The sequence below is a fragment of the Muscardinus avellanarius genome (assembly GCF_963383645.1).
Source record: "Muscardinus avellanarius genome assembly, chromosome: 9".
Classification (NCBI taxonomy): Eukaryota; Metazoa; Chordata; class Mammalia; order Rodentia; family Gliridae; genus Muscardinus; species Muscardinus avellanarius.
The window spans coordinates 45,490,265-45,634,443 of NC_137795.1; the positions used below are offsets into that span (position 1 = coordinate 45,490,265).

The 144,179-nt window shown below is 47.0% G+C and overlaps 1 protein-coding gene across 1 annotated transcript; it reads right to left on the bottom strand.

The window, feature by feature from the left end:
• Positions 1-35,922: 35,922 nt before the first annotated feature.
• Positions 35,923-111,861, bottom strand: CDHR3 (cadherin related family member 3; the record flags this gene model as incomplete). Its single annotated transcript, XM_080701180.1, has 23 exons — positions 35,923-36,080; positions 36,187-36,237; positions 39,230-39,454; positions 41,183-41,231; positions 42,909-42,970; positions 44,369-44,382; positions 44,630-44,796; positions 46,069-46,126; positions 46,592-46,773; positions 48,450-48,700; positions 50,232-50,403; positions 53,016-53,242; positions 55,583-55,681; positions 57,140-57,242; positions 59,090-59,261; positions 66,050-66,239; positions 68,688-68,836; positions 74,674-74,778; positions 76,784-76,878; positions 87,426-87,523; positions 90,845-91,010; positions 97,547-97,749; positions 111,816-111,861. 23 exons carry the CDS (start codon positions 111,859-111,861, stop codon positions 35,923-35,925), a joined length of 3,042 nt encoding a protein of 1,013 aa, XP_080557306.1.
• Positions 111,862-144,179: the final 32,318 nt, after the last annotated feature.

The following is a 144,179-nucleotide window of genomic DNA, read 5'->3' on the forward strand; positions in this document are numbered from 1 at the left end:
GTAAACTGTCAGATCTGGGGACTGACTGGGTGTGGGGTAGTGAGCAGGCATCATAGATGGGTGACTGGGGGAAGTGGGGGTATTCTTAGAGGCAGGAATTCATAAAGGTTCAAAGCTGGGCATGGTGGCACACGCTTGTAATCCCAGCATTTGGTAGCCTGAGACAAAAGGATGGCAGTTTGCAGACAGCCTCAGCTACTTAGTGAGGCCCTTTGCAACTCAGTGAGACCTTGTTTCAAAATAGAGAATAGAAAGTAGGGCCGGGGATGTAGCTCAGAGGTAGAATGCCCATAGGTTCCATCTTCAGTACAGAAAAAAATAAGAAATATATATATAGGTTCAATTAGCACAAAATTTTGGCTTAATATTTTCTGTAAAAGTATTATGTGAAAGGCCATTCTTCTGTAAGCATAGAGCGAGCAGTCTGTTGCTGGTCAGGGTCCAAACATGGGTCACCGGGCTGTGTCTGAGTCCTGTAGTTCACAGATCCTAAAGGGGAAGGTGACTGGGCTTCATGGTACTCATTTCTGAGGTTAGCTCCAGGATGGACAGCCTCCATTTAACCTAACCTTTTCATATTTCTTTCCCCAATTTCTTTTAAAAATATTTTATGTTTAAATTTATGCACTAAAATGCATAATTCTTGAGCCTACAGCTGTGTGAATGTTTATGCACACACCCATGAAAACACCACCCAAATCAAGATACAGAACATTCTTCCAAGAAAGTTCTCTGAGCCCCTTCCTAGTTCCCGTCCCAAGGTAACCGCTGTTCTGACATCTGTCATCTAGAATTGCTGGTGGCCAGACTTCCCATAAATAGGACCATACATTCTATTTGTACACGCCTTTTTTCTCCCAACATAATGACCACAAGGTTCACACTCCCATGTGTTTCAGGAATTCCCTCTTTTTCTATTGCTGTAATACCACACTGTATAGATGTACCACAATTTGTTTACCATTGGTGATGGGCACTTGGTTTGTTTGGAATAAAGGTGCAGTGAACTTTCTTGTATAAGTCTTTTTGTCTTTACTCACTTTTGACAAGTGAAAGGAAGCCATGATGTGTGTGTGTGTGTGTGTGTGTGTGTGTGTGTGTGTGTGTGTGTGTTATTGAAGGAACTTGCTGCTGGTTTCAGTCTGAGGTAGCCTTCAGGAATGACAAGTCTCAGGAACACTGAACAGGAATTGAATTCCCAGTGACTCTGGTAATAACCCATTTCCTCAACTGCTTCTGCTTTCTTTGAGGGAAGAGGATTTGGGGGAAAGACAAGTGACTTTAAGCAATTATTTTCATGCACTTATAAAGACTTTTTAGCCAGGCATGGTGGCACATGCCTGTAATCCCAGTACTTGGGAGGCTGAGACAGGAGGATTGCAGGTTTAAAACCAGTCTCAGAAGCCAGGCGTGGTGACGCACGCTTGTAATCCCAGCAAAGCCAGCAGCAGCTACTGAGTGAGGCTCTCAGCAACTTAGTGAGACCCTGTTTCCAAATAAAGTATAAAATAGGTCTGGGAGTGTAGCACGGAGGTAGAAAAGCCCCTGGGTTCCGCCCCCCAGTACCGCGCGCGCGCACACACACACACACACACACACACACACGTTCATAAAACCAGCCTCAGAAACTTAGCGAGGCCCTTGACAACTCACTGAGACCCTGTTTCAAAATAAAAATGAAAGAAGATAGGTCTAGGGGCATAGTTCAAATATGGGATGTCTTCAGGTTCAATCCCCAACTGGGGGGGAGGGAGAACCAGCAGTGTGAGATGGGCATGGTGGACACTTCTGTAATCCCAGTACTTCGGAGGCTACAACATGAGGATTATAGGTTTGAGGCCATCCTCAGCAACTTAGCAAGACCCTGTTTCAAAAATAAATAAACAAAAGTTAATAAATAAATAAATAAATAAAATAAAGGCTGGAGTGTGACTCAGAAGTAGAATGTCCATGGATTTAATCCCCAGTAAAAGAAGAAAGAAGGGAAGGAGGGAGGGAGGGAGAGGGAGGGAGGGAGGGGGGAGGGAACTTGCTGAGTTCTAGGTACTGTGTGAGGTAGTTTCCATCCATTTCTTTACTTAACCTTTACAATAACACAGCGGGGTAGGTTTTATTAGTTCTTTTTGATGAAGAGACAGAAGTGCAGAGGTTGATTAATTTGCCCCAAGTCACACAGCAGAGCCAGGATTTGATTTCAGATGTGTTCAGTTCTCTTGCCTAGAGCTCTGAGTATGGCCCTCCCTGGGAAGGGCTGAGCGGGGCAGCCGGGGCGTGGGCCTGGGCCCCTGCTCACAAGGAGTGTTTGGGAAGCAGCAGCCTCATCTCCCTCCCCCAAAGCTGTGTCTAGCTGCCACCATCCTGTGCATGCCTGCCTGGCCCTGCACAACCCCTGCTGCTCACTGTCCTCCGGTAGCAGAGCCAGTATAATTTCATGCACTCTGATTTCTGAGGATGGCAGATTAATCTCTCCTCCCATTTGCTTAGAAAAGGAGCTTATTTAGATAAAAGCCTCAAGGGAGACAGTCATAGAAAATCACATAAGAAAACAAGAGGCTTGTCAACAAGCGCTCCTCCGCGCGTGCCTGTGGACCAATTTGCAGTCAGCACGAGGCATTCACAGACTGGAAGAAGCTGTCCAGAAGAGAGCAAGCGTGCCACGGATCATTCTGGAAAGGCACTGGGCTCTTCTCAGAACACCGGATTTCATGAAGAAACAGCAGACCCTGGGGGCAGGGGAAGGGCTCTGGGGACAAGGCAAATGGAGACTCCCCGCCACTGGCTTCACACACCCAGCCCTGGTACTGGCTCAGAGCACCCAGAGGCTCTGGCATCTGCCTGAGTCCATAGTCCACTGGGAGGTCCCCCTGGAGATGTGGATGAACACCAAGCTGCTCCCTCCTGGGGACGAAGGGCACTAGGAGGCCAGGACTGCAGGAAGGGACCCCACCACCCCACCACCAGGAGCCCACCTCAGGAGCACATGGTCGAGCAGATGCAGGAGCGGGGAGGAGGCCCTCAGTTACCATGCCTTCTGGTCCAGGAAGGCAGGCAGTGCACCCTGAGCAAGCTGCTGGCTTCTGGCAGCCTGAGCAGTCTTCTGTCTTACAGAAAGGAAAAGAGGGAAAAGGCTATGAATGTCGGCCTAGTTCCCAGAAGAGAGGCTTGGGGATGTGGAAACATATGCTCATCCGGACCCATGGGCGTGGCAGGATAGGTCCTCACAGAATCAGCGCTTGGCACAGGCAGGTCCACGCAGATCCCAGGGGAGAGGCAGAGCCCAGGCTCTGCTCCCTGGGGCTGGCCCTCAGTTGGCCAGGACTACCCCTACTTCACCCCCTCAAGACTCAAAGAACACTGGACGGGGAGTCCGTGTCTCTGCTGAGCTGCTCACTATCTTGCTCACGTGTGTGTACAAATCACCAACTCAGGACAACTGAGGTTCTGGGGGGACTCACAAGGTCCTGTCCCTGATTGAGCTGTCCCTCCCATCCTGAGTGGCAGCCAGGCCATCACAGTGTTGGTGGCTCTCCCTCCAGTCTCCGACTAGGCTTAAATGTAACAGAAGAGTCAAGAACACCAGCCGCAGGGCCCCCTGCTTGCATACACCCCAGGTTTGCCCCAACCACTTGAGCCTGGGACCTTACCCTCTGTACTGGGGATGGAACAGGTAAAACTTAGGAAGTATTCATAGCCTGGGTAATAACAAGACCTGTCAGAGCTGATGATTTGGGGACCAACAAATCCAGCTCCAATCTGAGCTGTGCTGTGTGCAGGCTGAGGCAGAGATGAACGCACCGGCCTAAGGCTCAGCCTCCCTCGATTTAAAGTGGGCTAATACTTCACAGAGCTGCTGGGAGGATTTAACAAAGCAGCCAATGGCCAGCAAGAGGGGGCCCAATAAACGAGAGCTCCCCTTGTCCCAGCCACTGGATTCCTTGCTCACTCACTCTAGGGAGCTGAGAGGCCAGCTGAACCTGTCAGGGACCCTGTTGGTTCCCTGTCGCCGTGGAGAGTAAGCGGCACATCTGCTGGGCTCCACGCTTATCCTGGGGAGAGGCCTTATGCTGTGACTGTTGTAGGATGGCTGGGATGATGTGTGCAGCCGGGCCCTGCTTACACACAGCAGGGCGCACCAGCCCAGCAGCCCGATCCTGCAGACACCTGCTCCTCTGACATTCGGTCCCCCACTCCTGGCTCCTCAGCCTCTCAGCTACCGGAGGGCGTGGAGGAAGAAGGCTCACCCCTGAAACCTTTCCCGGAACAAAACCTTACAGCATGTCCCAGGCACAGAGCGGAGGGGTTTAATACATGTGGCCAGTGCTGATGGCAGGAACTTTAACTTCTACTTTTCCTGGATCTCAACAAGCCCGGCGGCTATTCCTTCTGTTGGGATTCCTGTGTTTTGGACCCTGCAAGGATGATGGCCTTACAGAGCACACTCGGGTACATTATTTCTCATGATGCCTGCCACAGATCCTGGAAGCAGGCAGGAAAGGAGCTTAGTTCTATTTTGCAGACAAAAGAGTTGGGCCTGAGAGGCCAGGTGACCTGCCCAAGATCACACAGCTAAGTACAGGGAGCACGTCCCCCCAGCATCGACTTGGTGTTCTTGCCTCTACACACCATGGAGGAGCATGAGTTGGCCTCACGTACTGAGCTTCTGTAAGACGTTTTGCATCCATGCATGCTCAAATTCTGTTTGTTTTTGTTTTGTTTTGTTTATGGTACTGGGGATGGAACCCAGGGACATTCTATCCCTGAGCTACACTCTCAGCCCTATTTTTTATTCTTCATTTTGAAACAGGATCTCACTGAGTTGCAAAGGGCCCCACTAAGTAGTAACTGAGGCTGGCCATGAGCCGCGATCCTCCTGCCTCAGCCTCCCAGATGCTGGGATTACAAGCGTGTGCACCACACCCAGCATCACATTCTGTTTCTTACCTGAGCTCAGCTTCCTGTCACTACTGGCAGAGACATGGAGAGTACTGCCTGCCTGTGCTGTACACCCTACTTTGGGAGAAGAGCATGCAGGGGCTGCAGGGGGCTTTACATTCTGGGGTCAGCTGTAGTCCTGCCCCGGCACATTTAGGCCATCCCCACAGATGCAGGGCTTTGCCTTAGGCCCTGCTTTGTTAAGGCCCCTGGCAGCAAAGCTACATGAGACACCCTTGCCAGGGCCCGAGACTGGGAACACTGCGCCCCTGCAAGCTGCACATCAGCAGGGATGTAACCCGGCTAAGAGGCCACTGCCAGGCAACTGTTGCCAGGACCACACTAGATGGGGACATACAAGGCAGGCAAAGCCTTCTGCGCCAAGGGGACAGTGGTCACTGCAGACACCCATAGGACTCCTTACATTCCTTAGGTTCAGCGGCTCCGCACCCCCTCCCCACTGTGGTGTTTGCAATAAGCTAACAAGGGAATGTTGAGGAGGGTCAGGGAAGAAGTTGGGAAGTCCATTGCATAGTATTTTCATCTATTTTCTATTGCTAAAACTGAATACCATAGACTGGCTAATTTATAAAGCTTAACGGTAGCTAAGCATGGTGATCCGTACCATAATACCAGTACTTGGGAGGCTGAGACAAGAAAATCAGAGATTTGAGGCCAACCTCAACAACTTAGTGAGACCCTGTTTCAATTTTTTTTTTTAAAGGGGAAGGCCGGGGGCGGGTGGATAGCTCAGCGGTAGAATGTCCCTAGGTTCAATCTCCAAGTATCACATTAAAAAAAAAAAAAGAAAAATAAGCCAGGTGTGGTGGTACATGCTTGTAATTCTAGCATTTGGGAGGCTGAGACAGGAGGATCGCAGTTTGAGGACAGCATCAGCTACTACTTAGTGAGGCCCTACTACTCAGTGAGACCCTTTTTCAAAATAAAGAATAAAAAGTTGGGCTAGGGTGTAGCTCAGAGGTAGAATGGCCCTGGGTTCCATCCCCAGTACTGAAAAAAAAAAAAAAAAAAGAATAAAGGTATATTTGGCACCTGGCTTTAGAAGTCCAAGGTGGAGGAGTTATATGTAGTAATTAATTGCCTTCTGGAGAATTTTCATCAGAGTCCCTAGGTACACAGGGCTCCACGTGGTGAGACAACACATCCTGGTCCAGGCCTCTCCTCTTCTTATAAAGCCACAGTTTCGTTGGATTAGGGCCCCATCCTATGGTCTCATTTAATCTTGATCATCTCCCAGAGATCCTACTTCCAAATACCATAGTCCAATTAAGCTTCCACTCCCTAAGACTTCAAAATGGTAATTAAATTTCAACATGAATTTTGCTGGGGACATTCAAATTATAGCACACCATGACCAAGAATAATGATGCAGAGGCCCTCAGTTTTATATTCAAATTGGACTCCATTTCTTAGCAGCTGGGTGATCTTGGGAAATCACTGAATGCCCTGTGTGCCAGTTTCCTCTTCTGAGGACAAGAATAGCACCTACACGTGGGGCAGCAGCAACTTCAATGGGCCACCGGGGGTCTGGGGGTAGAACTCAGTGCAAGAGCACGGTGCCTAGCACACACAAGGCCTGGGTTTGATCTTTGGTACTGTAAATAAGTTAAAGAAAAGTCACTGAATGCAGTGTCCACCCTATAATGATTGCCCCACCTGTGTTCATTATTAGCTACACCTTTTTTTCACAACTGTAGCGCCATTCCGATGTGCAGAAGTTATCCTTGGAGCCGGGCGTGGTGGCGCACGCTTGTAATCCCAGCATTCGGGAGGCTGAGACTGGAGGATCGCAGTTCGCAGACAGCCTCAGCTACTTAGTGAGGCCCTTTGCAATTCAGTGAGACCCTGTTTCAAAATAAAGAATAAAAACTAGGGCGGGGGTGTCGCACGAAGGTCGAATGCCCCTGGGTTCCAACCCCAGACCTGCGGGGGGAAAAAAAAAAAGTTATCCTTGGACTGCTTCTGGAGCGACATGTCATGGGCTTATTCTGTCTGCTTCCTGTCTCCCCAGTTGGCATGCAATCTCTGAGAGCAAGGATTTGGAACAGGTTTGTTCAGAGATGTCCTCAGTGCCTACAAGACTGCTGCATAGAGGGCTTGATTTGCATAGTGAAAGAAACAAAGAGAAGGACTGAGGGAAAAAAAAAACAGGAAAATCTCCTTGGTAGTTGTCAACAGTAGTTGACAAGGACCATGGGAGACTCACCCAGCCTGCTGTCTTCAAAAAGGTCACAGAGGTGGGAGGATGGTGACAATTGTGCCCCGACTGGCTTAGAATCCAAACAGGGTGAAAGGGTTAGGGGGGATGAGCTCGATTTAAGAGCACAGCGCAGCAGGGAGAGGGAGGATGACCACGACCCGTGCGGTCCCTCAGCCACATTGCACCAAAGGGTTCACGGATTCCTGCGAGCCGCGAGTTTGGAGAGGCGCTCAATCCCCTGCTCAGCACTGGGTCTTTGCTGAACACAGACCAGGCAGAAGTTCCCCTTAGGCTGATCCCCATCTAGTTCTCATTCCAAACACAGTTCATTCATTTCATGATATGCTTCCAGCTGCATATTTAGGTGCTTTAGGGCTAATCAAGAGAGGTTTCTCCACCTCGCAAACCCCACGGAAAAGTGCCGGCGTGATTCTGAGCGAGCTGCCCAGGTGTGCTATCAGCCGTGTCGTGGGCCACTTAGGCACCTTCCCGTCTGCTCATGCTCCTCGTTACAAGGCGGCTCCAGCTGGGCCAGTGGCCGCCTGCACTGCTCACAAGAGGAGGGGGTTGCTCTGCAGTCAGCAGAGAGAGCCCCTTTTCCCTGAACTTGATCTAGAAGATGCTAGTTGCTGGCCATTAAATAGTCTGCCCTGAGGACCCCATGGAGCTCATTCCTGAAGTGGATGAATTTTCTGTTTGAAAATGTGGTCCTTACAGGCTGGGACTGGAAGAGCCGCTGAGGAAGACAGAGAGGGGCAGGTGGCCTGGAGGGTCTGCTAAACTGTTGTTGCTGGAGATGAGAGGGGTGGGACAGGGGTCAGACCAAGCTCTGGGTGAGAGAGAGAAGGGGGGAAGGACAGGGCAGAGAGCTTGGCAGAACCCAGCAGGCCAGGCTTTCCAGAGAGAGGCCCATCTGAGTAGGGGTCTCCAGGCCCAGGGAGAGGTGAGTCCTGGGTCCTAATAGGCTTAGCATCCTCCTACTCCTATGTCCACAGTCTTATTTTCCCCTCTACAAAAATGCCTGCTCATCTATCTATCTATCTATCCATCTATCTATCATCTAATGATTTATCTATATTGCTGTGTGTGTGTGTGTGTGTGTGTGTGTGTGTGTGTGTGTGTGTGTGACTGAGGATTGAATCCAGGGTCATTCTACCAATGGGCTACATACCAGCCCTATTCATTCATTCATTCATTCACTCATTTTGAAACAGGTTGTCATGAAGTTGCAGGGCACTGCCCTTGCACCTGCTATCCTCCTGTCTCAACCTACCAAGCAGTTGGGATTAGAGAATGTGCCACAATAACCAGATTTTTTCACATTTTTATACTTGACCATATATCTACCACTCGCTCTGCCCCATGGAGAATGCAAGACGGCATATTCTTGATTCTAATTCTTTGTCATTTGTGTACTACATATATCTATTTTCCCCAGTTTGTGACTTAAATCTTTTAAGTCCTTTTAACAAATCTGAAATAAACCAAGGCTCTTAACGTTAGCCTTGGTTGATTATGAATGTCTTTATTTTATGGTGTGTGTGTGTGTGTGTGTGTGTGTGTGTGTGTGTGTGTGTGTGTTTAAGAAATTCCCTTTCCTGCAGCAGGGGGCACCAATTGTTGTGTGCATGTGTCTCTGTCAACATGATTTACATTATGATGTGAGACTATAATGCACCAATAAAAGCACATTTTAAAAAAGAAATTCTCTATTGATGAAAAAGTATTTACTTCTGTTTTCGTATTTCTTTTATAATTTTTCCACTGTTTTTTTTTTTTTTAATAGGGCCGAGGATCGAACCCAGAGCTTTGGCGTGCTAGGCAAGCACTCTGCCGCTGAGCCAAATCCCCAACCCCTTCTGTTTTCTTCTGGCTGAATGTCCCACTCGCAAGGTTGCTGCCGCTGCTGTTTAGGGACCTTGCCTCAAGGCTGGGGTAGGCAAGCCCCACATGTGCCACGCTGCCCTCTGATGCCAGGAGCAACACTGTCTAATGGCTCTGCACGACCTTAGGGAACCATTCCTGGAAACTGGCACAACTCACTCTACAGCCAGGATGCTGGCCTCTGGCTTTGATCAGCCATCACTAAGCACCAACTACTGCCCCTAATCTCGCTCTACCCCCGGTTGGGGTCAGAACACAACAAGCCCATGGCCATCGGGTTCCACGTGGAGAGAAGGGCAGCACATCCTGGAGAGGTTTCAGGGCTAAGGACGCTGTGTCCAGTGGGTGGTACTCTGAAGACTGTGACCAGCACTGAGCTGTCTGCTCACCACATGCCAGGATCTGCCAGGGGCCATCTCCCAGCTAGTGACAGATCCTCCTGTCAGGGCCACAAAGCATGGCTTTGTGACACCATGTTAATCTGCATCCTCCCAGGGTAGTGCTCCAGGCCAGATGGTCAGCCCAGGCCACTGTGGACAATAGAGCCACAGTCGGGCCTGGGCTCACAGTGGAAGTCAGCCCAGAGAGCGGCCATAGAAACCAAGTGCCTGGCAGCAGCCGGGGCCACGCCCAGGTCCCAAGGAGGGAGGGGAGGGCAGGGCAGGATTGGCAGAATCAACTGGGCAGCTTGGAGCTTGCCAGCTCAGAGGCAGGCTCTGCAGACACCCACCTGGGCCTGATTTTCCTGTTCTCAAGTCTCCCACGTTGGCCAGGAGGCACCCGATAAATATTCAAGAGCTCTGACCTCTGAGCCCATGTTTAGAAGACATTCTTAGGCAGTGAACTGAAGAAGAATTGAAGGAGACCTTTAAAGGAACCCCAAACCTCAGCCTCTGCTTCCTGCTGGTGGTTGCTTTTAGAGGCCCCGGGGTGGGGGCTGCCCATCTGCAGGCCTCAACCTGAGGTGCACGCTTGGGCTCTCACTACTGGTTCTAAGGAGAGGAGGAGGAAGCCAAGCTGTGTGAGCAGCCAGGAGGAGAGAGGCAACACTGGCGAGTGTGGTATCTAGTGAGTATTTTAAAACACTGATAGCAAGTAGAGTTGATTCAGGGCCTTTGTTCTTCCTTTTAAAAGATGTTGAATTGTAAATTTGCATCTTGCCTCCTCAGAGGACTTGGCCTTGGTCTTCTGTGGTTCCACAGGAGCAGCCCCACAGCCTCGCACTTCTGCCTTTGTGACCACCAGCCCGCCTCGCTCAGCTTCCTGCACGGCCCTCATCCTTCACTCCCCCAGAGCCCCATCAAACTTCTCCACACCACGTCCTTTCCTTCCCTCTCACCACAGTCAGTGGGTCCAGCCATCTGAATATGCAATGTTTTATTGAGATAAAAATATTTGATCAGCCAGGCGTGGTGACACAGGCTTGCATCCCAGCATTTGGGAGGCAGAGACCGGAACATTGTGGTTCACGGACAGCCTCAGCTACTTAGTGAGGCCCTTCGCAACTCAGTGAGACCCGGTTTCAGAAATAAAAAGACTAAAAAAAAAAATTAATCAGATTCTCCATCCCACCCATTATACAGACTTATACAGGGTCTAATGTATGTTAGGATTAGAGTAAACTATATATTAGGCTCAGATAGAACAATAAATAAATGAATAACAAGTGACCAAAGTGAATGTAGTTTAGTAACCACATTAAATGCAACTATATTTTACATTGGCACATCTAAGCACCTTGGAAAACCACCAGAACGCAGATGCGCAAGGTACAGTAGTTACTCAGACTGAAGACAGTGCGGATTTGCAGGCTTCTCACCAATCTCTGGTTCCCTAAAGGAGGCCCAGTTATCTCTGGCCCAGTCGTTCATACCTTTTCTGATTCCTCCACAGAGAAACAGGGGTCCCAGGCCTCAGTCTCCAGGACTTCTGGCAGTGCTGTGGGTGTGGACCATGCTGCCCGATGGTAGCAAGTCTGGCCTTCTTGGGAGGACTAGTTGAAGTCAGAAGTTCTTACCATATTTAGCCACAGCACCGTTGGAATAAAAGCTTTGGAAGTTTCCCCTTTCCAATTCCAGCATCCTAGGATCAGTACACAGATGCCATGGACCCTTTTTGGCTATCTCTTGGATTAAGAGATCTCTAAGGCTGGGCATGGCGATGCAGGCCTATAATCTGAGTACCTGGGAGGCTCTGACAGTTGGGTCACAGGCTCAAAGCCAGTGTGTGGTAACTTACACTGTATTTTGAAATTTAAAAAAATAAAAAGGAGCCAGGCGTGGTGGCGCATGCTTGTAATCCCCACACTTGAGAGGCTGAGACAGGAGGATCACACAGTTTCAAAGCCAGCCTCAGCTACTTGGTGAGGCTCTCAGTAACTTAGTGAGACCCTGTTTCCAAATAAAATATAAAATAGGTCTGTGAGTATAGCCTGGAGGTAGAAAGCCTCTGGGTTCCACCCCCAGTACCACATACACACACACAAAATAATAAGTAAATAAAAATAAATAAAAAGGGCTGGGTGTGTAGCTCAGAGGTAGAATGCCCTTGGGTTCAATCCTCAGTCCCGGGGGTGGGAGGGATCTTCGACATTCTTCCAGTCCCAAGAGTCTGTGGTTGATGATTTGCTTTGAGCTGTTGGACTTCAGTTCCCTGGCAAAGACATTTGGAGGGTTAAGAAAATGTGTCTTCAATGCCAGCAAGTGCGGTCAACAGGGAGTGTGAAGAGTGTCATGGTGCCACCTTGTGCTTCTCTCCTGAAATTGCACCTCCTCTGCACCCACAGGCAGGCTGTCCATTGTTCACCCCGGCACCCACTCACTTCTTACCACTCTCCCATTTGCTTACTCTGATCTAGCCACCAGGCTCCTTATACTCTTGTCTCAGGGCCTTTGAATTGACTATTTCTGTCTGTCTGTAGATCTCGTTTTGAAGCCATATATGCAAGTGTAGTAAGTTAGTCATTATGAATCAAGAAACAAAAAATTTTATGAAGAAGCTTTTATTTTCATTTGGCCTACGATTGAAAAGATATCACAGGATTACACTAAATAATTATTTTCTTTAATTTTAGGAAGCTTTTGGGACATGTTGATGAAGATTATAGAGAGTATATTAGTCTGCTCTTATTAAGTTTTGATGCAATAACAAGGAGTCTCAAAAATCTCAGTGGCTCACAGCAACAAAAGCATTTGTCACTCAAGTTACTTACTGCCATGAATCAGCCGTGACTCTGCCTCATTGCAGGATGGAGGACTAATGAGTTGCCAGGAAGTCTTCTCACTTTCTTCCCCTTAAAGAAGAAAGTGATGCTAAAGGAAGAAGCCAGGTGCCCCTGTTTGCATCCCAAGAGCCTTTAGGTGTGCAGTGGGAGCCTCCTCCAGCTGCAGAAATACTAGGATGTCTGGCCTTCCCAGAGCAGGACTGAAGCTGTAACTGCCCTAAAGTAGGAGTGGGCTATAGTCATGGGGAGGGACAGGAGGCTCTCGCCTGGGCACCAGGCCCCCACGGCACAAGAGTGTATGCACACACACATGGACCCCAAGTCCCTCAGAATTTGGGGAGATTGCACTACCCCCAAGTCTTTCCACTCCAAATGCCACAGATAGAATAAGAGGAAGGAATAACTTCAGACAAAGGAGAGGAAAAGAATCAGAGGCCAGCAAGAAAGAGAAGGAAGAGGCCCCTGTGGCCCCACGTAGGCTGTGGCAACTCACCTGAACCATCAACCCAAGGGTAACCCTTGACCTTCTCAGCCCCTCACCTGCACCCATTTCCACAGAGGAACAGCCAGGTGACCCACCTGTGCAGGTAACTTACGGGTAGCCATTCATTTCCTTCCCTTGAAAGCTCTTTTCTCAGCCCCAGGAAAACAAGTTTCCAAGTTGATTGGGAAAGGGGAGGGTGGGGTTCAGATATGGAAAGAATGAGAAGGGAACAGATGGTGCCTGCTAAGGCGACCAGATTTTTTCCCCCAGTTAATCTGGGAATGACCTAATTTACATAGTATTTGCATAAATTTCCATTTCAAATTAAAACTGTCCTAACTTCAAGTATATGGGAGAAAATAAATGAGATCAAGCAATCTACTGTAATTGAGCTGAAGCCGGTCTCACAGACTCCTGTGATATGGAGGTCAGGCTTGTAAGCCCTGGCATCAGAGGGAACACTGTCCCTTAGCAAGAGGGAGGCTTCAGAAAACCTCTCTCTATCTCCTTCCAACTCAGAAAAAGTACCCTGAGGATCCCTCCAGAAGTGTAGGGAGATGGAACATTTCTCTCTTTCGGCCACTCCTCCTTCCCTCATGGGGCCCATTTAGCCCCAGGAAAGCAACAGAAAAGGCAGGGACTGTCTCCCAAAGCCAGAGGGAAGCCTGGGCGTCAGTGCAGCAGACCACGCACTTGTGTGGAAGGTGGTCGGTGGATCACCTGATCAGGTGCATGGGACATGGGACGCATGCTTGTGTGGAGTGTGGGTTGTTTCTGTCCCATCTTAACGACCAACATCAGCCTGACTACTTAGATCTCCATCTATTCATTCTCATCCTCCACTGAATCCCATCACATGGTCTCTGACATGTGAGCACGCCCCGCCCTGCGATCCCCACCAGCCCGCTGCCCAGTCCAGCTCCAGCTATGGGAATTGCGGAACCCTGGTGTGGGTCATCATGTTCATGCAGCATCCAGCCCCTTGTCTATTTCCTGGACTGATCAGATCCCAGAAGCTGTGAGGATGGTGGCTTCCCAGGGCTCATCAGATGGGGCTGAGCCAAGGCTGAGGCTGGGATGGCATGCGTGGAGTCACCTGGGCCCTAGGAGAGCTTGCTTCAATGCAGGACGGCCAGTTAAGGCAGCTTCAAGCCTGCGCCCTACCACCTGCGCTGGCATCTCTGTCTTCGGGGGCCGCGCCTCCCTCCCTCCCCTCTGGTTCCTCTGCATTTTGCATCCCTCTCGGTCCTGATCCCCTCCAGCCCAGAGAGCCAGGTGGGGGAAGTCTCATTCTATACTTATTTATTAATTTGGTACTTAAGATTGAATTTGGAGACATTCTACCTCTGAATTATGCCCCCAGCCCTTTTTATTGTTTTATTTTGAAACAGGGTCTTACTAGGTGGCTGAGAATCTCATTAAGTTGCTGAAGCTGGCTTCCAACTTACAATCTTCCTGTCTCAGTCTGCTAAGAACTGGGGTTACAGGTGTGCACCGCCATGCCTGCCTTATTATCTACTATAATGCTCCCCTTAAATAGCTTTGTCTGAGTCTTCAGGTTTTCCTTGCCCTAAAGTTAAAGCTACAAGGACTTTCTGCTCCTCACTTTCTTATTCCCCAGGAACAAGAGCCCAGCGCAGTAAAGCTGCTTCATCTGAGAAGAGAAGGGGGATCTGAGAAGGAAGGGGGTCTGAGAAGAATAGGGATAAAGATTTTAAAGAGGTATTCATTGACTTTCAGAATCCTACTTCATCACGTACTTTGTTGGGAAGTTAGAACCCAGAGTTCAAGTTAGAATACAGAAAGAAGCCGGGCCTACTTAGAAGGCTGAGACAGGAGGAGTGCGGGTAAAATACAAGAAAAGGGCTGGGGGTGTAGCTTGGAGGTAGGGTGTCCCTGCGTCCAATTCTCAGTAACATAAAAAAGAAAAACGAGAATACAGAAGAGTAGAATAAAGATGAGAGAAAGGTGCTCTTAGAAAAGCAAATGTGGAAGAAAAGATCAAGTGGAAAAGTCAGAGTCCAGAGCTGGTGAGTTTTCTAGGGCTGCAGCCCTGGGCAGCCTTTGGCTGGCGCTTCCCCATCTCTGAGGTTAGATGCGTTCACAGAACAGCACTGCGTAGACGCTCTGCAGGCCGCAGAGGACTCTGCTGGCCACTGTCTGACTGCAAGCTCACTCTCAGTCAGCCAGCCCTTTAAAGGCCCCACACCGGCAAACCCGTTTCTTTTTGGGGTCGCCCATCCAGCATAAGAAATATCATGCTTTCAAATGGCGTTGGCCAACTTGTTCTGTACAGGGCCAGACAGTAAATATTTTAGGCTCTGCAGACCATATGGTCTCCAATGCAGCAGCGCAACTCGGCCACTAGCGCAAAAGCAGCCACAGACAATATGCAAACGAGCAAGTGTGGCCGGGATCCAACGTGTATAGACACAGACATTTGAATTTCTTATGATTCTCATGTGTTGTGAAATTATTCTTCTTTGGGTTTCTTTTTTTCCATTTAGAATCCGCCTTAGTTCACAGGCTGCACAAAAACAGGCAGCCGGACAGTCTTGGCTTTAAGCAAGCTCTGAACCAGAAGGCTGGGTCTTCTTAAATGCAAATAATAGTGGATAGATTTACTTTATAGGAGATTTTTCCCTTGGTGGTCCAAACAGAGTGTTCTCCGGATATGGTAGAATGAGACTCGGTTATCCCTTTACCCTGCAGCATTTTCTTTCTTCCTCTCTCCCTTTTTGTACATTCAGTGTTTTGTTTTGTTTTGTTTTTACAGTGACACTCCCCTCCATCAGTGGGCTATAAAATTCATGAACATTACTTTGGGTAGAATAGACTAGAATACAACAGAACAGATTTCAGAGTTCATCATACATTAATAGAGCTTGGTGATATCTCAGAATTCTGCCATTATGAGTATACTTTCCTATGTATTTACCTGGATAGACATGTGTGTATGCTGAAAAATAACGAAAAACACATTTCTCACAGTGGATCAGGGTCCAGAAGTCTGAGAGGCACCTCCTGGAGGAGTTGGGAGCAGGGGGCTGCATTTCCAGCCTCCCACATTGTCCCTGGTCTCACATTTCTTCTCTGCTCCTGTCCCCTTGTAGGTGCCTTTGCCCATCAACCCTGAGAACCACAGGACAGATGTCCTCATAGTGATGCTCTCTGGCAGACAGGTACCAGTGAGAGATGAAGATGGGCAGACCACACCTCACCTTCAATTGCTCTGCCTTCACATGCCTGTCTTACTATTCACCTGGACCCTTGTAATAGGATGTCTGGTGTATAACAGAAGCTCAACAAATACGTGCTGAATGAATGTGGGGCCGAGTTCCAGGCTGCAGGGCCACCGGTACAAAGGCCTCTAGATGGGAAGGAGCATAGCCCAGTTGTAGAACTGAAAGAAATTGAGTGAGAGACATCAAAGTGCTCATTCTCCCAACGACACTGTCCTGCATACGCGCACACACAATGCTCACTAAGGGCCTGGTCAGGTTTTCAAGAAGACCATTCTCCCTTTCATCAGGTGGCAAGGGGACTTTTTCTGCAGGCACACCAGCCTTGTGCAAATGTTTGCAAGAGCTCACATGGCATGAAGAAAGGAACTTCTTTGTCTGTTATAGAGTGGGAAATGCCAGTTATTCTCCACTGGCTCAGAACATATAAGACTACATTCCAGCAAAGCGGCAGAATGCTCTACTCCCCAAAAATAAAGCAGGGAGTGATGGACTGAGTGCCAAGATCATGCATGGGGATAGACCGGGCTGGGGGCCTGGCTCTTGGAAGGGAGCAATGAGAACTGTCCTAGGGACACTGATGGAAGGAAGCAGATCTACCCCTTTCCTTACAGAAGTCGTCTTCCATAGAATGCTCTCCCTTGACCCTAGAGTGCCTTCAAGACCCTGTTCTTCCCTTGGCCTGTGCCTCTGGGCTGAGTGGTGGCAGAGGAGGTGCCACTCACAGCTGTGGTGGTTCCAGAAACACAGATCCACGTGTCCTGCCAGGTGGGTCCATGTTGGGCTTCCTCTGCTCATTAACCAGGTTTGAGACAATTCCATAATATTTTACGGCATTAGAAGGGATAAACCATGGCTGTGGGAGAAGATTCATAAGGCCAAAGGAGAACAAGAGGTAGAGCAGGCCTTTGTCTCCATGGGGCAAGCTGAACCTACAGTATGGGTCTGGGCTCCAGCGGACCCTTCCCCAGCCAATGAAGGAAACACATACCACGAAGTGTCAGGCAGAGAGGATGCTGCAATGCCCCCGGACATGCTCAGGGCCTGGGATGGAGAGGAAGCTTCCAAGCTAACAGGAAAGGGAACTTGGGGGCAGCCCCTTGTGCCTGGGAGGGGTCCATCCAGGCACTGAAGATTGCTCACCGGGGCCCTCTCAGATCCCCTGCCCTTTGGAGCAGTGGGCTGGTGATGGGGCCTCCCTGTGCAAGGTCCTTGGGCTGCTCAAGAGTTGCAAGGCTCTGTGGTGTGGGTGGTGGTTGTTCCCTTCTCTACTGTCTAACTCCAACCAACTGGGACCCCGAGGCTGTCCAGCACCCACCACTGGAGTGTGGCCACCTCCCAGTGTGACCTTGGGGTGGAGCCTGAGAAAGAGACAAGAGGAACCAGACGTCCCTCCTTGCTCTCAGTTTTGCGTGCAGTGTCTTGTTTTATTATTTTTTTTGAAACAAACATCTGGCACACAGATCTTCATACATTTTAAATGCCTCTCGAACCCCTTTTAGTTCTTGTAACCCCTCCTCTCTCCTATCCTGCATGTTAATTTGAATTTGAACTTAATGGATGCTAAATAAGTCAGCAAAGATGCTGCCCGTAATGGGGCTCAGCAGATGTGTTTCTCAGGAAATGTGTGTGTGTGTAACCAACGTCCCTCTAAAAGAACCTCCAGGCAATGCCCTTCCACAGGAGGAACTCCACGAGAAACCCCAGAAACAGCCAGCCTGGCATGACGCCCTGCAGGGGAGGCGGTTCACAAGTAAATCCACCCTGGCTCCCTGTAGGACCTGCCCCATTCACGAGATGTCCCCTCCCTGCCTTGCGGAGGCATTGGGCTGAGGACAAGGGAGGGTCCACCCCACCTCAAGAGGCACACCCAGCCCAAAGCTGGGAGCAGTCTGCGCTCACGCTCACCCGCTCTAGTGGATGAAGCCAGAGAGGCCTCTGCGTTCCACCCTCTTGCACTGGGCACTTTGGCAGGTTGTGGGGAGAGTGGCAGCCAAGGGACACTCTGCTGAGCTGAGCGGCGTCTCTCAGCCTCGGGGCTGCAGAAGTCCCATCGGAGGCCTGGCGTGCCCACACTGGAGCTTGCAACGAATCAGAGAGGCTCCCTGGGGAAGCTGAAAGCTGGAGTAGTCACCCAGGCTGGCTCCATCCCTCTCCCCACAGAGGGCTGCTTCTGAAGCTGCCAGAAGAGCAGGGGTGTGGCCTAAGGCACACAGCAGCATAACCTTGCATGCCAACTGCCAGGCCAAGGCCAGGCTCCAGTGTGTATGGCAGGAGGGGCCAAGGTCCCGGATCCCTACCCTGGCCTAAGCTTAATTAGTGGGGTGCCGTGGCCCACTTGCCCTGCCTTTTCTTATCTGCATAGCAAGTGAAGCAGATGACCTCAAAGTTCTTCACAGATTTAAAACTCCGGGGGGGAGTTTTCTCTCTCTACACTCTGCCCAACCCACAGGATTACTCCCAGGATTAAACTAGATGAGGCCCACGAACCCCTTGCAAACTGAGAAGCACAGCAGCTCTCTGGATGACAAGGACACCATAAGCCCTGGCTCTGCCTGGACTGTCACCTCCCAGACACTGTTCTTAACGGATTTGCCAGCGCCTCAGATCACAGATTTAACAAAAGCCCTGCTGAGCCGGGATTAGTTCTCCTGGAGCCTGGACTTGGAGGCCTGTCCTGTTGAACCACTATCTCAGAGCCGTGTGATACTCACAGAGCAGAGTAAACAGATGTGGGGCCAAACGTCCTGGGCCCAGGGACACCAAATGACAGCAAGTGCTAGAAGAAACTCCAGGCCCAAGAGTGCTGGGTCACCTCTGTCTGTCAGTGCTCTGCACGCTTCCCACCTGGGGAAAGGCCCGAGGCCAGACCTGCACATTTCAAGCTGGCTGTGGCCTGGGCCGTCAGGATATTTGGCCTGAGGTTCCTGGAGGCAGGGGAACAGAGCTGGAGGGGAATCCATGGTGCCGCTACAGTGCTTCTGTGACCCTCACCTGGAAGCACCCCACTGTGCAGGCAGCCCCTGGACCAGCTCTGGTGTCTTCCCTGGAAAATCCCTCCTAGCCAGAGAAAACAGAGGCTTTTCCCTGAGCACTTACTACCTATAAAAACATATAAAAATGTCTCTCTCTCTCTCTCTCTCTCTCCTGTTTGTGTTTGTGTTTGTGTGTGTGTGTGTGTTTGTGTGTGCATGTGTGTGTGTGTGTGTGTGTGTGTGTGTGTGGTACTAGGGATTGAACCCAGGGACGTTCTACTTTTGAGCTACACACCCCAGCCCTATTTTATTTATTTATTTATTTATTTATTTATTTATTTATTTATTTAGCGGATCTGGGGATGATGGAACCCAGGGGCATTTGACCTCCGAGCTACACCCCCTGCCCTATTTTTTTTTTTTTTTGAAACAGGGTCTCACTGAGTTGCAGAGGACCTCACTAGTAGCAGAGGCTGTCCGCGAACCACGATATTCTGGTCTCAGTCTCCCAACCTATTTTATTTTTTAGTTGGAAACAAGGTCTAACTAAGTTACTACATGCTGGTCTCCCGCCTGCCATCCTCCTGTCTCAGCCTCCCGAGTACTGGGATGATAGGTGTGTGCCACTGCCCCTGGCTCACAGCCTCGTTTAATGTACGCTCACAACTGTGGGGCAGATTTATTATCATCACTTCTCTTTTACCTGGGAGGAAAACAGAAGCTCAGTGCTGTTAAGTAAATAAATGATAGATGTTAAATAGATTCACAAAGTTAATACGGCACAGTCAAATGGTAAACCCAAGTGCATCGAGGAGCAGCAAAGTCCACATCCTTCACCACTAAGCCACGCCATCTCCAGCATCGAGCGAGTAGTATCCACCTAGACTAGGGACCATCTTTTGTTGGAGACATTCATGTAATAGAAAAAGCCAAACGAGTCACCAGAACCTGATAGACTAAATAAATCAGCCCCAAACAAAAACCCTACAACTTTGGAGAAATATGCTGCTAGGATTTGGGAAGTTAAAACTCTAGAATTCTAGGAACTCTTTTGTTTTTGGTTTGTTTTGTGTGGATTTGTGTGTGTGTGTGTGTGTGTGTGTGTGTGTGTGTGTATTGTTGTTGTTTTGTTTAGTCTTGTTTTGGTGCTGGGGATTGAACCCAGGAGCATTCTACCTTCAAGTTACACTCCAACACTTTTATTTTTTATTTTCAAACAGGGTCTCACTAATTTGCTCAGGGTTTTGCAAAGTTGTGAAGGCTGGCCTGTAATCCTCCTGTCTTGGCTTTTCCAGGTACTGGGATTACAAGTGTGCAACGGCTTCTGGGAGCCATTGAATACAAAGGGAGATTGAATTTTAGCAGTAGCATTCTGGGCCTTGGCAGAAGATGGCCCAGGGAAGACGTAGCTGCCTCAGCTCAATACTCTGACCGAACCAGGCAAAGGAGACTTGAGGTCCAGCCTACACTCCCACCAGATTTCCTCCTACTGCCAACCCAGTGGTTAGGGGTTTCATTTTATTAAGAAAAGAAGCATTCTGGTGTCTCTCAATTCACTAGATCACACAGTTAGCTAATGGCAGAGCGTCCTTCCAACACTTTCACAAGGCTGGTCTGAGACACACCTCCCAGGTAGAGTTTTAAACACACTGGTTGTTTTAAAAAGCATTTGGCTTTAGAATTTCGAAGTCCTGGACTTGGCTCAGAGAATTGACACAACACAATGGAATCCAAAAGAAACAAAGAGTCTGTCAGTGTGCACAGCCCTGCTCCCAGCCACACGGAAAAGTTATATGGCAAATGTGCCCCGTAGGGTGTGGGGCATGCTCTGCACCCAGTGCTCAAGCCATCTAAAGACCATCACCCCACAGGGAGGGTTGTCGATGCTGAGACAGGAAGAGAGAATGTAGATGGATCTTTAGCGGATCCTCTTCCCACACAATCCCTCAAAGACCCTCAACCAAGTCAGCCTTTCAGCTTCTGGAAGGTGAATACTGATAATGTTCTCAGAGGCAGCCAATAAAAGTGATGCATGTTGAAGATAAAGCCAGGCCTTGGTATTTATTCCCTTCCCCACCCACCATCATCATCATTTTATCCTCATATTTATATTGCAGGAGAAGCTACCAGATTCTTCAGTTATGGGAGCTAACGTGCCTACCATTTCTGGCTAGAAAAAAAATTGTACTAGTCATCTCCCCGAAGGGTGGGATTGTGCCTAAACGCTTCCTCACCCAGCACCTGCTGTGCTTTTCCCATGTGACCCACCCGCCTCCCCTTGGCCATGTTGGGTGGACAGAGATGAATGCTTTGCCCACCATCTCTCGTCTAGAGACCACTGGTCAGTACTGTTGGATATGGCCCAGCTCAACCAATTCTTCCCAACCGAGAATAAGAATTAGCAAACCAATTATCTTTCCTTCTGAGGAAATTGATTTTATAAATAAAGAGAAAATGAGCCCACTGACAGCAGGACGGAATCATAAGGGTACACTTAGAAGAGTAAGTGAACGTGTAAACGCCAGAACTCCAGGACCGTGGTTCTGAGCCCAAGTGCCTCCGCGCGCTGGCTGGCAGCATACCTCTTACAGGTGGCTGCCACATTGCGCTCAAGGTGGAAAATCCACCTTTTGTTGTGACTGAGGATAGGTATTGTTACAACAGGGTTCCTCAGACAGAATGTTGAGAGAAAGGCTCCATGTAGGATGAGAAAATCCCAAACACTCACATTGGAATGGAAGACAGAGTACAAGAACCTGTGTGCCAACACCCACATGTTTCCCAGGGTTTGTGAAAACTGGGTCTGGTTAGCACGGAAGAGAACATGACTGGGGCCTGTCCAGTCCATTCTCTGTTGTAACAGGATACTGAGACTGGGGAATTTTGTGTGTGTGTGTGGGGGGGGGGTTTGGGGATGGAACCCAGGGGCATTCGACATCCAAGCTACACCCCCTGCCCTATTTTTTCTTTATTTTGAAACAGGGTCTCAGTGAGTTGCAAAGGGCCTCACTAAGTAGCTGAGGCTGTCTGCGAACTGCCATCCTCCTGTCTCAGCCTCCCAAATGCTGGGATTACAAGCGTGAGCCGCCATGCCCCACATGAGACTGGGTAATTTATAAAGAAAGAAGACTTATTAGTTCACTATTCTGGAGGCTGGAAAGTTCCATATAGGGTACCATAGGCTGAGTGTGGTGATGCATGCCTATAATCCCATTACTTTGGAGACTGAAATTGGAGGCTCACAGGTTTGAGGCCAGCCTTAGCAATTTAGTAAGACCTTCAACAACTTGGCAAGACCCTGTTTCTAAATAATATAAAAAAGGGGGCTGGAGGCAGGGCTCCGAGGTAGAAGGTTCCTGGGTTCAGTCCCCAGCACACACACAAAAATAGGGTTCTGGCAGCTGCTTGGCTTCCAGTGACAGGCTCATGCTTCTTCAACTCCTGGCAGAAAACAGGTGGATGAGTGGGCACATGCAGAAGAGAGGAAAAGTGGGTCAAACTCCCATAATAGTCAGCCCGTCCCTGTAAGGAAAGCATTCGTGTATCATGAGGCCTCTGTCCCATGACCCCAACACCTCCCAGGAGGCCCAACTCCCAGCACTGCCACCGTGAAAGTCTAACTGCCGCATGAACTTCAGCGGGGACAGCCCATATTCGGATGGAAGCAGGGCCATAGCGCTTATTCTTACATAAAGGCAGAGGCTCAAAGAGCAGCTGAGTGGATGCCATGACACGCAGGGATGTAATTTCACCCCTTTAAAGGCTTGACAACAATTCCAGTATCTGAACATGAGCCATTGTATTAGGCAGGACCCTTCTGGTTTCAAGTAACAGAAACTCACCTTGAGTGAACTTACCAAGGAATTTGATGATTCTCATAATAGAGAAATGTAAGGATAGAACTTACTCCAGTTATGGAGGGATACAAATTCTCAACACCATCGGGAATTAGTATGTATCTCTGACTCCTCCCCCCACTTTTTTTGGTGCTGGGGATTGAACCCAGGAGCATTCTACTTCTGGGCTATATTCCCAGCCCTATTTTATTTTTTATTTTGAAACAGGGTCTCGCTAAGTTTCAGAGGGCCTCAATAAATTGCTGAGGCTGGCCGCAAACCTGCGATCCTCCTGTCTCAGCCTCCCAAGAACTGGGATTACAAGCGTGTGCCACCATGCCTGGCTATCCCATAATTTAGTTGGCAGACTGTTTCCACACTCGACAAGGTGGCTAATCTTGGCTTCATGTTTCATGCTTCCCTCCTTCCGGCACGGCAGCCTCAGTAGATAAAGAGTAATTCCTAGATGACAGCACAATGCCCTGGGATAGTGCTCATGGGTCCACCATAGGGTGTGTATTCGTCCCTGAAACAGCAGAACCAGGGAGGAGCCGCAATCTGATTGGCCTGGCTTTGGTCATGTGCCTAGTTCTGATCCAGGGCATATCAGCCCCTTGAGAACACAGAACCAACAAACAGAAAATGGTTGTGGTAGGAGGAATATTGAACAGGTAGAAACAGCCTCAGGTCCCCCCAAAGAGTTGAGTACAACTTCTCAGTAGACATTCTTAAACTGACTAACTTCGTATAGCTGACTTAAATGCCAAATGACTTTTTCTTTTTCTCGGCAGTGCTCGGGATTGAACCCAGAGCCTGGTTCATGCTAGGCAAGTGCTCTACCACTGAGCTACAGCCCCAGCCCCTGAATGATGTTCTAATCCCACTCCAGGAGGCCTTTCATGATGGATATTTTCATGCTGGATTTATCAATCAGGGTTCTTATCTACAAACAACAAAATTCACTCTGGTGTTGTTTAAACAGAAAAGGCATTTATAAAGCATGTTGCTCATTAGACTCTCCAACAGAGTCAAAAGAAAAGAGAAATTGGAGGTCTGTAGCCATAAAAATTACCCACTTCCTACCTCCCTGGTTATAGGATTAATCCCTCTGCCTTTGACGCATCTCTGCTCCTGCTACTTTCCGGACTCTTTGTCCTCTGCCATGTTCTACCCCATCACAAAGATGCAATCCCATGATGCAGCTGTCCTTTGCTTTTCACACTTCTCAAGTCTCATGATGCTGCATAAGTTAGCAGAGCCTGGGCCATGTGCCTGTGTACTAGCTGCAAAGAAGTCCAGCAACTGAGTTCTGACCTCCATCCTGGTGAGATGAAACACCAAACATGGCTTCATTCATGGTCACTATAATGAAATACCTGATATAATCAACTTATAAACATAAAATGTTTATTTTGCCTCATAGTTCTGGTGGGTTCAGCCTATGATTGAGCGGGTCCATTATTTTGGGCCTCTGAGGGGGGTATTAGAGGACAATGGCAGGGAGTGCAAGGCAGAAAAAACTGCTCCTCAGGTCAGGAAGAAAAGATGGGGCTGAAGTCCCACAGTGCCCTTCAAGAGCACACTCAACTAGCCTAAAGCTCTCCCCCAAAGCCCCACCTCCTCATGGTTCCATCACCTCCCAATAGTACCACGCTGGGGGCCAAGCCTTTAACACATGGACCTTTGAGTGACACGTATCCAAGCCATCGCAGTGACATACATCTCAAATTCAGCTAGACTGTGCAAAGATACCTATAAGACCTGTATCCACTCTACTATGTCTCAGGTATGTCTCCTGTCTTTTCTGGGTTCTGAAGAAACCAAACAATGGAGCCAAGGCTCTTTGTTCCACCTATGACTCCCCAAAAATCCGTGAATCTCTGCTCTTTGCAGGGAAAGGGACCCAGTTAACACAATGCAATTCCAGATAGCATAATGAGTCTAAAATCTGGCTTGGACTCATTGATAGGGGGGTGTACAGGGGGGGCCACCAAGTACTGTGTGAATGTATGCCATTATCAATATAATCCACATTATGATGTGAAACTATCGTGTACCAATAAAATAAAATAAAAATTAGCTTGGGGCTAGTAGTTTCCTTTCCTATAAGATTAGCTCACAGAATCTCGTTTTTTTTTTTTTTTTTAAGGAAAGTTCACAATGGGTCACTTGAGGGATCTGTAAAGCATGACCACGAGAACCCTGCCAGGAGTGCCAACAGATATGTAATAGGTCTTATAGAACTCTACCAGTGCCATGCTGGGCTACTATCTAACCAGAAATCATTCTCTCCTCTCCCCATTAACAGAAGTTGGGTTGTAGGGTGAGGCCCTGGCAAGGATCTCCTTATTCTGATAAATTTCCTTTAGAGTATAGCATCTTCCAGCAGCTCTTCCCAGAGCAGCTGAGTTATCTGAGTTTCCTCCTGTGACTTTCAACTGCTCCATCAGGGGTTAAGTCATTCCGTTGAGAGAGTTTTTGAGCATCAACTATGCCCCAGGCATGGTGCTAACGCTGCATATACTAACCCCAAGGAGCCCCCAGACAAGCAAATGAGCCAGAACTTACATGGAACGAGTGAGGTGAGGTATGGAAAGAGATAAAAAGAGAAATGTGCTGTTATCCCAAAAGAGACGCACAGTCTTGATTTTAAGCAGACTTACTGACCAGGGTCATATGGAGGCTGAGGTCTCTGACCTGATACAGAAGTAGTGTCGTTGACAGAGTCTAACGAAGAAATGTTTCTCACTGGAGAATTCATTCGTGTAAAAATCACATGGAGATGTCACTATTAAATAGTTAAATTAAATAGTTAGCCGTGCGTGGTGGCGCACGCTTGTAATCCCCGCGCTTGGGAGGCAGAGACAGGAGGATCACGCAGGTCCAAAGTCAGCCGCGCTGGCTTAGGAGACCCTGTTTCCAAATAAAAATATAAAAAATAGACCTGGGAGTGTAGCCCAGAGGTAGAAGAGTTCCTAGGAACCCCAGTGCCACCAAAAAATAAATAAATAAAAAAATACTTTTGGTTGTATTTAGTCAATGAAAAGAATAAGGTCAAAGGAAGTAATAACTGTTGCAGTTTTGGGTGCCACTTCAGGGCATCCCATCACCTTAGTGTGATGCTTTCTCTCTTGCTTTGCAATAAATCCTACTTTAACATTGCACTTCTTTCCCGGCTTTTGTATCTATACTGGCCAAGAAAAAGAACCTACAGCTGGATGGGCGAGCGGCACCCCAAAGTGTAAAAATGACTAGTTCAGAACACCTGAATGGTGCAGGAGTCACACCCGGCCACCCTAAGGGTTATTGGGAAGTTCAACCGTTGACCAATGGTGCCTGCTTCCATATTTGGGGTGTGTGGTACTCTCCTTAGAATATTAACATGTTCCACAAGGGAGGAGGGTGGATCCCCGTGCGGGATATGGGCTCTGCTAGCAAGGGAAAGGAGAAAATGTCTGTTTCAGACCCTCAGTCCTCCTGGGCTCTGCAGTTTCCGCAGAGGCAGCCGGTGCCCCTCGACCACTAGGTGTCGCTGTGAGCCTGCGAGAGCGAGGCACTCTGCTAGGCGAGTTCCGGAGCTCCGGTCTGTTTTCAATCAACACGTTGTCAGTTTTTCTCCCGAGGCCCCAGGGGTGTGCAAGGAATTTTTATTTCTTGAGAAATCCTGTGATTCAGCTGCCCTTTGTTGGCCCTGCTCGAGAGAAGGAAGGATGTGCTTGCTCCTGCCAGCCTCCCAGGCAGGGGCTCCCCAGCAGGAGGCTTCAGGCCACCAGCCCAGCCCTGCCTCTCCCTCCTCCTGCCTTCTTTCCTCTTCATTCCCCTTTTTATCTTTCTCTCCTGGTGCCCAGTGATACCAGCGAGCTAGGCACCCACCCCAGCTCCCGAATAAGCTAGTCTGCAAATTGCACCCTTCCCATCCCCTCTGACTCTAAGACCCTAGCCTTGCTCCCTCCTTTAAGGCTGGTAAGAGGAAGGCATTTTGGAGCGGCGGGCGGGTTCTTCAGACTCCAGCCTGGGCACCCAGGAACTTAGAACTGAGACCTGCTTTCACATCCTGCCTTCCCCTGCCAGGTTACCCACTGTGGGAATTTCGGCAGGCCATTTCCCCTTTTTGAGTCTCAATTCTCCGCTTGTAAACTAGAGAGTACCTACAGATGCATACATTAGAGATATAAATAAGTGCAAAAACTCAAGGGTCCCCAGCGACAGGGACCTGGGGCCTTCTGGAAAAAGATCGCTGGGGGTGAAACTGGTGGGGCACTCCTTCCAGAAGGTTTGGTATGGCATTCTCTGGTTTCCAGCTACCACATTGCTGCTGTGGGTTTTTTTTTTTTTTTTTTTTTTAGGGGGAATGGTGACCACCAGCCAGAACCCTGCCCTTGGGTGTCCTGCAGGTAGTGGCCACAGACCCGGGAAGGCTTGGGCAAAGGTGGAGAAAAGGAAGGGTCAGTCTTTTCCCAGAGGTGGTCCTGGACTACTCACTGAAAATCAATGGCCAGATGAGGGCAGCGTCCCTGCTGGCCATCACGAGTAACTGCAGCTCCTTCCACCTTTGGGAAGAGGCTATTCCTTCCTTGACCCGGGGTCTTGTGCTGGAAGTCACTGGTACACTCATAGACAAGATGAGGCTGGTTTTGTTGAGCAGAAGATAGATATGGAACGTGCAAAGAAGAGAGAAATCAGCCAGGCGTGGTGGCGCATGCTTGTAATCCCTGCACTTGGGGAGGCGGAGACAGGAGGATTGAGCAGGTTCGAAGCCAGCCATGCTGGCTTAAGAGACCCTGTTTCCAAATTTTAAAAAGTATAAAACATAGGTCTTGGAGTGTAGCCTGGAGGTAGAAGGGGTAGAACCCCAATACCACGAGAGAGAGAGAGAGAGAGAGAGAGAGAGAGAGAGAGAGAAAGGGAAAGAAAAAGAGAGAAATACACTGTTCCTTTCACCCTGCCCAAACCAGGGTGCTGGGCTTGGTGGAGCTGCAGGAGGCCAGCGGCTATTTTACACCTCCTCACACACCTGACAGTAGACAAAGCTCTCAGAGAATATTGCTTGCCTGGAAGCCATATTGTCTCTGTACCTGTGAAGATCTGTTTTCTGCATCTATGGAATGCCTTGAACTGTCAGGGCAAAGAGCCTTCAGCCATAGGATGCATGTGGGGTTCAGCCATCAGACACTTTTTCTTCCATCAGAGCAAAAATCAAAGGCCAAAGCTCAGCCCTGAGGCTGAGAGGAGACAGGCTCAGGCTGGCCTGCACTGTGACCTGGACACATGCTCTAATCTCTCCAGGCTTTCATTTTCTTGTCTGTGAAATGAAGATAATCTTCACAATGAAGATCATCCTCAGAAGAGGCTGTGAAGATCCGCAATCACATGGGTAGAGCGGCCAGCTCAGGTTAGGCGTGTCACTGCCATGCTGAAGTGTACAGGTACCTGTCTGCCCAGGTACCAGGGGGCTGTCACTGAGAAGCTCTATGAGGCTGCCTAGCATTACACACCATGTCCACCTCCCTCAGGCCAAGGTGGATGGGGCCACGGAAGGGCTCAGTGTCCCACTCTGCAGCCTTGGCTGAGGGCACCTCACAAGTCTGTTTGAAAAACTTATGAAGCCCTTATGCACTGCTGGTGAGGATGTAAAGCTGTAGCCACCATGGCAAGCAATCTGGCACTTTCTCATAAAGAAAAATATAGAGTTTCATATGACCCAGCAATTTCATTCCTAGATATAAAACCAAGCTAAATGAGAACATATGTCCATATGAGAACTTGTGTGCAAATGTTCATTATAGCATTATTCATTGCAGAATTATTCATAAAAGCCAAAAGGAGGAAACAACCCAAATAACCATCCATCAACTGATGAATGGATCAACAAAACGTGGTACATCCATGCAATGGATATATTATGCCGCCATAAAAATAAATGGAATGGACCTGGGTGTGGTGGTGCATGCCTCTCATTCCAATACTGAGGGGGCTCAAACAGGAGGATCACAGATTCTAGGGTGGTCTTGGCAACCTAAAGAGACCCTGTTTCAAAATGACAAGGGCTGGGGTGAAGCTGGAGGGTAGAATGTCCCTGGGCTCAATCCCCAGTACCCTCTCAAATAAAAATAAACAAAAGGGCTGGGCGTGTGACTCAGTAGTAGAGTACTTCCCCAGTACCATGGGGGGAGGTGAGGAATGAAATACAAAAATGCCTACGATATGGATGAATCTTAAATACATTGTGCCAAGTGAATTAAGGAAGACACGAAAGGATAAGTAGTATAGGATTCCACTTATGGGAAATGTCTAGAATAGGCAAATCCATCTACACAGAAAGTCGATTCACAGATGACAGTGCCTGGGAGTGGGGAATGAGTGTTAATGGCTGTGAGGTTTACTTCGGGGGTGATGACAATGTTTGGGGATTATATTGTGGTGATGGTTGCACAACTCTGTGAATAGACTAAAAACCACTGAATTCTACAGCATGTGAATTAAATCACAATAAAACTGCTACTTAAAAAAATACCCTGAGTATGCCAGCTGGAGTGAGCTCTGACTGTGGATGAACAAATGAGATGGGCAGTGCAGGAGTGGGCTCTTGCAAGCTTTGCCTATAAATCAGATTAACCAGCTTCCCTCCCTCGGCTGCGCTGGTTCTGAGGCGCTCCAGCAGCCACAGGCTGTTCACAGGAATTTAAAGTCTTATGAGTAGCTGGGTCCCAGAACTCGGGCAGCAGGGATTTTCTTTCTCTCTCTTTCTTTCTTTCTTTCTTTCTTTCTTTCTTTCTTTCTTTCTTTCTTTCTTTCTTTCTTTCTTTCTTTCCTCTCTTTCTCTCTTTCTCTCTTTCTTCTTTCCCTCAGGCCAACCTCATCAGGTAGATGTTACACTGAAAGATGCCAAAGCCTCACAGAGGTCTCAAGAACTACAGGGATCAGGTTTTCCAAACCCAGAACTGGACTGACTGGTCATTACGATTTGTAGTCACAGGGATGGCAGGATGCACTATGTGAAGTCAGGAGTGTCTCCAAAGCTTTGGGCACGAGGCTCTGGTTTTCCAGGAACTGGCCATCTCCCTTTGCCGCTTCACCCTGCTCAAATTAGTTTCCAAAAAACTCAGACTTTTTGGGGGCCATAGGCAAAAGTTGGGGAGTTTCCCATGACTCAGGGCTCCCAGTGAAAGGCTTTCATCGGAACAGCACTTTTCCAGATTGAGCCAATCCAATGCACGGCTCAGGTTGAGTGAGGTGCTACAGCCTTTTCCATGGAATCCAGACCCAGAAAGCCCTTTCTAGGCCTGCTCCCCTGGGGCTTCCCAATGGTGCTTGAAATCTTGGCAGGAGGGTGCAGAGACACTGGGGCACTCTCTTTGCTCTGTCAGCACATCCCCCAGTGACAAGAGGTTCGAGAGACAGGTACAATGCAGTCACAATCAGGGAAGATTGGCCATTTAACTAAAATAACTGTATCTGGCAGTGTCTACTGTGGCAATAACCAAACCCTGCTGGGGGATCTTTATCAGGTACAGGGATGGGATCCAAGAGAACTCAGAACTTCTTCAATAGCTGAGACCCGACTCAAAGAAGGACCACACGCTGGGGTGGTGGCGCACACTTGTAATCCCAGTACTTGGGAGGCTGAGACAGGATTGCAGATTCAAGGACAGCCTCAGCAAGTAGTGAGACTCTCATCAACCTAGCAATGTTTCAAATTAAAAATTAAAAATAGGGCTGTGGATGTAGCTTGGAGGTAGAATGCCTCTGAATTCAATACCCAGTACTGAAAACAAAAACAAAAACAAAAAAACAAGGAAGGGCTGCAAGGCTCCCACCATCCCTTTGCCCCTTGGTCCAAGCTGCAACTTCCCCCATCGGGATTAACCCAATAACTACCTCGCTGGCGTCTTTTCCTCCACCCTGTCTCCTGCCTTCCTCAAATCTAGCCTCACCTCAGCAATCAGGAAGATGCTTTCAGGACACCTCTCTGCTCAAAAGCCTGCAACGGCTCCCCATCAGGCGTGGAGTAAAAGCTAGCATCCTGCCAATGGCCCACAAGGCTCTATGCCATGTGTGCACCCCTCACTGCACACTCCCTGCAGACCATGCATCCGCAGCACCTCACGCACACAGCCACGCCTGTCTCCCAGCCTCCCTTTGAAGATGTCCACCCTCCTTAAGCTCATCCTGCTGTCCTCTGCAGGTCCCGTCCTGGCACCTGGAGGGCTCTGCCCAGGGCTGTGCATGGCTCCTCTGCACTTCCACTGGCAAAGCCTCACCTCACCCTGGGGGCCTTTCTTCACCATATATTTAAAGCAGCCATGCTAGTCCAGCATGGTGAAACACACCTGTAATAGTCGGTACTTGGGAGGCTTAGATAGCCGGATCAAAGGTTTAAAACTACCAACTAACGAAGCTCTCAGAAACTTAACTAGACTCTATTTTCAAATAAAAAATAAAATGGACTTGGGACAATGCCCCTGCATCATCATCATCACCTCTCTCTCTCTCTCTCTCTCTCTCTCTCTCTCTCTCTCTCTCTCTCTCTCTCACACACACACACACACACACACACACACACACACACACACACACAAAAGTGGCCAGGCTGCCCTTTATAACTTTTTCTTTTTAGTTGCTTTTTTTAAAATTTATTTTTATTGGTGCATTGTAATCTTACATCACATTGGAATATAAGACTTGAGAGGATATACAAGCACACATCATCCAATTAGCCCTCATCCAGTCCCCATCCCATTCCCTCCCCCTCCCTCGATCCCATGCTTGTTTGGTGATTAACTTTGATACATATGTTTATGTACCTCCTGCTTTTTAAAGAGGCTCCATCCTCCCCTATTCCATACCCTCTGATTGGTCACCTTAATTGTTTCACTATACCGCCCTTTCTATAGCTCGACCACTTCCTGTTGCCCCTTTCCTCCTAGTTATTACTGATTAGGGGAAGTATCTGGTTTTAATTTTCTGCGATATTTCTCTGTGCATGCTGCATTGCAAATACTGATCCCACTCTTGACGGCCCCAGTTGTGGCCTGGCTACCCGGTGGACTGATCCAGACCTCGCTGGCTCAAGCAGCGGCCTTGCCTCATGGGAGGCCCCGATTCTGGTCTCTCTGGCCCCGACACTGGACTAACCCCTCAGCTGGCTCCGATCCCGGCCTCGGAGGCCCCAGCACTGGCCTTGTCTCATGGCAGGCTCCGATACTGGCCTCACTAGCTCCAACACCGGCCTAACCCCTCGGCAGGCTCCGATCCCGGCCTCGGAGGCCTCAATAGCGGCCTTGCCTCACGGAAGGCTACGATGCCGGCCACTGGCCCCAGCACCGGCCTAACCCCTCAGCAGGCTCTGATCCCGGCCTCGGAGGCCTCACACCAGCCTTGCTTCATGGCAGGCTCCGATCCCGGCCACGCTGGCCACGGCTCCGGCCTAACCCCTCCGAGGCCAGGATCGGTAGGCTCCGAACCTGGCCTCGGAGGCCCCAGCACCGGCCTTGCCTCACGGCTGGCTCCGATGCCGGTCGTTGGTCCCGGCACCGGCCTAACCCCTTGGCAAGCTCTGATCCTGGCCTCGGAGGCCTGAGTAGCGGCCTTGCCTCACAGCTGGCTCCGATGCCAGCCATTGGCCCTGGCACCAGCCTAACCCCTCGGCAGGCTCCGATCCCGGCCTCGGAGGCTCCAGCACCGTCCTTGCTTCATGACAGGCTCCAATCCCAGCTTTGCTGTTGCCGGCCTCACCCCTCGGCAGGCTCCAATCCAAGCACCCTCTTCGCCCAGCCATTTGTCCCATGTTCTCGAGGGTGTGTGGTGGTAGCATTCTGCCTCTGGGGTTATTACTTCAAAGGTTCCAGGTGTAATGCATCAGATCTCTGCCTCCCCTGAGTACTGGCCACTGCCATTGCCACTGCCTCCACCATTTCAAATCTTTCCCAAGCTCTTTTTCCACTCTGAATGTTGTCCAGTGTTCCTAAGCATGCGCGGCGGTAGCATTCAACCTTTGGTGTAATTTCTCCAAAAAAAAAAAAATAAGGTTGGTAGGATCCAATTTCTGCTTCTCCTGAATACAAGTCTCTACCGCCAATGCGGAGACTGCTTTCAGCACTGCCTTTCTCCTTGGTCTCTGCTAAAGTCTCTCTCCTTATAAGTGATGTCCAAGATTCTTAACAATGTAGAGAAGACGCAGTCCTCCTTAGCAGGGAATTTTTCCAATAATTCCAGTTCATTTGGATAAGTTTTGTCTGCATCTCCAGTATCCTGGCATCCGCCACAGCCTGCTTGACACCTCTCCGATATTTTCCTTTTTTCTTTTCCTTTTTTGCAGGGTCCTTCCAGGTGGAAAGAAGGTTGCCTAGGGGTGCCCCGCCAGCGCCTGCCCACCCGCCCAGGGTCGGGGCCAGAGGCCCGGGTGCCCTTTATAACTTTGACCTTGTTTATTTTTCTAATGATATTTGCCTCTGTTAACATATTACATATATTGTTTGTTTGTTTGTTTGTTTGTTTGTTTATTGGTGGTACTGGGGTTCCTGGAAGCCCTTCTACCTCTGGGCTATACTCCCAGACCTATTTTATATTTTTATTTGGAAACAGGGTCTCTTAAGCCAGCAAGGCTGGCTTTGAACCTGCGCGATCCTCCTATCTCTGCCTCCCAAGCGCGGGGATTACAAGCATGTGCCACCACACCTGGCTACATGTATATTTTAAATAGTGTGTGGTTTTTACATATTTGTATATCAAATTCATTTATCATCAAAGTAGACATAAAGACCAACTACAAGAGAAAAGCAAAGGCTTTTTATTTGAAGATTGCTGTTGCAAGGGAGTTAGATACCAGCTCTTGAATTTTGGTAGAGATGCAACGGCAAGCAGAGGAGAGGGAAAACATTGTGGTAGAAAAAAGAGAAGGCTTCGGGCATGCCCTCATCCCAGTGGCAAGCCTGGGGAAGCTGTAGGTGGGCTAAGTGGATGAAGGGCATCTTTGATGGATCTTTGGTCTTCTCTGGTTGGCCCTAAGTTAGAAACAGGGACAAAAAGCAGGAAAGCTGTCAATTATTAATCAAGACCCTGCTGTTTGTGTCCATTGTAACAGGAGTATTGTTTGGCTTCGTGGATTGTTATTAAAGATAGTGATCTGGCTTCCTCAAGGTCTGACTTAAAGCAGGCTGGCTTCCTGGGTTGATTATTGTACAAAAGTGAGGTGGTTTCCTAGCTGCCTGTTGTGGGTGGACATTCTATTTTTATATAAGGTAGTCCTTGTACAGTTGGATGTTCTGTCTCTGTCCCTCACTAGAATATAAACAGGAAGAGCACTGTATTATTTACTGACATACCCCAGAATCTAGAATAGTCTGTGTGTTTGGGGGGGGGTAAGCACTTACTTATTGTTGTAAGTGCTTACAACATTATGATGGCGTTTATCTAGACTTGTAACTCTTTTATACCTGGGAAGAAAAATAACTACAAGGCTGCTTGATTCAATCCAATCTATCAGTGCTTACTGAGCGCTTTCCTGGTGCCCTGGAGGCTACACCAGTTATGGAAGACAAGTACTGGCTGAAAACCCATCCGAGACCAGGATCTGAGGCTTTAGCCCATTCTCAAAATTTCTCTCACACTTGGATGCTGTCTTTTTCAGGTTCTAGGTCTTTATTATACTTCCAGAGACTGCTCTAGCCCCCTGTCTACTTCCTCCAGCTCTCATTTAGTTCTCAAAAAGTGCTCCTGTGGCAGCTGTTTGCCATTTGTTTGTTTTGGAGATAAGGTTTCTCCACATTGCCATATCGCTCAGGTTGGTCTCAGATTCCGCCTGCCTCAGCCTCCTGGGAGCTGGGACCATAGGTGTGCACCACTGCATTGGGCTCTTTCTTGCCTCTTTACTGAGCTGGTTATCTTCTCGATTGGATTATTCTTTTAGAGTAGGGGCTTTCCCTAATACAAGTCTGAGTTCCCCCAACCCCATCCCTGGGCTTCAGACTAAACATCTCACTGACCTCAGGGTTCCATCCACATGGAAGCCACACCTGGCTCTGGGCTGACATCTGAAGGTGTGGTAGCAGAATGCTGGTCAGAAAGACATTCAAAGAACCAAGAAAGAAATGGAACTGGAAATAGAATCCGTTAGGCTACTTATCAGCAGGCTACATTCAGGAGAGGGGCTCTGAAAGGGCAGGGATTGGGGGCTGTCATGTTTACTAATGACACAACACCTGGCAGGTGATAGTTGCTTTATTGAATGAATGGAAGACATCACCACACACACTAAGTTGGAAAGAGAAACATGATGCTGCAAAAGCGATCATTTTCAATGTTCACTCGTTTTGTGATTTAATTTTCTCAGCCATCACCACAAGACACGTTAAATAAAAAGGCAAACAATAGAATCATGGATGTGAGAGAGAGATCTGAGGAGCAGAAGCATCACCTAGCAGCTTCTGTTTGTGGATCTCACGTGCGATCGACACAGGCCCACTGAGCTGCGTCAGCTCCTTTCCACAGAGCACAAAAAAGCCTCAACCTTGGACTTGACTGAACTGTTTTAAGTCCCCAGCAAGGATGGATCTCTGTGTAGTTTGGTCCTTGAATATATTTGCACTTTTTGGGGGGGGGGCCCTAGGGTTTGAACCTAGGGGTACTCTACCTTTGGGCTACACTCTCAGCCCTTTTAGTTTTTTTTTTTTTTTTAATTTTGAAACAGAGTCTCATGAAGTTGCTGAGGGTCTGGCTAAGTGGCTGAGGCTGCCTCAAACCTGTGACTCTCCAGTCTCAGCCTCCCAGTACTGGGATTACAGGTATGTGGAACCTTCCACGGGGTCATTTGCTCCAAGTTTTAGTGAATCATAATGAGGAAAGTAAACATTAGCTATAATTGATTCATGTGTTGAAGGTCTTACAAGAGAAATGTGAGGAAACACAGGGTCCACATTGGTTGCTGATTTTACTTCATTCGGATCATTTTTCCTCATACCTAGTAAATGTTAGAAAGCAAATGGTCTCAGCCCCAGATCTCAGACTTCTGAATTTCCTTTCATCACTTAGCCAAGTATGCAAAAAGAACAGGGGATGGGCAGATGCTTTCTCTCCTCCAAAGCCTCCTGCTACTGCTCTTACCCCACCTCTCAGGTTCCTCTGGGCTCATCTTGGGGACTGGAAGACAATCAGCTCATCCTGCCCATCACCAGGGAGGACGCTGAGTTCTTCACACAGTCCAGCTTTGGGGAAGTGCCTTCCAGAGTCTGATTTCGATTTCTCCTTTCGGCTGTTAAGCACACTTTCCTCTTTTCCCATCATCACTGGAGAGGGAAGGACAGCTGCTCACCGCCCTCCTTCTAATCTTCCTTAATGGGCTTATAAACAGTTATTAAGGTCCCTTTCAGGCTTCTCTGAGCCTCATTTTACTTGCACGGAAGCTCAGCGCTTCTGAGAACGGGCCCCACAGACTTGCAAAGTCTTAAATGGGTAATCAGCCACTTCACCCACTTTAACCTCTATGAATGAACAGCTAGCCTTCTTTTGCAAAATTTAAACCCATTCAAGGGAGTTCCCTGGCAGCCCACCCTTATTAATAAATCATGCCTGGTCTATGCCAGAGCAGGCAAAGCGTTTGACAAATGTCTCTCTTAAGAAGTCATGATGCCGTGCAGGGACACTGTACACTAGCAACAGGGCACTCCCCAAGGTCTTGGTGGATATGGCTGCCTCCTACATGCCACTGAGGAACTCCTACCTCATCTGACTCCCCAGCTGGGAAGGGGGTGCTGCTTTGGTGGACTCTCACTGGGTCATTTCTTCTAGTTATTGGACTAGGTGCCCAGCAACTAGAAACCAGGGCAGGGAGGTAAATGAGGCCTGCCCCATATCTGCAAAGTTGGAAAGTTTCATTTTCTATTCCACCATTCACTCTCAGTTCAGTGCTCAGGTGAAAGTCTCAGATGTAAGGCTGGCTAGAACTTCCTGGTGTGCTTCCACTCAAAATCCTGCAGAAGCCCTGCAATCACAGGAGGCAGAAGGAGCAGGGTAGGTTGAAAGGTTGGTGCCATTTCAGCTTTGAGAAGGAGCAATTCACTTCAAGGGTCATTTCAACCAGAATGGCTAAAATTAAAACACTGACAATTCCAAGTGTTGACAAAGATGCACAGCAGTAGGAATGTTCAATCTTTTCTGCTAATGTATAAATTGGAGACACTACCTTGGAGCTCTTGGATAGTATCCAGAGATTGTTTAAGGAATCTCTTTTCCCTTGAGCAGAAACAGTGAGTTGTTATGTTTTCCAAAAAAAACATGCACATGTTGTAATTCATGTTAGCAAAAACACAAAATTAAACAAAAAACCCCCTCCAAAACAAACTACTGGGTACAGATGCAGCCACTCAAATGTTGAATGGATAAATAAACAGTACCACAAGCCAGATACTGAAGCTCACTTCTGATCCCAGGACTTGGGAAGCCAACACAGGGGGACTGCAAGTTTGGTGTCAGCCTTGGCAACTTGGAGAGACCCTGTTTCCAAATAAAAAATAAAATAGGGCTGGGGGTGTAGCTCAGAGGCAAAATGCCCCTGAGTTCAATCCCTAGGACCACAAAAGATTAAAAAATAAGCCTTGGTGCAATCATACAAGGACATCACACACAATAAAGAAAACCAGACTGCGACTCAGTACGGCATGTATGTCCCCGCAGATGCACCACCGGCCAAGAAAGCCAGACACGAAGGTGTGCGTTCTGTGTGATTTCATTTATATGGCATTCAAAAATGGCAAAATTAGTCCATGATGGCAAAGAGAAGAGTAGTGGTTGCCTCTGGAAAAACTCTACCTATGATAGAGTGAAACACCTTAGGTCTCCGCACTCTATCATATGTAGGCTAGACCTCAATGGGGAAAACAAAGAATCAAAGAAGGCCTCTGCTGTGTCTTTTTCTGGGATGAACAACTCATTATTTACTCATCCTTGTTTTCCACTGCCTTGCTTTTGAAAAAGATTTGAGGTGACTTTCAAAGGTGTATGGTGGTAAGCTGTTTCTAAAGTATTTCAGCTACTGAAATTATTTAAACTAAGTGTAGAAATCTGGATGGTGCTCAAATAAGAACAGGACTATCTGAGGAAGCCAGATATCTGTGTTAGGAAGTCCTCTGCACTTCATAGGGTGAGTGGACTAGAGCTTCCTGTGCCAGGACTGGGAATGGCCTAGGAAGATTTGAGAAAGCTATGATTATTAATATATTTCAAAAATTGGGGGAGGGGCAAATCTGTGCAAGGACTTGGTTTCTGCCTAAAAGCAGGCAACTATTCCAATGTAAATTAACATAGCTAAAAGTAATTAACAAGTCAATAGGAGAGGAGAACTAGGCCTTTCTCTATCTAAAGACAGATCTACATGATAATCTAGGGAGGATGGAGCAGGGTTTGACCTAGTCCTTCATGAAAGGAGACACCTTGCCACACCTGGCTGGGGGAGGTACTTTACAGGGTTAAGGGGAGGTACCTTACAGGTGCGTTCACTATGTCAGAGTTATGTAAACAAAATGGAGGTCATGGGTATAAAAAGTCCAGTCCACGTGTGATCCCTTTGGTGTATTCATTCGAGTCACCCCTCCATGCCACTCGGGTATGGGGCTGTATTTCTATTTTCTGTGTTTCTATCTTTCTAATAAACTTCTTTAAATCTTTAACAACTGTCCAAGCTATGCATATTTATTCTTAGCTTAGGACAAGAACCCGCGGTTTTTTTTTTCTGTTTTTGATCGTTTGGGGTTTTGTTGTGGTTTGAGGGAAATTGTGTCTGGGACCCTAACAGGGGTCCCTAGGAACAATTTCCCCACAACCACATTCTCTCAATCCGAACACTTCCTAGTGGTCAAACCCAGCATTTCTGCCATCAAATGATCAGCAGTTTCAGCTGATCAGAAGCACAAGCGGTTCTGAACCCTGAAAGAAATTTCTCTGGTGTCATCTCAGAAAAAGGAACTATTTTATCCTTTTTTTTTTTTTTTTTTTTGCAGGTCTGGGGATGAACCCAGGGGCATTCAACCTCTGAGCTACACCTCCTGCCCTATTTTTTATTTTGAAACAGGGTCTCACTAAGTTGCTGAGGGCCTCACTAAGGAGCTGAGGCTGTCTGCGAACCACAATCCTCCGGTCTCAGCCTCCTGAGTGCTGGGATTACAAGCATGCGCCACCACGCCCAGATCCTATTTTGTGTTTAACCTCTGTCAGATTTCCCACTTGGCATCCTGGATGTCCGAATCCCTGCAGCCCATGTTTCCACTCGTTTGCTTGCCCACCCCTGCGCTCACGGGATTCAGGATGAGAGTCAGGCCCCGCCCCAGCCCTGCGTTCTGGGAACCACGCACCGTTTACTCTCTTGCGTGCTGTTTGAAGAATGCCCAGTCAGTGAGGGCTGGGTTTCTCTTCTTTGGTGTTCCTGGCTTGTCATCCTCACTTCTGGGATTTACGCCTGCATTCTGGGCTAGAGCTTTGTCAAGTGGCCCATCTCTTTCCTTGTTGATGGACCTCAGTGGCCCGGACCTTTTCCCTGCAGCGACTCCAGGTAGGGGAGCTGCAGCTCCCTGCGGGCTGGGCTCTGTCCATTTTGCCACGCGGGTTAATGGATCTTTCCACTTTCTGGCTCCGGTTTTTGAGTTGAATTCATAGATCTCCCCAGACACTAGGGAGAAGAAAGACAATAATCATATGAACCAAGGAACTCTAGCCATTCTATCTTTCCCTTCTCCGACTGCCAGGAAAAGATGAAGTGTGCTGGAAGATGTGAATCAGAGGTGGAGTGCAGCTTGTGGTCACAAATGATCTTGCCAACCTGCCCTGTTCACAAACTGTGCGGTTCAGTTCGTGTGGTAGTGCATCCCCTGCCCCTCGGGATGGGAATCTTTGGGAGAGCGTCAAGTCCGTCTCTATTGCAAAACCAAGTAAACCTTGAACTCCTGTGGGCATCTGATAAATGAGGAAATGAGACTCGATCTCAAATGGAGTTACCATTACGTTCAGATGTGCTTTTGTTTGCTTTGAAAGACTCCTGTGGCCGGGCGTGGTGGCGCACGCTTGTAATCCCCGCGCTTGGGAGGCTGAGACAGGAGGATCACACAGGTTCGCAGCCAGCCTCAGCTGCTTAGTGAGGCTTTCAACAACTTAGTGAGACCCTGTTTCCAAATAAAATAGAAAAAAGGTCTGGGAGTATAGCCCAGAGGTAGAAAGCCTCTGGGTTCCACCCCCAGTACCACCAAAAAAAAAAAAAAAAAAAAAAAAAAAAGACCCCTGCGTCCCTGGGACTTTTCCAAGTAAAGAGGGAGAGACCCTGCTTTTATTTTTGTTAGGATAGCGGAGCTTTGTAGACACAGACACATGATTCTGGCCCCTCTGGAGACGATGCGAGGGAGCCATTTTTATTGTGTCAGAGCCCGCAGATACTAATTGATGTGTTTGTTCACATTAAGCCAGTTGGCTCATTTCTCCCTTTTTTTCTTCTTTCAAACACACAAAACCCACACAAGGCCTCCCTGGCCTTTGCTCTGCAAGACTGGGTTTGAGGCAAGCCCCTGCGCCCGCCATTTCCATACCGCACGAGTGGCCTCTGGGCTCAGGATCCCACCAGCACTTATGCTAATGTGGGCACATTATGGTAACAAGTACCTAATAATAGAGGGAAATTTAATTCCAACAGCAGCAGCTTCTCACTGGAGAGGAGCCATCCTCCTTCCGAGGACCGGAGCGGTTTGCATATGAGGGTGGCAGGGAGCCAACACACTTGCCTCCTGAATTTGGTTTCCTTCCCTTTATTCACGTCTATAATTGAGCCTTTGTAAGTGGAGGGATGTGTGTAAAGGAGCTAAATTTGGAGCTGATTTCATGAGAGTGATGAGTGCTCTGGAGCCCGGCTTTACCTCATGTTCTTCTTGCCAACCAAGAAGAAATTCTTGGCCCTGATCTAGGGGGTGGGGGGGAAGAAGCCAAGCTTGCCTTTTTTTTTTTTTTTTTTTTTTTTTCGAGACTAATAAGATGGTACTAGAAGTGTTTGGGAAGGATTCGGGGAGGGGAGGGAGTTCCAGTGGGCAGGAAAGAATGTGGGTTCTTGAATTCACTGGTTTTGTGAATTAGCTGGTGAATTAAAGGGAGCCAAAAGGAGGCATGTCCTTGAATATGAGCCTTCAGTGGAAGCCCGCTGGGCAGGATCCACGCCTAGAAGTCCACAGCCCAGCTATGTTCAGAGCTGATCTCAGACTGCATTTGGGTCTAAAAGGGTCAGCACCGCACTAGAGGCACTGTGGCCCAATGGATCCACAAACTAAAGTAAAAGGGAGACACCAGGCGAGGTCGTCTCTGACGCTACCAGCCTGGAAGGTGGAAGACCCTCACATGGGTGGCACCGCCATTTGATTACCTGGGTCTATAGCTTCTCCATCAAAGACAGTATTCATCCGGATAGTTTCCTAAGGAGAATAAAGAGACAGTGTTGAGCACAATCCTACATACTCCCCACAAAGCAAGGCAGCATCTTCCCAGCCCGAGTTTCTTATCCAAGGCTTCTTGACACTTCCTTATTCAACAGGCACTGTAGTAGAGGCTGGGGACATGGCAGTGAGCAAGGCTGGTGTGATCACTGCCAGCACAGAGCTTGCCACTGAGGACCAGGGGCTACAGTGCAATCATAGGCCAAGACAGGAGAGATGCGGGATGCTGGGGCACAGGTGAGGGGGCATTTAATCCAGACTTAGGGGTTAAGACAGCATCCCGAGTGCGTGACATCTAAGGTGCATAGAAGAAAGAGTGGAAACACCACACCCACAGGCTAAGACCTGCATCATCTCAGTGGGCCACTGTAAGGCAGATTTGCACAGCGGCCCAGAGGAGCCCCCAGGAGCTGCCACCGCTGGCCCTGGCACACCCGCCTGGCCTTCCGGCCTTTTCTTGAGGCCTTCCCTGGAGTAGGCCCATGCAGTGTCACATGAAGACCTTCCCTAAGTCCTGTGCTGCACAATATGTACTCTGTGTCACCCCCAAGACCTGACCACTGCCTCGTGCACCTGTCCCTGACCATGGACGCCTCCTTCCTTCCAGTGATGCCCTGTGAAGGTGCCAGAATCTGTTCTTTAGAAAGCTAATAAGGATGTCATTACATGACCACCTAGCATTTTCCCACAGCACCTCAGAGAGGAAAAGGGGATTGCGGGGTTTCATCCATGGCATCATGTAAGCAGCCCCAATTTTCATAGCCATGGGGTTTGATTTATTTAATAGATTTATTTAATATTGCATAGTTCTAAGTTCATCACTGAGTGGCATATCTAAGCATACTTGCCTTAGAAAAGAAGACCTTTAAGACCAGAGACTGATCACCTTCCTTCCATTTGTAGACTGCTGAGAATGTAGAAGCACTAAGGTGATAGACCTAAAGCAAAAATCCCAGGGCTCTGCCTTCACCTCCTTGTTGTATATATTTACCAAATATGTGTGTCTTGGAGCCTAACAAAGTTTTATCACGGGGAAAGAGCTGGGGAGAATGACAACTCCATCAAGTCTGTCACAGTCCCCATGAGTACTCACTCCTCAGGGAAAGAAAAAGCGTGCGAGGTGGAAAGGTAACTCTCCAGCCATCCTGCAAGCTTTACCTTTGTGTGGCACTGAAGACTTTCAAATTACTTCCCTACCTGCTATCTCGGGACTGGTGTCCTCACTCCCGTTTTCTAGGTGAAGGATCTAAAGCTTAAGGAGGCAGACAGGTCCCTAGGTCTTATGGCTTAGTGACAGGGACAAACCCAGACCCAAGTAGTCCTCTTTCTCTATCACTTTTCTTCAAGGTTGTGGGAAAGCAAAGAAAAATTAAACCTCGTAGGAAGCTGGAGTGCCAGTTCTGGTCGTTAAGCTCCACTCCCCCAGCACACTCTGCTGGAGAGCTGGTGTAGATAATAAACACCACTACTCAATATTTATGAAACCCAGGGCTTCCGCAAACACATCAGCAGACATGCTCAGTGGAGGGAAGGAATTCTATCAGGAGCTTGTCACATAGCAGGCTGGCCCGGTGGCCACATGCACACACCTCCCTGAATGATAAACACCCCATGAGGACTGACAGGGTGGGGGACAGGAGTGCCACCGCCCCACACCCAGCCAGGTGCGCGGCTGACCGCACTCACCACCACAACCTCTCTGCTCACACCCTTCACATCTGCAGGAAAGAGAACAGGCAGAAGGTAAGCTTCTTCAGGTGCTAAATTGACCTTATAATTCCACCCCCACAATGGGATTTACCCCAAACAGATCTGAATTCAGGCAAAAAACTCTCCTGTCTGTAAATACACTAGTTGACAGCTTTCCATCCTCTCAGAAAAAAAAAATACATACACATATACAAACATATATGCAGTACATACACAATTTTTTTCCACAATTTTTAAAAAGTTAAGCTGGGTAGGGTTGCACATGCTTGTAATCCCAGTATTTGGGAGGCTGAGACAGGAGGATCACACAGGTTCATGGCCAACCTCAGCTACTTAGTGAGGCCCTCTGCAACTGAGTGAGACCCTGTTTCCAAATAAAAAATAAAATAGGGCTAGGGGTATAGCTCACAGGTAGAATACTCCTGGGCTCAATCCCCAGTACCACAGAATTTTTTAAAACTTTTTTTCAGCTTATTATTATTACTGGATCTAGGAAATTTGCTTTCAAGTTACTTTAGAGATCGAAAAGACTGGGTTGCTACATTTGTTCATAACATGGATTTTTTTTTTTTTTGCATCAATTCCCTGTCCCCTTTTAAAAAGCAATTGGGATTGGAGACAGTTTGTGAAATTTCATTTATTAAGATCATCTCACTCAATGTGATCAGTAGCAATCATAATCAAATTTTGAACCCTGTGCATGTCAGACCACATGACTATTGTCTGCTAAAGCAGATATTTTTAAAATGCACTTCTCAAGTTTATATCCCCGCTCTCCCCATTGCCTGGAGTCACCTAGAGGTGACAACTTGCTGGCAGGGGTGGAACAAGACACCTCCTAGGGCTTGGAGCTTTCAGATGGACCTCGCTCAATCTGCCAATTTCCCGCAAATCAGTCCGCTACCCTGGCTAATCTGGCGGCCCTTTCTAACTAGTCTGGCCTAAATAATTTGTGAAAATAATCAAATGCATCACAATCTGAGAATAACGTAGCGTTTGTTCTTTCACAAGTCAGAGCCTCCGCTGTCATCAGGAGGGACCATGCCCCTCCACATGCAGCCGCAGCGGATACTGTTTTTAGTGCACAGAGAATTCTTCATGCCTGTCCACTCTGTGGGGAACAGATCGAGGAGCTTGCAGTACAGTGACTGGTTGGAGAGAAGCCCAGGCAGGGAGTGGGCAGGACCAACATGGGGGATCCCAGTGGGCTCAGGGCACCACCACCAGCCCTTCCCTTGCTCTAGAAACATGTGCCCTCTGCTTCATTCTACCCACTGTGATTTGGCTGAAAACCCACCATGACACAAGTTTGCCCTGATTGGCTCTGATTTGAGGCCTTTCTTATGTATTACAACAGAGCGAGCAAAACCCAACCAGCCAGCAAAGGGAACGGGCACATTACATACCTCCTTTCTTTTCCCTGTGGGGGAAAAAGGAATGAGCGTTAGTTAACCTGAAACTATTCCCCACAATTGTCCACATGAAAATATAGAGTGCTTCAAGCCCATGTTCCTTGGATTCAGAGCTAATTTGCAAAAGGGTCCAGGGATGGGGGCAAAAAAGAAGGCTTGGCTACCACCTTTGCTCTAAGGGAAGCAGCTCTGTACCTATGGCTTTGGACTAGGGAGGTGCTGGGACGTTGATGAATTTGACAATTGTCACCTTACAGAACTCCAGGGACTCTGATGGCTCTGCTGAGGACACCTGGTGAGTGCAGGGCCAGCTCGGTCAGGCTGGCAGGCCATTCTTCCTGTCCTGCTCCCCCCTCCCCAGCAGAGCAGAGGGCTTGGCTCACAGTAGGGAGGCTTGAGGGCTGGCAGATAAATTTGATTTCCTGTAACATGAAGAGCTGGACTTGGACTCTAAGACCCCACTTTAATGACCTTTGATTCTATAATTCTGTGATTCTAATTTCATTCTTTGCTGTTTGACAAATGTCAAATGTTGCATGGTACAAATAACTTCCAGAGAGGCCAGGTTTGAATATGAATTTCTAAGTACTTTTTTTTTTAAGTCAACCATGTTGGAAACAATATTTATAATGTAAGTTAAAAAACCAGGTTCAAGGTGCCTATTTAACCAGGTTCAAGGTGCCTATACATTGCATGTGAGTTGCAGTCTAATGGATTATTTCTTCAAAAACTTCTACCCAGACCCCATTTCAGGATACCACCATCCTTACAAGCTTAAATGTAACTCTCTTAGAGTCATTTTTTAAAAGCTAATTTGTGAGTGGAGTCCAAACAAAAATGCCTTTTATAATATTTACCAGATGCTCAAGGATTTCTTACCTTGAAGTCAAGGTTACTCATAGCAACTTCCCTAATAAATATGGCAAAATGCAATTCATACCTGTATACTTTTACATAGGCTTTCATCCATAGGCTTAAAATTATTTGAAAGGTAATAGTTAAACTTAAAAATACCTTTAAAAGGCAGATAAGAAGTTGGGCATGGTGGCGCAGTCTTGTAATCCCAGCATTCAGGAGGCTGAGACCACAGGATCGCAGTTCGGGGACAGCCTCAGCTACATAGTGAGGCCCTCTGCAACTCAGTGAGACCAGGTTTCAAAATAAAGAATAAAAAATAGGGCAGGGGGTGTAGCTCGGAGGTTGAATGCCCCTGGGTTCCATCCCAAGACCCGCAAAAAAATAAATAAATAAAATAAAATAAAATAAATAAATGAATAAAAGGCAGATAAGCATGCCTCCTCTTTTTTTTTTTTTTTTTTTTTTTTTTTTTGCCATTGATAAATCCTGAGACTCAGAGGTTTCAACATCCCCAAGGTACTTGGACACAGAGCTAAACTTAGAACCTAAAGTCCTAAACCTCTAGGTCTTTGCTATAAAGGGTAATACAACAAAATGAAATAATAATCGCATTTGCTATATATCAGGAACTAATGCCAAGTGCTTTTTTTGCATGTGCATATTAACTGGTTAGCTTTACAAATAAGGAAGCTCACAGAGCTTGTCATTTGCCCAAAGTTGCATATCCAGAAAGCAGTAGAGCCAAGATTTGAACCCATGGCTGTGCTGTTTAATTTCAAAGCCTCAGTTCAGAACCACCATGCTGTAGTTGTAAAAGCTACTGAGAATCAAGAAACCTGGCTCTGGAAGAAGTCTTCATCATTCCACAACCTTCCTTTAGCCAGGAGAGGACTCCTGCAGGTTGTCACAATATGAGTCTTATGTGTAAGCAGGCAAGAATAGCAAGGAGAAAAAATCCATCCTGTATTTACAGTCCCTGAGAGTGAAAGATGGAGCCACATGCAAAGAACAAAGGCGGTTTAGTCTTACAAAAGCCCAAATGCATCACCAGAGCAAAAAAATCTTTCTCTTACCCGTTCCTTGTGCTTTTAAAAATTTCATCTCCTTTTGTAAATATTCTACAAATAAGAACACAGCGCATTCTATCACTACTTACAACAAGGCTTTTCTGAAGCTATTTTCCAAGGCAAGGTCACAAGAAGGTTGATGGCGCGATTTCACTGAAATCCCATCGGGCGCTCGGTGGGTTGCTGGGGAAAGCCGGAGGAATGGTTTCCTGGCCCCACCAGGGCAATGGGATTCTTCCCCCTCATCTCCTCTTCCTTCACACTAGGAAGCCTGCCCCATAGAGAAACTTACAGAGGTTTCTTGTTCTTCCCAGTTTTGCAGGGCCAGTGTCTGCGGATGGCTCTGGCCAACAGGACGATCAGAGACACCAGGAGACCCAGAAGCAGTATGGAGCCCAAGGTGATGACGAAAGGCACATACCACGCAGATGGGGAGTATACATTTTCCCTGAGGATCTGGTAGGTGACCCTGTGCTTGAACGGAAGAGAACAGGAGGGTGAGTTAGGGCGGTACTGTCTTTGACGTTCAGCACTCCTCCCGCTTGGAGTGTTCATTTCATTCTCTGTTCCTGCTCTACAAATTGGACATCTGTGTGCTCATACTTCTTGCCACTTGCACCCATTGCCTTATAAGTGTTTGCAAACACCCATGAGATCAAAACCCAGCAATAATTCAGAGAACTGAAAAAGCAATTCCAGGCCTAATTCCATTCTCTCTCTTCCCCTTCCCCAAAGTTAAAAAGTCCATTGACTGTTTTTCTGCCATAATACAGCACAATCCAGAGACTGATATAGCCATTGTCTCTCACTAAGAAGGCATGAGCCACACAAGTTGTTTCTCTAACACGTTGTAGGCTTTTCAGTGCTCACTTGATACAGCTGCCACCACCAGATGAGTGGGCTGTTATCACAGTGAAACTTCAAGCTTTGCATTGGCTTCCTAGAGCAGGAGGCGGACAGCCAACAGGTTATGGAGGAGATGTCACAACTGGGCCATGCTGCAAACCCAAGGAAGGTGGCATTTCCTTCCTCAGGGAGCCTCCTCGCTCCTACCACACTGCAAGTCTAATAAGGGCCGGAAATACTTCCACTCACCGGGGTGATGTTGACTGGCGCACAGGAGAGATACACATTACTCAGCTCCTGCAAGACTCTGAGAAGCAGAAATTGGCCACCTTCAAAGGTAGTTTCCTCCCCTCCTCATGCTACAAACATGGAACTGCTGACCACGAGTGCAGCTTTTACTAAGAGAAGGAACATGAGCAGAGGGAGCGACCAGTTCCTCCAAAGGGCAGGGGAGATAATCGTACAGTTATACTCCAAGGCTCTCCTTACCTCCCAACACGGATTCTCTTAAAGCACCTGTAAAGTTCTGACCTAGACTATAAGCCCAGGAGAGCAGGAACCATATTTGGCTCGTGCACTAGGATGTTTGACATACATAAGCATTACATCAATATTGATAAATTGAATACACTTTTTTTGGTGCTAGGGATTGAACCTGAGGACATTTTCCCTCCAGGCTATACCTCCAGCCTGTTTTATTTTTATTTTTATTTTTAGAAACAGGGTCTTGCCAAATTGCTAAGGATCTTGCTAAGTTGTTGAGGCTGCCCTTGAACCTGAGATCTTCCTGTCTCAGCCTCTGCAGTACTATGATTACAAGTGTGTGCCACTGCACCCAGAAGATTAATTTTTTTTTTTTTAGTAGGGGTAGGGAGTAGGGTACAGATTGGCAGGTGGTGACTCCTGGGAGAAAGTGGAGAAGAGTACCTGGCAGCTAGCTACCTATTTTCATGGACATTGGCTCACAAAGGCTCCTATGAACAAGCAGTGAAGCTGGGGAGGTAGGAACTGGCTCTAGGCCCATAAAAATTGGCTCCTGTGTTAGAAGTTGGATAGGTGGTCAATGTCTGACCTATCACAACTCCTCTCTTAAACACACACTTTTCTTTACCCAAATAGGAAGTGAACGGTTCTGCAAGCCCAAGGTCTTACCCAGAGCTTTATTTGCCATCAGTGACCACTGCGATCCAGCCTAATACCTTAGCTCTTTTCAGTCCACCCCACACTTCTCCTGGGTCAAAAGGCTCCACCGGTCTACATTGGAAAGGCATGTGCCTGGGGATTCCAGGTTCCCCAGTTCTTACCCTGGGGGATGTGGTGATGACGGTGGTTGGGTGGGGAATTACTTTAATACTCAGTGTCACTGTCCCGGTTTCAACCAGAGCCTCTGCTTTCGTCCTGCCAGACAGCAAGTTGTCATCAGTTATGTAGACAAGAAGTTTGTAGTCCCAGATCTTATCAAGGCCACCAGCATAGTCAAAGCGGGAGGCAAGCAGCAGGCGGGTAACATTGGAGCCGGCGCTGGGAGAGAAGGTGAAATGACTGTTGACGTTGCCTAAATAAAATGTGAAACAAGGGCGTCAGTAAAAGGAGGAAAGAGAATGCAGAGAGTTTAGTAGAAGACATTTGGTTTTCTCTTTAAATGACTACACCACAAATATAGACTGTGTTTCTGATGTTCCAGGGCCGGGTCGATGATATGCTAAAGGCCTTGGCTGCACTGAGATTTCACTAGGACAAAGAAACTCTCACTCACGATCAACATGGCTGCAAAGGATAAGCAGAACAGGATCACAGCATGCCTGTCCCGGTGCCATCAGGCAGAGGGGGTTAATATTCCTGGTGCAGCCTCTGATAGCACATCATCTAGCATTTGTTTGGTAATAACATAGGTAACTTGTACTCAGATAAATGAGTAGGCAGTGAGAGGGTAGAAAGGTTACATCCTAATCCCTAGCCACAGCCCAAGTTCACCCATGTCTTTAAAGGTGTACCTGGAATCCCCCAGAGGAAGGTGCCTCCTGGTTCTGCACTAATGGAGGCCTCAGGTCCTTCTGAGCCCACCGGCTCCTCCCTAGGTGCACACACAGCTCCAAGGGGGCCCGCAGCTCAGTCCAGCAGGCCTGGAGCGTGACCACTGCGATCCAGCCTAATACCTTAGCTCTTTTCAGTCCACCGCACACTTCTCCTGGGTCAAAAGGCTCCACCGGTCTACATTGGAAAGGCATGTGCCAGGGATGGAACTCAGGGGCTCTTGCTCATTGCTTTGGTGGCTCAGACTCATTACCAACTGAATACCAGTAAATGGAGCAGGAGATGGTGTGATTTTTACTCCTTGCAGCTAAGTGCTCCATAAAGGCCTTAGGGTCCTCGGTGTGGATTATTTCTATCCTGGCAACTGCAGTCTCGAGGCGGCTCCGGCCCCTGGGTTGTGACACAGCCAGCTCCGAGGCTCCCTACTGCTCGAGTTCCTGCTCTGCCAGGGCTCAGCAGGCAGCCGAGATGGATTTTAGTCTTTCCTGTGGAATTGCTCTGCTTGTTTGGGTTTAAATCTCCGGCCCCAGCACTTCATTAGATGTGCTATTTTGGTCTAATTTCCATTGAGAGGTGCTCTTTTTCCCCCCCACGATGGTATCTTCTTTTTAAAGGGAGAAAATGAATGGAGCAGAAGAGAATTGTGGAGGACACGTTTCAAAATGCACTTAATCTACTTTATTATTATCCAGAGAGACGCTGGGAATTCCCTGCCCCCACGCAAGCTTTCAGGAAAAGGGATGTTGAAGAGCTGGACTAAAAATTGTTTTAATTATACTACTATGATTTAGGATTCATTTTAGAGTTTGGGAGATTAGAGGGTGGGATTCACCACCCATGGGCTCTAAGGCTTTTGGAGAGCCATGTGGGGAGAGCCCGGGGGTGTTAGGTGAGATGAGAAAGCCCTGAGTGCACAAGGGACCCCGGGGGGTTCTTTGGCCCCCTTCCTCATCACGATGCCACCCCACCACACACGGTGCCTGGGGCCACCCTCCCTGGGCAGCTCGAGTCCTCAGAGACAGTCACAGGCCTGTTAACACCAAGCACTGTACCTGGACCAATGGAGTAACGAAAAGATCTGGGGCTGGAATCAAGGTCGGTACACGTGAGCTTGAAATTCTGAATATTAGTACCAACTTTCAGATCCACTGGAATGGCCAGGAAATAAGAGTTTGGGGTGCACACGGGCTTCTCGTCATTTTCTCCAAAGATGTTCACAGTAACCTAGCATGACAAGAAGGGGTCATTCTTAAAGGTGACATTTTAGTGCATCCTCTGTGCCAGGTGCTTTCTGGACTCTACTTTTCATGGGTTAGCTCATTTAGCCTCACATGAGAGAGATAATAATAGGATCCTTTATTTATTTTTGTGGTACCAGGGATGGAACCCAGGGGTGTTCTAACTGTGAGCTATACCCCTGGCCCTATTTTATTTTTTATTTTGAAAAAGGGTCTCACTAAGTTGCTGAGGACCTCACTAAGTTGCTAAGTCTGTTTTCAAACCTATCTCATCCTCCCAAGTACTGGGATTTCAGGTTTGCACCACCATGCCCAGCTTGATCTTTCCTATGATTTTATAGATGAGGAAAAAGAGGCTTAGGGAGAGGAAGAAAATGATCTAAGGCCTTTTGACTTGTGAGTGGCAAAGCTGGAGCTGGGATTCAGTTCTGTTCTATCCCTAACCCTTTGCTGTCTGCACACACACACATGCATTGCAGCGCATGTAGATATCCCCAGGACCCCACACACACCCGCCTAGGCTCAAGGGCTCTGAGGGAAATGCCGAGTTCTTTTCCAGCGATGGCTATGGATTACAGGGAACCCACAGACTTCCTTGCTCTCCACCCCGTGTGAATCTGAAGTTCAGTCTCAACTTTGGCATACATAGCAATGGTTCTTGACCTGGCTCCACTTTCTTGGGCCCATTTCAGACCAAATGAATCAGAGTCCTTGGAGAGTGGGGCCCAGGCACCATCATTTATAGTCCCCAGCAGATTCTAATAAGCAACAGGGCCAGGAAGCTCAGGGCCAGAACAGGTGGGCCTAGTGGAGCTGGGATCGCATCTGCAACCTGGGCTATTAGCAGCACATTGAGTCCCAGAGCCGACCTGTCACGAGCAGGACCCAGTCTATCCTCCATCACTGTCACTTAGGCCCGGTGAATCGGCCTCGAGCCTGGGATGGCTGCCAGCGCAGAATCATAGGGTGTCAGCCCTGAAAGGGACTTATGTGATCATTCAGTTCATCACCCTTTTTAAAAGCTTATGAATTTTGAGTCGTATTCATTCCACTTTTGAAATTTGGGGATTTCAGCTATTTCTGAGCTGGGGAATAAATTGAAATGTTCACTCTAGCTAGCTCCCAAAGTGGAGTCTATTCATTTTCCTCAAAAGCCCCCAGCCTAGCAAACCCTGCAGTTATCTCTGACTTTCCTTGGCTAGCAATGCCCAGCCTCACACATCATTGAAATCATCATCCTGTTAATTCAAAGCAGGTCATCGGAGGAGCCAGACAATTTGGGTATTGCATTATCTGGAGACTCTCTGTTTAAGAAGTACAGAAATGGGGACACAGAGGAAAGCCTGGCTCAGACCCCCTTGGAAAATTAGGATTGAAGTTGAGAAATGAGCTCATTCTCCTGACTCCAGCCAGTTGTGTGTATCACATAGGACTGCTGCTTCTAGCAAAGAGTCCATTTGTCTTCCTGCTTTTCCAAGGTACTAGTGGGAGAGAGCAAAAAAAATGGTTGCATCTTGGTGGTCATCGTGTTGCCCGCAGGTAGGCCAACCCGACTCCACAGACCTGCGAGACCCTGTGCGCTGCCAGTGTGGCTGTGGGCCAGCAGCATGAACACCACCAGGAAGCATCTCGAAAGGCTGGCTCTCAGGCCCCACACCTACTCACAGAATCTACGCCTCCCAAGGCTTTGGGCATCAAGAGCTGAGAAGCGCTAGAGCAGTGGACGTCTGCTAAGGTTTGGGAGGTCCATGTGTTAAAGACTGGGTGCCCAGGGTGGCGCTATTGGGAAGCGGTGGACTCTGGGAGGCGGAGCCCTGTGGGAGGTCTTTAGGTCCTCAAGAGCATGCTCCCAGGGGGCTTAGGGGCCCTAGACCATCTTCTCTCGCTCTATGCTGCCTGGCTAGAAATGTGAGTGCTTGCTGAGACACACACTCTGTCATGGTGGGCTACCCTAACCATGGGCCCAAACAAATGGGGACCACCTAATTATGGAACCTCCAGAAACGGAAGCCAAATAAACCTCTCCCAATTCCATAAAGCACCTGTGCCAGATTTTTCATTGTTGTGATGACTGCAGCAGCCCCACAGGATCTACCCATCTGGTGTGCATGCCGTGGGGTAGGAGCATGGCAAAACTGCTCCTGGGGAGATGCCCAAATGCAAAACACCGACACTGGCAGTGGGCATCTCACCACCAGCCTGCTGCAACAGCAAAGCAGGAATTAAAGAGCTGCAGAAGGAACTTTGCCCCACAGAGTGACCTTGTGGGTGCAGAGGATATCCTGGTGTCTGGCCATTAATCTCAGGGCTTTTCCTAGTCAATCACAAACCCAGCCCTCAAATACAGGTTCTCATTAAGTTGTTGAGGGGCTAAGTTGCTGAGCTGGCCTCGAACCTGCAATCCTCCTGTGTCAGCCTCCCAAGTACTGAGATTACAAGCATGGCCATCATGCCTGCTCAGAGGTGAATCTTTATATCCTGGACACTACTACTCATTTCTCATCACCTCTGTAAGATATGCCCTGTGGAGATTCCTCATTGTGCCAGAGAGGCCCTCCGTCCACCAGCTGGGTGAGAGTACCAAACAGCCTCACTCACTGGGACTGAGCTCGTGTCCTCGCCGTTGGTGGCCTGGATTCTGAGACTGTAGACGGGAGTTGTTTCATAGTCTGCTTTAGTTACTAGCTGGAGCTCTCCCGTCTTCGGGTTGATCCAGAACATGTTTGGGTGCTGGAGGCCGGCTCCTCCAGCGGCGATGGAGTAGACGATGCTGCTCTGAGGGAAGTCTTTGTCTGTTGCTCGCACCTGTCCAACCCGGCTCCGAGCTGGAGGAAGGAAGAACCTGTGATTAGTCCTGAGTGGGTGGGTGGGGCAGACCATGACCCGGGGACAGATGTCCGCACTGCAGAACAGGCAGAAGGATGTTTTAAAGCCTCCTGTCTGTTCTCACTCTCTGCTTTATATCTTCAACTCTGTTAAAGTTAAATGCTGCCAGGCGTGGTGGCGCACGCTTGTAGTCCCTGCGGTTGAGAGGCGGAGACAGGAGGATCGTGCAGGTTCGAAGCCAGCGGCGCTGGCTTAAGAGACCCTGTTTCCAAATTTAAAAAAAAAGATGTAAAAATGGGTCTGGGAGTGTAGCCCGGAGGTAGACGGGCTTCCAGGAACCCAGGACCACACACACACAAAAAAAAAATTTAAATGCTAATGAGCACCCAAAGGTTCTTGGCCCTAGAATCCAAATAGTCCTGGGAGATGTAAAAGACAACTTATGCCTTTGTAGAGACTCCAAGGACAGAGATTGTTTTGCTACCACAAGACAGTGCAAAGAACAACCATACTCATGCAGACATCTTCTGGCAGCAGTGCTATCAAAAAGTCTCTTGTCAGCTGGGAGTGGTGGTACACACCAGTAATCCCAGCACTTGGGAGGCAGATAACAGGAGGATTGCACAGGTTCAAAGCCAGCCTCAGCAACTTAGTGAGACCCTGTTTCCAAATAAAGTATAAAATAGGTTTGGGAATATAGCCCAGAGGTAGAAAAAAAAACCCTAGGTTCTACCCCAAGTACCACCAGAAAAAAAAAAAAAGTCTCTTGTCAGCCAGGCGTGGTGATGCATGCCTGTAATCCCAGTACTTGAGACAGGAGGACCGCAAGTTCAAGGATTGCCTCAGCAACTTAGACCCTATTTCAAAACAAAAATAAATAAATAAAATAGAGCTGGGGGTGTGTAGCTCAGAAGTAGAATACCCCTGGGTTTAATCCTCAGTATCACCCCAAACAAACAAACAAACAAACAAATAAAAAATAAATATATAGAAATAAAAGTCTCTTGTGTTTTCTAAATTTTGTTATGAGCATGAATTGCTTTCATAAACAAGATTAAAAAATGTTTTTTAAAGAATTCAGCAACTGATGGTAACAGAGTGCAGATTGTTCAATACTGTTCCATTTTGCTTATTTTATGAATTATTGTTGGTGAGCCTGCTGGAGTTCTTGATTGCTTATTTTACAGGTTACACTCTTCCAGGGCAGACATCTTCTCAGCACCATGTGTGTATCCCAGGGCAGGTGGTCAAAAACAACTGTAGTGTGATCTGTGACTTCATGAAGAGCGTATTCCTCTTGAGTGTGTTGTTCACCAAGTAAGGGGTAAGGATCAAAGCATTTTCCTTGGGTCTTCTTTTTAAGTGTTTCATTTTAAAGATGTCAGAAAGCCAGGCACAGTGGCACACGTCTATAATCCCGGTATTTAGGAGGCTGAGACAGGAGAATCACAGGTTTGAGGCAAACCTCAGCAATGGAGACTCGCTGCTAAGTCTCAGCACTTAGTGAGACCCTGTTCCAAAACAAAAGATAAAAAGCACTAGAGGTGTGTAGCTCAGAGGGAGAATGCTCCTGGGTTTAGTCTCCAGTACCAAAAACAAAAACTTGACATAAGGAAGTGGAGACCACCACTAAGAGACATTAAAGTGGAAAAGAGATCATTTTAGAAGAAGTCTTCTGTTCTGGGATTTGATATGTGTGTGGTGGGGGGATGTCCAGGAACTCAAGGTCAAAAAGGAAGTCTGTTACACTCCTGCATTTATTTATATACTAGATTATACCGGAGAACCAGCAGATAGTGTTACCTTCAAACTGGGAAAGACAGGCAGAGACTGAGGCTGGGAGCAGGGAGTATTTTCTTAATAGGGGAAAAGCCTACAATTATCAAGGTGTTGGGGCAGAAAAGAGATCTCCAGTGAATCTGAGGAGGAGAGGGAGGAAACATCTTTATTTTGTTTTTAAATGAAGTAGAGAAGTGGGAAGCCACTTTGCTATTTTTAAATTTCAATTCTCCAAGTGAGATGGTAAAAAGTCACAGTGGAGACTGAAAGAACATTTAGGCTACAAAAGGGAAGAGGAGTGGAATCCGGCAAACAGACCAGGCTGCAATCAGGGGTTTTAGGGAATTGTGGTTTAATCCGCAGTTTCACCAGAAGAGCTGCACAGCAGCGAAAATGATTTAAAAAATATAAGAGGGGCAATAAACACTAATCAGCTGTGAAACACTGTGGGAAAAAAAAAATATCGCTGGTGCCCCTGGAAGGAACTTTCCCCTCCCCAAACGTGTGTGTGGGTGAAGCCCAGCAAGAGCATTGTGGTCTGTTTCTTGGCTATTACTTACCTGGTCTGATTTCTGACAAACCAAACACATAGGCTGGCATATCAAAGATGAGAGGAAACTCATTTTCTGGGCTTGTTAGAATAGAGATGTAGATGTTATCTAAAAATGGGAACGGAAACAAATTTAAATCACAATCCTTATTTGTTTACTGAACATTTTAAAAACATTTTTTAAAGATTTTTTTTCTTTCCAGAGTGAGGAGTCACTAGGGATTGAATCCAGGAGCATTCTATCTCTCAGCTACATCTCCAGCCCTTTTCTTTTTTTTAATTTTGAAATAGTGTCTTGTTAAGTTGCTGAGGGTATCACTAAATTGCTGAGGCTGTCCTCAAACCTGTGATCTTCCTGTCTCAACCTCCCAGTCCTGGGATTACAGGCATGTGCCACACATTTTTAAAGAATCTTCTGGTTGCAGGCTCTAGGATGCAGGTGTATACAACCTGGTGGTTCCTGCCTTCGAAGTGCTTAGGCTTGCAACCTCCTGTACAGGTCACTATGAAACACGGGGGAGGGAGTAGAAAAGAACCTTACAGGGGTAGAGTTAGCAAGTGAGCAGCGCAGTGCAGAGGAGGTGTTCTAGGCGTGTGCAAGAATACTAAGGTATAAACTGGGCGTACATTTGAGAGGCTGAGACAGGAGGATTGAGGTTCGTGGACAGCCTCAGCTAGTGAGGCCATTTGTAATTCAGGGAGACCCTGTTTTAAAATAAATAAAAGAAGTCTGGCGTGGTGGCGCACAATTGTAATCCTAGCATTTGGGAGGCTGAGACCGGAGGATCGCGGTTCGCCGACAGCCTCAGCTACTTAGTGAGGCCCTCTGCAACTCAGTGAGACCCAGTTTCAAAATAAAGAATAAAAAACAGGGCAGAGGATGTAGCTCAGAGGTCAAATGCCCCTGGGTTCCATCCCCAGACCCATAAACAAACAAACAAATAAACAGGACTGGGTGTTTAGCTCAGAGTTAAAATGCCCCTGGAACCCATCCCCAGTATTGGAAAAAAGAAGAAGAAAAAGAAGAAGAAGAAGAAGAAGAAGAAGAAGAAGGAGGAGGAGGAGGAGGAGGAGGAGGAGGAGGAGGAGGAGGAGAAAGAAGAGAAGGAGGAGGAGGAGTCCAAGGTATAAAATTGCATGATTAACTCAGGACAACTGCAAGTCATTTGGACTAGTTAAAAAAAAAAAAAAGGTGGGGTGAGAGCTTAGAGGGGAGGGAATGGGGTGCTCAGCCAGTGAGTTAAAATGGAGCAGCCAGGTGGTGGCGGTCCTCACATGCCAAGGCAAGGAGGCTGAGCTTGAACTTGACAGATAGTGACGATGGGAATTGGTAGGATGGCATCTGTACTTCCTGGAGAATCCCCAATGGAATCGAGGAGGACGTGCTGGGAAGGAGCAGGACTGGACTCAGAGAGACCATCAAAGGCTTAGGCAAGAAAGGGGAGGGCCCTGCATCAGAATGTGCTAAAGGTGTGGGGAGACCTCAATGTTTCCTAGAATTGCTTAGCACAGTAAGTCCTTGATGCCCAGGGAAGTATTGCATGAAATAAATCAAAGTGATACTTGCTTTTATAGTACGGATGAGTGATATCCTGGACCTGGATTACCACAGTGTACATATTGCCAGCTGCTCGATTACTTGGATTTTCATAATCTAGATCACCAATCAACTAGATTAAAACAGAGATATTAGATTACACAGTATAAGCGATCCCGTTCATTGAACTGACAAAGACATTTTCATATACTGCTAGTGACTGTGTAAATTTGCACACACATCTGTTGCTATACCTCCCGCAGCCATTTTTATTTTGAAACATTTTATTTTGCAAAATTGCTAAAGCTGGCTTTAAACCTGCAATCCTCCTGTCTCAGCCTCTCAAGCAAGTCCGCACAAACCTTTTTTATTATTTTTGGTACTGGGGATGGAACCCAGGGGTATTCTACCTCTTAGCTACATCCCCAGCCCTTGTCAGTTTTTAGGGTCTTGCTAAGTTGCTGAGACTATCCTTGAACCTGCGATCCTCCTGTCTCAGTCTCCCAAGATCTGGGATTAAAGGTGTGAACCACCACACCTAGTTTGCATGATCTTTTTGAAAAGGATTTCTCCCATGCATTTGAGGAGTTTTTAAATGTTACAACCATGCCTTTGTGCACCGCTAGAGAACTTATTCAAAAGAACTTACCAAGAGAGAGAATGTATGTGCAAAAATGTTCATCAAGCACTACTACCTAATAAGCACATAAGACTTTGGACTAGTTGAAGAAAAGCCTGATATTGAACCTTCATTCAAGAATATTTTCATTGTTTAACATGTTTATACATGTATATACATATATATGTGTGTACATGGATATATATGTGTGTGTATATATATATATATATATATATATATATATATAGAGAGAGAGAGAGAGAGAGAGAGAGAATAACACAAAATACATGCATAGAAAACAGACAAGAAGGAAGTGGTCATCACTCAATGGTAAGGGGTTGCTCTCTACCTTTTCTACAGTGAACATGGATTGATTTCCTAAAAAGAAAATAAAATGACGTGTGTGTGTGTGTGTGTGTGTGTGTGTGTGTGTGTGTGTTACTAGGGATCAAACCCAGGGCCTCCTACCTCTGAGCTACATCCTCAGCCCTACTTTATTTTTTATTTGGAAACAGGGTCTCACCAAGGTGCTGAGGGCTTTGCTAAGTAGCTGAGGCTGGCTGCTAACCTGCGATCCCCCTATCTCAGCCTCCCAAGACCTGGGATTACAGGGGTGCACCACTGAGCCCTGGCTAGAAGTTACTTTTTAGATAACACTATGAATAAAGTTGGCAACACTCTCTTGGGGACTGAAGACAGGCTGAGATGGGAGGTGGAAGAGGTGGTGAGGGGTGGAAGTGGACTGCTCACCCTACTCCCCAGGCGTCCCCTGCTGTGAACACCTCCTAACCCCACCTACCTGCTCCTGCTGTCCTCTGTTCTGTCCCCCCCTCCCAACCTCTGCGGGAACCCAGCCAGCGAACCTCCCAGCTGGGTGACACCCGCCTCACCTCGGAAGCTCATCTTCCACATCTACGTTTGTCCCTCTGCAGGATTTTGCGCCCTGAGTCCTTCTCCTTTGGGTTTCTAAGAGGTAGAATCTATCAAGACACACTCAGGGCCCCGGCCCGTCCTGCTCTCTCTCCTCACACCTCCCTTGAGGATCAAGCACTCAAACAAAAAAAGCTTGAGCACTACCACCAGCAAGCTCTAAGAGGCCGCAAACCCGTGAGCTGCATGAGGAAGAATCAAGAATCGTCCTCAGTGCCCCTTGTCCACACAGCAACGCATAACAAGCTATCCCAGGACCTGGTAAAATAAAGAGCAACAGGGGACACAGCTCCCGATGATGGCGTCTGTCAGTTATGGCGGCTCTGAGTGGGGTTACCTTGGAAATTTCTCTCTATGGGGCAGCAAAAGCACTTGGCATGTTGGACCGCTTCCCCGATGCCCTCTTAACGATGCAATGACCATAAACTGACCACAATTTTCCCAGAGCCAGCTGGATCCTGTAAAAATCTGTGGCTGCTCCCCACTCCAGATGGCGTGGTGAAGTTGAATTTGTTGTTCGGAGCTTCGCTGTCATCATCGAAGCAGAACTTGTTCAGGTCCAGAAGCAGCGTCCCGTTGGCTGCACTTTCAGCCACCAGAAGGCTGGAGAAAAGATATGAGTCAGTATTTACCCCCCAGCAAATGGCGATGGGGCGCTCCTTCTGACCTTAGAGCGAGTCCTGTTTAGCATAGTAGCCTCCTCACTGGCCTCCCTGCTCCTGCCCGGACTGCCTGTCAGAAATGTGTGTGTGTGTGTGTGTGTGTGTGTGTGTGTGTGTGTGTGTGTGTGTGTGTGTGTTTACTGGGGATTGAACCCACGGTCATTCTACCACTGAGCTATACCCCCAGCCCATATATATTAAATATTTGATACAGAGTCTTGCTAAAATACCACTCTCTGGCTTTGAACCTGTGATCCTCCTGCCTCAGTCCCAAGTACCAAAATTACAGGCGTGTGTCACCACGCCTATCCTCTCAGACTATTTTGAATAAGGCAGCCAGCGGCATCTTGCAAAAATGTTGTTAGGCCATGTCACTTCTCCGCTCCTAAGTCCCAAGTGGCCCCTCGTAGAACTCAGAGTCCTGACTTAGGTCTACCTCATGGTGTGCTCCTGCGCTACCTCTCTGGAAGCATCTTCGCTGGCCCCTGCTCCTCCTGCCTCTTTGGCCTGTTGGCCTACTTGCATGTTCCACCATGTTCTGGCCTCAGGGCCGCTGCGCTTGCTGTGGAATGTCCCTCCTGTGATACCCAGATGGCTCCCTGCTATGGTTGATGTTGAATATTCCCCAAAGGTCCATGTATTCAAGGCTCCGTCTCCAAGGTGGCACTGTTGAGAGGTGGTGGGACCTTTAAAAGGTGGAGCCTAGGAGGAGGAACTTAAGTCGTTGGGGGTGTGTCCTCAAAGGGGATTGTGGGGCCTCCGCCCCTTTCTCACGCTCCTGCTTCCTGATTTTGTCCCAACACACCCGTGCCGTGGAGCTGCTTCGCCAACAAGCTCAAAGCAATGGGGCAAACCAGTCATGGATGGAAACCTCCAAAACCACGAGTCAGAATGAACCTTTCCTCCAAGCTGATTGCCTCTGGTGTTTGTTTTAGTAACTGGAAGCTAACCAACACCCTCCCTCTTTCACTTTCTTTCGCTCTAATCAGATGCCACCTCCTCAGTGAGGCTACCCTACCTAGAATCTCAATGACCCCTGCCCATAGCCCCTTCTCCCCGTTCTCCTCTATATTTCTAATTCCTGGCACCCACTACTATCCAATATACTATATACTTAGCTCACTTATCCTGCTTACTGTCTATTCCCTCCTATGATGCAAGGGCAGGGCTTTTGTTTGCTTTGTTCTTGGCACACTCAATAAGTATTTACTGAATGAATGAATGATAGCACCATATGAAAGCACAGTTGTGAAGAAGAATGTAAGAGAAATGTAAGTTCCACTCCCTGCCTGCAGAAATTTGTAATCTGATTGGAGGAAATCCCTGCAGCCCTGCATCCCTCATTTCACGTTTTGAAGGTTGGGAATTCCTCAACTTGTGACCTAGTGGCTTCCATGTCATAGAAGGGCATCCAGATGCCTTGTAGCACTCATTCAAAGAGGGTTATTAACAATTGAATTTGGAGCCAGGCATGGTGGCGCACGCTTGTAATCCCAGCATTTGGGAGGCTGAGACTGGAAGATCACGGTTCACGGGCAGCCTCAGCTACTTAATGAGGCCCTCCGCAACTCAGTGAGACCCTGTTTCAAAATAAAGAATAAAAAATTGGGCAGGGGGTGTAGCTCAGAGGTCAAATGCCTCTGGGTTCCATCCCCAAACCCGCAAAAAAAAAAAAAAAAAAAAAAAAAAATTGAATCTGGGGCTCTCAATCCTAAGTATAGGCAAATAACACAAATGGGTAAAGCTACCCCTAACTCAAAGCCTCCTGTCAGGCCCAGCTTGGTGTGGGAGACTCGGGAGGACTCAGACTCCGTGGGCTTCAATTCACTGGGGGCCTTTATCAAGCCTCCAGGTTTCAGGTTCTTCTTCTATAAAATGGGAAATAATCATATCAGTTAGATTTTGCTACATGACACACCAACCCAAAACTTGGTGTCTTAAAACAACAAGTATTTGTTATCTTTGACCATGCTATGTGTTTTTCAGAAGTTCCTTTGGTTCTCAGTGGCTTGGCTGGCCTCTACGGTTCGGCAGCTCAGCGGGCGCAGGAGGCCTCGGCCAGCTCTGCTCATGCAGCTGGGGTGAGAAAGCGGTTGTTGCCTCTCACCCTCCAGAATATCACCAGGTTCTTCACATGGAAATTCCAGGTTCCCAAAGTAGCAAGTCCCAATGCACACACTTCACAAGGCTCCACTGTGCCTTGTCTGTGACTGTCCCCGTGGCCAAAGTAATTCACATGGCCAAGCCCAGATTCCCATAGAAAGAGAGGCCCATTCAATGAGAAGAACAGTCTCGCTGCCAAGGCCCACCATGTAAACAGGGAGGGCTTTGTGGCTAGTCGTTTTTGTTGTCTGGGTTTTTGTTCTATTTTAGTTTTGCTGCCCCTTCTCAGTGATATTTTGCTTTGGCAAAAGTTCTTACAAAACTATATTGTGGCTGCCATGCCTGGAAGACCTTCATCCAGGGGACTGTACCTGACCATAGGACCCTGCTGCTATGCTCTGAAATCCATCACTGGGGTTGCAGTGAGGCATGACTGGCCGTGGCAGAGATATGAAGATAAGCTCATTCTGCCCTTTGACAGCCGACTTCGGCTCCAGGACACAGATGCCCTAGTCTGCATGGCAGTCTAGAACATTTTCAACCATTTTCTCTCCCTCTTTCCTTCTCTCGGATCTGAATCGCCTGCTGGTTTGGTACCTCCCCAGACTCTCTCAGCTCTCTCCTGATTTTTTTCCCATAGGCATTTCCCCTAATAAAAGCCTGCACATTTTTTTGTTTTGTTTTGTTTTGTTTGCGGTACTGGGCATGAAACCCGAGGGCATTCTACCTCCGAGTTATACCCTCAGCCCTATTTTTTTTTTAATTTTTATTTTGAAACAGAGTCTCACTGAGTTGCAAAATGCCTCACTAAGTATTAGCTGAGGCTGTCCTCAGACCGCTATTCTCCTGTCTCAGCCTCCCAAATGCTGGGATTACAAGTGTGCATTACCACGCCTGGCCCAAGCCTCACATTTAATCCTGTCTTGGCATCTGGTTCTTGGAGCACCCAGACTAACATGTGTTAAGTTTTAAAATCCTTTGTAGCCTCTCTGCAACCAAATTATGGTATATTCCACAGCATCTCTTAATGGCGACTCTGGGCTCTGGGCTCAGTAACTGTGGAGCAAAGGATGACAACTTCAGGCCTTGAGCTGCTGAAGATAACTGGGTTTGTTTGCTAGAGAAAAAGCAGGTGCACCTGTCTCCACAATGCTTCTTGGTAAAGATCCCACCTGTGCTGCTGCAGGTCTGGAGTCAGAGAAGTCTCATTCCTACCCTGATTGTACAATGTTATAGTTTCATTCACTCAGAATAGATAGCATTATTAATCACAAACTGCATGCTGCATTATACTAAGCACTTTTTTTTTTGGTGGTACTGAGGGTGGAACCCAGAGGCTTTCTACCTCCGGGCTATGCTGCCAGACCTATTTTATATTTTATTTAGAAACAGGGTCTCGCTAAGTTGCTGAGAGCCTCACTAAGTAGCTGAGGCTGGCTTTGAACCTGTGTGATCCTCCTGTCTCAGCCTCCCAAACCCAGGGATCACAAGTGTGTGCCACCACGCCAGGCTTATACTAAGCACTTTTAAAATATTATCTCTAATTCTTTCATCTCTAAGAAGTTTGTGCTCTTATAGTCATTTTACAGGTGAAGAAAGAGTGGTTTAGAGTGTTTTCAAGACCTGTTCAAGAAAGTTCATTCCTTCAGACAAAATTCTCTATTGCCTGTGTTACAGTCTCTATAAATTCCAAGTTCACCAATGAATATCCAGGCCCAGGGACATTCAGAATGATGTCTGAGATCTGAGCATTGATCTGCAGTTGCCAGGAGATGGTATCATGCATAAAATCCAGGATTCTGATGCCAGACCAGTCATGTGTTCCACAAAAGGCAGTTTTTGTTGTTCATTTGTTTTGCTTTTTGGTCTAGCATGAATTTACTGGGGAGGGGTGGTGCTGAAGGATTGAATCTGGCACGTCTCCCTATTCTTCCCTCCCTGCCACTTGCTATTTCTTAATCCCTGCCTCAGAGGGTAGCTGCCCTCTCTCCCAGCAATCGGATCCCCCGTCCCTCTCCATGCAAAGGTGACTGCACCCAGCTGCGGTCTGAATTGACCAGCCTTCTCTGCCACCGTTTCAGCCAAGCACCTGACCCTTTACAACCTGAGTGGCCCTTTGATGCCCTCCCCCCAGGCGCCCTGGCTCATTCATCACCAGCCTGAGAACGCTGCAGGGGCTTCAGCGCTGAAGGCCATGAGGCTCAGCCAGCCACTGCCCCGACTCTGGCACCCAGCCCACCCATTCTTCTGCCTGCTCGCAAAACTTCAGGAACCACAGGGCTGGGTATGGCCAGGCTGCTTCTGCTGTTTTGTCATGTTCTGCTATGTGCTTGGCTTTCCCATGCTTGGGATGGAAGTGGGATTAGGACAGGAGGAGGTGCTGATGCAGGCTCAGGTTCTCACCCCACCTGTCCAGTGTGTACAGGAGCCCTAAGATGCACAGACCGAGCTTCTGGAGAGAAGATTCCCCTGCAGGGCTTCGGAAAGAGCTTTCAATGGCCACTCCTCACGTCTGGGCTTTCAGAGTATGGCTGGGAGTTACTCTCTCTGGAAAAGCACAGAGGAAGGACTTGGGCATTGCTTAGAATTAGGTTTGCTTAGGTAACAGTGACTGACTTGGTGCTGCCTTCGGCGAGAGAAGATTAAGCACCGTCTACAAAATGTCCTTCTACCACCTCAGGGGACCCTGGGCCACAGGAAGCCAGAATGTGCAATGAACAGATATGAAATAAAGGGAAGAAGTGGACAGGAGAGGCCCAGGATGACAGGATTCCCTCCAGGCATTGATGCCCAGAGCTCTGACTCCTCACCCCAAAGCCCTACCTCTCAGGGCAGTGGGGACAAAGAAGAGCAGGAGGGCAGGACAAAAAGAGAGGAATTTCCCAGGGTGCACTGGGACCACACAAGAGCACCGGCACAGATTTAGACTTCCCAAGGAAAGTATGGGTGCGACTCTGCAAACCATCTCTACTCCATCTCTAGGGCCTTAACTTCTCTTAACAATTTATGTGTGCCATGGAGTGGAAGTTACAATTTTAACTACCACTGGCAACCATCTGCACTCACCTCAGAGACTGAGGTGCAGGAATGCCTAGGTTGGAATAGGAACCTCCCCCTGCTCTGGCCCGTGACTGAGTTTAGCAAGGTCTCAGCAGGAAGCTGGTGGCAAATTGGGATAAGTCTCAGAGGCCTAAGAGAGGGATTATTACCAAGGTGCATGCCAGGATCATGGAAGCCTCAAAGGATGGTACCATACCTCAGGGGTAGGAGTGGGTATCCTCACTAACCCTACTCAGAGAAGCCAGAGGAGGGAGTTCCAGAATCAGGGACACAGAGTACTGTGTACAGACAGCTGCCCCATAGAAGCTGAGCCCTCCAGAGGTAGAGGGCTGCATCCAGCTGACAGAGAGCCCAGGGCAAATGCCCTGTCCTCGCTTGCTCCCTCTTTCTAGGGCTCCCCACTTGAGTGCAAGAAAGCCAGTTGATGCCCCTGAGGTCAGCCCCCTGGGGTACAGAGCAGGATGGAGACTGGATCTGAGTGGCAGATCAGGGATGTGTCCAGAACAGAGTATAACTGTTCTCTTATCAGACTCAAGGCTACACCAGTTCTTTGGCACTTGCTGGGCATGTCAACTGGGAGAACAGGGAAACATTTATAAGCATAATTAAGCAATTTATCCTTCTACTGCTTACCTCAGACAATCTTCATCTAAGGTCTGTGTCCAAAGTCATCTGGAACAAAGCCAGATAAAAATACACTCCAGAGACTTTCCTGATGGGGGATCTGAAATGGGCCTGCGCTGGTCTTTGGCCTTGCCCCAGTCGCAGCGCATCTCCCGCTTCAGAGGGAATCTGAAGGCAGTAACCTTAGACTCCCCCAAACCAAAGACTGGCTGGTACAGAAACGGCAGAGACGAAGCTAACCCGGGGGATTACTAATCTTGTGGCTTTTTGACAAAATAGCCAGTAGAAAGACAGTACTGTCATCAAAAAGTAACCCAGAGTCACAAGGGACTTTAAAACAACTGTGAATAGATTGTGAAACAAAGAACAAGTCAAACTATACAAAATACTCATATCCCACTCATGTCTCCATTTCTCCCCTTTTGTTTATAAGCAATTAAATCGCACGAGGTGAATTAGATGCTTTGTTTTGTTTTCCCTAAGTATGGGCTTGATTTATTCATATTACTAGTGATATATTTCTCTGGGAGTTCCTAGTTACTAATCCTAAGTCTCAAGCATCCATTATAGCTGCTAACTAACTGTACCATCCTGCTGCCAGTGGCAATAAATAAAGAAAAGACACAGTCCAGAGAGGGCCTAACAAGTCCCTCTGGTACTTTTCACCAACCAAGAACAATAAAAAATAACTCTGAACAGAGTTAGAAAGTGGAGAAGGGAAATAATGAAGAGGAAAGGAAATAAAAGGGAGAATCAGAGAAATGATAACGGAGGAAAACCTCAGAACAAAACTGGACAGTGCAAATCTACTTACTGTAGTGAGCCATCTCCCCCAAATGCCTATAATTCTTCAATTCCTCCTGAGAACATACCAGAGAAGCCAAAGGGCCTCAGGCCACCCAAGACGTAATATGTCCAGCATAAGTTTCAAAGTGTGAAAACCTGAAGGTGAACTTTCTGCAAGTGGCAGGGTTGTCATTGATGTCTTCCACAATGAAGATTATCTGGATGCGGTTCTCCTGACCCCCGGTGGGTCTGTCCTTCACCAGGACTTCCAGAGAAATAGCAGGGTTCCATCTTAATTCACCTGCATCTCGGTCTATCCTCTGGGCCACCTGGATTGTTCCGGTCACTATGAAGGCAAAGGTTAGAACGTGACTCTTTGTGAAGATAAAGGAAAAATAAAGGCATATGGAAACTTGGAGAAAATTGGAAAAGACCATCCTAATCTGAGGACTGGCTTATACCTAGAATATCAGTTATATAAATAGTTTTGAAATGAAACTCATATAAGTCCCTGTATTAAACATTTATTGCAGTATCAGGCCTGACTAGTGGAGTATACAGCCCTTTCCACGGGGCTCTTCTATTTGTACCTGAGAGATAGACACATGTTGGAGGAATCAGGTTAACAGTGGAGCCACAGGTAAAGGCCAAAACTCTAGCTGCTGAGATCCATGGAGGTACTCTGGTACACACCTTCTTATGCCCTGATTAATTGGTTTCTTATAAGATACCCAGTGTCCCATCCATAGATGCCCCTACCTTTTCTTTTTCTCATGCTTAATTTGGTTTGCACTAGTTTTTGTTACTTGCATCCATAACTTTAATAAATATGCTCAAAATGGTGTGCTTGTTAAAATTTCAGTTTTGCAATATTAGAGTGAACAGAATTGTCAACCATGGTTGTTCGTCCTTATACAATTGGCTGAGAAAGGTCCTCAATGCCAGGGCCCAGGGACATTTCCAGGGGCCCATCACAGTTTTTGCCTTTGCCTGCCCACCCTGGGACTAGGCACACTTTTCCCTAAAGCTTATAGGGCCTGTAACACGTTGTCTTTCTGGGATTGTCCCAGGCTGGTCCCCACAGAATCACTGAGTAAAGCGAAATCCTTTTGGGTGATGTGGTCTGGGTTTAGGGAGGCAGGAGGGTCTAGTAGTGGCTACAAGAGCAGGCTCTAGGGTCAGCTGGCTTGGGTCAGTATCTCTGCTCACAACCTATACACTGTGAGATTTTGGACAAGTCTTCACCTGTCCAGGTCTCTCCCTAAGCCTCAATGTTCTCTCTGTAAAATGGGAAGTATGATGGTTCAATTGGATTGTGTGGAATACTTACTTAGAGTAGATACAGGTGAGTCCTTTAGCATAATGCCTACTGTATACAAAAAAAGGTGGCTATTGCAAAAAAGAGACTCTATCTCTGCATTGAAATAATACTCGGATGGGAAAATAACTCCCAGAAATTCAGCAGATTGATCTAGAGAAACACTGTCCAATATGTCACCACAGGCCACATATAGCTGCTGAGCACTTATTGAGATGTACTTTGAGTGCAAAATACACAACAAACTTCCAAGACTTGGTATCCAAAAATACTTTAAAAAATCTCATTGATAACTTTTAAATATGATTACATGTTGAAATGGTAATATTGTATATCTAGTGGATGAAATAAAATGTCATATTAAAATATTTTGCCTGTTTCTTTTATTTATTTATTTATTTATTTATTTATTTATTTATTTATTTATTTTGGTACTGGTGATTGAACCCAGGGGCTTTCTACCTCCAGCCTACACTTCCAGACCTATTTTATATTTCTTTGGAAACAGGGTCTCACTAAGTTGCCGAGAGCCTCACTAAGTAGCTGAGGCTGCCTTCGAACCTGCACGATCTCCCTGTCTCAGTCTCCCAAGTCCAGGGATTACAAGCATGAGCCACCATGCTCGGCTTCTTTCTACTTTTTAAAAAATGCAATGACTAAGACTTTGAAATTACATATTTGGCTTCATTGATATAGATCCTCTTCCAAAGATTTTAGGCTGCCCCAGGTAAGGAATCTATCTATCCACCCACCTTCCTCAGAGGGGAGGGGATTCAGGGCACACTACCCCACACACAGCACCTGGGCACTTGAGAAAATAGCAGAAGCAGGAAGCCCTCTCTGACCCTCTCCTGACCTTCTCCTCTGCAGCAGAACACTAGAGATTCCTCTGACTCTCCTCTAAAGTGCTCATAAGATCTTCTTTACAGAGATACTCATGCTCAGAGGAGAGGAACATTCTTATTCTGGAAAGGACGTAAAGGCCAAGAAGATTTGGAACACACCGGCCTCACAAAGTGCCCCCTGCCCTGGGTTATTAACTGTTAGATTATATGCCTTTTGTCCTCCAATCATAATTTACAACAATTCCTCCTATCAGACTTATCATAAAAACAGTTTTCCTTGTATCTGTGAGTCTTCATTTCTGAAGGTTCCTTCGTCATATCAGACTCATATTCAATGCATCTGTCTGCTTTTTCTTATTAGTCTGCTTTGTATAAAGACAGATGATAGGGGTCTCAGTTAAGAACCTCGGGAGGGTGAGAAAAGTGGTCTCTTCACCCTGCAAAGATGAAGGCGGCCGGGATCAACACTGGGCCCAGATCAGTTTCCACAGCCCTCGAGTCAGCGGCTCTTAATGCATCTATCCCCGGGGCACTGATGATGACATTAGACAGAAAGGCGCATAAAATACTGTACAACAACCCAAATGGCTGAATTAGAGGATGCCTTTAAGGGTGGCTGCATGCAACTCACACTGGTTTATCACAAAATAGTTGTTAACAGTAGTGATGCTGTAGAGGAGGTGGCCGGGAAAACCCTCATCGTCCGGGTCCTCAGCTGTGACATTGGCCACGATGCTTCCTGGACTCAGTTCCTCCGGGATGGAGTACACTCTCGTTGGGCTGGAACAGAAACACAGGAGACACAGCTAGCACTCCGGGCCACGGGAGGGTGCAGTCTGGGTGGTGGGTATCTTCGTTAGTATTAAATATAGCACTGAGCTGTTTAAGTTGCATTGACATGCTCTGAAGGAGAGCACAGTGGCTGGGGAGAGGGGTGGCTGGCTTTTGCATTTCCAAAGATCACATCCCCATGGATGTAAAGAAAGCGCCACGCTGTTATTGCAACAATTTACATGTGCTCCAGTCTCTGACCCTTCCCATGCCTGCCTAATGCCAATTCAGATTGGCCTTGGCATCGATATCATTTTTGTTAGCTGGTTGGTAAGGAGGATTGAACCAAGCTACATTTCAACCCTTCTTTTATATATATATATATATATATATATATATATATATATATATATATATATATATATATATATATATATAAACAGGAACAGGGTCTCACTAAATTGCTAAGCCTGGATGTGAACCTGCATTCCTCTGCCTCAGCCTCCCAAGTGTTGGGATTAGAGGCATGCACTAGCATAGCCAGCTGGCATTAACAGCCTTTAAAATGGAGATAGTCAGCCTACCCAGCTATCTTCTCTCCTCCCAATTTTGGTGCAAAAGTCGCCCAGATTCTCTTAAAACTTTAGGCTGGGTGCGGTAGCACTCGCCTGTAATCCTAGTACTTGGAAGGCTGAGATAGACGGATTGCAGGTTTGAGGCTAGCCTCAGCAACTCGGACTCTGTTTCAAAATAAAAAGTGGAAATGGCTGGGGTGTAGCTCAAAGGCAAAATTCCCCCAGGTTCAAGCCCAAGGACCAAAAAATAAAAATAAAAAAATCCACCTGGACATAATGTCTAGTGCTGCAGGTTCCCTTCCCAGTGCCTGATTACCACCATATGGATGCTACCAAAGCCAGGGTCACTATAAAGTTTCTGCTTTTTCTTTCTTTCTTTTTATTTTACTTGGTACTGGGGATTGAACTCAGCTGCATTTTTGCACACTCTTAGCCTTTTTTTGAAACAGGATCTTGCTAAGTTGCTGAGGCTGGCCTCGAACCTGCGCTGATCATCTGGTCTCACCCTCCAAGTACTGGGATTACAGGCATGTGTGACTGCCCCCAGCATGAAGCTTCTCTTTTCTAACATTTGTTCACTTTTTATTCCTTCCTCGTCTTTTTCTTTTTCTTTTTTTTTCTTTTTTTGCCTGAGGATATAGCACTTATGCATGGAACTTGTCGCATTAACTATGAGGTCGGCTCTCTGAACTGAGAAGTAAGTGCCCCTGGCAGAAGACAGGAGAGAGCACTGTTCTCCAGGGGTCACTTCTTACATGATAACCCCAAATCATCAACTCACCTGTCTCCCTCCAATGCCTAAGGAAAAGGCCAGCAATAAGGCTGATAGGCTGGGAGTTTTGTTTGTACAACCAAGGTAAAATGAGTCATCTGAATGCACCAAGAGGGGCTTATTGTTTAAAATTACTTCAGGAAGTCCCTTTGCTGAGAGAAAACCATTTCTATGGGGCAAATAGTCCCCTCTAATTTCTCAGCTTCCTGAGCTGGCATTTTCCCACTATTGCCTTCTTCGGGAGGGGCAGCCAACCTCAGATCTACACGGTTGCATTCCTGTTGGGAGCCTCAGGGTATTTTTGCGGATCTGCCTCACTATTCCTATCAGGTAGGCAGAGCCAGAAGAAGGAGACACAAGAGGGGGCTGGAGTAGGGGGCAGATGGAACAAGATTGGAGACAGGTCTGCACTGCATCCCTCCCCACCCCACTCCTCCCTGGGCCCTCCCTGCCCCCATCCATAAGGGGGTCTCCTGCACGTGCACCCCATCGCTGAGGAGGAAGAACGTTGGTCAGCTCAAGAGGTCACTGCAGTCCTCTGGGCCTCCCTTCTCCAGTGTCCCACTCAGCAAGGCCATCAGTCCCCTCACCTACCTTCCCCAGCCTTCCCAGGGGGTCTGTGACACTGCCCACTGATGGGTCCAGAAATCGACAGAGTGGGTGGAGCCAAGGATGCAGAAGTGACAGGAACCAAAACCAGAGACAGGGGAGAGAGGAGAGCCATCATGTCCACTGTGACCAACTGAACCCACTCTCCAAAGGACTCTGCTTCTAATGTGGGATGCTTTCTCTTTTGTCACCATGAGTGGTTCTGTTAACTTCTGTCCGTGGGATTACTGAGGCACCCTTCTGACTGGACAGCCTTGCCCTGGCCCCAGCCTCTCCCAGCACCAGAGAAACCAGCGTCACCAGGGAGCCCCCTGGAAGCACAGACCCCAGGCCCACCCACCCCACACTACTGCAGGAAGATGTGCCTGGTCACGAGATGTCCAGGGGATTTGTATGTATCTTAAAGTTTGAGAAGGACTATTATTATAAGACGATGCCAGAGGTGCCACACAGGCTCCCATTCTTCCTAGGAGAGGAGATTCCCCTTCCTTGGGAGGAGACTCCCCTTCCTCTTGCCCTCTGCCTTCCTTTCTAGACAGAGTTCTAGCCGGGGCCATTACGTCTGGACATACTTTGGTTGACACAACTTGGGGCGGGAGATGCTCTTGGCATCTAGGGGAGTAGAGGCCAGAGATGCTGCTGTCCTACAGTTCACACAAGAGCCACACACACACGCACACAAGGAAGTACTAGCTCTAAATGTGAGTGGGCGCCATTCAAACCCTGCCTGACGGCTCTTTTAGTCTGTGCTGGGTGACGCGGGGAGCAGGCCCCCGGAAGGGCACTGGCCAGGCCATCAGTGGCGGCTCCTCATGTCAAACAGTCTCTCCTTGGCTGCCGCAATTGTGTGGCTGGCAGCAGATCAAACCTTTGGTCTGTTTGATTTGGGAACCTAAGATCCAGATCTGTATAAAATATAAGTCAACACAAAGATCTGACCAAGTTAAAATCTATCTGAAGCAGACAAACAAGGTCAGATACACTCCCATTCTCACATCCTTCTCCCTATAGCCCCTGACCACCTAAGCCTGGACAAGGGCATCAGGGGCCAATGGTCACACACAGGACAGGGCGAAAACCCTAGGTGACCAGGTTGGCTTCATCCCCATGAGAGAGTATTCAGTAAATGTCTGAAGTGTGCACGGCATTGCCAGGCACCAGGAGGAAGAAGACTGTGAGTAAACACCAAATAAATGGACAGGACAGAAGAAAGACCTACCTGCTGACATCTAAAATAAAGTGCTCTGCAAAAAATATCAAGCACTGTGCACCTGTAATGCGTATACACGTCAGATACTTGTATAATAAAGTACTCAGCTTTAATAATGGCAGACTCCTACAGCACACAAAGCATCCAGACATCTGTCACCACCCAGGGATGAAGCGGGGAGACACTTTCAGCAAGAGAAATGGTACTTGCTTTGGATGTATTAATTGCAGGTACTTAACCAATAGGGGAGGTAAAAAGGGCTGTTTCTACATTTAACATTTCTGTGTCACCCTCAAACCCAGTCTACTTGAGTCAGTGTGAGGATTTAATTTTGTTAATACTGAATTAAATAATTTCTAGTTAATGCTAGCACTGGTTTGGGGGGAAGAGGAAAGTCAGATATCCAAGAAAACCATGCAGGTCCTCAGTTCAGCACTTTTTCTAACACTAGAAAGATCCACTGAAATTGTGAATGGCCCAGACATGAGGTTGCCTGTAATGGAACAGCCTGGCAACATTCTGCCCCCAATTCCCTTTGTGGAGGGCAGGCTCCTGCAGACCCACCTTACCACCATCCAGGAACACTGAAACAAATCGACTGGCTAAAAACACATTAGATAGTCATGGAGGTCATGCTCGCCTACTGGGAATTCAGCCTGATAGGTTCATCTCTCAAGCCAGCAAGTTTCAGGCTGACCTCTGGTGGCCTCCAGGCCAGCCAAGGTCATGTTCTCTTCTGTGCTAAAGTCAATTGCTGCATTTTAGAAAACAGAGTACAAACCACATGGTCTGTAAATTCTGCTCCTGTGAAGAACTTATTTAACCTGTTGCTACCCAATTAACCTACTCCTCCATCTCATACAGCAGGCGTGTGGCGGAGACATCGAAGAAGAATGCATGGGCTCTGGCCCCACAGCCAGCACCGTCATCTGGGGTTACTGATGAGTCAACGGAGCTGTGCGGGCTGATACCAAGCCTGAGGCCCGGCTAGGATGTTACAACTGCTTACAAACTGGTCTGTGCTTCCAGAGTAACCCGTCATCAGAAATGTGCTGTGATCTCCAGAGCCTAACCCGGCAATGGGGGCTGACACGAAGCTTTGTGTGGGAGTTTATCTGGTGCCACTGCCTCCACGTTGACAGCCAGCAACTGGACTGTAGACAGTGTTAACATTCAAAAGTTTCACGACTGTGCTGTGTTTGCAAAGTGGCACCAGGTTAGCACAGGAATGGGGTGGCCTTAAGTGGGGTCACTTTAAATGGAGTGACCACTGAATCGCAGAATATTTTTGCAAGCATTCTACCAACCTCTGAAGCCCAGTGTCTTTTGTTGTTGCTGTTGTTGCTGTTGTTGTTGTTGTTGTTGTTGTTGTTGTTGCTACCCCAGGAGCATTCTACTGAGCTATACTCCCAGCCTTTTTTTTTTTTTAAATTTCAAAACAGAGTCTTACTAAATTGCTGAGGGTCTTACTAAGTTACCCAGGCTAACCTCAAACTCCCATCCTCTTATCTCTGCCTCCCAAATACTGGGATTTCAGGAGTTCACTGCCACACCTGGCCCTAATAAGCTTTTTTTATATATAATTTTTACATTTTTTATTTTATTTATTTTTTATTTTTTATTTTTTGCAGGTTTGGGGATGGAACCCAGAGGCATTTGACCTCCGAGCTACACTCCCTGCCCAATTTTTTATTCTTTATTTTGAAACAGGTCCTTACTGAGTTGCAGAGGGTCTCACTAACTAGCTGAGGCTATCCGTAAACCACGATCCTCCGGTCTCAGCCTCCCAAATGCTGGGATTACAAGCGTGCGCCACCATGCCCGGCAAATTTTTTAAATGTTATTTTTAACTGTCAAATACTAATTGTATGCTGATGGCCTTTTGTTGGTAGAGTATCCCATGCCAAATATATTCACAGCCACGGATCCAGTAATCCCCAGGCAGGTGATTTTGCCACTTTCCTTACAGCTGGCTCCTGCACCCATCTCGGAGGCAGGGGCAGGCAGAAGCTCTGTGATCAGAAAGCCAGGCTGTTTGGAGGGCCACTTGCTAGCTCAGAATCTCACGTTCCCCTCTTGTGTCCCTGTCTACAACTGGCTAAGGTCCCCCTTTGGGCCTGGGGTGGTGGCAGGCTCGATGCAGCAGGCTGCCCCTGCCAGAGCCTCTTCCTAGCCTCACTTCTGCTGCAGGTAGAAGCTGCAGACCCAGCTGACATCTTTGTAGATCCACTAGGGCAGGAAGAAACTTTGGCACATTCAGCAGTGGGCACTGCCTTGGGCACCCAGTACAAGGATCCCCCTGTAAGAGACAAGGCCTGTAACGTGCTCAGATTCTGCTAGTATCAGTGTGGTCACTTTTATACAAGTGCCTGCCTCGTGTCATTCTTTTACACGTGCACGATGGCAAGCCACATGCCAGAGTGCCGTGTCAGGCCCAGCCCTTTGCCCACCACATCCACGATCCCATGATACCAGTGAGCGTGAGGGCAGGGGAGGCGTAGGGAGCAAAGGCCAGAAATGGAAGCCCAGGGGCCCTGACCAAGAACACAGAGGAAGCGCTCAGGCCTCTTGTCTCTCCTGCAGGCCAGAGCACAGGGCAGCCCTCCGTGCTGTCGGAACTGTGCCGAGGAGGCTTGAAAGTCGCTGCCGGTGCCCAGGGCGCCGATGCCCTCAGGCCTACCTGGTAAAGCGTGGGACCTCATCGTTGATGTTCACTATGCTGAGCCGCAGCTCTGTGGATGCTTTGAGGCCTCCGCTGTCGCTCGCTCCCACGGTGAGGCGGCAGCTGTCAGGGATATAGTCCAAGTGAGACAATGAAGCTTCGCTGATGCTCCCTCGAAGTGGGGAGGGAGACAAGAGTCTTTCCCCATTCCTTACTGTCCTGCAGTGGTCCAACTTGCTATGTCCACCTTCCCTCCCAGCCCTAAAAGCCCACTCCCTCAGTTCTCAGTCTGCACAAGTTCTTTACAGCCGTTACCTCCCAGGATGGTGTCTGCTCCAGCCAGCCAAGCTCACCCTGTGACTCCTCAGACCTCACACTGTTCCTGGCCAGTGCCTGTCCTGCCCAGGCGGAAGCGATGCTCCCACGGTGTGAGTACCTACCCAGGTCCTCAGGATGGGTGCAGAGTTGGGGGCCTTACCTGCGGTTTGCTTCCCCAAGCCCCACCTCTCCACTGGGCTGTTCACCCAACCCTGCTGCCCCCCTGTGCCCCGCCCCTTCGTGGGAGGCCACCTCTCGGGAATGGCACTGCGCTCTGAGCGTTCCTCCTGACTCTGGGTGCCCCCTCCCAATATGCTCATTCTTGCTCTCTGAAGAGGATGAGTTTGGATGGGAGACACCTTCCAGGTAACGGCCTCATCCTCTCCCACCCTTGGCTCACAGCCCACTGAGCCCACAGCGGGGCAGCAGATCATGCAAAGCCCTGAGGTAGGATAGAAAAAATGGATGAGATCGGTAGAAGGTAACAGGAAAGAGTGACTGTATCTCCAGATCTAAAAACTCCCCGGTCGTCCTCACCTTCACTCCGAAGGCCTGTTTCCCTCCAGGCCTGAATTCCTAAAAGGTCCAGTAAATCTTAGAGTACCCTAAGTCCAGTTAATTAGTGCCTGTGTACTTTGTTAGCTTACAAAGTGTATATTTAGACTGATCAAAATAAGTCTAGGGAACCGGGCGTGGTGGCGCATACTTGTAATCCCAGTACTTGGGAGGCTGAGACAGGAGGATCGCATAGGTTCAAAGCCAGCCTCCGCTATTAGTGAGGATCTCAGCAACTTAATGACACTCTGTTTCCAAATAAAATAGAAAATAGATCTGGGACTGTAGCCCGAAGGTAGAAAGCCTCTGAGTTCCATACCCAGCACCACAATTAAAAAAAAAAAAAAAAAAAAAAAGTCTAGAAAGCAAGGCGTGGTGACGCACGCTTGTAATCCCAGTACTTGGGAGGCTGACATAGGAGCATTTGGTTCATGGCCAGCCTCAGCTACTTAGTGGGGCCCTCTGCAACTCAGTGAGAGCCTGTTTTAAAATAAAAAATAAAAAAGAGGGCTGGAGGTGTAGCTTGGAGGTAGAATGCCCCTGGGTTCCATTCCCAGTACCACAAAAAGAAAGGAAGGAAGGAAGGAAGGAAGGGAGGAAGGAAGGAAGGAAGGAAGGAAGGAAGGAAGGAAGAAAGGAAAATAAATAGGGCTAGGGGTGTAGTTCAGAGGTACAAATTTGGCCCCTGGGTTCCATTCCCAGTACCACAAAAAAAAAAAGAAGTTTAGAGAAAGGTATTATTCAAAGCCTTATTATGTGAGTACAGTCCACTTGCTATCCATGAAGTAGATAATAATGTCAACTTGAAGATTCTGAGAAGAACCAGACCCACTCTCACCTGCTCTGTGCTCCACCATCAAAGAAATCAAAATTCTTAGGCTGACATCACCCCACACACCTCTCATACTCTATTTACAAAGTTCCCTTTAAGAGAAGAGCCATGGAACCCCAAGCATGTCTCTCTCGCTCTGGAGACTGCCCCATTCTCCCTTGAATGTGTCTCTTGTTCCTAAATAATCTCTATGGCTCTGACTGGCTCCTGCTGAAATTCTTTTCTGTCATGCAAGCCAAGGACCCAGCTGCTCCTGAGTTGCTTTCCCCCTCTCTCCCCCACTGGGAACTCCTGGGGATCCTGCACGGAAGTAGTCCTTCTCCAGTGACAGCCCCAGTGGCCTCAGGTTGCGCGTGGCTTCTCTCTTGTGTTTGCTTTGCCCCTCAGAAGTCATACTTCAGGGAAAGTCATTGCCAAGGCTACCTGTTGTGTCCTGCTTCGAAGTCCAGTTCTGTTATGGAGAAGAGGGTGCCATTGGCAGACATTCTGAAGCTCGTTGAGGGAGAAATCAAGAAGTACTACAAAGGAAGGGGAAAACAGAATCATCTATCTGCACATGTGTTTGTTCAGTCCCCATTTTATATTCTTGGCCTTGGAACATTTTCAATGAGTCAGAATACATCCAAATGGACAGCTCTCAGACTTAATGGCTCCTGAAGTAAAAGCTTCCGGATCTGCTAGTCTGAGCTTCCAGCCCTAATTGATCACACCATGAGACGCTGGTCACTGGACCCTGCTTCGGCTACTGAACGTGGACAAAGGGTCCTGTCCACTTTTGAGCTCAGTTTCCTTATTGCCACCCCTAGATTCTCAGTTGGCGTCCGTATATCTGGCTTTGATTCTGTGCCTTGGCTTTAACCACCAATGTCTACCATGCATTAGATAGTAGGACTAGGCCAAAGTGAAAACGATCTAAAAGAGCAAACAAAATAGGAGGCACAAAGATGTACATAAGCATCACTCGCTGAAATGATGGAGGGGATAGAAAAAAGACAGGTGTCACCTAAGAATGAAACTCAGCTGGACACGGAGTACAGGTTGGAACCATGGTTGGGGATATATAAGAGCTATTTTAAAATCTCCCAGATAGCCAGGTGTGGTGGCGCATGCTTGTAATCCCTGCGCTTGAGAGGCGGAGACAGGAGGATCCCACAGGTTCGAAGCCAGCCTCGCTGGCTTAAGAGACCCTGTTTCCAAATAAAACAGTATACAAATAGGTCTGGGGAGTGTAGTCCAGAGGTAAAAGGGTTTCCAGGAACCCCAGTACCACCACCAAAAAAAAAAAAAAAAAAAATCCCCCAGATAGGTGGCCAAGGGTAAAGTCCTTCCTACTTCTTTGGGTGGTTGAGAGCCTTTGTCATCTTGGCATTCAGCGCCCAGCCCAGCTCCATTCTCTCCACGATGCTCTGTGCAGAACCCCTTGTTCTTATGGAAACACACGGGCTCAGGTGTACAGCCCACTGAGGGCCGGGCTGCAGGAGGACTGTGGCTGGGTCCTCACCACAAGGTCTAGGACAAATCCTTTCCTTGCCCATAATTGCTCTTTCGTGTTATTGGACTAAACGAGAATGCCCACTGGAAAATGTGAAGGGCTGTAGACACATGTGAGACTCACATGTTATATCCCTTTGTTCCAGGGGGCTTTAAAGTTAGAAGGTTCATTAATTCCCGCTAGCATGAAGGATGAACTGTCCTCAAGGCCACAGATCTCTTGATCAGGTCATCAGTGGAGGGGTTGTAACCAGAGCCACAGCCCCTGAAGCTGAGACTCAAGGGAAAAACTGACCAAGGTTTCTGACCCAGCGATTCGCTATGTGATTGCTGCTGGGCTCCACTACGAGAAGGGAGTGTGCAGAAAATAGATTAAAGGTCTCCTTGGGGGCCAATAGAAAGGTTTAAGACCATTTTTAAAGTGTTTACTCTCTGTTCCTTATTTAACAATCTCTTTCTAGTTGTAACGAACATATTTTCTTATACAAACATTGGGAAAGACAGAGAAGCATTAGGGAGGGGCTAAATATAAGTCACCATAAAATTTCTTTGTTTTGAAGCATGGCCTTCTGCTCTTCCTATGTAAACATAAACACTCCAAAATCTTAAGATGCTGTTCTAATCCAAATGATAATACCTTGTTCTTTTCATCTATATATTATTTTCTCATTCTTTTTTTTGCCTTTGAATTGTACCCAGGATTGTTCTACCTCCGAATTATACCCCCAACCCCCCCTTTTTTTAAAATTTTCTATTTTGAAATGGGGACTTGCTAAGTTGCTGAGGCTGGCCTTGGACCTCCATCCTCCTGTCTAAGGCTCCCAAGTATTAGGACTAAAGGTTTGCACCACCATGCCCAGCTTATAATTTTGGCAGTATTTCTGGGGTTTTATTATTGTTGTTTCTTTCTTTCTTTGTTTTGTTTTTGGCACTGGGGATTTAACCCAGGGCCTGATGCATGCAAGGCAAGAGCTTTGCCACTGAGCTACATCCTATCCCTTATTGTATCCTTAAGTTTTATTTTATAGCTTAGTTAATGATGATTGTTCAATGGGGGTTTATTTTACTAAGTCTTATTTGCAGGTCATCTGGGTGTTTCTTGCCTGTTTTTATAAAGAAATCTTGGGCAGTGCCAAAGAGTTCCCTTCTCCCAAACTCTAAACTTATATAAGTACCTCGGCAGCACTCCAGCACAGGAATTTTAAATCCCAAGCCCCTGCCAATTATCTAATTCACTATCTGGTCAGCAATTGCCTCAGTCCAAAGCTGCCCATGTGTGGTCCTGTATCTTCCAGCTGAGTCTTCCCTGACTCACATATCCATACAACAGAGGCCCAAGCTAGACGTGATGGGAGGAAGGGACAGAGAGGCCCATGGGGAGGGGCATGTACGACATGGTGGGAGGTTACCAGTTAAGAGCCAAAGTTATTTGGGGCAGGCTTTAGTCCCTGTTAATAGCCATTTACTATCAACCTCCGTATCTGACCCAGGTCTTGTGACCACTGGATAAAACTCCAGACCTCTGCCTCCACCAGCTCTAGAGCTAAGAAGGGGATAACATCTGAATCCAGTAAAAAAAAAATTCTCTTTCTTGCCTCCTTAAAGATAATATAAGAATCCTATAAAAGAGATCCCCCCTGCCTCTTCCTAGCATCCCTACATGAGGACTCTACCTCCTTTCCTTTGTGACTATAAAAGCTCTTGTAACCTCTTCCACAGGAGATCCGTGTCATTCTGGGCACGCTGAGTCTGTGTTCCTGAGGCATGCATGGCCACTCCTATTTGGCTCATAGCAAATTATCCTCTTATTTTCTCAAAGCAGAGTTGACACTCATTTAAAGTATAAAATCCTGAGGCAGGACACTAGTGAATCCTAGACTTGATCTCTAGCACTGAAAGAAAAAAATCCTGAGGGAAAAGGTAACTGCACCTTCCCAATATATAATACAGAGCTGGCCCATAATAGATGCTGAATAAAAACTTGTTAAGTGCTAAATATTGGGGTTTTCTTTTTGCTTGTTTCCCAACCATAAGAGAACAACATTTCTACCTTGAAAAATTCTCAAACAAAACAACAAAAATCATGCCAAACACTTTTTGGAAAATCTGTTTGAATGAGGTAATACTAGATTTGGCTATAAAATTTTCTCCAGTTTGGCCTGCAGTCTCAACAACTTATGTGAAAAAGAAAAGAAAGAAAAAGCAGGGGGGGGGACAGCAACAGAAAGAAAGGGTACAAAGAACATAGAACCATAGAATGTAAGAATTTTTTCTTAATTCTAGTGAGAGGCTGATTTCCTGGAATCTTGGTTTTTTTTTTTTTTTTGTATTAGTGTCAGGGTAATTTCTTTTTTCACTAAACCTTCATGCTTTGTTCGTGGGAATGGCAGTTTTGTACTTAGAAAAGAGATAATATCCATAGACTAAAAATATTGTGTCATGTGGCCATTTGCCAGCGACTCAGTAAGGCTTTCTGTGAAACCTGGCATTCTCTCCCCCTTTTTAAAGGCTTGTTTAATCAAAGCTGCTCCCTTGATATTCATTCTTGGAAAACAGAAATTAAATAGAATGCAAAGCAACTGCACCCTCTCTGCCCCCGTACTGGCTAAGAAAAGTCCCAAGTAATCAGATCAATTCAGTTAACAAATGCTTGTCAGACAAGCTCTCTGGTCTCCCTGCTGGGAACAGTCCTTTCCCGCCTCCTGGTTTCTCTATTCCAAGCCCCTTTTTAGCTACAGCTAAGGGACACAAAAGCTTCTGTTTGGAACGGTAGGGGCCAATCCTTCCTACCCGGTTTGCTTTTCAGTGTGCCTTGGTGTAAAGAGATAGATGGTGAGAGGGAACTGGCCCTAATTCCTAAAATGTCCACTGGTCATTGGGGGAGGGATGCCACCTTCTGTGGCTCCTCCACTGCAGTCGGAGCCACTGGCCAATGATTCAACCTGTAGTGATCCTGTGGCCATAAATTGCTACAGGTCTGGGGTGCTGCAGTGCAAACAAGTAGTAAGGTTTCAGCCTCCTGTCTCCCAGAGAAGAGGCAGTCTACTCCCAGGCCACCCTACCCCAAGTTTCCAGAGGGAAGGAAGGACTCTTAATTTCCTAATTCTAGAAAATCACCAGTAACTCTGCAAGCCAGAGATCACGTGGGCCCAAACACAGCCCAGAAGAGCAAGAGTGCACAGCTTCGTCTTCCAGCCCCGCTGTGGGGGCGCTGCAAAGAAGACGCCACATTCCTACTATGTTGTCAGTGTAAGTTGAATATTTTGCAAAAGCCTCAATGTTTCACTCTCTTTCTCCTTATTCTACCTTCATCCCTGCTTAGAAGTGGCAGGTGCGGAAGGAGAGTGGGGAAGAAGCCTTGGAGAGAGAAAAACTATCATTCAAAACTAACCAATCAGGCCGGGCGTGGTGGCCACGCTTGTCATCCCCGCGCTTGGGAGGCTGACAGGAGGATCGCACGGGTTCGAAGCCAGCCTCAGCTACTTAGTGAGGCTCTCAGCAACTTAGTGAGACCCTGTTTCCAAATAAAATATAAAAAAGGTCTGGGAGTATAGCCCGGAGGTAGAAGGGCTTCCAGGAACCCCAGTACCACCAAAAAAAAAAAAAAAAAAAAAACAACTAACTATTCAGCCAGGCACAGTGATACCACCTGCACTCCCAGTACTTGGAAAGATGAGACAGGAGAATCACAAGTTTGAGGTCAGCCTCAGCAACTCAGTGGGACCCTCAGCAACTAAGACCTGTTAAAAAAAAAAATTAAAAAGAGTTGAGGGTGTAGCATGGATATAGAATGCCCCTAGATCCAGGTCCAATCCACAAAACCAGAGAGAGAGAGAGAGAGAGAGACAGACTAAGTAGGTCACAGGCAAGAACTTGAGTATTTTTAAGAGACACCTTGACGAATGCAAAATGCTTTTAACAATGTGATCCTTAACTAGAGCTGCAGATCCAAGCCCCCCACATTCTGTCATCCTTCAGCAGCCTGGGTCCTGTGCTGCACGATTCAGGCTGCCCTGATCTTGGTGACGATGATCCCTAAGGGAAATCGTGTCCCTCTCAAAGTCTGCGCAGTCCCCGGCGGCACTTGGAGTGAGGATTGTCCAAGCCACTGCCTTTTCCTTTTATGAGCATTTGAACAAGAGCCTGCAGTAGAGTGACTTTTGCTCAGATTTTGGCTGTGACTCCAGACTTCGCAGGCAGACACCGGGGAGCTGAACGAGTGGGGTGTGTGGGTGTGTGGATGCCGTGCTGCCACTCAAGAAGGAAAGGGGTGGGATGCCAGTGGCAGAATTGCCAGAGCAGGATTTAAAAGGCCTGGGCAGGAGTCAGGGCAGCTACCTGGCCCAGCAAAAGTCTCCGTTCCCTCCCTTATTTGGAAATAAGGAGCGGTGTTCCCCAGGGCCAGGTGCAGCAGGAGACCATCAGGTTACTCAAGGCAGCTGACTGCCGCTGCTCAGAGAGAGAAGGCTTCCTCTGTTGCCCTCCCAGTAGCCCAGCTGATAGCAAGGTGATTGCTCTTTTAATTTAATCCTTTGTCTGCCCGGGTGGAGACAAAGCACACTTCATTTTATGCAAAAGCGCTTCCATAATGGAAGGGCCGAGAGAAGAGAAAGCCCCTTAATGGAGGGACAGCTGCACTAGATCACTTTGCCTCCAGCTGAGAAACCGATTAGTCCTCAGAGTCTCGGAGGAGGCTCTGCGGCAGTGGCGGTCCTGGGGCCATTTCCAAGCAGAGGGGCGGGAGTTGGGTGAGAGGGGAGGGGCTCACTCAGCCTTTTGCAGGAGGTGGAGAAGGAGTTGGGCAGGTCCCAGAGAAGAAATGCCAGGAAAGACGATTATTCCCGTGCAGGCCATCCTTCTCACGTTGCTGCGTCCCTCTGAACCCTCTCTATTTACAGCCTCTTCACAAGACAGAAGTTGCCCAGGGAGGGACAGTGAATGCTAGCTCTCAGCCCAAGGATCCAAAACTAGTCACCAGCCTCGTGAGCGTGAGACTACTGACCATTTGAAATGCAGCAGGTCCGAATGAAGATGAACTGCAAGTATAAAACGCACACCAAATTTTAAGACAGTATATAAAAAAGGAAAATGCCTCATGTGATCATTTTTATTTTGATTATGTGTTAGAATGATAATATGCTGGATATATTGAGATAAATCAACTACATTAAAATTAATTGCACCCATTTTCTTGTACTGATTTAATGTAGCTACTAGAATATGTAAGATTACATGTGCAGCACCCATTTCTGGCTTATGTTATAGCTTCATTGGACAGTACTGGTTCCATAGTTCAGTATTTTTCACTTTTCCTTTAAAAGGAGGGGGCAAATACCAGTGGTTTCTGGATACACTCCTGGTTTTCATTATCTATGACATGATTTCACTTCATTAAGCTAGATAGAGGTTGTCAGACGCGTCACTTTAAAAGGAGTTGGGGTTTCAGAATGTACGCTAGAGTTATTTTTTTTAATTTATTCTTCATTCTCTATTTACTGCCACCAGCAAGGTGACTTGTGGAGCCCAGCAGGTAAGATGACGGGCACAAACCAAGCCTTGGTGGCTTCAGGCACATGCTTTGGTGTTTTATTAAGGCCTGTTCTTCTTGCTCAGTTCAACGGTTCTGAAGTGTAGTGTACACCAGAATCCCTGGGAAGTTTGCATTCTAACAGCATTCTCCTGGAATGTGTATTTGTTAAAGCTGCCTAAATACATTCTCATGCCTGAACACACTCTAAGAATTACTCATAAACAAGTGTTCCCAGCCTTCCTGATCAAAAGAGTCTCCAGAGGTATTTAGAAACTATACAGATCTCCCAGACTCGACCCAGACCCACAGAAACCAAAACTCCAAGAAAGGGACTTGGGAAATCTGGGGGACAGTGGTTCTTAATCCTGGGGAGGCAAGAGTACAGGGTTAAAGTTTGAGCTGGTGATGGAAAAGCACTGCACGCTTTATGCTTAAGATGAAAGGTAAAAAGTCCTTTCCAACTACATCCACTGTGCAAGATAAGTAACACAAACCATCAAACCGATGTGAGCAGATCTGACCATAATCCCTCGGGGGACAGCAACCAGGACCAGCATTTAGATGCATTTCCATGTTAAAAGGTACACCCAGGGTAGGAGGCCTAACACAATTCTAGGCACATATTTAACCATGTGCAAAATGGCACAGCCACAGCAGGTGATTGCATGGTGACCTCGAGCATCATTATGTAACCTAGAAGTATGAAAATTCATGGACCACGACTATACATGCATTGGTCCCCTTGTGACTGGGGATGAAGTGGCCACTCTGCTGCCTGGCTACTCTACTTATGTCCAGCCACTTTGCTGTATGCAATAAATGGTGCATTAAACTTTGTTCTAATGCTCTCTGTGAGCTGTGTTTGATTTCTATCCTGCGAGAGCAAAGCCCCCGCAGAGCCAGTGACACCAGGTATGTATGAGGTCACCTGGGGCTGTATGTTCCTGATGCCCAGGCACACCCACCACAATCACATCAGACTTTCCAGGGGGCCTGCTGTCTGTGTGTGTCTGATGTCCCCAGGTGGTTACAATTTACAGCTAAGGTTGAGAAGCACGGGCTTGGTCAACAGCTAATTAACCCATCTCCTTTCTACTTTTCCTGAGCCAACTATGTCACACAGTACCCCAAGTGCCCAGAATAAAATGTCTGAGAACAAAGGCCATAATGGATTACTTCCCGAAGTCTTATTACCTGTTTCTAGCCTGAGAAGTTTCCGTCTCAGGAGGCTGTCAACTTTCTGTGCAGCTGTTGGTTCCAGAACAGGTGTTAAGTGCTTCATTAATGCCTCTACTGCCACCCTGAGGCCTCCTCTCCACACGCCCCCTGACCTCTGCTGCAGGACCCACCAGCGGTTGCCAGCTCCAGACCCCACAGCTGTTCTCAGACACCTTTTGATGGCTACATCTTTTCAAGGGAACAGTAGGCTGCGGCTGCCTCCCCCGCACTGCCTCTCATCTGGAAGGGTAATGACCCAAACTGTGGGTGTTTCCACAGAGACCAGGACCTCATGCTGTCTATGTAATTTGGAGGTATATTAAAATGGAGATTTAAAAAATAAATACTTGTCTTCACAACTGAGATTCCTCCCACCTGGCACTCATTGCATCCTATATAAACTTTACAGTAATTATACTGAACTATAATTATTTGGTGTATGCATACAATATCCCAGCCAGGTGCCGTGGCACAAACTTGTAATCCCCGCGCTTGGGAGGCGGAGACAAGAGGATCGTGGCAGGTTCGAAGCCAGCAGCGCTGGCTTAAGAGACCCTGTTTCCAAATAAGATATGTATATAAAATAGGTCTGGGAGTGTAACCTGGAGGGAGAAGGGTTTCCAGGAACCCCAGTACCACCAAAAAAAAAAAAAAAATACAATATTCCAAATATGGCACCTTGACACCTGAGAAAACTGTAGAAGTATAGAGGTCACTTGGGCCTCCGCCCTGGTCTCTCCCCTGAAGCAAGGTAATAAAATAAATCCATCCTCTCACCCACCTGAAGTAGGGCTCGCGAGGGATTGAGCCCTAGACACGGAAGCCAAGAAGAATCTGAGTGAACAGCCCTTACCAAAGTCCTCCCAGTTTAAAACCACTGGTCATACCCCTTCACCCCGTATGCCTTCACGCCTTCTTCCTTCTTCTACCTGCACGGAATCGCAAGGTGCAGCCTGGAAATGCAGCAGCCACTTTGCAATCATGAGGTGAGAACAAGGACTAAGCCAGTGGACGCGCTCAGGATGGAAGAGCAGAAGCATGGAAAGAGCACAGGTTCTTGATGGCCGCGGTTGCACCAGCACTGGGCTGCCTGGGTCTAGGCTTGTTACGGGAAGGGAACAAACCTCCCACTGTGGTTAAGTTTTCTCTTATTTGCAAACACTACCTGACATCATTAGTATGTTACCAGTAAGTACGTATTTAGAGCACCTACTGTTGCTTTTATGGTGTAGTAGATACCCAAGAAGTGTGTGAATATGCATTTGCCTACTCATGCAAATGTTGACATGAATAGATCTTGAAATAATGAATAAATGAATGAATGATTTTTTGGACAGAAGGCTCATCATCTTATAAAAACAGACTATCTCCCAACTTTAAGATCTGTCCAACAACAGCTTTGTTTCCAACCCTGTGGACTATATTATATTGGTCCTGGAGTTTATTCCCAAGGCTCACTTCCTCCTGTTAAAAAAAAAAAAAAAATCTTTTTGAAGCTGCAAATCATGCAGCACACAAAGGAAGCAGCCGCCTGCTGCTGCCAATTCCCCAGGAGTCACATTTCAAGTGTGCTCTTCTCCCCCAGGCTGGTTGGCAGGAGTGTGGACCACACCAGGCTTGGTCAGGTGGAATTAGCCGCATCTTTTTCTTTCCAACCTGGGCTGCCCAGCATCAGCACCAGGCAGGTTAGTGGGTGGAGCTGAGATCTGAGGGGTCTGAGCCCCTCAGCAAGCTAAGGGGCTTCTCAAGGGCTGGCGGTTACCAGAGGCTGTAAGGAGCTTCTTTAAGGAAACTGAATTTAAAAAGTAGAAAAAAGACATCAGCCTTTCTCAGACTGAGCCATGCATGAGGCAACTCTCCAGGACCCAGGTTCCTGCTCCACACAGGAGAATTCCTGGGGCTCTTTTTTAATTTGCTCAAGACTGCTCCCAGCAGTCTTCAGAAGGTTAAGTTAATGCCTGGCTTTGGGATGTGCGTTTTATGCTCACTTTTAAAATAGTATAGGTGAGCCGGGCGTGGTGGCACATACATGAAATCCCTGCGCTTGGGAGGCTGAGACAGGAGGATCGCACAGGTTCGAAGCCAGTCTCAGCTCCTTAGTGAGGCTCTCAGCAACTTAGTGAGACTGTTTCCAAATAAAAATATATAAAATAGGCCTGGGAGTATAGCCCAGAGTTAGAAAGCCTCTGGGTTCCACCCCCAGGACCACCAAATAAAATAAAATAGTATAGGCGAGTCTTTATCAGCTAGATTTTTTAAATCTTGATCGGATGACTTGCCAATTATTGTGCTAAGTGGCTTTTAATCTGGTAGCCCTTACCTACCATGTTAGGTGTTATTATTCATCCTGTGTTGTGCTCAAAGAAATTGCAGCTCAGAGAGGCTAAGAACTTGTCTGCGATCACACTGGGCCGGGAATTCAGGCTGGAGAGTTGTCTCTCTTTATTCTTCCAACCATCCTCTGTGACTTGAAAGTGGACAACAGCTGGGCGTGGCGGCGCACGCTTGGAATCCCAGTACATGGGCGGCTGAGACAGGAGGACCACAGGTTCGTGTCCAGCCTCAGCTACTTAGCGAGGTCCTCTGCAACTTAGTGAGACCCTGTTTCAAAATAAAGAATAAAATAGGGCTGGGGGTGTAGCTCGGAGATAGAATGAGTTCCATCCCCAGTACCGGGGGGGAAAAAGTGGACAGCATACAGCATACTACCATAACTGCCACTGTCCCAATCTTCCCCACCCTGCCACGGCTCCAGACTCCAGGCTCCGGCTCCCCTGCCAAAACCCGCGTGGACAAGAAACTCTTCAGTGTGACGAGCAGACTTACGCTCAGGGGGATGCTTCGTCTCGTGTCTTCTGGATCGAAGGCCTCAACCTGATAAATGAATCCAGGTCTTGTCCTTTCTGTTATGTAGAGGTCCAAACCTATATCCACATCCAAAATGGAACAAGAAACGTTTTATTACAGAAAGTGAGATACAACCAAAGGGGACTGAGAGGGTTGGCATCCAGGACAGAAGGAAGGGATAATAATACAGGCAGTGAGAAAGGCGGCCAGCCAATTTGCACACGTGGCTCCAATTATGGGAATTAATAAAATGCTGTGGTGTCAAATATGTGCTTATTTCCTCCACTGAGAGGTGACCTAGGGTACCACTGTTTGGAGGAAAGAGGGAGGTGATAAGAGTAGAGTTGGGAGGCAACCCGAGTAGAAACCGCCTGTGCGGGAAGGCTCCGGGTTCCAGGTTCACGCCCAGGCGCACAGTGCTCCTGAGCTTGCGGGGCACTTGTTATCTCAACAGAGCTGAGCTGCCGCCATACAGGGCTCTAGGGAACCGTGGAGAGGCAGATAGAGAGGGGAGGTTATGAGGCTCAGAGGAGGGGTCCAGAATTTTGTTTGATCTGCTTAGAGTTCTTCCTGGCAGTACTACCTCCTCCCACCAGCTCCGCCCAAGGGGTCACCAGCCCTTGCTCCAGTGGTACTAATTATCAGAAGTGTCTGGTAGCCGGGTGTGGTGGGGCACACTTGTAATCCCAGCATTCAGGAGGCTGAAACCGGAGGATCGCGTTTTGTGGACAGCCTCGGCTACTTAACGAGACCCTTTGCAACTCAGTGAGACTCTGTTTCAAAACAATAAGAAAACTAAAAAATAGGGCTGGTGGTGGGGCTTGGAGGTACAATGCCCCTGGGTTCCATCCCCAGTACGGGGAAATTTTTTTAAAAAGAAGTGTCTGGTAATATTCAAAGTAACACTCGTTGGGAGGCGGTATGCTGAGGACCTGCCATATTTTTTTTTCTATTATATTCACAAGGCCCTATGAAGAAGATATTGTGGTTGTTCTTAATTAACACTTTACAAATGAGGGACCCAAGGCTCCAACAGGTTAGAAAGTGGTCTGGGCTGGTCAGTGGCAGAATGGAGATTCAATGCCCACCTATCTATGTCTGGGTGTGGGGCTTCCCTTCACTCTTGCTGCCCTTCATGCCTTTGTTTATTTATTATTATTTTTTTAATTTTGGATGGTACTGGGGTTCCTGGAAACCCTTCTACCTCGGGCTACACTCCCAGACCTATTTTTATATTTTTTATTTGGAAACAGGGTCTCTTAAGCCAGCGAGGCTGGCTTCGAACCTACGACGGTCCTCCTGTCTCCGCCTCCCAAGCCCGGGGATTACAAGCCTGCGCCACCACGCCTGGCATACCTTTGTTTAAAAAGAAAACATTTTGATCCAGGCGTGGTGGCGCACGCTTGTAATCCCCGCGCTTGGGAGGCTGAGACAGGAGGATCACAAGGGTTTGAAGCCAGCCTCAGCCTCTTAGTGAGGCTTTCAGCAATTTAGTGAGATCCTGTTTCCAAATAAAATATAAAAAAGGTCTGGGAGTATAGCCCGGAGGTCGAAAGCCTCTGGGTTCCACCCCCAGTACCACAAACAAAACAAAACAAAAACATTTTACTGAGCCAGGCCTGCAATCACAGTATTATAAAAGCTGAGGCAAGAGGATCACAGGTTTGAGGCCAGCCTCAGCATTTTAGTGAACCCCTGTGTATCAAAATAAAAATAAAAGAAGGGGGATATAGCTCAGTGGTGGAGCAACCCTGGGTGCGATCCCCAGTACCACAAGTACCACAAGGAAAGAGAGAGAGGGAGGGAGGGAGGGAGAGAGAGAGAGAGAGAGAGAGAGAGAGAGAGAGAGAGAGAGATTAACTTTTTCAGAGAGAGCACTATGTTCCATAGACTGATCTGCATATCTGGAAGACAGAAGTTTCCCAAACAGACAAAACCCTGCCTCCATGGAGCTTGCAGTGTAGAGAAAAGACATGAGTAGTAAAATCAGTAAGTAAACTAAATATATGGTAGGAGGAAAAATCAGGGAAAGGAATATTTGGGGTTGGGTTAAATCTTTTATTTTATTTATTTTGTATTTTGGGGATTGAACCCAGGGGCATCATACCTCTGAGCCACACCCTAGCCCTTTTTATTTTTTTATTTTGAAATAGGGTGCTTCCTGTTAAGTTCCTGAAAGTCTCACTAAATTGTGGAGGCTGTTCTCAAACCTGCAGCCTCCTGTCTCAGCCTCCCAAGTACCGGGATTATAGGCGTGCACTACCACACCCAGCTAGGATTAGAATTTTGAATGTGGTAACTCTGGCAGGTTCACTAGGAGGCAACAGAGGAGTCAAGATTCTGGAAGAAATGGAGAACCCTGGAGATAAGGAGGGGAGAGGACAGGACAAATATGGAAGGAGGAGGAGGAGGAGGGTAATGCCAAGCACTAAGCTGCCAGGTGGCGCCTGCTGGGGAGTCCACACACCAGCAAGGAGGTGCACCCAGGGAGCAGGAGGGAGGCAGAGGGAGGGAGCTGGGGCAAGGAGGCGGGGCTCATCAGCTGGGCTGGGGCCTTGAGACTCTCCTTTCACACCAGATACCAAGTTCTTAAAGGGCTTGAGCAGAGAATTGCCTCCACTGAACTGGTGTTCTAGCAGACTCCTTCTGGCTGTGTCTGTGGCTTTTGGCGGCGGGGGAAGGGCAGGAGCTAGGGGCCAACCAGAGGCAAAGGCACTCACCAGGTGAGGCCCTGCTCCTGGCTGGGACCATGGTGACTGTTGTGCAGTGCTGGGGAGGGGGATCTGTTAGGAGCCGGCAAGGTTTCTGGATGGGTTTGAGGTTGGGTGTAAGAGAGAAAGAAGCAAGGGTACCTCCAGGTGCTGGGCCAAGTGACTGAATGGATGGAGTGACTGTCATCAGGGTGGGAAAGGTACAGGGAGGCAGAGGGGTTGGTGGCACAGGAGTCCAGAGCTTAGTCTGGGGGCCACTAGGCATCCGAGTGACGTTGGTATACGAGGTGGGTGTTTGGGTGGGGAGTTCAGAAGAGAGCCCGGACTGAAACAACATGCTCAGGGGGTGTCAGCACACACTTGGTGCTCAAGGCCAGGAACTTGGGGACATCCTGTAGAAAGTTCCCCTGTGTTCTGATTCAGAAACCGGTCGATCCATTTGAGGGCCCTGAGGCTCAGCCTCCTCCCTGGCACCGGGAGGTCGAGGAGGAGCCCCGGTGGGGAGCTCAGTGGATGTCAGGCCTGGGCTGCTGAGCTGGGGACATTCATTTATCCCCTGCTCATTAAGCAGCTGCTTTTCCCAGAGCAACAGCTGCTTGTTTATTTACTTTTTCTGTTTCCTCTGTCCCCCAGGGTCCTCCCTGATGCCACCGTCTGGGCTGCCTTGCACACCCTGGTGTCTTTTACCTTGTGCCAAGTTGCCTTGAAACTGAGGCGGCTCATTCACATCTGTCACCTGAACCGTCAGGACCTGCAGGTCTGTGACACCAACCTCATCCTTAACATAAATCTGCAAGTCAAATATGTTCGGTCCTGTTTCAAAATCTAGCTGTTCATTCCCAGTGGTGACAACCTAAAACAAAATGCAAAATTCATGGTGACCACGTGAAAGGAGGTGCGTGTCTCACACACACATTTGCAAGGGGATGTGGCTGGGAGGGGGGCAGCCAGGGTCCTGGAGACCTTCTTTTATTTTCATTCACTGCCAGAGAAACTGAGGCACCAGTTGTTTTGTTCGTCTTAGTCCTCCCAACACTAAATCCCATGACGGTTCACAAAAGGAGCTCCAGTGTGTGATGCTGCTTTTCATGGGAAGGGGAAATATGCAGGCGACGTCCTGGTGCAATTGACTGAAATGGAAAGCCTGAGACTTTAAAAACCTGCCACAGTTTGGGCATACTCCTAGACAAGTCCCTTAGCTACCCTGAATACAGTCAGATTTTCTTGTCGTTGAGAAAAAAGGCTTCCGGCCAGGTGCGTACACACTTGTAATCTCAGTACTGGCAAGGCTGAGACAGAGGGTTGCAGGTTCTAGGCTAGCCTTAGCAACTTAGTGAGGCCCTCAGCAACCTAGGAAGACCTTGTTTCAAAATAAAATAGAAAGGGCTTGGAGTGTAGCTCAGAGGCAGAATTCCCCTGGGTTCAATCCCCAGCACAAGAAGGAAGGAAGGAAGGAAGGAAGGAAGGAAGGAAGGAAGGAAGGAAGGGAAACCTTCCCTGGGATTGCTAAATTGCATCTCGTCTCATGACTCCACTCTAATTTTCCTAAGACCACATCCAAAAATAAATAATAAAGAAGAATACATCTGCATAAACATCTTAATCAATAGACCCTTTGCTATTTTTGTGCCTTTCTTTGTTTTCAGGAACTTCTGTCCTCTGTATCATACAAGTTTTGGAGGGAGAACAACAAGAGCCAGGGCTTGGGGAGGCCCTGCCCAGATGTAGCACTGTTGCCAGCAGGGTCCCCGTGGTCCCTGTGGAGGGTCTCTCTGAGGCCCCCTGGAGCCAGCCTGACCTCCCACATCTACACAGCTCAGCCCCCGAAGCTCCCTAGGTTGAAATGTCCCCACAAAAACACACGTTGAAATTTAGTTTCCAATGAAATGACTTTGTGAGGTGTGCCCATAAGAGATCGCAAGGACTCCTCTTTCCTTGTCGGGAGAGTGGGTTGCTAGGAAAGCACGATCCCCTTCCAGGGCCCTTTCTTGTTAGCACCCTCTTGCTACGTGCTGCGCCCTGTGATTGTGTTCTACTGCAGCAAGAAGACCCTCACCAGTCGGGCATCTTGACATTGGACTTCCACAGCCTCGAGCACTATGATAAATGAATTTCTTTTCTCCATAAATTACTCAGTCTGTGGCATTCTGTTATAGCAGCAGACAGCAGACTAAGGCAGACATCAAGGACCAAATTTCTCGTGTATCTTTAATATGTCCTAATAGAACCGCTGGCTCCCAGTATGACTGGGGCCAGGTGGTAAACGCTCAACAACCTGGTAGTGCGCTGTCATGAGAGCACCTGGCTCAGATTCCTTTGCACCACTGAACATTCGGGGGACCCTGAGAAGTTGCTTTCCTTCCCCTGATTTTATTCCCACGTGATTATAATTAGGAATTCATTCTTGCTCTAAACAGCTAAAGTATAACACAAGGTATAACCGAGCTGGGTTGAGGTACTATGGAAGATTGGGAGGGAACAATTAATTCACTGTGAGCTGTGTTTAGTCAGAGAAGGCTGCACAGAGGAGGTGGTGGGAACTGCGTTTGCAAGGTCCAGACTGGTTAAGAAGATGGAAGAGAGATGAGTGCACACATGCAGGGGAGGGTGGGGAGGAGAGTTGAGAGAGATGGCAGGCATCCTCGGTCTTTCATGCCTACGGTCAGCCTGGGAGCCACTTAAACAGAGACAACATAGGTCAGGCAGCATAACATAGCGGTCACACGCACAGACATGAGAGTTTTGACTGACTTCAGAGATCAGCTTTCCTATTATTTAAACTTTCCATGCCTCAGTTTCCCTATCTATAAAGTATGGATAAAATCAATACCTACTTCAGAGTGTTTTGAGAAGACATAGTGAGCTAATCTGTGAGAAGTACCTAGAACATTGTCACTGAACAAATATTTTGCGAATTCTGGCTTTATCATCATTAGGCAGTGAAAAACTGTGTGTCCAGCCAGGCGTGGGGGTGCACGCCTAAAATCCTAGTCCTTGGGAGAGTGGGACAGTAGGATTGTAGGGTTGAGGACAGTCTCAGAAAGTAATGAGACTCTTGCCAACTTAACAATGCTCTGTTTCAAAATAAAATTAAAATAGGGGTGTAGCTTGTATGTAAAATGCCCCTGGGTTCAATCCCCATTTCCACAAAAAAAAAAGAAAGAAAGAAAAAGAAATGTGTGTGCACCTAAAGAGGACCATTTGTTGAAATAGACCACTGTGTTTCCTAATTTATACCCTAGTTTCTTAAGTCTGGCGCCTTCTTCCAAATCTCAAGGTTAGATGGATCCTTGCCCTAAATATTACCTACTACCAGCCCCTCGTCTTGTCAGAGCCAGGTTTGACGAGCAGAGGAAGCAAATAGAGCACTCAAGAAAGGGCCCAAAACATTATATCTTGGAACCAAAATGATTGTCTTGCTAGCAGCAAAAGTGAGAAAGCTGTTTTTGTTGTCGTTGCCAGCGTTTATTAAACATCTGTGTGTCGTCCTCCTGCCAAGTCACCATGCGGAGTATTCCATTTCAATATCAAACAACCATTGGTTGGTAAAACTTCTCCACTTAGTATATAAGGATATTAGGAGACTAAGACAGAGAAGGGAAGAGAATCTTTTTTTTTTTTTTTTGTGGTACTGGGGTTACTGGAAGCCCTTCTACCTCTGGGCTACACTCCCAGACCTATTTTTTATTTTTTATTTATTTGGAAACAGGGTCTCTTAAGCCAGCAAGGCGGACTACGAACCTGCGCGATCCTCCTGTCTCCGTCTCCCAAGTGCGGGGATTACAAGCGTGCGCCACCACGCTGGGCGCGGGAAGAGACTCTTCTAAGGTCACACCTGGAGTAGGGCAGCCTCACTCTGATTGTGGGCCATTGCTGGAGAATTTGGGTGTAAGACAGTAAGTTTTGCTTTGGCATGTTGAGTCTGAAGTCATCCTGGACAGGGCTGAGCAGATATTCAGGTGATCAGGTGCTCCTGACAGTAGATGGGAGAAGGGAGTCAGCTGGACTTAAGAGACCAGCAGATGGAAGGAGGAGAGGTGCAGGACCTTGGAGAGCTCCTGTCTCTCATCTGCTGGGCTCAGCCAAGGGTCATTCCTCCTTAGCTTCTATGAGCTATCCTTCCTGGGGCTGCTCCTGGAGAAAACTCTGTGACCTCCGATCAGCCACCTGTGGCTGGATGAGCCACTGACAACATGGGGTTATGAACAAGGGTTCCTGGGGACAGCCCAGCTTTCCCTTTACCCTGCAAATAAAACAGTAAACCATCGCCAATTCTGCTCACCTCCACCACGCCAAAGCCTCAGCTGCTGTGACCCAACATGGGGAGGTCTGGCCTCTGGCATGAGTCTCAAGGTCAACAGTGAGTGACCAGACTCTTGGCCTAGAGGCCCAATAACCTCATTGCTAGACTCGATACCTCCAGAGTGTCTAGACTATCCAAGAAGGAGGCAAGTTTCACCACAGAGAGGACATGGCTATGTTTACAAGGTGGCAGGAATGGGTCTTGGGAGCAGTTTGGGAGGGAGAGTAAGATTTCCTTGTAAGGGGTGGGGGTGGTGATGTGGCATAGTTTCTGGGAAGAAGCCACCAATTCTTCACAGTATCAGGACTAGTGACCCCGAGGCCCATCCATGTACGAGGGAAGGAGGAGCTGCTGCATGACAGGATGCTGGGAGGCCACAGGGGAAAATACACCTAGATCAAACTACTAAGCTTCATTTCTCACCTGTGAAAAGGGAATAATACTACAGGAGTTCCCCAAGGTCCTGCACCTGCTCCTCTTCCATCTAATATAGCCTTCCATCTTCTCAATCTAATACAGCCATTAGATTGTTTTGAGGATCATAAGAACAAACATATATGAGTGCTTTCAACAGTGTCCATCTGTGTGGCATGTTTTGCAAGTGTCAGCAATTGGCAAGTTGTATAGGAAGAGACAGGCAGCACTGTGAAAGACAAGTCAGATATCAAGGTGGACACACAATCAGGCCATGTATACCAGAGGGTCCAGCCCTGTGGAGGATGAGAAAATTAGAGGCCTTGGTGCTGGCTTCAGATCCTGGGTTCTGCAGGTCTGCCACGGGGCCCAGACCTGCACGCACATCCCCACCCCCATCCTTTGGTAGGTACTGGAGTTTCAACACAGGGGATTCTATCTCTGAGCTGTACCCCAGCCCTATTTTAATTTTTTTTTTTTGAAATAAGGTCTCAGTAAGTTGCTGAAAGTCTTGCTAGATTGCTAAAGCTGGTCATAAACCTATGATTCTCCTATCTCAGCCTCCCAAATACTGAGATTACAGGTCTATCACAATGCCCAGCTTGCATATTTCTTAAAAGTTCCCTTAGTGCTTCTAATGATGAGCTGGATTTAAGAACACCTAGTGATGTCAGGTGTGGTGGCACATGCCTATAATTCCACTACTTGGGAGGCTGAGACAGGAGGATTGCAGGTTCAAGGACAGCCTCAACAATGTAGGGAGATTCCCAGCAACCTAACATGACTGTTTCAAAACCAAAAAATGTAAAAAGGCTGGGGGTGTAGCTTGTGTACCTAGAGGTAGAACACCCCTTGGCTCAATCCCTAGTACCACAAAAAACCAAAAATCTAGTGTGTGTCTCATGGAAGCAACCCAGTCTGGACCAGGCAGGTCAGAGCTCGCTGGGTTCCTCAAGGATGCCAGGGACCAATGGCAGAGCTGATGATATCATGCAGGAGGTTCCTGGGCCGGTGAGGGAGAGGTCGGGGTGCAGAAGACCAGAGCACGGGTAAGTCCAGGTGCCTGGATCCGAAAGACATTCTGTCAAGACCTCTGAGGTTACCGGTGGAAAACATATAAGGAGTAGGTTGGTCCTCCCTGTGGGGACGTGACAACCTTGAAAGAGACTCAAACGACAAGCCAGAAAACAGAGCTGCCGGCGGAGGGTGAAGCTCAGGGGCAGAGACCTTGCCTAATATGCACAAAGCCCCGTCTCCACTCTCCAACACCGCAGAAAATGAAGGAAGGGAGGGTGGAAGGCTCTCATGAGGGGACTTGCCTTGATTATCAAGGAAATCCTGGGATCACGGGTGACAGAGAAACTGATAGATTCACAGAAAACGTGTGCACCAACATAACTATTTTATCTGAATTATCCAAGAGAAAACATTCACACAGTAGGGATGGATATTTAGATTTTTATTTTATTAAAGGGTATATATCAGCTGGGCATGGTGGTGCACACTTATAATCCCATGATTTGGGAGGCTGAGACAGGAGGATTGCGCAGGTTCACAGCCAGACTCAGCTACTTAGTGAGGCCTTTGCAACTCAGTGAGACCCTGTTTCAAAATAAAGAATAAAAAATAGGGCTGGGGGTGTCGTTCGGAGGTAGAATGCTCCTGGGTTCCACCCCCAGTACCATAAAAAACTAAAAATGGAGGGTATATGTCTTACATATTAAATATATCTACTCAAAATTCCTGCCCAAACAATCAAGAATCATAGAAAAGCAACAACCAGTAGACATAAGTTCATCAGAGCTTGGTGTGTGTGTGTATGTGTCTGGAGATTGAATCCAGAGTATTTTACTCCAAGCAACACCATATCCCTTTTTTATCTTTTATTTTTTAATTTTTATTTGTTGATTGATTGATTGATTGATTGATTTGTGATACCAGGGATGGAACCCAGGGGCATTCTACTTCCAAGCTACACCCCCAGCCCTGTTTTTTAGTCTTTTTTTTTTTTTTTTGCAGCACTGGGGATGGAACCCAGGAACATTCAACCTCTGAGCTATACCCCCAGCCCTATTTTTTTATTCTTTATTTTAAAACAAGGTCTCACTGGGTTGCAGAGGGCCTCACTAAGTAGCTGAGGCTGGCCGCGAACCGCAATCCTCCTGTCTTAGCCTCCTGAATGCTGGGATTACAAGTGTGCACCACCACGCCCGGCTTTTATCTTTATTTTGAAACTAGGTCTCATGAGTTACTCAGGGCCTTGCTAAATTGCTGAGGTTGGCCTCAAACCTACAATCCTCCTCTCTCAGCCTCCCAAGTACTGAGATTACAAGTATGTACCACTATCCCAAGTAAGGGCTTGGCTTTTAAGGAGATCAGTACCCAAACTATGCAACTCAAAGAACTGAGTTAGTGTAAGCATACCTAATGCCTAGCATTCCCGTGTGGGCTGTTGGTAGTAAGAAACCAACCTTCCATTTGTAACAAATTGCATATAATGGCCCTGGGAGTTGCATAAGTAGAGAAAGAAGGTCCAAAGGCCACAAGGGCACCCAGCACACAGGGCTGTAGCGGAGAGGGCTGATCAATCCAGAACCCCTCCCCACCTTCAGGACCACTTCTCTGCAGACGTCTCCTATGGGTTGGGCAGGGGGCGGTGAAGGGCCAGATACCTCAAAGTCGGTGCCTGACAGCCCGTTCACCTTGAAGGCTTTCGTGAGGGGGCTTGAGTTGATTATCAGAGGAAATCCTGGGATCACGGGTGACAGAGAAACTGATAAATTCACAGAAAATGTGTGCACCAATGTCTCAGGTGGAGCATTCTCTGCCACGTTGCTGGTGGCAGGTAAGTGGATCAGGTGCAGCGCCTCTCCACCTGTGGATTGAAAAAGACCATACATCAGCATGAGCACAAAGCCTTTTGCTGGGAATTGAGACTTAACAGCTTAGGCCTCAGTTCAAGGCAACTACGGGACCTGTTCACTCCCTGAGAATGGATGCTCTTGCCAGGTGCTGGGAGTGGAGACCTGAGAGTTTATGAGAGCCTAGAAAGCAGCCCCAGCTAAGTGGGATCTGCTTCTGCCCGCCGGTATACAAGTTGCTGCTGCCCTCTCCACCAGTCTGTGTGTAGATCCAGGAAAAGAAACGCCATGCCTCAAGAGATAGCCTCCCACCTGGAGACACTAGTCTGGTAAGACATCCTGTCTCACAGGATGCCCTAACTTACAATAGTTAGTTTGTAAGAGTTTATTGTCCATATTTGCAGCAGTATTTTTTTGGGTGGGGGGGATGAAGGAGGGTACTGGGAATTGAACCTTTCTACCTTTGAGCTACACTCTCAGCAGTTTTTATTTTTAATTTTCGAATATTGAAACAGGTTCTTGCTAAGTTGCTGAGGGTCTCACTAAGTTGCTGAGGCTGGCCTCAAACCTGCAATCCTCCTCTCTGACTCCCACTGGGACTGAAGGTGGGAGTCACTGCACCCCAGCTTCTGCAACAGCACTTAACTCATGAGATCACCTGAGAATCGAGGACTAGAGAACTCCAGAATCCTGGGAAATCTCTCTACACTCGTTAGCAATCTCAAGGACAATTGCTTGTGAATGTTGGTTGCTGAGTACTTGGGCACTGGGTCAATCAGTCTCATAGGCAATTGATTAACTCCAATTTCACAGAGGGGAGAATAGGAGACTCCAGGGAGGACCTACGAATTGCCTTGGACTACATTATAAACCTTGCTATTTAAGAAAAGGTGTTTTTCTTCCAGGAAAGTCCTGGAACCGATTCTAAGGTCCCCAGAACACTCTGTAAGACTTGGCCTGAACAGAGGAGAGTAACCAGAAGCACGCTTTCTGGCACCTTCCTGCTGGTTACTGTCATGGGCTGAATGGTTTTCCCCCAAAGATTCAAATCCACTCAGAACCATAGGATGGAGCCTACTTGGAAATAGAGATTCCACAGATGTAATTAGTTGGCAAGGATCCATGCTGGCATGGGCCCTAAATGCAGAAACTGGTGTTCTTATAAGGAGGCAGGACACGGAGACACATGCACAGAGACGAAGGCCATGGGATAATGGAGACTGAGATCGGGCTGAGTCAGCTACAAGCTGAGGAATAAAAAACAGTCACTGGAGCCGAGTGTGATGGCACACACCTGTTATCCCAGTACTTGGGAGGTTGAAACAGGAGGATCTCAGGTTTGTAGCCAGCCTCAGCAACTTAATGAGACCCTCCTCAAGTTAACAAGACCCTGTTTCCAAATAAAAAATAAAATAGGACTGGGAGTATGACTCAGAAGTAGAATGTCCCCTAGGTTCAATCCTCAGTGACATGAAACAAACAAAAAACAAAACAAAACAAAACAAAAAACAAACAAAAAAAAACCATAGCCACCAGAAGCTGGGAGGTAGGCAGGAAACAGATTCATCCTTAGAGCTTCCAGAAGGAATAAACCTACCCACACCTTGATTTGGGGTTTCTATTTTCCTAAACTGTGTGAGAGAATAAATTAATGTTGCTTTAGGCCACTCAGTTGGTGGTAATTTGTTACAGCAGCCCTAGGAAATGAATACAATTATGATTTTTCCAACATCCCAAAGAAGTGCATAATGCAAATTTTTTTTATTTCATTTACACCTCAAAACATCCCTCTCAGACAGGTATTCATGTCACCACCTTACAGATGAGGAAACTGAGCTGAAAGACACATAGCAAATAACAACTGACAAAGTAGAGGTTTACATGAGGCCCTGCTTCCCAGCCAGCTTTCCAAACTTGACCACCATCAGCCACTGGGAATAAAAAACCCTGGGACAATTCATAATAGCCAAAATATGGAACCAACCTAGGTCTCCATCAACAGATGAATGGCTTGCAAAATTATGGGAAGTACACACAATGGAATTCTACTCGGTCAAAATCATGTCATTCACAAGAAGATGGAAAGACCTGGAGAACATTATGCTAAGTGAGATCAGCCAAGTGCAGAAAGAGAAGGGACATATGTTTGCTCTAGTATGCCCAAACTAGGGAGTATTAGGGATACCAGAGGGACTCCAGATAATGGAGGGGAAACCTCAGCAAAGCTAGAGTGGAAGGATAGGAGAGGAAGAAGGCTGAGGTTGATTAATGGAGGATACATCCAAATATGTGAAAAAGTATGAATGTAGTATGGTCAACCTGGACACTCATTGTTGGGAGGGGGAAGAGGAAGCGGGAGGAAGGGCACCAAGCACTGTCTGAATGTATGCCATCCTTAAGATGGTCCACAAAAAAAAAAAAAAAAAAAGACTGGGACAGCAGGAGGTACCAGGTGAGGAGGGATGGTAGAAGGACCTGTTCTAGGGAATGGTGTTAAGTTCTAGAAACAAAGAAGCCTGAGAAAACATTGGATTTTGTAAGAGGATTTTTTTTTATTTCAATAAAGGGTGGGATGCAGAAGAATCAATGGAAATGTGAAAAAATTGAAATACAAGTGCATTCATTAATACAAGCTTTCAGTTTAGAAATTAAAATGCAAATTCTTAAGTTACTGTTGCTTTTTATGGTTTTCTAGTTTTATGGACAAGAACTATCCAAGGACTTGATATCCAAACAGCTGAGTTTTAGGGTGTTGTGAATTTTGCAATTTATAGAAATTGACTTTAATGGGATAGTAGTCCTGCTCTAAAAACCAAGAGCAAAAGAATATGTCTCAAGTATTTAAAAACAAGATGCTTCCAAGGAGAATTATTCAAAATGCACAAAGCCATCAAGTGCTTTGGCTGGCCAAACTTTCTAGGCTTAGGTCCCTCCCTTGTTCTTTTCCCAGGAATATAAACCCCAGAGCACCCCTGGGCCGCTCTTGACAGTGTTTCCTCACTGCTCAGCAAGATAAGGGACACCAGATCAGAAAGGAAGGTGGGCGCTTTGTGTCCTGTGACCCACCATCTCCCCAATACCCTTCTCACCTTCCCCAGTAACTCAGGCCCTTAGGCCAAGTAACAAAAGCGAAACTTGCTTTGATTTTCTCCAGAATATCCTGGGGGTAGGCCCAAATGGATAGCCTGAAACTATTAACTACCTGCATAGACCAGCTGCCTCCAGCTGGGCACCTCCCCACACACACACACAGCTTATTGTGTAGGGTCCCTGCCACTGCCTCACACCCCTGCAGCCGCTCACTTGGGAGGGGGCTGTGCTGGCCGTGGTTCTCTGCTCCTGGGTCTGCTAGATAACAGAAGCACCCCAGATGCCGGTTGCTCCATGTATGTGACAGAACCATGTACTGGAGTTTTCCTGTGACCTGGGAAGATAGCAGCAGCAACATGGCTCTGGGGGCCGGTAAGATATTGAACCTTCGATCCAGATGTCAAATCTAGATGATGTGATCCAATCTAGATGATGTATTGTTTGGGGAACAACATAAGAACTGGGCTTTTCCTTTTCCAAGGCTCGGGTATGAGAGGCTTGCTAAGCTCCACTGGGAGGATTCCCACAGCCTCGCCCCAAATGAGCAGATTAATCTGTGGCCACCAACCTACAGCACCAACTCTGGGCTAATAGAAGCCTGCCCCCTGAGTGCTGCTTGCTGACAGCCCCTGGCTTGCTTTGCTGGGAATGTATCCACTGCCTTTTTTTTTTTTTTTTTTTTTGCATTAACTATAACTCAATATTTCTGGGTCAGAGAGATTAATTCCATGAGAGAACCAGCATTCCAAACCAATGCATCTGAGTCCATGACAGCCCCATCCTGCCTCCTTTTGCTTACAGAGCTTTTTGCAGTCCTCAGGGATGATCATACTTTAAAGGCAGCGAGGGAGAGATTTTGGAAGGAATGGTTAGAGCCAGTGCTCTCGAGCAGTTTGTCTTGGGTGCTGCCTGCTCCATGCATGAAGCCAGGCGGTTCCTGGGTCTGTCCTTTTTACAGACTGTTTTGCTGGAGATGTTCCACTATTTTTGTGGTTTTCTTCCCAGGGCAAGGTCATGTGTGCCAGGGTTGCTTGTGCAATTGTGTCTAAAAACTTTAAGGCAGACACTCTGGGGATGCTGATAAGAAAGGTAGCCATGCCGGAACCTCAGTACCCAGCTTCTCCAGCTCCTTTGCTATTAAAAAAGTAGAAATAGCAATAGAAATCATAATGTCTGACTACGGTTCACATGCTAAAAATGGAGCAATTAGTAAGATACTGTGTTCACAAAACATTCACCCCATTCATTATACAGTTAAGTTTGAGAGCTGTGCCCAAAGGCCCAGCTGAGCAGTGGCAGAGGGAAGAGCCCAGGGGCCAGCTCTTCCTAAGACCCTGCACTTTCCTTCCAAGGCAGGTCTTCCAGAAAGCCAGAAGGAGGCGGCTTCTTCTTCTTCTTCTTCTTCTTCTTCTTCTTCTTCTTCTTCTTCTTCTTCTTCTTCTTCTTCTCCTTCTTCTTCTCCTCCTCCTCCTCCTCCTCCTCCTCCTCCTCCTCCTCCTCCTCCTCCTCCTCCTCCTCTTCTTCTTTTCTTCTCCTCCTCCTTCTTCTTGAGGAGGATACTGAATTGAATTCAGGGGCATTCTACCTCCAAGCCATACTCCTAGCCCTTTCTATTTTTTATTTTGAGACAGAGTCTCACTAAGTTACTGACGCTGGCCTTGAACCTTCGATCCTCCTGTCTTGCCTCCCAAGTACAAGGATCAAAGTATGTACCTCCATGTCTGGCTCAGAGGCTTTCTTTTGTGGTCTGAGTGATGGAGAGAAAACAAGAAGCTCTAATGGAATTTGATTTAAACATGCATTTTAACTAAGAATCAAATTAGAATTGTTATAAGGTTAGACTTGGAAGAAGGAAAACCATGCTGAAGATTGATTCTGGTCATGGAGCCCACTGCACCATCTGGTGGGGTTGAGGTCTGGATATACCATGCACTCACTTGTTCTTCTTTAATCACTGTTTCTCCAGAAACAGACTACTGGGGCCTCATCACAGGAGCCCACATTGACACAGGAAGTTAAGGCTTCCTGGGAGGAAGCTGACCACCCAACACCAGACTGGTGATGTGGGTTCAGGATGTGGGATGATACCACCTTCTTCTGGGGATATAGCTGCTCTGACCTGTGCCAGTATTGGGAAAAGGCATCAAAATGTATTAAGAAATTGCTTTAATAATTTCCAAAGTGTAAAATATAATCAGAGCTTAGGTGCTGTGCAGGCATTCAGGCAGGGAGGGGGCTGCAGCGATTACAATGCAGAGTTCCTCTCTGTCTTTGCCCTTCATTTTAATCATTAACCTGTAGTAAAAGCCTTAGAGTCAACTGAAGCCATTAGCCCTAAAATTTCAATAGAGGCAACCAGTGCCTCTGTTTACCTCCTCTCCTCTGGGATCCAGGTTGGGCATAGGAAAGGTAAACTTTGTGTGCGGCTTCAAAGCACCCTAGTTGATGAGCAACCAATACTGCCCAATACAATAGACCCGAGGGCAGGTAGATTCTTGACCCTTGCACTTAGGAAGTGCACTGTCCAGAGACAAAGAGGCACCACCTGGCTAAGGAATAAGTAACTAGCCCATTGCCTTGGTAACGCTGATGAGAAAAATACCAAAACAAAATCTATTTAAGGGTTGGGGTCCCCAAAAGGGGCTGGAGTTCCATTTTTGGGCTCTCCAGCATGCGGGTCAGCGGTCAGCATGCGGGTCAGCACGCTGCTTTTTCTTTCTCTTCTCTATTTCTTACTGCTCTATTTCCTAATTTTGTAATAAAGATTTGTTAAAGCTGCACTGGGCTACCTGATAGTTTTAATTTTCCTATTCAACCAACCTTAGTTGAATAAGAAAAAGAACCCCCACCAATTCAAACCGTAACATGACCTATATATAGCTCTGCAGTCAGCACACAGCAGAGCTTGCCTGAGCCGCCACTCAATAAATACTCCTCATTCTCTCTAGTGACCAAATAATCATGAGAGAAATCAGAGCATTGGGAAAAAGAGCAAGGGATTCGACACCAGAGCCCTGCTCCAAGCGCCTGCATTGTCAGGACTCGGCTATGAGGCACAGGCTGGGCCCTGCGCTCCCCTGGGCTCCCTCACCAACTCTCTTTCCGGGCTGTGCTGTACAGCAACAGTGGCTACTGAGCAGGGTTCTATCACCAAGGCCCATCCCTGGCCCCAGCTGATGTGCCTGCAAGTTGACAGTTTTATTACAGAAAACACAGAATAGCAAGAAGGCCAAAGTTAGGACTCAGCTCGGCTGAAGGCTGCCCCATAGCAAAAGATCCAGAGAATCCAGGGGCAGATTCCTGCTGGCCCTTTTCTCTAAGGACCACGCAGAACACGCTTTTTCAGATCAGGAATCACTGATGTAGGCACAAATACTGTCTTAGTCCATTTGTGTTGCAGTAACAGAATATCACAGACTGGGTAATTTGTAAACAATAGTTTATTTGGCTCACAGCGCTGGAGGCCGGAAGCCCAGATCCAAAGGCTGCATTTGGCAAAGACCTTCTTGCTTTGGTGTAACTCTGCCGAAGGCATCGCATGAGGAGGAAGGCCAGACTTCCTTTTTAACAAGCCCACTCTCATGTTATCAAATCTGCCCTCACCTGCCGGGCGTGGTGGCGCACGCTTGTAATCCCCGCGCTTGGGAGGCGGAGACAGGAGGATCGCGCAGGTTCGAAGCCAGCTGCGAGCGCTGGCTTAGGAGACCCTGTTTCCAAATAAAAAGTCTAAAATAGGTCTGGGAGTGTAGCCCGGAGGTAGAAGGGCTTCCAGGAACCCCAGCACCACCAAAAACAACAACAACAACAACAAAAAAACACATTAACCACTTCATGGCTCTGCTTTCATGACCTAATCACCTCTTAAAGGCCTCACCTTTTCAACACTGTTAGAGTGGGATTAAGCTTATAAAACCTAGCTAGGTGCGGTGGTGTGTGCAAATCGACTTCCTATACTTGGAGGCTGAGACAGGAGGACCACAGGCTCAAGGCCAGCCTCAGCAACGGAGCAAGATCCTTAGCAACTTAGTGAGAAATTCCAAGACCTGAACTCTGTGACACGTTTGAGTCATAGCCAGTACCTTGAAATCATAGAGCCCCAAAGGGAGTCTTTGCTGAAATGTTTATTTTTTTTCCATTTTGCTGTAGGCACATTTCAGCTTCAATAGCAGAGCTCTCTGAGGTCTTCACTCAGCCCAGATGCAAATCAATCACTCTTATTGATAAACGGTGCTTATAGACTGATACAAGCCATAAAGAGACTCCCAGGACCCAGGATCACAGAGGAGCATTACCAGTCAGCAAGGCTTCAGTGTGATGCAGGAACTTTATCAAAACAACTCAGGCTAATACCAGGCCCACTTGAACTCATCCTCCCATTGAAACGGGCTTTTCTTGCGAGAAAACCCCGGCCAGCTCTTGTCTACGGTGTGCGAAGAATGACACCCGCAGACCTCAGGAAGGGGAGTAAAAGGTTTATTGGAAGCAGCAGGGAATGGGGCAAGGGTGGCTGAACACCCCCAAAGGGGCTGGAACTCTGGGTCCAGCAGCTGCCTTCAGGACAATACTTGAGAGTAGCCCAAGCCGAATTGCCTTCAGGTGCAGGCTGCTTTCTTCCGGAGTCCACGCGATCTGCCAGAAGGGAATAGAGGAGCCAAGTGCCCATCAGTTGCAAACTACTTTCTCCCAGAGTCCACGCGATCTGCCAGAAAAGAGGTGCAGGTCACCCCTAGGGGCCTGGTCAGCCATGATGTCCAGCAGAGGCCTTCAGGTCACTACTTGAGAGTCACCCGAGCCAGCCAACACGACCTGCGAGAGAGAGAGAGAGAGAGAGAGAGAGAGAGAGAGAGAGAGAGAGAGAGAGAGAGAACAGCTCCCCAAAAGGGGAGGGGGTCCCGAGAGGGAAGTCCCCCCCCTTTTGCCATCTGACTGGCCGATGCCTGACCGCTTACAAGTCCGTTTGTGGTTAGGGCGACTTTGAGATTTCAAGGAGAATTTGCATAGGACATTTGCAAGTTCTTTGAAGGGTCTCCTTTCAGGAATGCCAGACTTGCTCGGTGGGTTTGTTGATTAGGAAATTCAGGATGGCTTTGTGAAGCTCTGGCCTTCTTATCTCCTGAGCCTTGGCGTTTCAGGCATTTGTCGCCCCTCAGGAAACTCAGGAAATTAGCTTTTTTCTACCAAGGCCTTTTCCCTATCTGCCTATTTCCTTTCTACCTCCTCACCATCACAGGTACCACACAAGTAAATCTATTTACTTGATAAACTATGAAGGATTACAAGAGTATTGGCCTCAGTATATACGACTTCCTATTGGTTTCCACAATGTGTAGCTTTTTAAATGGGATGCTCGCCCACCCCCTTTTGGAGAAGCTGATCTATGCCGGGCAAGGCACTTATAGAAGGGCCTAAGAGGACACAGAATAAAAGGAGGTGACTCTAATAAGGACTCTGTACCTGACACTAGATTAAAATTAGCAAGAGAAAAACGTGTCTGTCGTGGATCATCACTCTGGTGCCAGGCCCAGAAGGACTGCTTTATTTCAAACCTTTTCCAAGTCCACAGAAGTGAAAAGCAAATGGATTTCAGGAACTTTACTGCTTGAACTGGAAGAAGGAGAAGACAAACAGGTAACCATGCTAGAGAAGAGCGGGAGAGCAGAGGAGAGCTGCTGCCTTGCTTGTCTGAAGGTAGCTCTGAACAGAAAAGTGACACGATACAGTAGAAAACCCTTGCAATGTTTGACTGTCATAGAAAGGGTTAACTGGACAACAGAAAGACCTTTTGGAAACGGCCTGAATCTCTTTGCCTGCTTTGGTCAGCGGTCTCACTGCCGTGGCCCAGTAAACCTGACCACACACACAACTTAGGGGAAGGTGCATTTATTTGCTCACAGTGTTTTGATATTTCACAGTTTCAGCCCATGTTAGACCAGGTCTGCAGAAGTCAGGGCATGATGGCAGGAAGAAAGCAAGCCTCAGCTCTCATGTCGTGGGAGCCGGAAGCAACACAAGAGAGAGCAAGGGAAGGAGGGACCATATATAGTGCTCAAAGCTACACCCCCAGGGACCCACCTCCTCCATTCACACTCCTACCTAGTTACCACCTAGAAACCCATTACAATGGAGTTACCCTCGAATGCTATTACAACCTTTATGATTTATTATATCAACTTCAAACCTTAATAATGAGCGCTTCAGGGGACATTCTATATCCAACCAAAACACTACCTTTTCTTTTTCTTTCTTTTTTTTTTTTTAATCTCTACTGGGGATAAAACCCAGGGGCATTCTACCTCCGAGCTGTACCCCCAGCCTTATTTTTTGCTCTTTGTTTTTGCTCTGGTCTCATTGAGTTGCAGAGGGCCTCACTAAATAGCTGAGGCTGTCTGAGAATAGCAATCCTTCTGTCTCAGCCTCTCAAATGCTGGGATTGCGAGTGTGCACCACCACACTTGGCTCTAACACCGCCTTTTCAAATGATGAGAGCATTAAGAAGCAGATTCAGCCAGGTGCAGTGGTGCATGCCTGTAATCCCATTAGGTGGGAGGTTGAGGCAGGAGGATTGAAAATTCAAGGCCAGCCTGGGCAATTTAGTAAGACCCTGTCTCAAAATAAAAAATATCAAAAGGCCTCAGGATGGAGCTCAGTGATAGAATCCTCCTACTGCAAAAAATAAAAAATAAAAAAAATAAGAAGAAGAAAGAAAGAAAGAAAGAAAGAAAGAGAAAGAAAAGAAAGAAAGAAAAAAGGAAGGAAGGAAGGAAACAAAAAAAGTAAAGAAAAAGAAAGGCAGTAACACCTAGTTTTTCAAGGGGCATAAGACACTGAATCTTGTGCCTTGTCTATCACAGGCTCAGGGACTTCTTGGAGAGACCTGGGATAGTCCCTGAGCTGGTCTTATGGATAAAAATCAGGTGGATGGATTGGTGCTTTTCACCAATCAGGTAGGTCTTCCAACTCCTAAAGAACCTTTTTCTCACAACACTCTGGGATATTTCACTTCTATCAGAGTAACTCTAAAGTTGGTCCCCTGGGAGCATTCTCAAAATGCAGACAGCTCCATGTGCAGTGGGTTCCAGTATGCTGGGGATCTTTGGCGAGGTCCCTCATCTTTCGGGATTACCGCTCTCCTTTGGTGCGGATGGAGCCTGAAGGCGCACGCAGGGTCAGGAGTTTTGTCTAGCCTATGTTCTTTGGAGGCCTTCCTTTGTAAGCCATCATCAGAAATGGAACATGATAGCTTCCCAAAGAAAACTTTCGTTTTACTCAGCTTAATAAGAGATGAAAGGAACAGGCACTGATTTAAAAGCCAATAGAAAGCAGGCAGGAAAAGATTGAAAGATCTGCATTCGGTAGGGAGGGAACCATGTAGTGTAGACTCAGAAGGGATGGTCAACAAAAACAAATGCCTACTGGATATCCTTTATGTATGTGGCACTCGGGGCCTGCAGAGTGATAAGAAATACAAAATTGAGGCTGGGCCTGGTGGGACATACCTCTAACCCCAGTGCTTGGGAGACTGAAACAGGACGATAGTAGTTCCAGGCCAACCTTGGCAACTCAGCAACTTAGTGAGACCCTGTTTTAAAATAAAAAACAAGGCCGGGCGTGGTGGCGCATGCTTGTTATCTCTACGCTTGGGAGGCGGAGACAAGAGGATCACAAAGGTTCAAAGCCAGCCTCACTGGCTTAAGAGACCCTGTTTCCAAATAAATAAATAAATAAATAAATAAATAAATAAATAAATAAATAAATAAATAAATAAATGTCTGGGAGTTGCCCGGAGGTAGAAGGGTTTCCAGGAACCCCAGTACCACCAATAAATAAATTTAAAAAATAAAAATAAAACAGACCTGAGGGTGTAGAACATCACTGGGTTCAATTCTCAGTACAAAAGAAAGAAAGGAAGGAGGGAGGGAGGAAGCAAGGAAGCAAGGAAGCAAGGAAGGAAGGAAGGAAGGAAGGAAGGAAGGAAGGAAGGAAAGGAAAGATGAACCAGACCACAGAGCTGACAGCCTACTTGATGGAAGAGGCTGGACATGGATCAGATGGACTAGAGAGTGATAACTCATGCTACCTTTGCTGAGAACTTGTTCTATGCTGGGCCCTGTATAAGCTGTGAGTCCTGGAGTAGGCAACGGCAAGAGGGCTCACCAAGAGCAACCCAGGAAGCCTCCCTGGGGAGGTGAAGCCTGAGCCGAAGGGAGCATAGGCCCAACAAAAGAGGAGACCAAGCATCACCTGCTGCGTGATGCCTGCTTCCAGCACGCTGAGGGCAGGAGCTGAGGGGTCCGCCCCCACCCCCAGAATCCTGTGCCCTGGTGTTCCAGACTGAGGGTCAGGCTCAGGTTCCTAGACTCACAAAAGCTGAGAGGAACAGTCTGCACCACAGCAGCCCTTCCCAAACCAGGATTTAAGCCCGTGGAAGTAAAAGCATAGTAGAGTGCATGGTACTTGGAGGAGGGAGGGATTCAAACGTGTTTTTTCATAATAAGTCCCAGGTCTTCCGTGCAAGCCTTTGTGATGTTCCTTTCACAGGTCTGATGATCAGGTTCAAGTACAAGATGCTGGATTCTTCTTAACCTTGCTCTTTCCCCAGTGACAGTAAATGTCACCTCTTAACTCAAATGATTGTGGCCCTAAAAGCCCGCAGTTCTGGGAAAACTGCAAATGTTTACTTCAAGCAGGAGTCAGGACTGCCCAAGTCCCGCTTCCCATTCACAGCTCCCCTGCCCTCTGCAGAGTCTAAAAGCCCAAAAGAAGCAGGCTCAGCATTAAGAACCCCAGTCATTTATTTATCTTATTAGCAGATCAAAGAGGAAAGTCAAATGGTCATTTCCACAGATCTTGAGAAAGCATTTGACTTAAAGATCCATCTTTATTTAAAAATACTCTAAATAGCCGGGCGTGGTGGCGCACACTTGTAATCCCAGCATTTGGGAGGCTGAGACCAGAGGATCTGGGTTCACAGACAGCCTCAGTTACTTAATAAGGCCCTTTGCAATTCATTGAGACCCTGTTTCAAAATAAAGAATTAAAAATATAGGGCTGGGAGTGTAGCTCAGAGGTAGAAAGCCCCAGGGGTTCCATCCCCAGTACTGCAAAATATATATATATATATATACTCTAAATAGGAATAAAAGCTATCTCCTTAACTTATAAAATATTTTTGTCTCACACCAAAACTAGCAGCATCCCTACTGGGAAATGAGACAGGAATGTATACCACTTAACAATGGTCTGGAGGTACAGGCCTGCAAGTAGATAAAAGAAATGAGAGATATAAAATAGGAGAGGAGGATTATTAATGTTCATTATTTTCAAACCTGGAAAATGCATGAAAATCAACTGAAAAAACTTTTTTTCCCTGGTACCGGAAATGGAATCCAGGGGCATTATACCTCTGAGCTATACTCTCAGCCCTATTTTTTAGTCTTTTTTATTTTTGAACAGGGTCTCACTAAGTTGCAAAGTGCCTCACTAAGTAGCTGAGGCTGTCCACGAACCACGATCCTCCAGTCTCAGCCTCCCAAATACTGGGATTACAAGTGTGCGCCACCACGTCCAGCCTACTGAAAAACTATTATAAGTAGTAAGATAATTAATTAATAAACTTCCATATACCATTTAATAGTATGTTGAGTGATGTAAGGGAAGAAGAGATTCCATTTTCAAATGTTTAAAAAAAAGCAAAAATAAAAGAAAGCACTAGAAATAGACATAAATCAGAATGTGCACTATCAATATGAAGGAAGCTTTAAGCTATTCCTGAGGAAAAGAAATGGGTATTTTTTTTTTTTTTTTTTTGGTGGTACTGGGGTTCCTGGAAGCCCTTCTACCTCCGGGCTACACTCCCAGACCTATTTTTACATTTTCATTTTTGGAAACAGGGTCTCCTAAGCCAGCGCGCGCGGCTGGCTTCAAACCTGCGCGATCCTCCTGTCTCCGCCTCCCAAGCGTGGGGATTACAAGCGTGCGCCACCACGCCCGGCAGAAATGGGTATTTAAACAAGTATCTAGAAACTGTTCTTCAATTAGGAAGATCCAACATCATAAATAATAATCACTAACACTTACTAAGCATTTACTATGTTCCAGAAAATCCTTTAAGGATCACACTACATAACTCATCAAAGATGTAAATTATCCCCTAAATTAATCTGCAAATTAACATGATTGAATTCCATACATTATGCATACACTACCTACTCAGAAGTAAATTTAATTTAAAAAGCTGAATTTCAATAATCCAAGCTGACGACATTAAAATGATCATCTAAGATTCTGAAAGTTCTTGAATGAGAAAGAGGAAACCATTAAGCGGATGCTTTGGCCCTTCTACCAGGAGGCATTTTCTTTGCGCCATATGAAAACAATAACCCCTCAGCATCTCAGTTTCCCCAGGCGTGCCAACTTCAAGTTGGCCCACAAGACTCCAGAGAAGGGCCATAATCTCCATAAAGCCTGCGTGGACAGAACACAGAGCTCTGCAATGAAAATCATGTCCTGGCTGGGCGTGGTGGTGCACACTTTTAATCCCAGTACTTGGGAGGCTGAGACAGGAGGATCCCAGGTTTGTGGCCAGCCTCAGCTACTTAGTGAGGCCCTCTACAATTTAGTGAGACCCTGTTTTAAAATAAAGAACAAAAGATAAGGCTGGGAGTATTACTCAAAGGTAGAATGCCCCTTGGGTTCAATCCCCCATACTGCAAAAAAAGAAAATCATGTCCCCAGCTGTGGGTCTCAGAAGCACGTCCTGCACACGGTTAACACCGAGGAAGAGTGAAGTCCCGATGCACAGGGCCTAGCCCCCCTCTTCTCCGGGCCCCTCTAGCACACCCCCAGGCCTCTTGGGGATGCTGCACCTCATTCACCCCAGCACACACGTCTATAGTGGACCAGGCGCCCAAATCTCTCCTCCTCATCATACAATGGCATCCTGTGAACCAAGTGGGGAAAGCAAGGTTCCAGAGCAAAATGGAGCTCCTACCAGACATGGCACACAGGAGGACCAGGAGGATGGCGGCTTCCTGCATGCTTGATGGCTCCTGACTGTGTGCTCCCAGAGCGTTATCCAGGACCCGGCTCCAGCCTTTATCTCACACGCCACTCATCTCTCCTGGCTTTGTTGCCATGCAAGAAACCAAACAGAGGCTTGGTGGTAACTTAGGGAGATTCCAAACAGCAAAGCACTGTTTGTTCTTTGATCACCTGCTTCTGTGAGGGCATGGGGCCCGGGAGGCCAGGCTTGCTCAACCCAACATCCTCGTCTACTGGGTGGCTCCACAGGTAGCCCAGCAGACAAAGCGCGCGCTTGTAATCCCAGGACTTGGGAGGTTGAGACAGGAGGATCACAGGTTCGTGGCTAGCAACTTAGTGAGGCGCTCCGCAACTTAGTGAGAACCTATTTCAAAATAAAGAATAAAGCCAGGCGTGGTGGCGCACGCTTGTAATCCCAGCATTCGGGAGGCTGAGACCTGGAGGATCGCGGTTCGCGGACAGCCTCAGCTATTTAGTGAGGCCCTCTGCAACTCAGTGAGACCTGGTTTCAAAATAAAGAATAAAAAATAGGGCAGGGGGTGTAGCTTGGAAGTCAAATGCCCCTGGGTTCCATCCCCAGACCCTCAAATAAATAAATAAATAAATAAATAAATAAATAAATAAATAAAAATGAAGAATAAAGCCGGGCGTGGTGGTGCATGCTTGTAATCCCAGCATTTGGGAGGCTGAGACCAGAGGATCGCGGTTCGCAGACAGCCTCAGCTACTTAGTGAGGCCCTCTGCAACTCAGTGACACCCTGTTTCAAAATAAAGAATAAAAATTGGGCAGGGGGTGTAGTTTGGAGGTCAAATGCCCCTGGGTTCCATCCCCAGACCCGCAAAAAGTAAAAATAAAAATAAAGAATAAAAAATAGGGCTGAGGGTATAGCTCGGAGGTAGAATGCCCCTGGGTTCAATCCCCAGCACCACAAAAAAATAAATAAATAAAAAGAGCAAAGAAAGAGCTGAGACACTGAGACTGAGGTAGGATAGAAGAAATAAATGTGTACAAAGGAGATATAAAGGAAGAAAAGGGAAAGTGTAACTTTAATATTGAAGCCCGGGGCAAAATTCCCCAATTAATCCTTGGCCAGGCTTATCACCTCCCCCGACCCCACATCCCCAGTCAGGCCTGTTAGTCTCAAATGTCTGAGGGACTTTTAAGTCATCATCCTGAGCACTATCGACTACCCTCAAAGAGGTAAATGTTGATTAGACAGCAAAAACCATACAAAAGATCCAGAAGGGTGGGGTTAAACCCAGGGGCATTCCACCTCTGAGCTACACCCCCAGCCTTTTTTAATTTTTATTTTAAAACATGATCTCGCAGCCGGGCATGGTGGCGCACGCTTGTAATCCCCGTGCTTGGGAGGCAGAGACAGGAGGATCGTGCAGGTTTGAAGCCAGCCGTGCTGGCTTAAGAGACCCTGTTTCCAAAGAAAAATATAAAAATAGGTCTAGGAGTGTAGCCTGGAGGTAGAAGAGTTTCCAGGAACCCCAGCCACAATAGATAAATAAATAAAATATAAATAAATAAAACATGATCTCGCTAAGTTGCTGAGGGCTTACTAAATTGCCGAGGCTGTCCTGGAACCTACCATCATCCTGTCTCAGCCTCCAAAGCACTGGGAGTACAGGCATGAGCCACCAAACAGGGAGCCCCATGAAGCCTGTGCTAGACACAAGGTGAATGGATGGTGGCAGGACGGCCTGTCCCTGCACCTGGATCAGTAAGAACAGTAGGGGGCGCAGAGGAAGGAGCAATCTCCCCTGCTCCTCAGGGGGGCCACCTGCCTGCTGGGGTGAGCAGCCCGCGGCTGATGGTTAGGAGCGGGGTGGAGGTGTTCAGCCAAAGCCTGCGTCAGGGATGTGAGCCACAGGAGACCCCGCTGATGCTCTGAAGAGCCGCACAGGCGCCCCAGAGCACACCGGCATAAAGCACACAGGCGACACAGAGACAAGGGCTTGCTGAATAGAGAACCTGGTCCCTTTCCTCTGCTCTGCTTCCACCCCAGGCAAGAGGGGGGAGGAAGCTGGGAGCTCTCTACACCCCACCAAGCTCAGAGTCCCAGAGCCAACCACACCAGCCGTGGGGCAGGAAGCAAGATCTGAGGGTTTGAAGTGGAAACCCTGGGCGACTGTGAATGACTGAAGGTGACCAGGAAGTGAGACATTAAGGTCAAGAAAGGGAGATTTAACAGGGGCTGCATCAATGGATGCAGCTTAGCCAAGAGCCCCTGGGTTTATTCCCTGTTATCCCCCCCCCCCCCAAAAAAAAAGAATGCATGCCAGTTAATTCCCAATTCTCAGTCCTCAATTGAGGAATAGAGAAAAAATAAAATCACTTTTGGTTCATATGCCACTGAATTTGAGCTGCCAAGGAAGCTGGTGATAGCCCCTTCTAGGCACCAGGAAACTGCCCCTGCCCCAGGGCCCCTGCCCCAGGGCCTCTGCCACTCCCTTTTCCAGCTTTAGTGCCCTCTCCCTGGCTCCAGGTCCAAGCTTCTGCCAGGGACTTCTCCACAGCCTCCAGTGCACTCCACCAGACCTGCCAGGTTCATTTTCCAAAAGTATGATTTTGATCATTCACTTTCCTGCTTAAAAATAGCAAACAACTTCTCCTTTCTGGAGAGCTGACTTTTCCTGTGTGAAGCAGGGAGGGTAATATGATACGGAATGTTAGACTGTAGGCCCCCTTCTGAAATAGGTAGATGGCACACACACACACACACACACACACACACACACACACACACACACACACAGGTTTTGCTGTGTGACCTTGGGCAAATTATCCAACTCTCCTGAATCTCAGTTCCACTTAAATAAATCAGGGGAAATAAGGCTTACCACACGGTACTATCGCAAGCAGCACACAAGACCACAAAGTGAAAGAAATTGGCCCACATTATGTCCTCTAATTATACTATTTTTTCCCAGTAGGACATCTATGGTGCCGTGCCAGGGCTGAAACACAGTAGGTACTCAATAAACACTGGTTGAATAGGAAGAGAAGTAAACAACAGTTGCCGAGCTACCAGTTCTCACCCTCAGTCTTTCCTGTCACATTAGTTACTGTAAATAATCCATTTCATTATGCATAATTAAAGCTGAAGTGATGGCTCAGATTAAGTTATGGAAAACGTCAGAATAATTAAGCCTTTGAATTAAAGAAACTCACATCTGTTTAATTTTCAGCCTGACTACACAGCAGTTTTCGTGTTGCCCTGGGTGTCTCCTCCTTCCCCTCCCTGATTCCAGGGAGCAGAAGGGTCATATTTTGGAAAGTGCTATGGTTTTTTCCCTCTTTTAATTACAGCTTCTGTTTCCAGCCCCACGGTTGTTTCTGCCACTGTGATGGACCGCTGTTCATTTCCTGGCTCCCATCTCCTGCAATCCCCTGGTCCCCGCATCAGGGACCCTGCGGGGTTGGTAGCACACAGAGGCTGGGGTGCCCCTGAGGTCCCTTGCCTTTTTGTCCTTTGGCTTCCAGGGCGCAGAGCCGGTTCGGCCAGGCTCTGAGCTGGGTGAGGTGAACAGGGCCACTCATAGGCAGGGCCAGGACCTTCAGCAGCCACCCGCTCAGCCTCCTGAGAAGGCCTGGGGTCCCTTCTCCTAAGACCCAGGAGGCCCTGCAAGGGTCAGACCCAGAAGCCATCTCAAGGGACTTCCCAGGGAGCCAGCTACTTACTGCAAATGTTTAGTGTACCTCTCATGGGAATTGTGTCCTAAACATTTGTTGACTTGAGACTTGGGACACACCTTCCAAAGGATGGATTGCTTGTAGCCCACAAAGCCTTATATATAATCTACAATACACTTGAAACAATACAGACTTAAGTTGAGACGCAAAAGCTGTGCAGTGGACATGCAGTAGTTGGGCTCCTTTAGCTGCTTCACAGACTCTGGTGGGCTGGACAGAGGGCCTTGTCACCTTTAGATCTGGGGGCACTTCTGTCCCAGGCTCCTATTTATCTGGCCTGAAACTGCAGGTTTCTAGGATGTAAGCTCTAGGGCAGGACACTCGGTCCCACCATTCCAGCGCCCCTACTTCCCAGGTCCCCTGAGCTCAGGCCCACCCTCACAGTGATGGAGGCCGAGCTCGTGGAGATACATCCCTCTCCCGCATCGTCTTAGTGGACCCGAGCTGGCAGCCACACCACTTTAGCACTGCAGCCCCGTGGGCTCCCACACATGCATTTCCAGCCAGTTTTGGCGAGCTTCCCAGGCCAGGGTAGTCTTACAGTCTTTGCAACAGAATTGTTGCACATTTAACTGTGCCAGATGTATGCTTCCTTGCCCTGTGCCATTCTCTTCCCATTCTCACTCCAGACACCCACCCAGGGAGAGCCCCACCATTCCCATGGAGCAGGAAATTCAAGGTTTCACAGCCCTCCTCACTCTGGAAGCCAGGAGCAGCTCACAGCCTGGCCAGCCCCCAGGACCATGGGGTGGGGGGCTCTTCCAAAGCTACTGGCTTCAGGGGTGAAGAGAGATGAGAATGACCTCCCCAGAGCTCAGCTCCACCCGATGCCAGAAGACAGGCCAGTGTGGCCGGGCTGCCTAGCCTCCTGATGCCTCCAGGAAACCCCGGGTCATTCTTACTTTATTTATAACAGGCTGAGATATAATTTACATAACATATAATGCACCATTTAAAGTATACAGCTCACACCTGTAATCCCAGTACTTGGGAGGCTGAGAGAGGAGGATCAAATGTCCCCAGCAAGCCTCAGAAATTTAGCAGAGTCCTCCACCACTTAGTGAGACCTTGCTTTGAAATAAAAAATAAAATAGGACTGAGGGTGTAGCACAGAGATAGAATTCCCCTGGGTTCAAGCCCCAGTACAATCAATCAATCAATCAATATATACAAATCGCCAGTTTTTAGTATATTCACAGAGTTGTACAACCATCACCACAATCAATTTCAGGACATTCTCTTTGCCCTAACAAGAAACCCTTTATTCCTTAGCAGTCATTCCCTATTTTTCTCCAGCTCCTCCCCCAGAACCTGGCAACCACTGATCTACTTTCTGTCTCTATAGATTTCCTTATTCTGGCCATTTCATATGAATGAAAGCATATAGTTTGTGACTGGATTTTTTCTTTAGCATAATGTTTTCAGAGTTTACCCACGTCATAGCCCAGTCAGTACTTCATCCCTTTTTGCTGCCAAATAATATTCTGTTATGTCAATCATATTTAATTTGCTCATTCATCAGCTGATAAACATTTGGCTTATTTCTACTTCCTTGGCTATTATAAATAATGCTGCTGCAAACATCCATATTTTTGTAGGAAGATATGTTTTTATTACTCTTGGGAAAATATCTAGGAGAATTGCCAGATGATATGAGTTCATTCTTTGGGGAAATATCTATCTTTCCTTGGAAACCAGCTCTCTCCCTGCATCCTTCATCGGTCTTTCGAGAGCCTGCCCCAAGCTGGGGGCCTCCTCCTACTTGACCTCTCTGCTACCTGTCCAAACATCCTTATGCTGGCTCATCACCTCTCCCTTTTCCTTCTGGGCGGCCTTCATCTATTCCTATAGCAGACATTGACTGCTTACTGGATGCCACATCCTGTCATTCCTGCTAAGGTTATAGCAAAGAACCAAACAGACAGTAAGGCAGTCAGGGCGGTGCACAACTGTAATCCTAGTACTTAGGAGGCTGAGACAGGAGAATCACAGCCTTGAGGCCAGTCTTAGCAACTTAGTGAGGCCCAGAAGACCTTAGTGAGACTTTGTTTTGAAATAAAAAATAAAGTAGGCTGGTGGTGCAGCTCAGAAGTAGAATTTCCCTGGGGTGCTGTGCTGGGTACTAAAACCACGATATCTATATGACACGGTTCTTCCACCAAGGACCTCAGACCAGCCCAGAGACAAACTGGTGAGCCCAGGGTACACCTGAGTAGGCCGTGTCCTGTGTGCGAGGCAAGCCTGTGGCTGGGAGTACATGCTCCAATCAATTCAGACAGAGAAGGGGTCTGTCCAAGAAGACCTCCAAGTGCATTCGAGCTAAAGAAGAAACAGGGCGGAGTCTGAAATAGCTTGGCTCACCCCATGGTATTCTGCCAGGTGACTTATCCTTATGGGTGTTCAATTCTTAAGAAAAAAATATTTTCGACTAGGTAAAAGATGCACACGCTGCAAAATTCCAAATGTTCAAAAGAATAAACAATGAAAAGTAAGTCTTCCTGTCCTCTCCAGTTTCCTCAGAGGAAGCCATTATCATCACAGTCTGTGATGCCCCTAGAGACAATCTATGCATATATCAAAGCATACGCATCTGTAAGCTGTTGCTTCAGTACAAATGGAAGCTCATTATATTCTCTGTATTTTGCCCAGATTTTTTGTCTTAATATTCCCTGGAGATCACACCATATCGGCGCATTAGATCAACTTGCTATTTTTAAATTACAGAGTAGTAGTCCATGTGTAGTTGTAGCTAGCACACCATTCCTCATTGATAGATGCTTACTTCATCTCCGATCTTTTTCTATTACAAATAATGCAGCAATAAATATCTGCAAACATAGGCAATGAACATATGTGATGAACTCGTAAGAGTGTATTTGTAAATTCCTAAAAATGGAATTGTTGAATAGAAGAAAACACTCGTTTTCTTCTATTTGATAGATGCTGCCAAAATATTCCTCAAAGATGTTTTCCCCATTTACACTTCTGCCAATGAAATGTAATAGTGCAAAGTCCCCCAACCCTCAGCCAATAGAGGACTGCTGAACATTTTACCTTTTACCAGAGTCTGCCATGGTGGATTATGACTATCATCCCAGAACACGGGAGGCTGAGACTGGAGGATCTCAGGTTCAAGGACAGCCCTAAGCAACTTAGCAAGACCCTGTTTCAAAATGAAAAAGGGCTGGGCGTTCAATGCCCCTCAATTCCCAGCAACACACACACACACACACACACACACACACACACACACACACACAGAGGCAAGTAAGATGCTGGGCAATTGCCACTCCACGGGCACACCAAGTTGAACGGCTATTCACGCACCAACAACCTTCATAAGAGGTGAGAGACCATCATGCCTGCTTTAGGTTATCAAAATGAAAAGACCAGCCGGGCATGGTGGCGCACGCTTGTAATCCCTGTGCTTGGGAGGCTGAAACAAGAGGATTGCACGGGTTCAAAGTCAGCCTCAGCTACTTAGTGAGGCTCTCAGCAACTTAGTGAGACCCTGTTTCCAAATAAAATATTTTAAAAAAGGTCTGGGAGTATACCCCGGAGGTAGAAAGCCTCTGGGTTCCACCCCCAGTACCACCAAAAAAAAAAAAAAAGAAAGAAAGAAAAGACCTATTGAAGAAGGCAAGCAGCTCCAGAGGAGTGGCCTGTGTCATCCCTTCCCCAGCCCCAAGCAGCCCAGGGTGGAGAGAGCCACTTCCTGCATGCCACAGGTGGAGAGAACCAAGCTGAGGCCTTAGATTTGAAACCCAGTGGCAGGCTCGCCACGCTGAAACCCAGTGCTGAGCCCGCGACGCCGACACCGGGGGAGCTCAAGCTGCATTAAGCAGTTTACTGCATCCTCCGCCCCAGCTCCTCCAACCTCTGGCGGCAGAGTGGCAAAGTGGGTACCAGGACTGTGCAGCTGGGGAGCAGGCAATAACACCAGCACAGGGCTTCCTCTTGGGACTCTATGTCAGGCTCGTCCTGGTCAGACCCAGCCCCCGATAGACAACTGTGAGCTCTGTGCAGGCTAGAGCGCACAGGCAGGGGCTATAGGCCAGCCCTGGCATGGGGTAGAGACCTCTGTGCAGGTAGAAAAATTAGAGTTTGAGCTGCATGGGTTCTAGCCTCGGAGTGGGCCCTGGACACACCAGTCCTCTTTCCAAGATTCTGCAGGCCCCTGTGACTGTGAGAATCAGGTATGACCCAGCTTAGCATCAGCCTTAGGTCCAAGGGTTCATCTCCACCCCCCGCCACAGCCTTGGCTGCAAAGCTATCATCAGGCCAGTGTTCAGCTGGGCCTCTAGAACTGCTCCCGCACTGGGCAGAGAGCTGCACCCCAAGAGGTCAGACTCAGGCATCCATCTGCTTGACTGCAGCATGGCTCTCAGTGCACCCCTGAGACCGTTGTGGCTGCGAGACTCAGGTGCACCCCAGAACGGCAGCAGCCTCAGTGGCCAAGGAATTGCTTCACCACAACTCCGACCTGGAGCAGCAGAGCATAAGGTGCAAGACCTCATTCTTTGGGGTAAGACGGGGTAGTAAGCACAAGACTTTGCCCTTGGAACTTAGTACTGGGCTGATGAACTAACAGTCCCATCCCCAGGCCTGTCCTTCTGCTGGCAGAACCTCTTAAATAGCTCTGGTCTAAGGGGGGAAACACACAGTCCCAGTCTAGCAGCTTCTATACCAACTAGCATACGTGTGGTGGTTGCAGTGGTCTTGGGCTGTGGGCCCACCACTGCAATAGGAATCCATAGAAGCGTGGGCCTCGGTCCTACTCCAGCGTTGTGCTGGCCTTAGAATGTGTGGCTTAGGGAGTGACACTGCATTAGTCACCATTTTCACAGTTATAATCTAAAAGGTCTGACCACGTAGCTTAGAGGAAGGAAGCTTTATTTGCTCACAGTTTTCGGGTAAGTCTGTGTGATCCGGGAACCTCAGACCTCAGAGCAGGACCGCGGGAAGCAGAGAGAGGGAGACCGTGTGGGCTGCGCTTCTCACATCATGGAGGCTAGAAGCAAGCAAGAGACCAGAGGAACCATGCATAATCCCCAGGGCCACAGCCTCAGGCACCCATCTTCTCCAGCCACACACTACCTGCCTACGTCCACTGCAATGGCTTTACCCACTGCTGGGATTGCAACCCTCATGATTCAGTTACATCAACTCCAAACAGCAGTTTATGAGCTCTTCAAAGGGCCATTCTACATCTAACTATAACAGACATCTTCACAGCACAGGTGTCACAGAGAGGCCCAGGGCTGGCCCATCCATGGGGATTGCCCTGAGCCATGTAGAATCCTCCAGTGTCTGACCGCAGAACAGTAATTGGATGAAGCATCTGGGCCTTCTCCATGCCCAGGGTAGGCTTGTGGGGACAAACTACTTGTTCTAGGTATTCCCCTGAACAACACTGTATTTGATACAGGTACCAACAGTGTATTGGGGGGAAGCCTGAAGCCAGGCATGATGGTACATGCCTGTAATCCTAGTACTTGGGAGGATGAGATAGGAGGATTGCAGGTTTGAGGCTAGCCTCAGCAACTTAGACCCTCAGCAACTTAGCAAGACCCTGTTTAAAAATGGAAAGGGAGCTGGGCATAGTGGCGCACACTTGTAATCCCTGTGCTTGGGAGGCAGAGACAGGAGGATTGTGCTGGTTCGAAGCCAGCCGCGCTGGCTTAAGAGACCCTGTTTCCAAATAAAAAATATAAAATAGGTCTGGGAGTGTAGCCTGGAGATAGAAGGGTTTCCAGGAACCCCAGTACCACCAAAAAAAAAAAAAAGAAAAGAAAAGAAAAGGGAGTGTAAGTCAGGTTCAAACCCAAGTACCAAGAAGAAAAAGAAAAAGAAAGAAAGAAATGAAAAAGGAAGGAAGGAAGGAAGGAAGGATGGAAGGAAGGAAGGAGAAATAAAAGCTTGAGCTTGGATTACCCCCTAGTACTGAAACAGTAACCTCAGATTCACAGAAAATCTGGACCTGGGCACAGTCCAGCTCAAAAATAATAGAAGTGACTGTAGCCTCAGAGAAAATAAGCAACCAGTTCAGAATTTCGGGAAAGATGGACACCAAACTAAGCCAGATTAGAAAAAAAATAGAATATATACCTCATCCCTCAATACCCAAATTTATCACAGGCCAGTAAGCAACAAGAGCTTTCAAGAGTCATGACCTTACCTATAAGGTGTTAGAAACCAAGAGGAGAGTAATCAGCATGGGAGAACTCTCAGGGAGTTTTATAAAGCTGTGTTAAGAAAACTTAATGAGCTTGAAAAACACACATAGAAATTCAATACTCTATGATAGAAACAACAAAGAAATGCAAGCAGTTTAAAAAACCAAATTTTCTGTCTGAAAAAAATACACTCAGTGAAATTTAAAACATGATACAAGGAGTCAATAGCAGTGTAGGTCGAACAAAAGGAAGAATCAGCGAGCCCAAAGGCTACTTGAAGAAATAGTCTGTAGAAAATAAGAGAATGAAGAGAAACAAAAACTTACCAAAAATTTTTGGACAGTATTAAAAGAGCAAATACTCAGGTTACTTGAGTTCAAGAAGAACTTGGAAATGTCTAATGAGTGTAAAGCTGATTCAAAGAAATAAGAGAAAGCTTCCCAAACCTACAGAAGGCTACAAATATCCAGGTACAGGAAGGTTAAGGTTCACCAGTCAAATTTAACTCAGCCAAGTTCACCTCAAGGCACCCAAAGGGTAAAAGATAAAGAGAAGATAATGTCACCATGTACACTCACAAACATATCAAAGTCAATCACTAAGCCAACCGTGAGAAGGAGAGAGGGAGGAGGAAATGAGGTGGGGGAATTGGGGAAGGGCTAAATGAGTGATATGTGCCTGTATGCCTCTATCATCTTGTACTCCATTAAGATACGACTACAATGGACCAATAAAAAATAAAATAAAATAAAAAATATCCCCTAAAAAAGAAAAAAGAAATAATACATAGGAGTATCTCAATGTGCCTAACATCAGATTTCTCAAAAGAAACCTTATCAGCCAGGATAGAGTAGTGTTAGGGTTTCTTGGTACTGAAAGGGAAAAAAAAACTTTCACTCAAGAATACTGTACCCCCCAAAAAAAGAATACTGTACCCAGCAAAGCTATTCTTTACAAGTTACAGAGAGATAAGGACATGCCCAGGCAAACAAAAAAACCATGAGAACATATTTTCTCAAGATCTGTTCAACAAGAAATGTTAAAGGATATTCTTCAAACTGAGAGAAAGACATTAATGCATAACAAAGAAAATATGGGAAGGTATAAAACTCACTGGTAAAATATACCGGCAAATTTAGAATGCTCTAATGTTGTAAGCATTATGTGTGAGACTTGTATAAAGACTAAAAAGCAGGGGGGTGGTGAATTGGCCCAGACCACCCTCCACCCATGCCATTCTGGCAGGGGGCTGTAACTATTTCCTGTATTTCTATCTTTTAATAAACTTCTTTAAATCTTCAGCAACTGTCCAAGCTATGCATATTTATTCTTAGCTTAGGACAAGAACCGGCGTTTTTTTTCTGGTTTTGGTCGTTTTAGGTTTTGTTGTGGTTTGAAGGAAACTGTGTCTGGGACCCTAACAGGGGTCCCCGGGAACGGTTTCCCCACAACCATACTCTCCCAAATCCGTAACATTTTTGGAGCCCACGCGGGGCTGACTTTGTTTGGGGCCATCCCACTATGTCACTCTGTGGCGTGGTGCTTTACTCTAATATCTTTTTTTTTTTTTTTTGGTGGTACTGGGGTTCCTGGAAGCCCTTCTACCTCCGGGCTACACTCCCAGACCTATTTTTTACATTTTCATTTTGGAAACAGGGTCTCCTAAACCAGCGCACGCGGCTGGCTTCGAACCTGCGCGATCCTCCTGTCTCTGCCTCCCAAGCGCGGGGATTACAAGCGTGCACCACCACGCCCGGCTACTCTAATATCTTTCTAAGGGCGCCAAACCACATCATTTTTTCCTCCAAGTTTTATCCCCTATTTTTTATTCCTTATTTTGAAACAGGGTCTCACTAAGTTGCTGAGGCTGGTATCAAACCTGTTATCCTCCTGTCTGTCTCAGCCTCCCAAGTGCTGGGATTACAAGCATACATCACTATGCCCACTCAAAATAAATTTTAAAAGTGCTAGGTGTATAGCTCAGAAATAGAAGGCCCCTAGGTTCTGTCTCCAGTAAGACACACGTACACATACACGGCTTGATGTGGATTTTTCAGCCTTGTGTACTTGACTTTTTTTAGTGCTGAATATGGGAAGAACTTTTCTGTTCTGTGAATCAAGCCCAAGGCGTCAGTGCTTCCTAAGCCCGTGTCCACACTGAGCTACATCTCCAGCCCTGTTGGATTTCCCAGCGGCCCGTGACTGCTCTGACCCGGGGACAGGGGAATGGTCCACAGCCCTTAAACTGGTCCACCGCCCTTAAAAAGCAAAACAACTAAATAATAGTTCCAGGGTTAACAATGTAGCTCAATGGTAGATACGTAAAGGCATAGGTTCAATCCTCAGTACTGCGAAAATAGGAGGAGGAGGAGGAGGAGGAGGAGGAGGAGGAGGAGGAGGAGGAGGAGGAGGAGGAGGAGGACGACGACATCAAAATTTCAAAACGTGGTTTCAAAACGTGGTGAGAAATGGGTTGAAAGTTTAGAGTTTTCTTTTTAGTGTATTTTTATTGTTAATTTACTTATTTATGTTCTTATCTTCATGATCATGTTAGGTTACTATCATTTTATAATAGCTTTTTTTTTATAACAAAATTATCTTTTTGGTAAGTCTCCTTGTAACCACAAAGAAAAACTCTACAATAGACAAACTGAAAAGAAGCAAGGAATCAAAACATACAACTAAAATAAAACCCTTAGCCATAAAGCAACATTATAAAAGAGGGAAAAAGAAAGGGACTACAATGAAACTACAAAAAAAAAAATTAGAATGGATTAAAGACTTAAATGTAAGACCTTGCCGGGCGTGGTGACACACGCTTGTAATACCAGCATTTGGGAGGTGAGGTGGAGACCAGGGGACCTCCATTCACAGACAGCCTTAGCTACTTACTGAGGCCCTTCACAACTCGGTGAGACCCTGTTTCAAAAATAAAAGGAACTAGCCTGGGCATGGCCGCGCACGCTTGCAGTCCCAGCTTTCAGAAGGCTGAAACAGGAAGATTGCGGTTAGCGGACAGCCTCAGGTACTTAGTGAGACCCTCTGCAATTTAGTGAGAAACTGTTTCAAAATAAAGAGTAAAAGCCTGGCGTGGTGGCGCACGCTTGTAATCCCTACGCTTGGGAGGCAGAGACAGGAGGATCGCACAGGTTTGAAGCCCCCTGCGCTGGCTTAAGAGACCCTGTTTCCAAATCAAAATATAAAAATAGGTCTGGGAGTGTAGCCTGGAGGTAGAAGGGCATTAAGGAACCCCAGTACCACCAAAAAATAAAATAAAATAAAATAAAAAATAGGACAGGGGGTGTAGCTCAGAGGTTGAATGCCCCTGGGTACCATCCCCAGATCTACAATCAATCAATCAATCAATAAATAAATAAATAAATATATAAAAAGGACTTAAAAAAAGGGCTGGGGGTAGAGCTCAGAGGTAGAATGCCCCTGGATTCCATCCCTGGTATTGCAAAAATAAAAAATAAAAAAAGAAGTAAGAACTAAAACTATGAAACTACTAGAAGAAAACATAGGGAAAATGCTTTAGGACACTGTAATGGGCAAAGCTTTGTTGAACAAGACCCCAAAAGCACAAAATACAAAAGTGAAAGTAGACATACATGATTATATCAAAGTAAAAAATTTTAGCACAACAAGGGAAACCAACAGTGCAGAGACAACCTACAGAATGGAAGAAAATATTTTGAGCTATACATCTACCATAGGGTTGATATCTAGAGCATATAAGAAACTCCAAAAACTTAGTAGCAATAGTAACAACAACAATAATAGCCCAACTTAAAACTGGGCAACAGATCTATATAGACATTTCTCAAAAAGAAGACATACAAATGGCCAACAGGTACATTAAAAATTGCTCAACAAGCCAGGCGTGGTGGTGCACACTTATAATTCCAGCATTCAGGAAACTGAGACCAGAGGATCGCGGTTCACTGACAGCCTCAGTTACTTAGCTAGGCCCTTCGCAACTCAGTGAGAACCTGTTTCAAAAGTTAAAAAAAGACTAAAAAATAAGGCTGAACGTGTAGCACGGAGGTAGAGTGTCCCTGGAATCCAGCCCTAGTACTGCAAAAAAAAAAAAAAAAAAAAAATCTCAACATCACCAATCATCAGAGAAATGTAAAGCTCTACAATCTAGCTACATCTCTATCCCTTTTTTAATTATTACTTTTAAAAAATTTATGCTAGGTGTGGTGGCACATGCTTGTAACCCCAGCATTTGGGAGACTGAGACAGGCAGATCACAGTTAGTGGACAGCCTCATCTACTTAGGCCTTCTGCAACTTAGTGAGACCTTGTTTCAAAATAAAGAATAAATAAAGAGGGTTAGAAGTATAGCTCAGAGGTAGAATGCCCTTGGGTTCCATACCCAGTACTGCAAATAATAATAATAACAACAACAACAATAATAATAATAAATAATAATAATAATTCAAAGCCAGACATGGTAATGTATGCCTTTAATACTAGCACTTGAGAGGCTTATACAGGAGAATCACAGTTGGAGGTCAGCCTCAACAATGTAGTGAAACCCTACGCAATTTAATTTAGGGAGGGAGACTCTATTTCAAAACAGAAAAATGGGATGGGGTATAGCTTGGAGGTAGAAAGTCTCTGGGTTCAAGCCTAAGTACCAAAACAAGCAAGCAAGCAAACAAAAAAATTGAGACAAGATCTCACTAAATTGCCCAGGTAGGCCTTGAATTTGTAATCCTTTTGCTTCAGCTTTCCAAGTAGCTGGGATTACAGGCATGCGCCACTGCATCCAGATAAAATGTGCTTTTCATCCATTAATATTGTCAGCATTTGTTTTTGTCAAGTGATTTTATAGATTTCTTTGCACATCTTTGCTTCTTACATTTCAATTATTTTTATAGATTTATTTTTCTTCTTATTTACCATGTTTAGTAGTTATTTCAGCTAGAGGTTCAGGCAATGAGTATTTTCAGTCTTTATCTGGAAATAACTTTATTGCATTCTCACTTGAATAGTTTAGCTAAGTATAAAAGTCTAAGTTAACAAGTATTTTTTCCTCCACTCTTTGAAGACATTTTCTTGTCTTCTAGTAGCTATTCCTATCCCTGAGTGGTTTGCTGTTGCTATGCCATTGGTTTTGGTTTTGAGAAATGTCTTCTTTCTGGAAGCTTTTAAGGTTTTCATTTTATCCTTAATATCTTACAGTTACAGAATTACAATTACACAATTATGATTTTGCTAATACAAATTAACTGTTCTTGAAGCCCTATTGTAAACTTCTGACTTACAAAATTTTCAAAGCTATAGACATAGATGGTATCAAAGTGTCTAAGAATCAGGACTTCTACTAAGTAGTGTCATATAACCACATATAACTTAAAATTTTACAAAGAACATATGGAAATTATCTTTATTGTTTCATCATAAACTTTACAGGTATGTTATATTAATAATTGATCTCCAAAGAAAAGTAATCATAATTTCCAAAGCAAATAAAGAGTTCTTTCAAGACAAAAAATTAGGTTGTATTTGTTTGATTTGGTTTTGCTTAACTTTGAGGTCTTAATAAAATTTTCTTCCTTAAAATATTAGTATCCTCTTTTTGTGTAATCAATATATTATAACTTACAAAATTTTAACTTCACCCTTTGAGACCTTTTGTTTGTATATGTGTGTGTTCCAAAATAAGTTTCAACTCAGTTCCAGTTGGGTTCTCACCAGCCCTTTGTGTTCCTGTGGGTTCTCTATTCCCTGATTTAAAGTCCCACCATACTGAAACTTGCCCTAAGTGGGAAGGATTCTGCAGCAGCTGGCTGGGACTTGAGCTGCAAAACTGACTTTTCCCTGGGTCTCCAGACCTGTAGGATTCTTAGACATACCTCCCTTGACCATCCCTCCTGGTCCTTCTTCCTGCAAGTAGCCTCTTTCCTTCATTCCTGGTTCTCACCACACATTTTTCACTATAAATTTCTTTGCGAGGTGATTTGTTTTCAGTCCATTGGATTGTGGGCAATAGGGAGGCAGGGTTCACAAATGTTTTGCTCACGTGTATAGCCCAGCTTAAGCCACAGCATCATTAATTTCTGAGATAATGAATGAGCTGATGAAGGAATGTTGGCCTGGGCTCAGCCAGCGGCACAGACTCTGGTAGCAGCCTGTCCCTAGCTCCCAGATGGAGGCTATTATGGAGAAGACAATAACAAATGAACCACCAATTTCAAGCACATGAATCAGTTAGAGCCCTGTTTACATTTCTTTGTCAAACATAATCACTTCGTGTTTGAAATAAGGTCAGGCTCATTGTTTACAGTCTTTGTTGCTTGTTAAAAATTGATATGAACTCCACATGCTTAAATGGGTTGATATCTGCTTGAGATGGCTCAATATCCAGACAAGGGGCCTACCCTTCCTCACCCAGATGCAAAGAGCCAGAAGGTTCCAGTTATTCTCATTTTTCTTCTGCAGAATCCGAGAGCGTGGTCTAAGAGACAGTGGCCTGAGTCTTATCGATCACAAGGTAGGTGGTGTCAGAGAAGGTAGTACCTGCAGGTGTTGGTATATAGTGTGAGTATAGGTATAGTGTAGCCCAATGTCTTAATCTCTCTTATTCTGATTCTTTGTTTGAAAAGTGAAAATAATAGTGCCTCTCCACTGTAGAACTAATAGTGAGGACTGAAGGGGACCATCTGTGATCTTCCTGCACATAGAAGATGCTCCAGATGGTATTCTCATATTCCAAGAGTCACTGAGCCCTGCTGTGTTAACGCCATCCACAATGAAGGTCTCCCTGTTTATTGTTAGGTTGCTTTCTATGATACCTCAAATGTAAACAAATAAACAAAAAAAAGGGATGGTTTTCCCTTTGAGTTGAAAAATTATAATCCTTGTCTGGCTGTGGTAGCACACACTTGTAATCCCAGTACTTGGGAGGCTGAAATAGGAAGATTGCAGATTCGAAGCCAGCCTCACAACTCAATGACTTAGCAAGACATCAACTTAGCAAGACCCTGTTTTCAAATGAAAAATAAAATAGGTCTGGGGTTGTAGTTTGGAGGTAGGGTGCCCCTGGGCTCAACTCCCAACATCACAGAAAAAGTTATAATTTACAAGAACTTAACAGTGAATGAATAGTTGGATTAGGAAGGGGTTTGGTCACCAAGAAGGAATGAAAAGTGTTTCTGGGTGTCCGTGACTCTTAGAGGAGCTGGGCTCTTTGGTGTTTTAGCTCAGGGATCTCATTAGTGAGTCACTGGGCACTTGCAGACAAATTATCCAACTTGATTGTGAAAAGGTAACAGAAGGAATGAACACTTGGGTGGCTTTGCTTGGGGAGAGAAAATGAGCCCCAACTCCTGGTGGATCGTTAAGGAAAGACCCAGAAAAAGAGACTGTAAAGGTAGACAACGAAATCAGCCCTTCCCAGTGCCTCTGAGCCAGAGAGCCCTGGAAGAAAATGGCTGGCCTGAGCTTTGGGGCCTCTTTCCACTCCCACAAGCCTGATGAGGGACCCCCTGGCAAAGGTGGCATGTAGAGTCACCCCCACACCTAGCAGACACTAGGGGCCAGTGAGGGGCAGCAGCCTGAGGCCCACTCTTCCCCTGGACTGCAGCCCCCCTGGGATTCTTGGAGGATGGGCGGTGGGGTGAGCAGCAAGGTGGGGCTGCCTCACAAGTCTTGGATGGGTCGGATGGGGCCAATTCTAGGTGACTTGTACCCTAAGTATTATGGAGGCTCACATCTAGAACAAAAGTGGACCCACTCTCTGACTCTCCCTTCCTCACTCGCAGTAGCAGGGCCGAAGCACAAACCTGCACCTCACCCCTGCCACGTGTGCTATCAGCTGGGGACTGCTCTAATGTCCCTGTGGAGTGTGTCAGGTCAAGGGGCCAGCAGGACGCATTGTCCATAGCAGCACTGCCCATGTGCCCCTAAGGAGAAGCATGGACAGCCCGGTTTTATTCCCTTGATCTAGCTGACTCTGGAGACAGAAAATCCCCACAGTGAAACCCTCCTGGCGGCCTGGCTGGTTCTGCACTGAGGGAGCTAGGTGGAGACAAGGATATGCATCTCGTGTGAGAATAGCTCTTGATGTGTGTGTGCACCTGTGTGTACGCGTGTGTGCACGTGTGTGTGTGTGTTTCCTGGTCTGATCTGAGGGGCTCAGGCTGTGGGCACATAGACCTGTTCTGGGTGGAGCTCCAGGAGCAAGGCAGGGGTGGGGATGGAGTAGTGTGTGGCTGGAAGTGAGAATGTAAATCTAAGGCGCAGAGGCGGAGCTCCGAGGGGAGAGGCTCCGATGTGAAGGAGGAGGTGAGGCTGTACCTAAGAGCTAGCACCAGGCATCCAGGAAATCAGAAGTAGGTGAGAACAAAGGGAGTCAGGCCCAGGGCCTGGCGAGGGCTGCGAGCCGGGCAGAGGTGTCTGGCACTCAGTTGTCAGAGCCAGCATTGTGGCCGGGGGCAGGACTCTAGCCTGGAGAATACTCACCAGGGTAGTTGGAGGTAAACTAAAATGAAGAGAGCTTCTACTCACTGTCTTTAGTCTTGGACATTTCTCCACCAGACTTTCTGAGGAGACTTCCAGCAAACAGTATCACCCTGCCTGGAAGTCAGCGAGTTCTCCAGGCTTAAGAGTTTGAGAGGGGCTCGAGGGAAAGAAATGGGCAAAGGCAAGCTTTTCTTCAGGTCTTCCCCACTCCTGGCCTCTGAGGAGAAGCCACAGCCTTGTCTCCACATTTCTGAGATTTTCCATTTGATCAGGTTCTCTCTGCCTGAGGCATCGTTGCTTTCTGCATCCCCTCAAACTGGGGATAAAGGTTCTGCCCCTGCTAATGGCAGAGGAAAGGATCACAGGGACTGAGAGAAGCTCCCCAGGCCTGGGGATGGGCTGCTCTGTCTCTACCCTAGGCAGCAGCGACACCTCTCCAGCAAGCTAGACACAGGGATCTGTTTGCTGCCTTGCCACGCAGGCTGAAGGATGCTCGGCTGGTAAGATTAGCTGACACACCAGTGTCCCCTGGAAACTCTAAGTGATGCAAGCAAGCGTGAAGGAAACGTTGAGAACAACGTGAGGTTTCTATGTACTCAGGCTGCAGGACGCCCAATTGCATGAATCAGATCCCCCTGATAGGGTGCGGTGAGGTCAGCTTGTTAGGAGGAGGCAGAGTTTCCTTGGGGAGCCCACTGTGCAGCAGGCTTAGTCATGAGCCACTGGACTCACTGCACTGGTCTGTGAGGAAGGCCCTGGGCCACCCTAGCTACTGGGTCCTAACCACATTGATGGGTGCAGCCATCACACAGAAAGTCAATACACAGAAAGTCAATTCAGACTTCTTTAAGTGACAACTGAAAAGGCAGAATGTACACAGGTAAAGTCTCCAAGAAAGCTAACAAAAAGACATTTCTTTATGAGCTGAATCAAAGAAGCAACACTGTGTGTACATTTGTTTGCTTTTTAAATACTTTTATTGGTACATTATAGTCTCACATCATAATGTAGCTGATAGTGAGAGTGGCATCCATGCTAATCAGTACCAGTGTGCTAATCAGAGAATTTTCTGGCAAGACACTGTTTGACCAGTAAGTAGAGCTGGCTGGGATGCCAATCAGATCCTCACCATCTTCAGCCTCTTCTGGAGGAACTTGTCTTCTCACAGCCTCTAGAAGGAGTAACTTCATTTACCCTGTTCATACCACACCTGTGGCCTCAGGTGCCTCAGGCAACCCACAGGACTCAGGCCGTGGGCAGGGCTGGATCATCATTTTTCTTTCTTTCCTCCTCTCTAAAGACGTAGACTTCAGAGACATCGGGTTGTTCAAATGATGTTGTGTGCTTCTGCTCCATGCTATGTAGAATTAGCACTAGGAAGGAGCAGACAGTTCAAAACCTAAATACACCAGTCACACACCAAGTGGTCCAAAGAGCCTTCCACAAAGAGCCTTCTAGGATGCCAACTTCCATATCTGCAGGTTACCTGTTCAAACCTTGTTTCCTCACAGTAACCCCCATTAAACTTGACCAAGTTTGGGAAGCTTTCTGTCCCTAGCATCCAAACAAATCCCCAAGAAAAAAAGAGGGAAAAAAAACCCAAGACAGTAGGCTAGGACAAGATCAAAGAATAAACTTTTTTTTTCTTTTCTTTTTTAAAATTTTTGTGGCAATTATTTGTTATTTTTTGTAATCATATATCACTTTGGAATACAAGACTTGAGAGGATATACAAGCACATATCATTCAATAAGCCCTCATTCAATCCCCATCCCATTCCCTCCCCCTCCCTCAATCCCATGCTTAATTGGTGATTATCTTTGATATAATTGTTTAGGCACCTCGTGAGTTTTAAAGAGATTCCATCCTCCCCCATCCCCTCCTCTCTGATTGGTCACCTTATTTGCTTCTCAATAGGGCCCTTTCTACTACTCCACCTTCTCCTGTTACCCTTTTCCTCCTAGTTCTTGCTAATTAGGGGAAGCATCTGGATTTTATTTTCTGTGCTATTTCTCTGTGCATGCCGCATTGCAAGTTCTGATCCCACTCTTGATGGCCGCAGTAGTGGCCTGGCCACCTGGAGGACTCTGATCCCAACCTTGCTGGCTCCAGCACCAGCCTTGCCTCATGGGAGGCCCCAATCCTGGCCTCTCTGGCCCCCGCACCGAACTAACCCCTCGGCTGGCTCCTCTCCCAGCCTCAGAGGCCCCAGCACCAGCCTAGCCTCACGACAGGCTCCGATCCCGGCCTCGCTGGCCTTGGCACTGGCCTAACCCTTCGGCAGGCTCCTATCCTGATCTCTCAAGTCCCAGCTCCATCCTTGCCTCACAGCAGTTTCCGATCCCGGCCTCTCTGGCCCTGGCACCGGCCTTACCCCTCGGCAGAGTCCAATCCCGGCCTCATAGGTCCCAGCACCAGTCTTGCCTCACAGCAGGCTCCAATCCCAACCTTGCTGGCCCTGGCACCAGCCTAAACCCTTCGGCTGACACTGATCCCTGCCTCAGAGGCCTCAGTAGCAGCCTTGCCTCACGGCAGGCTCCGATCCCAGCCTCATTGGCCCCGGCACTGACCTCACCCCTCGGCAGGCTCTGATCCCAGTCTCGGAGGCCCCAGCACCAGCCATACCTCAAGGCAGGCTCAGATTCCGGCCTCGATGGCCCCGGCACCGGGCTAACCCCTCGGCAGGCTCCGATCCTGGCCTCGGAGGCCTCAGCACTGGCCTTGCCTCACGGCAGGCTCCGATCCCAGCCTTGCTGGCTCCGGCACTGGCCTAACGCATCAGCTGGCTCTGATCCCGACTTCAGAGGCCCCAACACCGGCCCTGCTTCATGGTTGGCTCCAATCCTGGTCTCGCTGACCCTGGCACAGGCCTAACACCTTGCCAGGCTCCGATTCCGGCCTTGGAGGCCCCAACACCAGCCATGCCTCACAGCAAGCTCCGATCCCGGCCTCGTTGGCCCCAGCACTGGCCTAACCCCTCGGCAGGCTCCAATCCCGTCCTCGGAGGCCCCAGCACCGGCCTTGTCTCACAGCAGGCTCCGATCCCGGCCTCACTGGCCCTGACACCAGCCCAAACCCTTGGCAGGCTTCGATCCAGGCCTTGGATGTCCCAGCACCGGTCTTGCCTCATGGCAGGCTCCAATCCTGGCCTCGCTGACCCCGGGACCGGCCTAACCCCTTGGGAGGCTCCGATCCCGGCCTCGGAGGCCTCAGTAGCGGCCTTGCCTCACAGCAGGTTCTGATCCCAGCCTCACTGGCCCTGGCACCAGCCTCCCCCCTCGGGAGGCTCCAATCCGAGCACCCTCTTCACCCACCATGTTGTCCCATGTTCCCAAAGGTGCTTGGTGGTAGTATTCTGCCTCTGAGGTAATTTCTTCAAAAGTTCCAGGTGTATTATGTCAGATCTCTGCCTCCCCTGAGTACTAGCCACTGCTAAAGTGACTGCCTCCACCATTTCAAATCTTTCCCAAGCTCTTTTCCCATACCGCATAATGTCCAGTGTGCCTAAGCATGCGCGACAGTAGCATTCGACCTTTGGGGTAATTTCTTCAGAGGATCAGGGTGGGTAGGATCAGATGTCTGCCTCTCCCAAATCCAAGTCTCTACTACCATCTCGGCCACTGCTGCCGCCACCACCTTCCTCCTAGGTCTCCGCTAGACTCTCTCCTTACAGATGATGTGGAGAAGCAGCAGTCCTCCTTCGCGGGGAATTTTTCCAAAAGTTCCAGTTCAGATGGATATGTTTTGTCTGCATCTCCAATATTCTAGCTGCCACCAGGGCCATCTTAACCCCTAGAATATTTTTCTTTTTTGTTTCCTTTTTTTAAAAAAAAAAAATAAGAGAAGAGAGTATGTGTGATTTTAGGAGGATGTGGGATCAGGCACTCGGTAGTGATAAAAATTTTTTTTTCTTTCCAGGTGGGAGGGGTGTCTCCTAAGGGTACCCTGCCCACACCCGCCCTGGGTAGGGGCCTTGCAACCCGGACCTCCGGGCGGGTGGGGGGGACACCTAAGGGTGCCCTGCCGGCGCCCGCCCACCCTCTGGGGGTCGGGGCCATGCGGCCCAGACCTCCAGGCCCTTCTGGGTTAAAGAATAAACTTCTAAGACCCCAAAGATAAGCCAATCTAACGATGTGTTGGAAGCCTGGGATTTACTTTAAGATACTTCAACGAAGTAGAGACGGTGATATTACGCGCCTGCTGGTTCACTTACACTTTTTTTCTCAGGGCTGTCAGTCACTCTAATGGAAAATTTCACTCCAGGGAAGTGAGCTAAGGTTTGCTCAGAAAGGCTCCACTCCAGAGGCAGTGAGGCACGTGCGTTTTTGATGGATGTCTCAGTGAATATCCGAGGCTTAGCAAAGCCTAAAATTAGCATAGTGAATGTCAGAAATGACTTTTATTTATTTATTTATTCATTCATTCATTCATTCATTTATTTATTTATTGTTAGCTCTGGGAACTGAATACAGGGATAGTCAGCCTTTGAACTATACCTTAGCCCCTTTGAATTTTATCTTTTAATATATTTTTATTGGTGCATTGTAGTCAAACATCTTAATGGAATAAAAAACTTGTGGAGATATACACGCACACATCACCCAATTAGCCTTTATCCAATCCCCATCCCATTCCCTCTCCCTCCCTCGTTCCCATGCTTGATTTAACGATTGACTTTGATATGTTTGTTTAAGTAGTTATGTGCTTTAAAGAGCTTCCCTCTTCCCCCCTCCCAGCACCTCAGATAGGTCACCTTCATTGCTCCTCTATAGGGTCCCTTCTTCAACTAGAGTTCCTTCTGTTACCCATTTCTCCCTAGTTTTCATAAATTAAGGAAAGCATCTGATTTCTTATTTTTTGTGACATTTCCCTGTTTTTCTCACTTTTCTAATTTTAAAACAAGGTTTTGAGCCGGGCATGGTGGTGCACACTTGTAATCCCAGTGCTTGGGAGGCTGAGACAGGAGAATATGGGTTCACAGCCAGCCTCAGCTATTTAGTGAGGCCCTTTGCAACTCAGTGAGACCTGTTTCAAAATAAAGAATAAAAAATTGGGCCGGAGGTATAGCTTGGAAGTAGAATGTCCCTGGGTTTTATCCCTTGTACCACAAAACAAAACAAAACAAAACAAAACAAAACAAAACAGCAAGGTCCCTCTCACTAAGTTGCTGAGGCTGGCTTCAAACCTTCAATCCTTCTGTTTCAGCCTCCAAAGTGCTGGGGTTATAGGTAGGCATGCACCACCAAATCTGGCTCAGCAATGGATTTCAATTGTCAAAATTATTTGACACAATAATAATTAAAAATGCATATTAAAAATGAAATTAGTGAAATCAGAGGTATTCAAGATGTATGAATTGGCTAAAATATTTTAGACACATTGCATTCTTCACCATTTACTGTTCATGAGCAGTGTGGCAGATACCCAAATGTATGGTGCTGACCTGACCCATCTTCATAGAAGGACTTGCTGCCCAGTGGCAGGAAGTGAGGTCTGTGGACATTTCCAGCTGCCTGCACCTTCAGGGTCTGCTGTAGTAAGACAGCAAATGGCCCTTATTCAGTGACCAAGCCATATGAATGATAAAGAGGTGTCCATTTTTACTCAAGACAACCACAACGTGCAATATTTACTCAACATTGAGTGGGCTGAGAATTCTTCAGATGTGCAATATTGGTGGACTTCTCCTTCTGCTCAATCTGAATTTCTTCCCTTTTCCTTTCTTTAAATTTTCCTTAAGTTTTGTTAAATTTAAATTTTTTACCCAAACTAGATTCAAATAAAGCAATTTTATTATTATTATTATTATTATTATTATTATTATTACAGGTCTGAGGATGAAACCCAGGGGCATTCGACCTCCAAGCTACAACCACTGCCCTATTTTTTGTTCTTTATTTTGAAACAGGGTCTCACTAGTTTGCGGAGGGCCTCACTAAGTAGTTGAGGCTGTCCATGAACTGTGATCCTCCAGTCTCAGCCTCCAAAAAGCTAGGATTACAAACGTGCATCACCACACCTGGTGAATAAAGCAATTTTTTTTACTATCAATAATTTCCTTTAATTTGCAGATTATGAAACTCCATCAATACAGAAATAGGCAAATTCCTAATCACACTGTGCTCTTGACAAACCAGTAAGGGAAAATAAGTGCAATGAGCATAAATGAAGTTTAAAGATCATCTCTTACTCTTTAGGATAGTCAATTATTTAACTTTTCTTGATTTTGTTTGTTTGTTGCAGTACTAGGGACTGAGCACAGGAGTGCTCCACCACTATACCCATAGCCTTTATCTTTTGAGACAGGGTCTGGCTAAGTTACCCAAGCTGGCCTTGAACTTGATATCCTCCAGTCTCAGCCTCCCAAATACTGATATTTTAGGCCTGCGCCACCACACCCGACTATACTTTCTCTTTTTTCAAGCAGACCTAGCCTGCCATGTATATTCACTGGTTTCATGTCATTTGCATTTGTTTCTGGTAATGGTTCTTTTCCTTCCAATCGCAGGATTTGATCTCTCACAAGCATTTTCTCACTAGGCTCTGACTTCTCTCTTGCTCCCAGACAGCCTGTCTGGGAAGTCCACCATCAAGGCGCCAGCAGATTCAGTGTCAGGTGAGGGCTGCTCTTTGCTTCCAAGACGGCGCTTTGCTGTAGCCTCACATGATAGATAGGATGGAAAGACCAGGAAGCTCTCTGAAGCCTCTTTTATAAAGGCATTAATTAATGCTAATCATAAGGGTAGAGCCCTTAGGATTTAATCACTTCCCCAAAGGCCCTACATTTATTATTTATTTATTTATTTATTTATTTATTTATTTATTTATGGTGATGGGGGTTGAACCCAGGGGCTTTCTACCTCTGAGCTACACCCCCAGACCCCCCCCCTTTTTAATTTTGAAATAGGGTCTTGCTACGTTGCTGAGGCTTGCCTTACTTAATCCTCCTGTCTCAGCCTCCCAGGTACTGGGATTACAGGCATGCTCCACCATGTCTGGCCAAGACCTCACTTTATCCCAACATATAAATTTTAGAGGGGTGCATACATTCAACCCATAGCACTTATCTATCTCAATCTTCTTCAATAACTATTGTCAACTAAAAAGAACCTAAGCAGGGTCTAGGGAACAGCTCCGTGGTCGAGCACAGCATGCATGCACAAGCGCTGGGCTCCATTTGTCAGAGTTGCATGCATCATGACCTGATTTAGGTCAGCTCACAATAATGGTGATGTGTGGTTTAGTTTTAGCTCAGAGACTCTCACAGGACTCACCTCGGCATTTTGTTGGTCTGTTCAAATATCATCTCTTCCAAGTAGCCCTCTTTGACAAATCTCACTAAAATAGCCCATGGAAACACACACAGACACACACCACTAATTGTCACCATGTCTGAATCCTGCCTCGTTTTTTATTGGCACTTTAAACCTGAATTCACTTAGTAATTTGTATATTTGTTTTTCTCCTTCACCGGTATGTAAGCATCATTAGGGTTCATACCTCGTTTTGTATCCCTTGAATCTGGAACTGTGCTGGGCCAAACTAGAAGTTAATCATTATTTGTTAATTGAATAAATGAATGGAACTGTATAAAAAAATTTACTTCTGTCAGGTGGCAATTAGGAAGCATAGGAGCTTGAAGACACAAAAAAAGGGACATGTAAGATAAGGAGCCAGTGGTCACCTTTTGGTACTGTCACTTGCTTTGGACCACTCTTGACCCTGCTGTTGAACATCTTGAGTCCTGTTCTTTAACATGAATTGAATTTCCGGTCCCCAAGAAACAACTCATCTGACCAACCCAGTTAAATGAAAACTTTAGTAAATATTTGTTTCTATGTCAAGTGGTATGTTTGGGCTTTCCTTGAGTCAGTTGGTATCTCTCAATAGGAACACTGAAATACAGTGGCAGGTGACTAATTAAAAGGGCAGTGCCCAGGGAGTGGGGATGGTTGTTAAGCAGAAAGAGTGTGAGAAATAAATTGATACTGCAAACACAACTCCAGAGAATATTTTTAGTCCCCACAGAACACTCTTTGCAAATATTGTTTAACTAGATAAGAAGCAACTACTTATCTGAAAAACAGATATGCAAATACAAATCATTCTCATCCATTCATTAGGGCAATTCCCCTCCATTTCTATACCAGGCAATAGTTTTGTCAATCTAATTGTAGCATATATTGGCAAAAAAAAATTTTTTTGTGGTACTGGTGATGGAACCCAGGACTATTCTACTTCCGAGCTATACCCCCAGCCCTATTTTTTATTCTTTATTTTGAAACAAGGTCTTACTGAGTTGCAAAGGGCCTCACTAAATAGCTGAAGCTGTCTGCAAACCATGATCCTCCTGCCTCAGCCTCCCAAATGCTGGGATTACAAGTGTGCACCACCACGCCCAGCAGCAAAAATAATTTAAAAAATAATAGACTCTAGCTAGAGCTCTCCTCCTAGAATTAGTCTAAATGAAGTTTTATTTTTAGGTATATATATATCAGGAATGGTGGCACACGTTTGTAATCCCAGTACTTAGGAAGCTGAAACAGGAAGATTGAGGTTCACGGCCAGCCTCAGCTACTTAGTGAGGCCCTCTGCAACTTAGTGAGACCGTGTTTCAGAATAAAGGATAAAAAATAGGGCTGGGGGTGAAGGTCAGAGATAGAATTCCCCTGGGTTCCTTCCCAGTTTCTGCAAAAAAAAATTTTTAAATAATAATAATATGGTGAGTTAATTTGTAGTGGTGGTGGCAATGGTGGGAGTAGTAGTAATATGGTGGTGGTGACGGTGATGATCATCGTGGTGGTGGTGGTGGTGGTAATTATAATGCTGAGGACGTGGGCTGGAAATAAATTTCCAAGACATTCGACGGTGATGGTTGAGTTGTTGTTGATGGTGGTGGTGATGATGGTGGTGGTAAGAGCTAACCCCACTGGGCCCTTATCACAGGCCAGGCCTTGAACCTGGTAGAAACCCTTCCATCATGTCTAGCTTTGGTCTTCTCCTCTTAAGCTTGGGTTTCCTGGAATGTGTTGGGACTGGCAGGGTTATATATATTTTGTGTTGACCTGACCACAGGTCCTTGCCTCTGCTATGTTTAGATTTGGGGAAATGTTGCCATCTAGTGCCCCACTGGAGTCTTAACTCTTTAAGCAGATAAGTCAGTCTCTTCTGCCTAGCTCCTCCCACTTCTCTCCCAGGTAAGAAGCCAGGGTCTCAGGCCATCATCCTTACCATGGAACTATGGGAATATCTCCAGGAGTTGTTTTGATTTTTTTCTTAATTACTTTTCTCTTTACAAAATGTACAAAAAGAAATAACTAGACAAAGACGTAACAACAGGATTATGATCTAATAATGAGTTAACATTTACTGTGTATAATATATTAAACCCAGTGAGGAATGGAGAAAAGGGATTAGGGACAGCTCTAGATACAGTAGTGACGTAAGCGAGGAGTCCCTGGCGTGGCCAGTGTGCCTGGGGTCACTGCCCTCCTGGACCCATCATATCCTGCCGGGTGATTTCCCTGACTTGACTCCTCAGCCCACCAAGCTGTAAACTGCCCCACACTCACCCTTCTACAGCCCCCCACTTGGTTCTCTCAAGCCCACACTCTGCCTCTTGCCATTAACATATTCGGCTGATGAACCACAAACCAACCGATGCTCTAGATTTCTTGTCCCTCTCCTATCATGTAAATAAAGTGTTTTTAATGGAAACTTTCAATGACTTACTAATTAACTACTCATGGCAAGTGGCAGGCCAGGCTGGTGAGGGAGAGGCTTTGGCCAAGAGACATGCTATAGGATGCCTCAAACTCCTCAGTCTTCAGCCATGACCTTTTCTTTCTTGGCGTACATACCTTGGTTTGGATTTACACATTCATTTGTTTGACACAGATCTTCCTAACTTCCCTGTAGCTCCATGGGGTGAGGACCATATCTGCTTTATTCCCCACTGCATGCCCAGTGCTTACCAGAGTACCCAGCACATAGGAGCCTGCTGGTGAGCACTGGAGGGAAAAGTTGGTGCCTCACTGGGGATGCTTGGCTTAATGAAAGTAGACCCAGCAGGAAGGCAGACCACAGTGGCACTGTTGAGTCAGAAGAAACATGAGACTTCACCCTCACGCTTGGTTTTAAGACTGCTTAACCCCAGAACCCTTGGTTCATGCAAGGTCTCATGCCAAAGTTCCCTCCTGCTTTCTGAAGACAGCCTCTGTCCCTCTCTCCCTACTGTCCCACCTTCCACTGGGCCCAGCCGGAACCTTAAAAGGCTCCAGGTAGCACAGTTTGAAAATAGGGGTTCCAACCCCTTCATTTTACACAGGAGGCAGAGCTTTGTGGAAGCTGATAAAGGTAAGAGATGGGAAAGCACATCAGAGGAGGAAATTGCTTTGCCACTTCCCATTCCGGCTCTCCACAGTAACTCAAGAGCAGCCATCAAGGGTGCTCTCCTTGTCCGGAAATTCACTGGAAGAAACTACCCCCTGGCCCTGAAAGCATGGCAGAGGCTCAGTGTAGATGAGCCACGCTGGCCTCTGGCGGCTTTGAGGATGTGTGTGCTGCAAAGTCTATACGGGAAATAGCAGTCACGTTGAGATGTTGAGGACAAAGGCTTTTTTGTCCTCTGCCACCCATGAGGCAGTGCTTCTTTGAGTAACTCTAATTATAAATCCCTGTCCCGCTAAGATGGGTACACTTGGCAGCATTAGAGATCTGCCTTGCGTCTTAACTATTTCTCAGTTGGTATAGGCTTGGCAAAACCCCAAATGCATTTTGCCAAACACTCCTTCCCTTAATTTCTAATCCCCTGAGTGACTTCAGGGAAATTTCATCCATATGTTTCTGAGTCATTTACTGTGAACTCATCTTTTGGTAAGAGAAATACATTCTCGTGCCAGCACAGTCCAGAGGCCGGCACATTTTTAGGCTGAAATGGGTCACGCTTTCCTTGGGAAGAATTTTCTGAACACTCTAATTACGTGGCGGGAAGGATGGCGTTGTTTCCTGCTTCGCCTGTTCTTGCCCCTCTCTCCATGTGCATCCTTGAGGCTTGTTTGAAAACTTTCTGGTTTTTTCCCCTGAAAATGGTGAATGTCATATTTGCGTTTGGATGTACACAAACTGTGGATTTGTGGGGTTTTTTGACAATTCCCTTTTTTTAACCTAGGCTGGAAAAGAAACAAGCAGTTACTGAACTCATTCTGCATGCCAGGTGCATCTTAGCTGCCTGTTGAGATAGACATTATCCTTGTTCATGAGGATCCAGAGACTGGCAGATATTAAGTGACCAGAAAAGACATGTACTTAATAAAAGGGGAAGTCAAAATTCAATTCCTTTGGACTAACACCTGCAATTCCTTTGGACTAATTCCTTTGGACTAATTCCATTACACCTGGCCCTGATTCTTACACACAAAGGGTAGGCTTAACACCTTCTAGGTCACAATAATCATGAGGTTATTTACTGACATGCACTTTTTGTGTGTGTGTAAAATGAACAGAGACTAGACATTACTACAAAAAGGTTAAGCTTTTATGTTGTTGTCGCTGTTGCCTCAGAAGACTTTGGGATCCTGTGGTCAGATATCATACTGGAAATTGTCAGTCTTGGAATGGAAGTCTTTGATATCACTATCAATGATGATAAGCATGTAGGTATAACTATAAGCTGACAGGAATTACAGGCGAGAGGGGAACATGTTAAACAATACCATGACAATACAATGGGCAAAATTCAGAACATGGACAATTCCAAGACAAATGGCACAGTTTTATCAATAGATAAATGGGGAAAAGAGGGAAGGGAAGCCTATAGATAATAAAAGACAAGAGTCATTTCAAAAGAAATTGTAGCCCAGCCTGTGGTGCATGCTTCTAATCCCAGTACCTGGGAGGCTGAGACAGGAAGATAGCAAGTTCGAAGACAGCCTCAGGAACTTAACAAGACCTTGTTCCAAAGTAAAAAAAAAATATATGCTGGATATGATGGTACATGTCTGTAATCCCAGTACTTGGGAGGCTGAGACAAGACAGGTTCAAGGCCAGCCTCAGCAATGTAGCAAGACTTTCAGTAACCTAGTAAGACCCTATTTCAAAAACAGAAAAAGAAGAAATGGGTGGGGGTGTAGCTCTGAAAAAAACATCCCTGGATTCAATCCCCAGTATTAAAAAAATGACAGAAAGAAAGAAATAATACGAAACTTAAGCACTAACTGAATATTTTATAATATTAACATATTATTTTTTTTAAATCTGATGATGGTATTATGATTATGTTGAAAGAAAAAAATAAAACTTATCTCTTAGATATACTGCTGAATTGGGCTGGAGATACAGCTCAGCGTCACAGAGTACTTGCTTAGCGTGTGTAAGGCCCTGGATTCAATTCCCAGCACCACACACAGAGCACAGAATAATATTGAATTATCTATAGACAGAGTAATTTAATCTTTGGGCTTGTTTTAAAGAATCTGAGTAAGGTGAGGAGGGTGGAAATGGGAGGGGGCAGATGGAAGGAATTAGCCATGTGTGAACATTTATGGAAGCTGAGTGATTGGCACAAAAATTCACTATATTAGCCACATGTTTATATGTGAAAGTATTAGTAATAAAATTTGTTTTAGCTGTTATCATCAAAATATACCAGTTACTCTAAGTGTTTCTTCTATATCTTATCTTAAGCTTTAAACTCTATTGAGGTTCTAATATGGACATACTATGGGTGTCAGGTTTGTTGTGGCGATGGTAGAGGCTTAAAGGAACATGGAAGGAAGAAAGAAAGGAAGGGAAGAAGGAAAGAAGGGAGGGAGGGAGAAAGAGAAATTAATTTTGAGCCAGTGAGCCCGTAGAGGAAAAGGAAGTTTTTTATGATCAAAGAGAACCAAGTCCTGAAAAATAAAGTGCCAAGTGCAGAGTTTAGTTGGATTCAAAGTTGGCCTCTCCCTTCCTGCCATCCAGATGTAGAATCAAACCATGGGTGTGGGTCTACGTGCCAGATAAAGTATCGCTTTGCCTTGGCTCCTGTCTGATGCAATGGAGTGGCACTTAATTGTGTGTGTGTGTGTGTGTGTGTGTGTGTGTGTGTGTGTAACTGGGGATTGAACCCAGGGACGTTCTACATCTGAGTTACACTCCCAGCCCTATTTATGTTTTTATTGTGAAGCAGGGTCTCTCTCCGTTGCTAAGAATCTCACTATGTTGCTAAGGCTGTCCTCAAACCTGCAATCTTCCTGTCTCAGGCTCCCAATTACTCAATGTTGACACTTTAAGTGTCTACTCTAAATAGTCTTACCATAACCTATATTGGGCAAGAAGAGGCAAACATATTTGTGAGTTTCTTTCTTTTTTTAAATTGGTGCACTATAGTGAGTTTCTTTTTTTAAAAAAAAGGTAATTCTCAAATATTTTCTTTCATGGATGAAGCTATTGAGTGTGCAATTTTAAGTGATCTTAGTTAATGGTAAAGTGAACATACACTCTCAGCCCAGCATCCCATAAAAATAAGGGTGGGAACTTTAAACTAGGTTGTATGAGGTCACATTTCTTTGATATTATTTTCTAACTTACACAAAGAGAGCTCATTTTGGCATGCTCCCATGACCCCCACTACCTGCCCCCAGCGGTTGTCCATTCACCATCTTCTCTGTCTATGCCTTTCCTTCCTTAGCCCTGCTGGATTATTTTAAAACAAACTTCGAACCTCGCTAATATTTCTATATGCATCATTTCTTTTTATTTCTGATTCAAGGGATTAAGAAAAAAAAGAGATGCACCTCTGATGGATTTGTAGAGTGAACAGTCCACCCAGAGATAACCGGTACCAGGAGCAGATGAGGGGTGGTGGTCCACTGGGGCTGCAAAGAAAGGTGGCAGATGCCAAGCAAGCAGAGAAGGGTAGACTGGAGACCCAGCACCGCACACAAGTGGCTGAAGTTGTGAGGTGAAGACTTCCCTATAC